Raw genomic sequence first — 112,774 nt, 5'->3', positions numbered from 1 at the left:
CATATATCATTTTGGTGGTATAACCGACCATATATCATTTTGGTGGTATAACCGACCATATATCATTTTGGTGGCAGAGCCAACCATATTTAGTATTAAGATTATCGTGCTGATAACGTGTTATAATTCAGTAGGCTTATAACTACCTTTAGTGGTTTGATTCTTGATGTTATAATTCAGTAGGCTTATAACTACCTTTAGTGGTTTGATTCTTGATGTTATAATTCAGTAGGCTTATAACTACCTTTAGTGATTTGATTCTTGATTTAGAATACTAATAATGAAGTGTAAGAACAAAGATGATAATGGAGAGAAAGAAAGAAACACTTTGTAAGTGTGAGAAATGGTGCAAGTTTAATGCTTGCATTCATGAGTATTTATAGCCTAAAATCTCAATATAAAAATACATACTTTGTGTACCAAAATTGACTATATGTATACACCAAAATTGACTATCCATATCTATATTATTATTATTATTATAACATATTTATATTTATTAATTATTAAAATTATTTGAAGTTTATAAATGGAGATCAAAATTTCTAAAGATAATGCAACTATATGTGACTAATATTTATAAACCTGTTATTTATATGGTAATAATATATACTCGTAGTGTTTTCTATGGCAATACTTATATCGTATTTAATATTTTACTTTTTTATATAACAAAATATACTAGTATATAATATAATATATTTTTATAAAGTCATTATAGTATATTCTTAGTTAATAACCTGCGATTTCATCGAACTATAACAGGTTAATATTATATGGATTATATTTTTAAAAGAAAAAATGTACATGAATAAAAATAAATATGAAATTTAAATTAAATGAAGATGAAGATATGTAGATGTATACCAGAGAGTAAGTGATATAACATGTTTTCAATACTCAGCGACTTGGTTAAACCAAGCCTCCACAATTTCAAAATCCCCTGCCGAATGGCCTGTTATCCCTGATCGAAAAAGATAAAGCCTAATGATTTTGTACGAGATTGTCAAATACTACTACATAATATCACAAGCCAATTAATCTTTTATAACAAATTTGATTATCATGATTTATATTAGTTTTTAAATTATAATAATCATTTATAAGTTGATATTGATCCGGTCCGTTTAAAGATGATATGGATGATCCAAATGGATGAATATTAAACATACATATACATATAGATATTTATAATTCATGTATGAACTCGATTTCACCCGAAATACTTACATATGTAAACATATAATATACAAATAAATACAAATATAATTTTTTTTTTTTTTTTGAGAATGAAGATCAAAAAGCAGAATGTATTCTTATAACGATTGTGTTTTTATGTGAAATACATGCTATTGAAATTAGGGGATACATAATATATCTTATAATCAGTTTTATGAGCTCGCGCATTGCACGGTAGTTGCACATACTAGTATTCGATAATGTTAGCATTTATTTTTTATTTATCAAATGTATAATACAATTACAATGCAAAAATCATTTATTATTATTAATATTTGTATCGCAAGCATTAATATTGAAAACTAATGTGAGTCCTTGTATTGCACGACATTTGTATAAATTACTATTTGATAACGTTAGTATTGATATTTATCAAATGTATGATACAATTATAATGAAAAATCCGTTAATTACTAATAACATTTATATAAAACATTAGTATTGAATATTAATGCGTAGATTACGAGCTCGTTTATGTGGCATGTTGTTATTTAAAAATTTGAATATATTAGTCTTTAATTATTAAAATATTAATATTACTTAATAATAATTATAACTTGAAGTCGTAAAGTATTAATATTAATCGATAAAATATGAGTCCTTATTATATTTAAATTATTGTGATTCTATGTGTCACACCCCCAAAATGGACCAGGGGTAATTGTGACCAATCATATCATAACACAGTTGTATAAACGAGAACGACTCTAATGAGACGTTTTATTTATTAAATAAACAGCGGAAGCATTATTCAAAGTTTTACATCATAAGAGTACAGTAAATGGAAAATGTCTTAAACAAAATGATAAATATGAATGATGGACTCCATGCAAGCAGCAAAGCATACATCAATCATCTAGTAGCAAGTAGCAGCTAGCTCAATCATCACCTGAGACAAAACACGCTTAAAGTGTTAACCAAAAAGGTTGAGTGAAATTCATAGGTTTATAAATAATATCCAAAGTTTTAGACCACAAGATTTAGTTTAAAGTTGATTGATATAGAAATATCAATCTAAAAGTGTTGCTGCATTTTGTAATATCGCTACTAAACAAGTTTACCCTATGACACCTTGTACTGTCAGTGTCGTGGAATCATTATTATGTAATCAAAGACCAACGGTCGAATGGTTAGAGACGTTACTCTCAATAGGCCTACTCACAATAATTAAGTTTGCATTTAAACATAGCAATTAACGATATTACGGTAGGAATTTAGCATGAATCAAAGCATGACAGCATAGTTAACAATTTAGTACTTATGTCTAAGCGTAAAACAGTTATAAAGCAAGCATGTATCTCACCTCAAAAGTTGTAAAACAGTTATGAAACAGTAAAAAGTGAGGCTATGAAGTTCACCTTAGTAGCACACGAAAGAATTGAACGGAAGGACGTGACCGAGATCTCAACCTAGAGATAGAACGTATGATCAGACATTGCCTAACAGACAATAGTATATAGTACTATATTGATAGTAATGGTTCACTAAAGAATTTCCCTTTTCAGAAGGTTACTATTTATGGAAAGTTTCCACTTATAGTAATTTTCCAATTTTAGAAAGTTCGGGTTAATCTTTAGCAAGACGTTGTATAACTTTACTCAAACTTCGTTGCTATCAAATAAGTCAGGAATGACCAGATGTAACCGGGGGCTCAGGATTCTTGACCAGAATCTAAGTCATGGCATTCGAGATCCACAAGCTTACCCATAAATGGCAACCTAGACATCATTCACTTACGACCGTGAGTAGCGATAAAGTTCACATGAATTATACATTATCTTTGATTAACCTTCACTTTAGGTGTATACACACAACGAATTATTAATGTACTTAATAATTATATATGTGATAATATAACCTAAGTTTTATTTAATATTTAGTTATTATACCTTAGTATGTCTTATATATATTAAATATAATTACCTTTAAATAAATACCTAAATTACTTCAAAAATAATAGTGTTTTATTAATCGAACATTATTCAAAAATGTCTAAATAATAAATTAAATATCTAAAAATTACATACATAATTTTTATAGTCTTAGTTAATTATATAGATTAGTAGAAAAATTTAAGAAAACGTTTTTATTATATTTTTGTATTTATTTTTGTTTTTACCCTTAATGTATTCACAAAACAATTTTAATTCTACATAATTACTAAATAAACCCAAATAATTATTTTTATAATTTTTATAAGTTTCTATCAGTCTAATAACCTGTAGAAAAATATTTAAAAAAATATTTTTTTATTATTTTATATTTATTCTTAATTTACCTTCGAATTACATAATAATAGAGTTTAATTATATAATAAATACTAATTCGACCCAAGTAATTATTTTTATAATTTTTTCAGATCTATATAAATTTTAAAAACTCAGAAAAAAATTTATATATTTTATTTTTGGTTAAAAGTATTTATTACGAATTTTACATTATTTTTACGTTTAAACACTACATAATTCGTATTTAATTATAAATAATATTCCATAAATTATCAAAATTATTTTTATGCATCATAACACTTATAATACTAATTATAACATATAAAGATAATTAATTTCGAATTTTACAAAGAATATACAATAAATATAAATATAAATGACAATATTGAAAAAAATTAATAAAAATAGAAAGTACCTCAAATTTTCTTCAAAGTTTTGAGAGAATAACTTAAGTTTTTGTGTTTGGCAAGAAAAAATGAATGAGGAGCCATGTATTTATAGGTAAAAAATGGTTGGTGAAAAGAAAAAAAATAATAAAATAAAGGTGCTAATTTTGACAAAATAATAAAAACATGTTAAAAATATTTTTAATAAGTTTTTGTTTTTGAAAATATTTAGTCAAAATTCATGGGCTCATTATTTAATTTATTAAAAAAATCTTATTTCTTTTTATTTTTATTTTTTTTATAAGCTAAAAATATATATAATGATTAAAATAACTTATCATTTAATTAATAATTATGTTACATATAGTTTTAAATATAATACGCATTAATATCAACTAAAGTTATTTTATATAATTAGTGTAAACTTTAGTTAACAGAATGTGTCAACTAAAAATAAATATTTGATCAACGTCGAATTTAATTATATATTACGTATGGATAACAACTCTATAGTCAAATTAGTCAATTCAGGTATGGAAATATGAGGGTTGTTATAGTACCTACCCGTTAAAAGAAATTTCGTCCCGAAATTTAGTTGTTGCCATTAATCGGTGTTGTTCGTACATAGACGAGGATATTTACGTTTTTTTTGGTTTTCACGTTCCCAGGTATGCTCGGGGCCTTGCGTGAATTACAACGGATAGAATATTGTTTTGTTTCAAGAATTAAAATCATACATACCATAATTTCTACAAGTTCTTCTACGAAGTGCATTTTATTATTAATGCGGAGATCATTCAAAATGATGATGTTATACAAGTCATTTCAGTAAATTGGATATATAAAATGTGTTATGAATAATATCGAGCTCATTTAAACCTTGAGCGTTTATGCCACAATGTTAGGGTAGACAAAACAGAGAGTAGTTCATGAAAATTATAGTCATGAAGTTTGATAGAGATCATCATTGTTTACAACAAGAATATTGTAATGATGAATATAAGTTGAAGAATAAAGTTTTATCACTATTGAATAATATGGATAGAACGATTCGATTATAGAAAGAGTATAAACGAAGCTATCGTAAAAGAGTGAATGAGTAAATTAAATGTTCGCCTTAACTTTTGACGTAGTCACGATTGATTTCCGGAATTCAAGGGATTAAAGGAAATCTTCGTAATCTATAAGATTTGATTATCCGGTATTTACGGAATTTTGGGATTTCTTTGATTAAATGCGATGAATTGCCTCGATTGTTGTGTTTGGAAATTTTGCTATAAATTAGCTTCTTCCGTTTCATTATCTTCACCACTTCTATACTTTCTTCCTAGATTCATACTTCCAAAAGATTTGTTAATATGCTCAATCCCGTATTGATATTTGTTATTATATTGACCATATATGCAGTCATGCTTCTTTTTCTTTTACCACCAGGGGAATCTGTTTACTTCTACTATGCTCTTGGGGTTATAGTGTTTTTAATTCTCCCGTGTCTTTATATTGCTATACGCATTGATATACACGATTTGTAATTTTGGTGTTGTTATCGGGCTTTGTATTTTCCCTTATATGTCGGAGATCTTTACCTTTTTATTCTGCTCTCGACTCTAAGTTAAGCGAGTAATGGTCCAGAATTTATAGGTATGAAGTTTCGAATGAACCTAATGTTCTTAGCGTAATATCACGATTTGATTTGGTAAATTACCAGAATTACTGAGGATAGAACTATCAAGAATATATGTTCTTGATATGTTCAGAGATTAAGTAGATTATAAGAGTCGTGTAACATGGCAAATAATGATTATAAAGTCTATGAATCATCATCTTCCATTAAAAATTTAGCATGACTTACTGTAATATAATCACGTTGGCCTGACGTCATTATATTATACTAACTCATGCTTCAATTTCCAACATTTCTTCAAAACATTTATAATTTAAACTTGAATTTTACTGAATATAGAAACTAAAATAGTTTCCTTTATAAAGATATCGCAAAGAGATACTTAATTGTGGACAAGAATCGTTATGAAAATATCTTCAGAAATATAGAGGATATTTATAACCACATTTTGGAATTTCTAAGTTCGAAGGTTGATGAAGAAAATTTATCCGCAAGCTTTTAACATAACTTCGGAGCAAGATATTCTCTAAAGATTTCATCGGATCCAGAATTACCTGGATTCTTTGAATATAGGGTTTGGTCCTTGTATTTGTCCTTGGTCTCCTCCATGGTTAGCTCAATCCGTTTTTCAGTTCCAAATTTTCTTTTGAGCTTTTCCAACGTACCATTCTTTATTATCAAACTTTTGGCCATTGAGACCATCTACAATTTTGCTGTTTCCTCTGCATTTAATGCAGCCATATTTGATTCATCGGTTATCAATCCAAGATGGTTTCAAGAAATTTCATTTTTAGATGATTAAACGCTGATTGTAATCGTCAACGGTTCTAATAGTTGATGAATAGGCGTTGTTGATTTCAAAAGTAATGAACGATAATTTCGGTGGTTTGATGTGATAATTCATTATAGAATACGAATGAATATAATTCATGAATGTAGTGATCTTTAGGAAGATTACACTTGCTAAAGCTTTACTTGGATTCCGATATGTCCAAATCAGAATAGGTAATTAAATTTGTATGAAAATGGTTGTTCTTTAGTGAACGGATACATATGTGGATGTAAGTAGTATAGTTACTAATTATTGAATCAGAATTTGAAGAATGTACAATGTAAGATATTGATGTGAGATATAAATATTTCTCGGGTTTTACCTACCCGTTAAAATATTTTCACAATTAACAGTTTGTACAAAAGGATTTTTAATTACAATCTTTATGAAGATATACGTTCATATATGTATTCTTCACGTATAATATAGATTTAATGAGTTAATATACTATTAAAATCATTTGATTTGCGGTTGAAGCGAGAATAAATAATCTTCAAAGCTTGAGAGATTACATAATCATCGCAGAATCTTTCTTTAATGAAGTTATGAATCAATACTCCATCGTTCATTGTTATTGATATACCTCGGTATATGATGTTGATGCTCGTGGAATTCTTGTGAAATTCACAAGGCACGAACGATGTTTTCTAAAGAGTTTTGAGTACATCGAAAATGAAAGTGTAAAACCAAACATGTATTTGAATAATACACTTAGTTTATTATGAAATGGAGTTTACTGTGATGAAGCAGTGATTAACGAGGAATGTATATCATAGCATATTAGTGATATGAATTAACCAAGTAGTACATACTATTTAAGATTCACACGTAATAGCTTAATACGAAAAGATTTATTATTGTTCCAAACCATATATATATATATATATATATATATATATATATATATATATATATATATATATATATATATATATATATATATATATATAGTATACATATATAATTTTCAGGAAGAATGAGTCAATACATCTTAACTCATTATTACTAATATTCCTTAGTATCTATAGGGCGTATGATGTTGATATCCGAGGTACAGATTATGGTGTTTGTTATTGGTGAAGCTGATGTTGTTGGTGGTGATGCTGTTGGTACTGGTGGTGATGCTGGTTATGCTGCTGGTGCTGCTGCTGGTGCTCGTAGGTTTCGCACCATATTCTCCAGAGCCACCACTCGAGCGCGAAGCTCATTGACTTCTTCTATTATTCCGGGGTGATTGGCGGTTAGGACAAGTGGATGAATAAGATCTAGAATTTTAGATATTATATATTCGTGACTGGATACCCTGAAAATGAGGGTGAAAATAGTGTTCCGAACGGGTTCGCCGGTAAGTGCTTCAGGTTCTTCACCAAGAGGTGAATTCGGTTTGTGGAAGGGATCACCTTCTTCTTGTCTCCATTGATTAAGTTTACTATGAACTCATCCCCAATTCATCCAAAATAGATGATGACTAATTGGTTGGTTCATTCCGGTTACGCTGCCATTGGAGCTCGAGGAGTTCGAGGAATCATGTGAGAAATCCATATTATCTGATCGGAATAAGGGTTTTTGTTATGAGATGAGTGTTGAATATTGAATGATATATTTGTCTTCTTGATATACGTATATATAGCAAAAAGATTTCCGTAATTTACGGAGAAAATTTAGGAAAAGTGTTAGACAAAGTTTATTAAGATAGATATGATAAGATATAATAAGATATGATGTGTCTATAATCCAATAATAGCAGTATGACGTGTCGAGATCATAAAATGATAAGTATGTAATCTGATAATCTTTCGATTAAAGACTTTCAATTCGTAATGGCCTATTCAGGTCTAGGGGCTTGAGCTATAGGATCTTTTAAATCGGTAATCCAAACCCTTCCATTCTAGAGTTTCGTAGACACCATCCGTCAAGAAAATTCAATAACGAGAAATAAAAGGTATAAAAGTAATGAATATGAGTAGTGATGACATTATAATATCTTTGAGATTCTCGATAACTCAATGACATTTTTCGGTTCGCAAACTGATGCATAAAGGCATAAAGCATATAGGTACGTGATATAAAAGGGAGTTATATACGTTTTAGTATGAATAGTAACAAATATAGGAGTTTCAAAAATTCATGGATAATATTTCATGTAATACATATGTAATACACAAAGCCATGATAAATGACATAGGAATGTTGAGAACGGTGTCGCATTTAAATGTGGTGGCGGAATTGAATAGTACTTAGAAGAATGAGCAGAGTTCTTAGATTGGCTCGGCATTCTAAGATAAGTAAAGTTTCTAAAGTATAGTGTAGCATTTAACAGTTAAAGGCAACAATTAAAGGCACTATAGTCAAAGGATGTTGTAGTCCTACATTGCTAAGGTACCTAATTATATAAGGCACACATAAGATGCAATCCTGGTTCTCTACAACAACCTGCTCTGATACCAATCTGTCACACCCCCAAAATGGACCAGGGGTAATTGTGACCAATCATATCATAACACAGTTGTATAAGCGAGAACGACTCTAAGTGAGACGTTTTATTTATTAAAAAAACAGCAGAAGCATTATTCAAAGTTTTACATCATAAGAGTACAGTAAGTGGAAAATGTCTTAAACAAAATGATAAATATGAATGATGGACTCCATGCAAGCAGCAAAGCATACATCAATCATCTAGTAGCAAGTAGCAGCTAGCTCAATCATCACCTGAGACAAAACACGCTTAAAGTGTCAACCAAAAAGGTTGAGTGAAATTCATAGGTTTATAAATAATATCCAAAGTTTTAGACCACAAGATTTAGTTTAAAGTTGATTGATATAGAAATATCAATCTAAAAGTGTTGCTGCATTTTGTAATATCGCTACTAAACAAGTTTACCCTATGACACCTTGTACTGTCAGTGTCGTGGAATCATTATTATGTAACCAAAGACCAACGGTCGAATGGTTAGAGACGTTACTCTCAATAGGCCTACTCACAATAATTAAGTTTGCATTTAAACATAGCAATTAACGATATTACGGTAGGGATTTAGCATGAATCAAAGCATGACAGCATAGTTAACAATTTAGTACTTGTGTCTAAGCGTAAAACAGTTATAAAGCAAGCATGTGTCTCACCCCAAAAGTTGTAAAACAGTTATGAAACAGTAAAAAGTGAGGCTATGAAGTTCACCTTAGTAGCACACGAAAGAATTGAACGGAAGGACGTGACCGAGATCTCAACCTAGAGATAGAACGTATGATCAGACATTGCCTAACAGACAATAGTATATAGTACTATATTGATAGTAATGGTTCACTAAAGAATTTCCCTTTTCAGAAGGTTACTATTTATGGAAAGTTTCCACTTATAGTAATTTTCCAATTTTAGAAAGTTCGGGTTAATCTTTAGCAAGACGTTGTATAATTTTACTCAAACTTCGTTGCTATCAAATAAGTCAGGAATGACCAGATGTAACCGGGGGCCCAGGATTCTTGACCAGAATCTAAGTCATGGCATTCGAGATCTACAAGCTTACCCATAAATGGCAACCTAGACATCATTCACTTACGACCGTGAGTAGCGATGAAGTTCACATGAATTATACATTATCTTTGATTAACCTTCACTTTAGGTGTATACACACAACGAATTATTAATGTACTTAATAATTATATATGTGATAATATAACCTAAGTTTTATTTAATATTTAGTTATTATACCTTAGTATGTCTTATATATATTAAATATAATTACCTTTAAATAAATACCTAAATTACTTCAAAAATAATAGTGTTTTATTAATCGAACATTATTCAAAAATGTCTAAATAATAAATTAAATATCTAAAAATTACATACATAATTTTTATAGTCTTAGTTAATCATATAGATTAGTAGAAAAATTTAATAAAATGTTTTTATTATATTTTTGTATTTATTTTTGTTTTTACCCTTAATGTATTCACAAAACAATTTTAATTCTACATAATTACTAAATAAATCCAAATAATTATTTTTATAATTTTTATAAGTTTCTATCAGTCTAATAACCTGTAGAAAATTATTTAAAAAATATTTTTTTATTATTTTATATTTATTCTTAATTTACCTTCGAATTACATAATAATAGAGTTTAATTATATAATAAATACCAATTCGACCCAAGTAATTATTTTTATAATTTTTTTAGATCTATATAAGTTTTAAAAACTCAGAAAAAATTATATATATTTTATTTTTGGTTAAAAGTATTTATTACGAATTTTACATTATTTTTACATTTAAACACTACATAATTCGTATTTAATTATAAATAATATTCCATAAATTATCAAAATTATTTTTATGCTTCATAACACTTATAATACTAATTATAACATATAAACATAATTAATTTCGAATTTTACAAAGAATATACAATAAATATAAATATAAATGACAATATTGAAAAAAATTTATAAAAATAGAAAGTACCTCAAATTTTCTTCAAAGTTTTGAGAGAATAACTTAAGTTTTTGTGTTTGGCAAGAAAAAATGAATGAGGAGCCATGTATTTATAGGTAAAAAATGGTTGGTGAAAAGAAAAAAAATAATAAAATAAAGGTGCCAATTTTGACAAAATAATAAAAACATGTTAAAAATGTTTTTAATAAGTTTTTGTTTTTGAAAATATTTAGTCAAAATTCATGGGCTCATTATTTAATTTATTAAAAAAAATCTTATTTCTTTTTATTTTTATTTTTTTTATAAGCTAAAAATATATATAATGATTAAAATAACTTATCATTTAATTAATAATTATGTTACATATAGTTTTAAATATAATACGCATTAATATTAACTAAAGTTATTTTATATAATTAGTGTAAACTTTAGTTAACAGAACGTGTCAACTAAAAATAAATATTTGATCAACGTCGAATTTAATTATATATTACGTATGGATAACAACCCTATAGTCAAATTAGTCAATTCAGGTATGGAAATATGAGGGTTGTTATACTATGTTAATTAAAAATTAGATGAGATATCATGAATATTATTCTATTATACAAATTGTGATTTTATAAATATTGTATTACTTTTAGGTTAGTATCTACGCAAATTTAAAGTATAAATATTTAAAGCTATATGAAATAATACTATATATTATCTATCTATCTATAGTTTCTATTAAAATTCTATAATGATGATGTTATTATTAGGCTAATTTTTTATTATGAAAAAATCAAAAATAAAAAGAAAAAAATCTAGGTCACTTAGATGATGCCATTAATACTAAATATTTTATAATTAAAAAAAATTGTACTTATAGTAAATAATTATTTAATAACTTACATAAATTATTACTCCGTAATTTTCTGTTTCAAATATATAAAAAGCATGAGTACGGTCTGACAACTTCTCGCACGCCTCCTCTCTCAAGCTTCTTCTTCTTCTTCTTCGTCTTCTTCTTCTTCTTCCTTTTAGGGTTTCTTTCATCATTCTTTCAGAGAAGCCTCAATAACCGGCTAGTATTGGATTAGTCGATTTGCCCTAATTTTTACTTTTTGAAGAATTCTTCCAAATACAGGTTAGTTGATTTACTTTAGATTTTTTGTTTTTTTGTTTTTTTGTTTTATGTTTATTGAAAATAGGGTTTTGATTTTTACTTTTGTTATTTTATGATGTTTTGGTTGCTGATTCAAAGAAGAGGTATGGTACTTGCTGGTAAGTATGTTTATCTACTAACTTTACTTTTACCAATGTTCATTATTGAAAATCACCATATAGTTTTGATTCGTTAAGTTGTTAACTTTGAAGATTATGAAGTTTTTTTACTTATTCCAACTTGCTTGAAAGAAAACTAAAATGTCATCTTTTTAGATTGCAAAGTAAACTGAAATGTCAATTTGATATTTGCAGGTTTCAAACAAAGCGCGTGACAATGAATGTGAATTTACGCAAATGTTTTATTGTTTTAGTCCATAATCTTCATAATGCTTTTGGTATAAGTTTAAATAATATTTATTTTAGATCCTATTTATGGGTTAATTTAACAATTATTTTTAGATTTTATTTGTTGTTTATTTGGTATTTTTATGGCTATTACAGTGATAGATGGTAGAAGAGTAGGCAATTCAAAATCAAATGGTTAGATGGTTTTAACTAAGTTGGGAAGAGTACGAATTCTGAAGATTGTTAAGATTAAATATAAATCGTTCGTATTAATTTTAGATTCTAATTGAAAGTGATGAATAATCGATGTTCATTAAATGACTTGCTTACTTAGAGTTTGCAGTGAGTTAGGCTCTAATGTCATAAAGTGTATATTTTAAATAGTTATTTAAATAATGAGATAAAGCATATAGTAGATTTCTTACTATCTTCGTATAATTTTAGTTTGATCTTTCTATGCTCTTTTATAGTGGGAATTATTTGGGGTGAAATATTCTGAATTCATAATATTGTTTTCTAATCAAAAAACTTATTGAGTCACAATTCATAAAGATTCAAGCAAAGAAAAGTCCGTTTCTATGAGAGAAGCTAAGGACTAATCAACAAAGTGGATGAATATGTAATACGTGTGATTCACTTAAGTTATCCGAACTTAAGTGAATAGGTTCTAATGAGCTTGGTGCGACCGAGGATCTTAGTAGAGATTGGATTATGATAATGTGTGTCAAGATTTATATGAATGATAGACCAAGAAGTATAATAAATGGCCTTACAGTTTATTGATTTTCATATTGTTTACTTTTATCTGGGTGTTATAATTTAAAAGTTATAATATGAAGACATAAGTTAAAGTCAATTTTTTTATACTTATATTTAGAACTGTGGCAAAATAATATACTTCTTTAAGATGTATTTAGTTTGTATGTTATTGCAGATGAGATAGCAAATGGCACATCTTCTTTATCTCCCTAAAAAAATGATAGCATGGGTGGGTCTTTTTTTGGCACATCTTCCTAATCTTCTATCAACATGATAAAATGGGTGGGTAATCCCATATCTATGGTTTTGGAAGTTCACCGGTAAGCTTTAAGTTTTTCTTTTCTTTTTTTAACTATTGAATTCATCTTCATATAGAGATTATAATTAAGTTGTTAGTTATGTTTAAATAAAGGTCTTTGCATTGAAAGTATGGTCTCATGGTTATGTAATCTATAAAATTGTTCAAAGTGTTTATATATATTATTTATGCTTTTGTAATCTTCTTTTATGTATTAGAGAGATCGTGAGACATGATACACATCTTCTTTTTTGCCGCACTCCAAGTGTTTGATAAAAGGACATATGATATTTTTGGTTATTGGCTACTATGGTATTGAAGAAACCTACTATCCGATTTAAGCTTTGGTAAGTCATAAGTTTTAAATGCTAACATGAGATATTATGTTAGTTGTTACAAGTATTTCTATATATTAAAGTAGGCGGTGCTTAAGTATTCTTTGGACCCATTTGATTGCTTTACTTAAGTTTATGGTTAGCTATCAACAGTAAAATGAAACAATAGGACAAATCATTGGATTGATATGGTTGTATTTTTTGGTCATAAGGCTAATTTTAACAAGTTTGACCATCATTGTTGCTTTTGGTCATAATTATGCTCATCATAATTTTTTTTTATGTAATTTAAATAACAAGTTTGGTATGATAGTAGCTATGTTTATGATTTTTTAAAGTGGTTCGGTTTACGTGCAGGGAAAATTTTGAAGCATAAGAATCTTAGTAATTACATTGCTTCCAAAGTTCCAAAAGCCTGAAAGCACTTCATTCCAAGAAGTCAAATGATGATGTTAAGCTCTCATTTCTAAGGTTAGCGAGGTTCCTGCTATGGTGAAGTGAAGATCTTTCACTATAGTGGGAAGAAGACAGGTCTAAACGAGCAGAACGAGATCAAAGCAAGTTTCAGTGGTGAGTTGTCTTCATGGTCACATTTTAATCTTTTTTATGGTATTGAACTCACTTCATACAACTAAAGTCTCGATGGTAACTAATTGTCTAAAATGGATTAAAAGTTTGAATTATATTCTTTGTAACTGAGTGTTAGACGTTTCTGAGTCGGTAAATGAATTCTAATTTTTTTTGAAAAGAGTGTCGAATTTTAATTGGTTTTGAGAAAATAGGTCTACGAAGATATTTTGGATTTGAAGATCCAAGTGAAGATTTATTTGAAGATTCATACTCCATTTTGTATTAGATATAGTACAAATAAATATAAATATACTATTAGTAAACGTATTTGTTGTAATGGTGCTTACATTGTTAGTTGAATATAGTCATTTTAAATGGTCTTTCAAAGGTCTCATGCTGAAGTTATTTAGTTGGTCCAATATATGAGATATTTTTATATATGAGATAAAACTAAACTTATCGTATTTCTATTTGTGTATGATAACTTTTGAGGATTATAATTTTTAATTATTAACTTTAGATATCATACCAATAGCTTATTTAGTTTACAATGGTATTGATTTTCTTCACATGTTGGCTTCGTATAAATTGTAATTTTGAAAATGTCTCTTAAATGTTTTTCTTGAACACACCCGTAATTTCACGGGTCATTCAACTAGTTATACTATTAAATATCAAATGAAATAAATACTATGAAGTATATTTTAAAATTATATTAAATAATATATTAATATTATATCATTGCTTATGTATTAATATCACGTAGAAATTTATTAAATAAATATTTTATTATTTTTAAATAGTTATACTATTAAAATTATATACCTTAATTCAGTCAGTGAGTTATTTTAGGGAGTTATCTTAGAAAGTTATTTTTATTTATTTTAGTTTAATTATGAAAATGACACGTATGATTATTTAAAAATTCAGTTTAATTTAAAAAATGACACGTAGGATTATTTAATGAAGTTTAATTGAGAAATTGGCACACGAAATTTATATCATTTGCTTTATATTATGTATAGATATATAGATAGATAGAGTAACTTTGATATGCCATTGTGTTAAAGTACGGATCGAGCTCGTGAAATTGTTTAGGTTAGGATCAGCCAAATACTCTTTATTATGTTTTAATGTTTATCATATTGGTCATGAGTGTTGTTAGATTCAGAAAGGGAAATGAATTAGATTTAAATTTGGTTTTTGTTTTGATGAATTTAATTTTATTATAGGGTTTTGTTTTTGAGCTAAGAATATTGATATAAAGTTAGGGTTTGATATTTTGATAAGAAGATGAATTAGGTAGATAGCGTTAGATGCATCAGTGCATGGATAATCTAAACTTGAGTAAAATGACAAAGCTACCCTCGTGTGTCTGGCACATGCCAGAGGTTAACAGATTAATTTAACGGCTGTGAACTTTTTGGACTATCTGTGAAATAAGCATACTTCTGGACTATCTAGTTGAAAAAATCAAATTTGAACTATCCGTGTGTTTTTGAGCAAACCACAAGGACTATTCGTGTAATTAAGTCTTATATAAATTATTATTTTTTAAAGTTCAATATTAGACTTTTACCTAATTAAATAAACAAAACCAACAAACTTTGCAAACAAGACATTGTCAACTAGGTGTATTCAATATTTAATTTCAAACCGATTAACTTGAAAATCAACCTGAAAGAAAACCAAAAGAATTTAATCGATTTAAGTTCGATTTTCGGTTTGATTTACAAATTTGAATTCGGTTTTTCGGTTCATTTATAAAATTTGAATTCGAATTTTGAAGGTACTTTTTCGAATTATGTTTAACCGAAAACCGAATTCAAAATTGAATTCAATTAATAATATACAAACAGGGCATGGCATTGGAGTCGTTCTTCGATTGGTTTGGTTGTAGGAATGAGGAACAACTACAATTGCTTTTGAAATATATCGAAAACGTTCATCTACAAGATTATGCGGATATATCTTGCGGATAATTGACAATGGTTACTTACTTCTGATGGCGTGTTTTTACTGTTAGTTAAGCTCGTCATATTAATAGTAAAATTATACCTTCGAATTGTACGAACTAAATGGTTTAAGTTCCTACCGAGGAAACTTACCATTTTCTTATTGGTGTGTTTTGTTAGACAAATTTCCTAATCGGTTTAATTTGTCTAAAAGAGGGCTTGAACTCAAATCGATTGTCTGTCCGGTCTGTAACTATGGTGAGGTGACTTCGAATCATATTTTCTTTCATTGCAAGGTTGCATTGGATCATTGGAGTAAAATAAGAACTTAATTAGATAGCTTGATTCCAGTTTTTGATTCATGGGAACACTTTGATGCGCGGCTTCAACAGTTGGACAAGAATTCAGTTGCAAAGAACAAAGTTTTGTCGATTATGGCTACCACTCTTTGGAAGTGTTGGCGATATCGGAATGCTATCATTTAACAGTGGGACAAAAATTAGATTGTATTTTTTTCTTGACTAAATCATAGAGGTCATTTAGTTTATAATTAGAATTTATGGTTTTATGTCCCTTGTAAGCCTCTTGTAGCGTCTTGTTAAGGAATTTTTATTTTATATACACATCTTGCGGTAAAAAAAAAAAAAACCAATAAAATATTAGTATAAAAATTCGAATTTAAATACAGTTTCTTAGGATTATTTTGTTTGAATTACGATGTTTTATTTTTTGGTTTTTAAAGAACCGAATTCAAAATTGATTTTCAGTTCGGTTTCAGTTTAAATTAAATTAGTTTCAATTTCCATTTCTGTTTTTGGTTTTGTCTCCAAATTTTCAAAACCAAATCGAATAAACCGAGAAAACCGAAAACCTCCATTAGAACATAATTTATAATATATATCTCATTACTTCCATATTACTACCTTATGAGTAGCAATTTTATACCTAACTAGAATATGGTGTGACGCGCTTCGCTGCTAGCGCTCGAAAATTTGTAAACGGTTATGCTAAGAGTAATGTTATAGTTTCAATTCCGACTAAAACGTAATTATCTTACACAATACATGACACACTATATTTGAGTTGAGTAAATCATATATCATACTATAGGTTATATGAAATCAGAGTACAGTGCATTTGAACAATGTATATGTATCACTAAGGAAATAACTGATATACATGGTCGATGATACTTGAAATTACCTGTTCGTGTGCGTACTGATCGGCCCAAGATGATGAACCACCATTATATTGTTGTCGATATTAATTACCCCAGTACTTCTTTCCGGACTAAACTTCGTTAACCTCAATGATCAATTTCCTACAATTCATCTTTGAAACCAATAAAAGGAATTTTGAGTTCGACATATCATGAAGCATATCATCAGCAATAATTTCAAAGAAGCAACAGCAATAAAGGTAATATGAACTTCATTAGAAGATAACCTGAGCTAAAGTTTGTGCCAGTATTAGAGTCTCCTCATGGGTAGCCAATGATGGTATATTTGAACTTGCCGTCATGTAATGTTGCTCCTAAAATAAATATTGAAACTAAATACTTAATAATATGAATAAGAATAAGAATAAAAATAACATGCTCAAATTTTCGAAGTTCAGGAAAATATCCGATAGCACTAACGAAAAAGAATATGTACATCTACAACAAAACACCCGATAAGATGTTCAAAATATCCCAAACACTTGCAATGATGCCTCTAAAATTACTATCAAGATACCAACATATTAAAGAACACTCGAACTAACTAAATCTATACCAAAATATATCAAAATTGACCATTTGACTTTTAGAAGTCAAATTAAAAAAAAAAAAAAAAAAAAAAAAAGATCCATGTGTTTTCCTGTTTCTGATCCTAGTCTTCCACCATCAAAGTGTTCAAAAAAAACATCCTCTGATCATCATCATCATAATCTTCATTTCAATACCATCTTCATGCTATTTATTACTCATATCCATATCAAAAACAGTTTGACCATCGAAAGTCAAACTGTTAAGCCAAACAGCAACATTCAGACTCGTCATCAAAATCCACAATAAGTATATCGATAATATCCACATTATCCAAGTTACTAAAAGCTGTCCTTACCAAAAAAAAAATAACTAATTTGACCAATAATAGTCAAACTGTCAATATCACTATCAAAATTTTCAAATCGCCCACCCAAAGTAACTGCACCATAAATCATCAAAGTCAATCTTCTCCCTTTCAATCCAAATCAAACCCATTTTTTAGATATAAAGTTTCTTGATTCAAATTAATCTCATTTTTTCTTTCATTTCCAAAAACTCACTGTCTCTCGCCTTATAACAAATACTGCTTATTATTATTTATGAGTTTAGACAACCTAGATGAACAACCTATTGGCAATAAAAACCATAAGTATATTGAAGCTCATAAATAGCAGATATCAACTTCTTAAAGATGACTAACAAACACTACATAATACAAAACACAATCAAATGTCAATATAGGAGTTATATCAAATCTCGTGAAATTAACAATTTGTTATGTTGATGTAATACAAAATATAAATGAACAACCTATTGACAGTCATCACTTATAAAAGATGAAGAACTTCTTAGCATTCACTGACTATAGATACACATACTTTTAAGATGATTAACAGCAAGCAGACCATAAGATGGCACACATGGAGATATAATAGGGATGGCTACCGGATGTGCAGTTACTCGATCACGATTCACGAAATGCATATTTCAGACACAACCAATTAAACAACAGCTGCAATAATAGAACAAAAAAAATCAACAAAAAAATCTATAACAGGTGACTCACATTGAGTTGCAGACAATAGGTGATCTTCAATAGTAAAATAGTAAGAAACACATCAAATAAAAAAATTATATGAAAATTAACAGAGAACTACTTTAATACTAAAATATAGTATCGTTACCAAAATAACACACGAACAACAGAGTGGGAACTGGATGAAAAATAAAAGATACAACCTGAAAATAACCAAGAGATAAGGAATTGTAACAAAACCGTTAGCAACAACACGCACAAAGACATTCAACAATCTAATTTGTTCCAAAAGAACCCTAACCTTTCAGACTCACTGAGTGCTTCAGCTGGCTAAAATCGCTTGATAACTGACCCAAAGAAGAATGATATGAAACCCTTAACTTTTAGACTGACCGATAGTTTTAAGACAACAACGGAGATGTCGGTCTTCGTCAGCGGCTATGGAAACGTGGAAGTAAAGGGCGAAGCCACCAGAAATCAAGTAACCCTTCAATGGCCTAAAACCCTAATTTGTATCCATATAATTTGTGTTAGCCATAAATCGAATGAAAGAGACGATGGAAAAGGGGTTGAAGTTAATCGCCTCAAGCCCCAAAATGTGCCCTAAATCTTCAATCGGTTACTATAATCCAGGGAGAAGCAGAAAGAACGCAAAGTGGAGGAGGAGGAGGCAACAAAGCGGAGCTTATTGGCAGTGAAGCGCATCGAGGGTATGAAGGCTAAAAATCCCAACCAAAAACTAAGAGATTGGAAACCCTAGTGTCATATCAGATCAATAGCAGGAACTGAAGGTTGTGGATGAGAAGTTTGAAGAATGTAATGAAATGCGAGTACGGAGTATTTGTTAGGTTTGAGTAGCGGGTGCAAAACGACATGGGTTATAAAAATGAAACGACAACAAAACCCTTGTGTTGATGATGTATAGTAGTATAATTTCACATAACTACTTAAGCACCATATAACAATTAGATGATCACTAAATTTATTAGAACACATGGTTCAGTTATTATCCATATTTAATTCACCTTTCATTACAACATAATAATAACTAGGACGCATTACAAAACTGGCATTTCCTTGAAGTTTTACACATCACTTTCGTGATTCTTGGAAGACGTAGAAGACGAGGGTTGTTCTTTCTGCTGTTGGGAGTTGAGTGCTTTCAGCTGCTCTTCTGTAATCTTCAAAAGGTCTTCGTTCGAATAAAATCTGGGCGTGCTTGCTAAAACAAACAACATTGTAAGTAACTAGAGGGGGTGAATAGTTACTTAATACGTTTTTAACACTTTTTCGATTGATCACCAAATTCGATTTTACTTTAATCAACCAATTCAACTCAAACTTGATGTGTGTGGTGTATATGTTCAAAATGATAAATGAAGTAATGTAAAGAACATAGACACAAGGATTTATAGTGGTTCGGGTGGATGTTAACTAATCCACCTTAATCCACTCCCCGATTACACTGATCGGGATTTGTTGCTTCACTAAGCACTTTTCTCCAAACCCGGTGGAGATCCGATTTACAAGTCTTCAATCTTCTTTAGTAAACAACAAACCTAATCTTTCTATCCCTTCGAAAGATCAACTCTAACCTAGATCAACTTGTCTTCACCTTGGACAAGTATTAATCTCCAAATAAGATTAATCAACTTCCTAAGTCCTTTTAAGGAAGTAGATCACTAAGCTAGCCTATGCTTCCACTAATTGAAGTTACAAGACTTATACACTCTGCAATGATGATCCTAACACAATACTAGGACATACATTACATTAAGTAAACTCACAAGATAAATGAATTTGATTAGTAAGTTTACAACAACTCAATTCTATATCTATAAGATCATAGAATCTTCTCTTGCTTGATCACATTTGAGTAGTAATTGATGCACTTGTGATCACTGGAGATATGCCTTTTAAATGTGTAAGAGGGGCAGCTTCAAATGAACTCAAATGTTTGCCTTTTATAGTGAGATTCAAAAAATAGCCGTTGACACACAGTTCCCAGCACGGTCGACCGTGGTGCGACCGTGCGTGCTCCAGTCCAAAATTGATATCCGTTGTATAGCCGTTTGACTCAGATTTGAACACCACTTTTTGGCACCTTTACTCCTTCTAGCACCTGCAAAAGAAACCAAACACCCTAAACAAGTACTATATGCATTAAGTGTGTGAGATTTGGTCTTATTGCATGAAAGTGACTAATCATTCCAAGAGTGGCAAACCCAACATTCTTGGAGAAGTGTCTTGATTGATATTTAGGAAAATTTCAGATTGATCAAGACTTAGTTAGTCACTTTAATGCTCTTGGTTCAATTCTAAAGGCTAGTCACTATATCATTAACTTCCTAGTTTCAATTAATCTCAAGTCATGTTTTATTTGAGTTTAGTTAGGGATTAATTGAATAATGTCTCTATAGGATAATCATGAAGTATGTAGAGACATTAAGGTTAAGTTTTTATTGAACAAGCAATCATACTTAGTTACTTAGACTAGACCAAATAGACAATTAACTATTGTGAACCATTTTACACTTAATCTATTGGAGTAAGTTAGTTACTTAAATTCTAACTAATGAGCACATGGCAAACATATTAAGTTGACAAGTTTATGAGTATTAAGCATTTTAGCAAGTAGCAAGTAATACTCACATAGCAAGAGATAGTTATTCTAAGATCAATCATATAGATACTTGTACAACTTATAATTTAAGCATTTAATAAGTATAATGTGCAATATAACACATTTCATGATTAATGTGTAAGCATACATTAATATTCAACACATGCACAAGGGAAGGGCAATCTCTAGTTGGAACTTGGTGACCATCCTAAATGTATCTAAGTGTGTTTTAGGATTACAAGTCATTTCTAGTTTAACCTTGAGATCATTGTTCTTCATTTAGCCTTAATTAATCACTAAGTCCTTTTTAATAGCAATCATTATTCTAGTGATATTGGCTTGCGTGTGTTGATACTTGATGATCATAATAAAAATATCTAGATAAGAATTAAGATCACAAGTCGTTGATTAACACTTATGTGTTATGCCTAATCTTGGTTAGCTTGTCATTAAGATGTCATTAGGCGTAATTAATCACAATTAGTGTTTTTATGACCAAGACTCAATTGAGTATGGAGAGAGCATCTATCCTAAGTATGTTTAGAAAGGTTTCATGAATTATAGATGCCGGGAACTAGTCAAACTTTATTTGGTCAAAATTTGAGAAAGAAGAAACTGCGATCGCACTACGGTTGACCGTGGTGGCGACCGTGCAACTTGTTTTCACAAAACTTCGTTGCAATTCAGTTTGGGGTTTCACAGTTGACTATGCGGTCGACCCTACCTCGACCGTGTGTTTGCCTGAACTTTTAATTTCATTCTTTAACCTATGTTTGACTTGGTCGTTTGCAAGATAAAGTATGGATTAGTGACCTTGCGTGTTTTATGTTAAGATGTCAGTCATCACTTATGTGTATGTGTGTGTGTCATCATCAAAACATATTCTTTGGTTAATTACACTTTGGTTAATCATACTTAAGTTTATCGTTTAGTGTATTAACCCACATTCAACCAACATTCTCCCCCTTTTTGATGATGACAAACCATACAAGTGATGAGGGACATTTTACTATAAATACGCAAGTGTTAACAATCACTTATATCCATCTTTCTCCCCCTTTTGTCGAAGCAAAAAAGTAAGCTCCCCCTGGAACTAAGCTCGCCCTTAGAATAAAACTCCCCCTTAAATTGTGCACGTTGAAAAAAATATATATTAAAACACAAGCACTCATTTTATTCAAATTAAGCACGAAACATAGTAATGCATATATGAAGATATGCATGGAAGACACATAGATCGGAAGCATAGGTAGGCATTCTTCAAATTGCCTTAGCCTATTTCTTGAAGTGAATATAGTGATGAGTGTCTCTTATAATTCCTTCTAGCTTGTTTAGATGTCGTCCGATTTTTAAAACATTTTCGTGAATGACACTGATTTGTCCTGAGGTGGCAAGGAGGTTAAAGTTTGGAGGGTTATCAAGAGAAGGTTCAACAAATGGTCTGGTTGAAGCTCTGCAAATCGGGTATGACGATACTTGAGCAGCATGGTGATAGGAGGTCGTCAATTTGAGATGAGCAAAGAGTTTAGTTAAGTGGAGACCATAAGGTAGTTTCAAGAGTGGTTCTCGAGCTGCCTGTTGCATTCTAGAAGCCATCAGAAATGCAATGTTTACCTTAAGTGAGTGTATGAGACACCACAAAAGAGTAACCTCATTTGCATTCATTCTCCAAAGTAATTCACCCTTTCCATATACATTTATGGAGATGATCTGTTGCCATAGATCATATGCTAAAGCGAGGTGATGCACTAAGAAACCCTCTTTATTGATGGACTCAAATTTGAGTGGTCCTTCACTCAGTGTTTCAAGAACACATTCTTTTTCCAACCATTCAGGAAACTCATCAAATTAGTTTGGGTTGAGGAAGAATTTGATCCCGTTACTTGGAACATCCATGATGTTTCTAAATTCTTCAAGTGTCAAGGAATAGCTTTTGCCATAGAGAGTGAATGATATCTTCATATCATTATGGAATTTGAAGTTTGCATAGAACTCATTCACATGAAGAGGATATAGAGGTCCTCGAAGATTGAGAAAGACATTCCAATTCACATTAGAGAAATTGGCCAGCGAATAGGTTGAGAGTTGATGTGTTGACACTTCTCTTCCTTCGACAAAATCTCATGATTTGGTTGTGGGTTTTTTAGGGTTAGTGAAGGTGGGTATGAGTTTTGGTTGAGTATGCTAGTATTTATAGAGAGCTACTAGGGAGTACTTTTACTTTTCCATAAGTAAGGTAGGTTAAATGAGTAAAGTCTTTTGGTTGACTAGTCAATTCTTTATTGAGGGATGTTATTTACCCTAATAGGACAAAAAATGATTTGCAAGGTTTATTTTGTAGTAGGGCTTCAGTCATCCGTGATGTAAGCCGTGGATTAATTGTTAAAAAAAAAAAAAAAAACCTCGTTGCTGGTACATAACACACACGGTTAGACTCACGGTCGACCGTAGATCAGCCGTGTACAAATCTGACATGCTTGGATTTTTTGAATAAAGGCATATAATAAGCACACACAAATACTTTATTAAACACACATATTAAAGTTCTCAAAACACAACATTCAACCATTCTTCCACAAAAGGTTTTTATGAGAATTTGTTAGAATTCTTTACTTGATTCATCATCCTCCTCATTTCCTGACCTACATGTCAAACTTCTGATCACTCCTTTAAGTAACTTCTTCATTTTTGATTCCTTTTTCAGACTTTTGATTTGAGTTTGATAGATCTTATCCATCTTGCCATTTACCCCAAGATCCCTCACCGGTTCATTTTCTTCTTCATTTTCACTGTCTGAAATCTCAATAGCTCCTCTGCTTGTTCCTGCCTCATTGGTGGTTCTTCTTCATTTGGAGGTTGATACTCCTGTTGCTTTTGATGGTAGGATTGGTTTATGAGTGAGTGGAAGAGAGTCATCACTTGTGATTTTGAGGTGCCTAAATAGTTTGTTTAGATGCATTCCATAAGGCAATCCTCGAGTTGTTTCGGTGATGAGTCCACTCATTTTGGTTGCCATCAGATAGGCAATATTTACCTTGATTCCATTTTCTAAACACCATAAGAGAGCAACTTGAGTAGCATGAATGTTTGAGTGATTTCCTGATTTGCAATAGATGTTGTAGTCAATGACTTTGTTCCAAACTTCATACTCAGGAGAGAGATGTCTACTCATTACTCCAGATCTCTCGATTTCAGAGCGAGAAACACTGTCTTTGCATAGTGCATCTATTACTGCCATTCTGTTGGAGATAAAACTTGGAAATATGCCAGTCCATGATGCGAACTGAAGAACTTTTCACCACTTATTGGAACTTGGAGAATGCATCCGAAATCCTCAAGTGAGTAGAGGTAGTTGGTGCCTTGGAGACTGAAGGAGACTTCATCATTCACGAAATTGTAGTTTGCATAAAATTCGAGAATGAGAGATGGGTAAATGGGACCATCAAGAGTGAGAAATACTTCCCATTTAAGAGTTTTGAATTGTCTCACAAGTTCTGGCATTTGATCGTGGGCAATCTTTCTTCCTTCAGCGATAGGACGTCTAGAGAGAAATCAAGCGTTGTGCCTAATTCTCTCTGTAGGATCTGAAGGTGGGTTGTATGAGTCCTTTCTTTTTGGTTCATCTCCTCTTGTCATTTTCTACACAATGACACTTTTAATTAATTCAAAGTGCATAATTCAATTGTAGACAACATGTTTTGCAAACTTTAATTATCATCAATACTTAGGTGTTTTGATGTTAATATTCTTCACATTTTCACTCTTCATTAGTGTTAATGAGTTTGCAACTAGATTAGGTTTTTCACAAAGTTCATATGTGTTCTATACTTTTGAAATCATCATCAACACATGTTTTGACATTCAACAATATTACACTCAATTAGCAACAATGTTATTCATATTATATGAACAATGCTTCTATGAAAATCTAATCTAGATGTATAGTGAACCCTAGAATCGTTCAATGTTAAATCAATGCATATATACAAGATAATCATTACTACAATTGTTTTCAAATTGTTCTTCAAGAGCAATTTCAATTGTTTGCATCAATTTAGGTTTTGATTCATTCTAGTTAGGGTTTCTTCATAACCCTAATTCATTATACAAACACAATTGAATGTTAGGAAAGCAAGGATTAATCATAACGAATGTAGGATTTGAATTTGAAGGAATGCGCGTTTTTCTTCGTGCGGTCGATCTCCTCAACCATGTGTAGGTGTGTGTGTTTTGAGGTAGGTTAAAAAGAAATAAGAGTGAGGGTTTAGTTTAAATTAAAACTGAATCAGACCACGCACGGTCGAAGCACAGTCGACCGCGGTGTTAGCCGTGTAGATATTTTTCCACGAACAGGGCAGGGGTCTGCGGTCGAGTACACGGTCAGCTGTTCTGCTGCCGTGGATCCTTCTGATCACTCGTTTCTTCACTTCTTCTTTCTTCAAGCGTGTTTTGACGATTCTTAGGTTCTATAGAATACTTGAGGACAAGTTTTCTTTTCCTAACATTGAGTGATTACATCCTTCCGATGTTTAATCATCAATGACACGTAATATACTATATCTATACGTATATATATATATATATATATATATATATATATATATATATATATATATATATATATATATATATATATATGTATGTTCAATCACACATAGTATACACAAAACGCATCAACCTAGTATTTAGCATGCAATACATGTTTTCACATAAACACACAATCCTAAGGCAAGTAACCTTCCTACACTTAATCTTTTAAAATCATTTTTCAAAAACAATTTGCATTTGTAAGAAAAACCTTTCTTTTATACAAAGTCTTTTGAGAAAGTTATTCTCATTAGCATTTTGATCATTGATTTTGATTGATTTTAAGATTACCCAATCCTTGACTTATCCCTACCATGGAATTGCTAGCTTGGTCCATTTTTCCCATATTTTCAATTTTCCTAATAATAGATAATGGACTTTGATTACAAGATTTGTATTTGTTAGAGTCGTGGCATACATTAATTTCATGTTTTCCTCTTGACGAATCAAGTTTTCTTTTCAAAGTGTTATTTTCATCAATTAGAGCTTTGTTAAGTTGTGTAACTTTGTGTAATTCTTTCTTCAAAAGTTTTACTTTGTCACGACTACGATCATACACAAATTTAATAGTCTTGTAATCATCTAACAATTCTTCATAATTAGAAGGATAGAATACATGTACCTCATTGCAATCCATGTTGGAGACATCATCTTCTTTGAACGGAGATTCAACCTCTTCTTCACTTTGACCATCTTGATCCATGTCATTCCAAGAGCTCATGAGGCAAAATTCTTCATTTTCATTCAACCTTTTTGCTCGAAAATCACCAATCCTTTCAAGGCCCTTCTCTAATCCTTTACCCATTAAACTCTTAGAGTTTAAATCTTCTTGAGAACATAGTAAGTCCCAACATTCTTTTGCACTTTCACATAAGATTATCTTTAATCTTTCTTCACTAGGAAGAATTTCATGAAGTAGTGAAATTGCATCAAATTGTCTCAAAACATCATAGTTTTGAAAAGTTGGCTTCACTAGTCTTGAACTAGCTTGTGGTACAAAGTCTCCTACTTTGATTATTCTCCACAAGTAGTAATCCTTATATTTGAGGTAAGACTCAAATCTTGATTTCCACACATCAATATTCATCTTATCAAAGATTGGTGCTTCTTTCACCAATTCTTCCAAGTATCTCATCGTTTGAGTTGATTCGAGAATCGTTGACTCAAGTTTTTGCACGAAACGAATTGTGACGCTTTCTCGATCGTTTGTAGCGCAATGATTTGAGCAACCGCTCTGATACCAATTGTAAGTAACTAGAGGGGGGGGGGGGGTGAATAGTTACTTAATACATTTTTAACACTTTTTCGATTGATCACCAAATTCGATTTTACTTTGATCAACCAATTCAACTCAAACTTGATGTGTGTGGTGTATATGTTCAAAATGATAAATGAAGTAATGTAAAGAACATAGACACAAGGATTTATAGTGGTTCTGGTGGATGTTAACTAATTCACCTTAATCCACTCCCCGATTACACTGATTGGGATTTGTTGCTTCACTAAGCACTTTTCTCCAAACCCGGTGGAGATCCGATTTACAAGTCTTCAATCTTCTTTAGTAGACAACAAACCTAATCTTTCTATCCCTTCGAAAGATCAACTCTAACCTAGATCAACTTGTCTTCACCTTGGACAAGTATTAATCTCTAAATAAGATTAATCAACTTCCTAAGTTCCTTTAAGGAAGTAGATCACTAAGCTAGCCTATGCTTCCACTAATTGAAGTTACAAGACTTATACACTCTACAATGATGATCCTAACACAATACTAGGACATACATTACATTAAGTAAACTCACAAGATAAATGAATTTGATTAGTAAGTTTACAACAACCCAATTCTATATCTATAAGATCATAGAATCTTCTCTTGCTTGATCACATTTGAGTAGTAATTGATGCACTTGTGATCACTGGAGATATGCCTTTTAAATGTGCAAGAGGGGCAGCTTCAAATGAACTCAAATGATTACCTTTTATAGTGAGATTCAAAAAATAGCCGTTGACACACGGTTCCCAGCACGGTCGACTGTGGTGCGACCGTGTGTGCTCCAGTCCAAAATTGGTATCCATTGTATAGCCGTTTAACTCAGATTTGAACACCACATTTTGGCACCTTTACTCCTTCTAGCACCTGCAAAAGAAACCAAACACCCTATACAAGTACTATATGCATTAAGTGTGTGAGATTTGGTCTTATTGCATGAAAGTGACTAATCATTCCAAAAGTGGCAAACCCAACATTCTTGGAGAAGTGTCTTGATTGATATTTAGGGAAATTTCAGATTGGTCAAGACTTAGTTAGTCACTTTAATGCTCTTGGTTCAATTCTAAAGGCTAGTCACTATATCATTAACTTCCTAGTTCCAATTAATCTCAAGTCATATTTTATTTGAGTTTAGTTAGGGATTAATTGAATAATGTCTCTATAGGATAATCATGAAGTATGTAGAGACATTAAGGTTAAGTTTTTATTGAACAAGCAATCATACTTAGTTACTTAGACTAGACCAAATAGACAATTAACTATTGTGAACCATTTTACACTTAATCTATTGGAGTAAGTTAGTTACTTAAATTCTAACTAATGAGCACATGGCAAACATATTAAGTTGACAAGTTTATGAGTATTAAGCATTTTAGCAAGTAGCAAGTAATACTCACATAGCAAGAGATAGTTATTCTAAGATCAATCATATAGATACTTGTACAACTTATAATTTAAGCACTTAATAAGTATAATGTGCAATATAACACATTTCATGATTAATGTGTAAGCATACATTAATATCCAACACATGCACAAGGGAAGAGCAATCTCTAGTTGGGACTTGGTGACCATCCTAAATGTATCTAAGAGTGTTTTAGGATTACAAGTCATTTCTAGTTTAACCTTGAGATCATTGTTCTTCATTTAGCCTTAATTAATCACTAAGTCCTTTTTAATAGCAATCATTGTTCTAGTGATATTGGCTTGCGTGTGTTGATACTTGATGATCATAATAAAAATATCTAGATAAGAATTAAGATCACAAGTCGTTGATTAACACTTATGTGTTATGCCTAATCTTGGTTAGCTTGTCATTAAGATGTCATTAGGCGTAATTAATCACAATTAGTGTTTTTATGACCAAGACTCAATTGAGTATGGAGAGAGCATCTATCCTAAGTATGTTTAGAAAGGTTTCATGAATTATAGATGCCGGGAACTAGTCAAACTTTATTTGGTCAAAATTTGAGACAGAAGAAACTGTGGTCGCACTGCGGTTGACCGTGGTGGCGACCGTGCAACTTGTTTTCACAAAACTTCGTTGCAATTCAGTTTGGGGTTTCACGATTGACTATGCGGTCGACCGTACCTCGACCATGTGTTTGCCTGAACTTTTTGTTCAAAATAATATTTTCAATCAAACTTATTTTGAATAATATTTTTTATTTCTTCTTATTTGTGGTGTTTTCTAGATTTGTAAAAGGTTTTGGAATGTTGGTGGTCTTGCTGCTGTGTAGCAGGTTCATGAAGTGTTGCAGGATTTCATTCAAGAAAGCTTTATTTTATTGTTGAAGATTAAATTATTATTGCTTATAATAAAAGAAGCCTTGAAGACCATTTTATTCCAGTTTGGGCTAAAGTGCATTTCTTTTGTCAAGCCCAATTTATTGAAGTTGAGTCCACATTGTGTTCAAGCCCATCTAGTGCTTCCTGGTTTCAAGTCGGACCTATAAAAGGAAGACCCTATCTTCCATCTAGGGTTAACATTCTCATTCTTTCGACTGCAGCTTTGATTAATCAATCTCTGATCAATCTTCATATTCTCCAGATTTCTGTTTCATGTTTGTGAGATCAATACACATCTTGTGTTATTGATTGAGTGGTTGTTATTGTTTCCTGTATATTCATTTGATGTGTGTATAGAGTTGATTGTGGTAATTTTGGTAGATCGTGATTTCTGGATTGATTCTTTGTTGTGTAACCGTGTTTCTTATTGATTAGTGAAGATTATTGTTCGTTTGTATTAAGTTTTCATGGTATCAGAGCGGGTACGCTCTTGATTGTGTTATAATCGAAGTTCTAGGGTTTGTTCGTGTTCTGGTGTTTTAGCCGTTGATTGAGACTTCTTGAAGATCTAGAGTGTTTCTTTGGGTTCGATTAACAACCTGTGTGGTGATTGATATTGAAACCCTAATTTTTTCAAATTAGGGTTAGGGTTTCTGCCTCTCAACTGAAGTCTTCCGCTGATCATCTTTTTTTTCTGGTTCTTCTTGATCTTCAAAGGGGAGTCTCGCGTTTATTCATATTATTTATCTTTCCTAATTGTTTTCTTGTTTATTATCTGTGTGTTGTTGATTATCTGATTTGATTAATTAATCACTGTGCCCAACTCTTGATCCAAGTTCTTGAAACTTGTGAAAACCTGATCAAGCACAGTTCAGATTAGTTAATCAATTACTTGTGCTTATTACTCTTCTTGTTTTATTGTTGCTTATTTGTTTGTCTTGCTTTGTGTGTTAAAATGGGTGATAGTACTTCTGCTACACAAATTAATAAGTTGGATTTTAGTGATCCACTTTATCTTCATTCTAATGATACCATTGGAACTCCAATAACTTCAATCAAATTAAAAGGAACAGAAAACTATAATATTTGGAGTAGGTCAATGAAATTGGCTCTTTCTACTAAAAATAAAATAGGTTTCATTAATGGTTCTGTTTTAAGAAGTAAAAATGATGAGGTTCTTGCCTCTCAATGGGATAGATGCAACTCTGTTGTACTATCCTGGATTCTTGGATCTGTTACTGAAGATCTGTATTGTGGTCAAATTTTTTCAACTAATGCTACAGATGTTTGGAATGAACTTAAGGAGACATATGATAAAATTGACACTTCAATTATCTTTAATTTGCATCAACAAATCAATACACTTAAACAGAATGATAGTACTCTTTCTGAGTATTATCATAAACTTAATACATTGTGGAAACAATATGATGCAATGGTGTCCTCACCAGATTGTACTTGTGGTGCTGTTGCTTGCTCCTGTGAAGCAGGCACATCACATAAAGAACATAAAAAGATGATGAAATTAATGAAATTTTTAATGGGCTTAAGTGATGAATATACTACTGTTAGAAGTAATATCTTGTTAAGAGATTCTGTTCTAGATGTTAAAGAAGCTTATGCTATCATTTCAAGAGAAGAATCACATAAAGGAATATCTGTTGATAAAACTGGCAAAACTCAGGCTAGTGCATTTGTGGCTCAATCTAATAATACTTTTAATAAGGCTGGTAATAACTCTGGAAATTATCAAAATCAAAATAATAATTATAACAGAAGTCAAAACCAAACCTTAAAATGTAAAAAATGCAATAAGCTGGGTCATACCATTGATAGATGTTTTGAGATTATTGGTTATCCACCATCCTTCAGAAGAAGGGTTAGTGGAAATCAACATAATGTGAATTCTGGAAATAAATCTTATGCAAATAATAGTGTTTCTAATAAAGATGATTCTGTAAGTGTGAATTCTGCTCCTGCAAGTCTTACACAGGATCAATTGATGAAGCTTTTAAGTTTGATTAATGACAATGCAACTTCTGTTGATGCTAGTGCCAACATGGCAGGTACATTTGTAAATCATAATGTGTTCTTTAATACTAATTTTAAAAGATTCTTCAATAGTCACATTAATGATAAAATGAAAAATAGAAGTCAATGTTGGATTATTGATTCTGGAGCAAATCAACACATGACTGTTTCTGAAACTGGATTAATTGATTTGGTTGATATTTCTAAACTAAATTTAACTGTTGGTCATCCAAATGGAACTCAAGCTAAAGTCATTAAAGTAGGAAATTTAAAATTATCAAATAATATCATACTTCATGATGTTCTGGTTGTACCAGAATATTGTGTTAGTTTATTATCTTTTTTCAAGCTATCTAAAGATAGTAGTTTGACTATTAGCTTTGATGAACATAAATGTTTTATTCAGGACTTGAGAACAATGACAACAGTAGGGACTGTGAAATGTCCCGTTCTTATTGATTAAAAACGTTCCATATTAATTGATTTCGTTGCGAGGTTTTGACCTCTATATGAGACGTTTTTCAAAGACTGCATTCATTTTTAAAACAAACCATAACCTTTATTTCATAAATAAAGGTTTAAAAAGCTTTACGTAGATTATCAAATAATGATAATCTAAAATATCCTGTTTACACACGACCATTACATAATGGTTTACAATACAAATATGTTACATCGAAATCAGTTTCTTGAATGCAGTTTTTACACAATATCATACAAACATGGACTCCAAATCTTGTCCTTATTTTAGTATGCAACAGCGGAAGCTCTTAATATTCACCTGAGAATAAACATGCTTTAAACGTCAACAAAAATGTTGGTGAGTTATAGGTTTAACCTATATATATCAAATCGTAACAATAGACCACAAGATTTCATATTTCAATACACATCCCATACATAGAGATAAAAATCATTCATATGGTGAACACCTGGTAACCGACAATAACAAGATGCATATATAAGAATATCCCCATCATTCCGGGACACCCTTCGGATATGATATAAATTTCGAAGTACTAAAGCATCCGGTACTTTGGATGGGGTTTGTTAGGCCCAATAGATCTATCTTTAGGATTCGCGTCAATTAGGGTGTCTGTTCCCTAATTCTTAGATTACCAGACTTAATAAAAAGGGGCATATTCGATTTCGATAATTCAACCATAGAATGTAGTTTCACGTACTTGTGTCTATTTTGTAAATCATTTATAAAACCTGCATGTATTCTCATCCCAAAAATATTAGATTTTAAAAGTGGGACTATAACTCACTTTCACAGATTTTTACTTCGTCGGGAAGTAAGACTTGGCCACTGGTTGATTCACGAACCTATAACAATATATACATATATATCAAAGTATGTTCAAAATATATTTACAACACTTTTAATATATTTTGATGTTTTAAGTTTATTAAGTCAGCTGTCCTCGTTAGTAACCTACAACTAGTTGTCCACAGTTAGATGTACAGAAATAAATCGATAAATATTATCTTGAATCAATCCACGACCCAGTGTATACGTATCTCAGTATTGATCACAACTCAAACTATATATATTTTGGAATCAACCTCAACCCTGTATAGCTAACTCCAACATTCACATATAGAGTGTCTATGGTTGTTCCGAAATATATATAGATGTGTCGACATGATAGGTCGAAACATTGTATACGTGTCTATGGTATCTCAAGATTACATAATATATAATACAAGTTGATTAAGTTATGGTTGGAATAGATTTGTTACCAATTTTCACGTAGCTAAAATGAGAAAAATTATCCATTCTTGTTTTACCCATAACTTCTTCATTTTAAATCCGTTTTGAGTGAATCAAATTGCTATGGTTTCATATTGAACTCTATTTTATGAATCTAAACAAAAAAAGTATAGGTTTCTAGTCGGAAAAATAAGTTACAAGTCGTTTTTGTAAAGGTAGTCATTTCAGTCGAAAGAACGACGTCTAGATGACCATTTTAGAAAACATACTTCCACTTTGAGTTTAACCATAATTTTTGGATATAGTTTCATGTTCATAATAAAAATCATTTTCTCAGAATAACAACTTTTAAATCAAAGTTTATCATAGTTTTTAATTAACTAACCCAAAACAGCCCGCGGTGTTACTACGACGGCGTAAATCCGGTTTTACGGTGTTTTTCGTGTTTCCAGGTTTTAAATCATTAAGTTAGCATATCATATAGATATAGAACATGTGTTTAGTTGATTTTAAAAGTCAAGTTAGAAGGATTAACTTTTGTTTGCGAACAAGTTTAGAATTAACTAAACTATGTTCTAGTGATTACAAGTTTAAACCTTCGAATAAGATAGCTTTATATGTATGAATCGAATGATGTTATGAACATCATTACTACCTTAATTTCCTTGGATAAACCTACTGGAAAAGAGAAAAATGGATCTAGCTTCAATGGATCCTTGGATGGCTCGAAGTTCTTGAAGCAGAATCATGACACGAAAACAAGTTCAAGTAAGATCATCACTTGAAATAAGATTGTTATAGTTATAGAAATTGAACCAAAGTTTGAATATGATTATTACCTTGTATTAGAATGATAACCTACTGTAAGAAAAAAAGATTTCTTGAGGTTGGATGATCACCTTACAAGATTGGAAGTGAGCTAGCAAACTTGAAAGTATTCTTGATTTTATGAAACTAGAACTTTTGGAATTTATGAAGAACACTTAGAACTTGAAGATAGAACTTGAGAGAGATCAATTAGATGAAGAAAATTGAAGAATGAAAGTGTTTGTAGGTGTTTTTGGTCGTTGGTGTATGGATTAGATATAAAGGATATGTAATTTTGTTTTCATGTAAATAAGTCATGAATGATTACTCATATTTTTGTAATTTTATGAGATATTTCATGCTAGTTGCCAAATGATGGTTCCCACATGTGTTAGGTGACTCACATGGGCTGCTAAGAGCTGATCATTGGAGTGTATATACCAATAGTACATACATCTAAAAGCTGTGTATTGTACGAGTACGAATACGGGTGCATACGAGTAGAATTGTTGATGAAACTGAACGAGGATGTAATTGTAAGCATTTTTGTTAAGTAGAAGTATTTTGATAAGTGTATTGAAGTCTTTCAAAAGTGTATAAATACATATTAAAACACTACATGTATATACATTTTAACTGAGTCGTTAAGTCATCGTTAGTCGTTACATGTAAGTGTTGTTTTGAAACCTTTAGGTTAACGATCTTGTTAAATGTTGTTAACCCAATGTTTATAATATCAAATGAGATTTTAAATTATTATATTATCATGATATTATCATGTATGAATATCTCTTAATATGATATATATACATTAAATGTCTTTACAACGATAATCGTTACATATATGTCTCGTTTAAAAATCATTAAGTTAGTAGTCTTGTTTTTACATATGTAGTTCATTATTAATATACTTTATGATATGTTTTCTTATCATAGTATCATGTTAACTATATATATATATATCCATATATATGTCATCATATAGTTTTTACAAGTTTTAAAGTTCGTGAATCACCGATCAACTTGGGTGGTCAATTGTCTATATGAAACATATTTCAATTAATCAAGTCTTAACAAGTTTGATTGCTTAACATGTTGGAAACATTTAATCATGTAAATATCAATCTCAATTAATATATATAAACATGGAAAAGTTCGGGTCACTACAGTACCTACCCGTTAAATAAATTTCGTCCCGAAATTTTAAGCTGTTGAAGGTGTTGACGAATCTTCTGGAAATAGATGCGGGTATTTCTTCTTCATCTGATCTTCACGCTCCCAGGTGAACTCGGGTCCTCTACGAGCATTCCATCGAACCTTAACAATTGGTATCTTGTTTTGCTTAAGTCTTTTAACCTCACGATCTATTATTTCGACGGGTTCTTCGATGAATTGAAGTTTTTCGTTGATTTGGATTTCATCTAACGGAATAGTGAGATCTTCTTTAGCAAAACATTTCTTTAAATTCGAGACGTGGAAAGTGTTATGTACAGCCGCGAGTTGTTGAGGTAACTCTAGTCGGTAAGCTACTGGTCCGACACGATCAATAATCTTGAATGGTCCAATATACCTTGGATTTAATTTCCCTCGTTTACCAAATCGAACAACGCCTTTCCAAGGTGCAACTTTAAGCATGACCATCTCTCCAATTTCAAATTCTATATCTTTTCTTTTAATGTCAGCGTAGCTCTTTTGTCGACTTTGGGCGGTTTTCAACCGTTGTTGAATTTGGATGATCTTCTCGGTAGTTTCTTGTATAATCTCTGGACCCGTAATCTGTCTATCCCCCACTTCACTCCAACAAATTGGAGACCTGCACTTTCTACCATAAAGTGCTTCAAACGGCGCCATCTCAATGCTTGAATGGTAGCTGTTGTTGTAGGAAAATTCTACTAATGGTAGATGTCGATCCCAACTGTTTCCGAAATCAATAACACATGCTCGTAGCATGTCTTCAAGCGTTTGTATCGTCCTTTCACTCTGCCCATCAGTTTGTGGATGATAGGCAGTACTCATGTCTAGACGAGTTCCTAATGCTTGCTGTAATGTCTGCCAGAATCTTGAAATAAATCTGCCATCCCTATCAGAGATAATAGAGATTGGTATTCCATGTCTGGAGATGACTTCCTTCAAATACAGTCGTGCTAACTTCTCCATCTTGTCATCTTCTCTTATTGGCAGGAAGTGTGCTGATTTGGTGAGACGATCAACTATTACCCAAATAGTATCAAAACCACTTGCAGTCCTTGGCAATTTAGTGATGAAATCCATGGTAATGTTTTCCCATTTCCATTCCGGGATTTCGGGTTGTTGAAGTAGACCTGATGGTTTCTGATGCTCAGCTTTGACCTTAGAACACGTCAAACATTCTCCTACGTATTTAGCAACATCGGCTTTCATACCCGGCCACCAAAAATGTTTCTTGAGATCCTTGTACATCTTCCCCGTTCCAGGATGTATTGAGTATCTGGTTTTATGAGCTTCTCTAAGTACCATTTCTCTCATATCTCCAAATTTTGGTACCCAAATCCTTTCAGCCCTATACCGGGTTTCGTCTTCCCGAATATTAAGATGCTTCTCCGATCCTTTGGGTATTTCATCCTTTAAATTTCCCTCTTTTAAAACTCCTTGTTGTGCCTCCTTTATTTGAGTAGTAAGGTTATTATGAATCATTATATTCATAGATTTTACTCGAATGGGTTCTCTGTCCTTCCTGCTCAAGGCATCGGCTACCACATTTGCCTTCCCCGGGTGGTAACGAATCTCAAAGTCGTAATCATTCAACAATTCAATCCACCTACGCTGCCTCATATTCAGTTGTTTCTGATTAAATATGTGTTGAAGACTTTTGTGGTCGGTATATATAATACTTTTGACCCCATATAAGTAGTGCCTCCAAGTCTTTAATGCAAAAACAACCGCGCCTAATTCCAAATCATGCGTCGTATAATTTTGTTCGTGAATCTTCAATTGTCTAGACGCATAAGCAATCACCTTCGTTCGTTGCATTAATACACAACCGAGACCTTGCTTTGATGCATCACAATAAATCACAAAATCATCATTCCCTTCAGGCAATGACAATATAGGTGCCGTAGTTAGCTTTTTCTTCAATAACTGAAACGCTTTCTCTTGTTCATCATTCCATTCAAATTTCTTCCCTTTATGCGTTAATGCAGTCAAGGGTTTTGCTATTCTGGAAAAGTCTTGGATGAACCTTCTGTAGTAACCAGCTAGTCCTAAAAACTGGCGTATGTGTTTCGGAGTTTTCGGGGTTTCCCACTTTTCAACAGTTTCTATCTTTGCCGGATCCACCTTAATACCTTCTTTGTTCACTATGTGACCGAGGAATTGAACTTCTTCCAACCAAAATGCACACTTTGAAAACTTAGCGTACAATTCTTCCTTCCTCAATACTTCTAACACCTTTCTCAAATGTTCACCGTGTTCTTGGTCATTCTTTGAGTAAATAAGTATGTCATCAATGAAAACAATGACAAACTTGTCAAGGTATGGTCCACACACTCGGTTCATAAGGTCCATGAACACAGCTGGTGCATTAGTTAAACCAAACGGCATGACCATAAACTCGTAATGACCGTAACGTGTTCTGAAAGCAGTCTTTGGAATATCATCTTCTTTCACCCGCATTTGATGATACCCGGAACGTAAGTCAATCTTTGAATAAACAGACGAGCCTTGTAGTTGATCAAATAAGTCGTCGATTCTCGGTAGTGGGTATCGGTTCTTGATGGTAAGTTTGTTCAACTCTCGGTAGTCGATACACAACCTGAATGTACCATCTTTCTTCTTGACAAACAAAACAGGAGCTCCCCACGGTGATGTGCTTGGTCGAATGAAACCACGCTCTAAAAGTTCTTGTAATTGGCTTTGCAGTTCTTTCATCTCGCTGGGTGCGAGTCTGTAAGGAGCACGAGCTATTGGTGCAGCTCCTGGTACAAGATCTATTTGAAATTCAACTGATCGATGTGGGGGTAATCCCGGTAATTCTTTCGGAAATACATCGGGAAATTCTTTTGCAATGGGAACATCATTGATGCTCTTTTCTTCAGTTTGTACTTTCTCGACGTGTGCTAGAACAGCATAGCAACCTTTTCTTATTAGTTTTTGTGCCTTCAAATTACTAATAAGATGTAGCTTCGTGTTGCCCTTTTCTCCGTACACCATTAAGGGTTTTCCTTTTTCTCGTATAATGCGAATTGCATTTTTGTAACAAACGATCTCCGCTTTCACTTCTTTCAACCAGTCCATACCGATTATCACATCAAAACTCCCTAACTCTACTGGTATCAAATCAATCTTAAATGTTTCGCTAACCAGTTTAATTTCTCGATTCCGACATATATTATCTGCTGAAATTAATTTACCATTTGCTAATTCGAGTAAAAATTTACTATCCAAAGGCGTCAATGGACAACTTAATTTAGCACAAAAATCTCTACTCATATAGCTTCTATCCGCACCCGAATCAAATAAAACGTAAGCAGATTTATTGTCAATAAGAAACGTACCCGTAACAAGCTCCGGGTCTTCCTGTGCCTCTATCGCATTAATATTGAAAACTCTTCCACGGCCTTGTCCATTCGTGTTCTCCTGGTTCGGGCAATTTCTAATAATGTGGCCTGGTTTTCCACATTTATAACAAACTACATTGGCATAACTTGCTCCGACACTACTTGCTCCGCCATTACTCGTTCCGACACCATTTGTTCCTTTCGTTCTATTAGCCCCTGGTCCGTAGACCTCACACTTCGCCGCGCTATGACCATTTCTTTTACACTTGTTGCAAAATTTGGTGCAGAACCCCGAGTGATACTTTTCACACCTTTGGCATAGCTGCTTCTGATTGTTGTTGTTGTTGCGGTTATTATTGTTGTTGGGATGATTGTTGTAGTTGTTGTTGTTGTTGTTATTGGGCCGTTTGTTGTAGTTGCGATTGATGTTGCGATTGTTGGGATAATTGTTGCGATTGCTGTTGTTGTTGTATTGGTGATTCTTATCACCATTTTCCTCCCACTTTCTTTTGACTTGCTTCACATTGGCCTCTTCAGCAGTCTGTTCTTTAATTCTTTCTTCAATCTGGTTCACTAGTTTGTGAGCCATTCTACATGCCTGTTGTATAGAGGCGGGCTCGTGTGAACTTATATCTTCTTGGATTCTTTCCGGTAATCCTTTCACAAACGCGTCGATCTTCTCTTCCTCATCTTCGAATGCTCCCGGACACAATAGGCACAATTCTGTGAATCGTCTTTCATACGTGGTAATATCAAATCCTTGGGTTCGTAACCCTCTAAGTTCTGTCTTGAGCTTATTGACCTCGGTTCTGGGACGGTACTTCTCGTTCATCAAGTGCTTGAATGCTGACCACGGTAGTGCGTACGCATTGTCTTGTCCCACTTGCTCTAGATAGGTATTCCACCATGTTAACGCAGAACCTGTGAAGGTATGCGTAGCGTACTTCACTTTGTCCTCTTCAGTACACTTACTTATGGCAAACACCGATTCGACCTTCTCGGTCCACCGTTTCAATCCGATTGGTCCTTCGGTTCCATCAAATTCCAAAGGTTTGCAGGCAGTGAATTCTTTGTAGGTGCATCCTACACGATTTCCTGTACTGCTAGATCCAAGGTTATTGTTGGTATGTAGCGCAGCCTGTACTGCGGCTATGTTTGAAGCTAGAAAAGTACGGAATTCCTCTTCATTCATATTCACGGTGTGTCGAGTAGTCGGTGCCATTTCCTTCAAAATAGTTAAATGGAACAAGTTAATCATACAGAATATTAAGAGTAGTTAATAGTATTTCATAGCATAATATGAACTCATTTATAAAAGCTTTTTCTTCATATTAGCGTTTTATAAGTTTAAATTCGGGTAGTACCTACCCGTTAAGTTCATACTTAGTAGCTAATATACAATTCAACTACTACAATTCTATATGAAAAACTGATTGTAATAATATTTCGCGTTCAAACTTTTATACAATATTTTACAAACTTACAATACCGCTTATTTTACATAAAGCATGAAATATAGCACACAATAACTTTGATACAAGATAGTTGTGAAGACAATTCTAGCTAGTACACAAGTCGTTCGGCAAAGGCAATAAAGACACGTAATTCATACGTCCAGAAACAAGTCATGCATTCTGGTTTTACTAGGACTACTTCCCATCCTTGGTCTTGTGCAACATAACCGTTATGGCCGTTGATAAGACAGCGTGTTGTAACGTCATCAAAGGGACGAGGGTTACGTAATGTCCAACAGTCCCGTAATAATCTAAAAACCTCATTTCTTACCCCAATTACCGACTCCGTCACTTGTGGAAACGTTTTGTTTAATAGTTGTAGCCCGATGTTCTTGTTCTCACTTTGGTGAGAAGCGAACATTACTAATCCGTAAGCATAACATGCTTCTTTATGTTGCATGTTAGCCGCTTTTTCTAAATCACGAAGTCCAATATTCGGATATATTGAGTCAAAATAATTTCTTAACCCGTTGCGTAAAATAGCATTTGGGTTCCCCGCAATATATGCGTCAAAGTAAACACATCGTAACTTATGGGTTTCCCAATGTGATATCCCCCATCTTTCAAACGAAAGTCTCTTATAAACCAAGACATTCTTGGAACGTTCTTCGAATGTCTTACAAACTGATCTCGCCTTAAATAGTTGTGCCGAAGAATTCTGGCCGACTCTAGACAAGATTTCATCAATCATGTCTCCGGGTAGGTCTCTTAAAATATTGGGTTGTCTATCCATTTTGTGTTTTTAAACTGTAAAATAGACAAGAGTTAGTTTCATAAAAAAAATACTTATTAATACAAGCAATTTTTACATATATCATAAAGCATAAGAACACTATATTACATATATTACACCACACGAATACAACTATCTTATTCCGACTCGCTCGTTTCTTCTTCTTCGGTTTTGGTTCGTTTTGCCAAGTTTCTAGGGATATATGATGTTCCCCTAATACGAGCCGTCGTTGTCCACATTGGTTTAGAAAAACCTGGTGGTTTAGAGGTTCCCGGGTCATTGTTACAACTTAAGGACTTCGGGGGTTGACGATACATATAAAGTTCATCGGGGTTGGAATTAGATTTCTCTATTTTTATGCCCTTTCCCTTATTATTTTCTTTTGCCTTTTTAAATTCAGTTGGGGTAATTTCTATAACATCATCGGAATTCTCGTCGGAATCCGATTCATCGGAGAATTGGTAATCCTCCCAATATTTTGCTTCCTTGGCAGAAACACCATTGACCATAATTAACTTTGGTCGGTTGGTTGAGGATTTTCTTTTACTTAACCGTTTTATTATTTCCCCCACCGGTTCTATTTCTTCATCCGGTTCCGATTCTTCTTCCGGTTCCGATTCTTCTTCCGGTTCCGACTCTTCTTCCGGTTCCTCTTCGGGAACTTGTGAATCAGTCCACAAATCATTCCAATTTACATTTGACTCTTCATTATTATTAGGTGAGTCAATGGGACTTGTTCTAGAGGTAGACATCTATCACATAATATCAAACACGTTAAGAGATTAATATATCACATAATATTCATATGTTAAAAATATATAGTTTCCAACAAAAATGTTAAGCAATCATTTTTAAAGAAAACACGGTCGAAGTCCAGACTCACTAATGCATCCTAACAAACTCGATAAGACACACTAATGCAAAATTCTGGTTCTCTAAGACCAACGCTCGGATACCAACTGAAATGTCCCGTTCTTATTGATTAAAAAACGTTCCATATTAATTGATTTCGTTGCGAGGTTTTGACCTCTATATGAGACGTTTTTCAAAGACTGCATTCATTTTTAAAACAAACCATAACCTTTATTTCATAAATAAAGGTTTAAAAAGCTTTACGTAGATTATCAAATAATGATAATCTAAAATATCCTGTTTACACACGACCATTACATAATGGTTTACAATACAAATATGTTACATCGAAATCAGTTTCTTGAATGCAGTTTTTACACAATATCATACAAACATGGACTCCAAATCTTGTCCTTATTTTAGTATGCAACAGCGGAAGCTCTTAATATTCACCTGAGAATAAACATGCTTTAAACGTCAACAAAAATGTTGGTGAGTTATAGGTTTAACCTATATATATCAAATCGTAACAATAGACCACAAGATTTCATATTTCAATACACATCCCATACATAGAGATAAAAATCATTCATATGGTGAACACCTGGTAACCGACAATAACAAGATGCATATATAAGAATATCCCCATCATTCCGGGACACCCTTCGGATATGATATAAATTTCGAAGTACTAAAGCATCCGGTACTTTGGATGGGGTTTGTTAGGCCCAATAGATCTATCTTTAGGATTCGCGTCAATTAGGGTGTCTGTTCCCTAATTCTTAGATTACCAGACTTAATAAAAAGGGGCATATTCGATTTCGATAATTCAACCATAGAATGTAGTTTCACGTACTTGTGTCTATTTTGTAAATCATTTATAAAACCTGCATGTATTCTCATCCCAAAAATATTAGATTTTAAAAGTGGGACTATAACTCACTTTCACAGATTTTTACTTCGTCGGGAAGTAAGACTTGGCCACTGGTTGATTCACGAACCTATAACAATATATACATATATATCAAAGTATGTTCAAAATATATTTACAACACTTTTAATATATTTTGATGTTTTAAGTTTATTAAGTCAGCTGTCCTCGTTAGTAACCTACAACTAGTTGTCCACAGTTAGATGTACAGAAATAAATCGATAAATATTATCTTGAATCAATCCACGACCCAGTGTATACGTATCTCAGTATTGATCACAACTCAAACTATATATATTTTGGAATCAACCTCAACCCTGTATAGCTAACTCCAACATTCACATATAGAGTGTCTATGGTTGTTCCGAAATATATATAGATGTGTCGACATGATAGGTCGAAACATTGTATACGTGTCTATGGTATCTCAAGATTACATAATATATAATACAAGTTGATTAAGTTATGGTTGGAATAGATTTGTTACCAATTTTCACGTAGCTAAAATGAGAAAAATTATCCATTCTTGTTTTACCCATAACTTCTTCATTTTAAATCCGTTTTGAGTGAATCAAATTGCTATGGTTTCATATTGAACTCTATTTTATGAATCTAAACAAAAAAAGTATAGGTTTCTAGTCGGAAAAATAAGTTACAAGTCATTTTTGTAAAGGTAGTCATTTCAGTCGAAAGAACGACGTCTAGATGACCATTTTAGAAAACATACTTCCACTTTGAGTTTAACCATAATTTTTGGATATAGTTTCATGTTCATAATAAAAATCATTTTCTCAGAATAACAACTTTTAAATCAAAGTTTATCATAGTTTTTAATTAACTAACCCAAAACAGCCCGCGGTGTTACTACGACGGCGTAAATCCGGTTTTACGGTGTTTTTCGTGTTTCCAGGTTTTAAATCATTAAGTTAGCATATCATATAGATATAGAACATGTGTTTAGTTTATTTTAAAAGTCAAGTTAGAAGGATTAACTTTTGTTTGCGAACAAGTTTAGAATTAACTAAACTATGTTCTAGTGATTACAAGTTAAAACCTTCGAATAAGATAGCTTTATATGTATGAATCGAATGATGTTATGAACATCATTACTACCTTAATTTCCTTGGATAAACCTACTGGAAAAGAGAAAAATGGATCTAGCTTCAATGGATCCTTGGATGGCTCGAAGTTCTTGAAGCAGAATCATGACACGAAAACAAGTTCAAGTAAGATCATCACTTGAAATAAGATTGTTATAGTTATAGAAATTGAACCAAAGTTTGAATATGATTATTACCTTGTATTAGAATGATAACCTACTGTAAGAAACAAAGATTTCTTGAGGTTGGATGATCACCTTACAAGATTGGAAGTGAGCTAGCAAACTTGAAAGTATTCTTGATTTTATGAAACTAGAACTTTTGGAATTTATGAAGAACACTTAGAACTTGAAGATAGAACTTGAGAGAGATCAATTAGATGAAGAAAATTGAAGAATGAAAGTGTTTGTAGGTGTTTTTGGTCGTTGGTGTATGGATTAGATATAAAGGATATGTAATTTTGTTTTCATGTAAATAAGTCATGAATGATTACTCATATTTTTGTAATTTTATGAGATATTTCATGCTAGTTGCCAAATGATGGTTCCCACATGTGTTAGGTGACTCACATGGGCTGCTAAGAGCTGATCATTGGAGTGTATATACCAATAGTACATACATCTAAAAGCTGTGTATTGTACGAGTACGAATACGGGTGCATACGAGTAGAATTGTTGATGAAACTGAACGAGGATGTAATTGTAAGCATTTTTGTTAAGTAGAAGTATTTTGATAAGTGTATTGAAGTCTTTCAAAAGTGTATAAATACATATTAAAACACTACATGTATATACATTTTAACTGAGTCGTTAAGTCATCGTTAGTCGTTACATGTAAGTGTTGTTTTGAAACCTTTAGGTTAACGATCTTGTTAAATGTTGTTAACCCAATGTTTATAATATCAAATGAGATTTTAAATTATTATATTATCATGATATTATCATGTATGAATATCTCTTAATATGATATATATACATTAAATGTCTTTACAACGATAATCGTTACATATATGTCTCGTTTAAAAATCATTAAGTTAGTAGTCTTGTTTTTACATATGTAGTTCATTATTAATATACTTTATGATATGTTTTCTTATCATAGTATCATGTTAACTATATATATATATCCATATATATGTCATCATATAGTTTTTACAAGTTTTAACGTTCGTGAATCACCGATCAACTTGGGTGGTCAATTGTCTATATGAAACATATTTCAATTAATCAAGTCTTAACAAGTTTGATTGCTTAACATGTTGGAAACATTTAATCATGTAAATATCAATCTCAATTAATATATATAAACATGGAAAAGTTCGGGTCACTACAGACTGGTAGTCAGTCTGGAGGTCTTTACATGTTTGATGAGAAAAATTTGAATAATTTGGGTATGTTTTGCAATGTTTGTGTTCATTATGTTTCTGCTCAACTTTGGCATGCAAGACTTGGTCATCCATCTGATCAAGTCTTGAAGGTTTTAAAACAAAAACTGAATTTAAAAGATTTTAAAGAAAACTGTCCCTGTGATATTTGCCATAAGGCAAAACAAACCAGGGAACCCTTTCCTCTTAGTGATCATAAGTCACAAGAGTTAGGTGATTTGTTGCATTTAGATCTTTGGGGTCCTTTTAAAATTCAAAGTAAAGAAGGATATAAATATTTTTTGACTGTTGTTGATGATTTTTCAAGGGCTGTATGGATTTTTCTGTTGAAAACTAAAGAAGAAACTTTTGATAATGTTTTAGCTGTAATTAATTTAATTAAAAATCAGTTTAATAAAAATGTCAAAGTTTTAAGAAGTGATAATGGAACTGAATTTGTGAATAACAGAATGAATAATTTTTTAAAAGCAAAAGGTATTGTGCATCAAACTTCTTGTGCATATACTCCTCAACAAAATGGTATTGTAGAAAGAAAACATAGACGCTTGCTTAATGTAGCAAGAGCTCTAATGTTTCAAGGGGGGTTACCTTTAAATATGTGGAGTGATTGTATTTTAACTGCTTGCTATTTGATTAACAGGACTCCTTCAAGTGTGCTCTCTGGAAAGACCCCTTATGAATGTGTGTTTAAAAAAGAACCTAGTCTCTCTCATTTGAGGTGTTTTGGATGTTTATGTTATGCGACTGTTTTAAATCCTGAAAATAAATTTTCTAGTAGGTCTTACAAGTGTGTTTTAATTGGTTTTGGTAATGTTCAAAAGGGTTATAAATTGTTTAATTTGGAAAATAAAAGTATTCTGTTTTCTAGAGATGTAAAATTTTATGAAAACATTTTTCCATTGAAATCTGATTCTGTTGATCTGAATTTTAATGTTGATACTTCTGATAAAAATAATTTGCATTTGTTTGATAAAAATTTTTCAACAAACCAAAGCACCTCAAGTCCCAATGATGAAGGGAGAGCTGAATATGATGGTGATGGTAGTGGTACTACAGGCTCCACTAGAGATGATGACATTACAAGAGATGATTCATCTCCTAGTAATGAAAGTTGTCCTAGTGATGGTCAAAGTACTTCTGCAACTCCCATGGATAACATATCATCTCATGAGGGCAATAATTTTTCAAATACTCACCTGTAAGGAGGTCTGCCAGAGAATCTGTTTTTCCAAAGAAATTTGATGATTTTTTAGTTGAGGGAAAAGTTAAGTATGGAATTGAAAGAGTTGTTAATTATTCTTTTCTTAACTCTGAAAATAGATGTTTTACCTCTAATTTAAACAAATCTTATGAACCTAAAACATATTTTGAAGCTTCTAAGGATAGTAACTGGGTAGAAGCCATGAATCAAGAAATGGAAGCTCTTAATAGGAATAATACATGGATTATCACTGATCTTCCTCATGGTAGAAAACCTATTGGTAACAAATGGGTTTATAGGATTAAATATAAATCAAATGGAGAGATTGAAAGGTATAAAGCTAGACTTGTTGCAAAGGGATATAGTCAAAAGGAGGGAATTAATTATGATGAAACCTTTTCTCCTGTTGTGAAACATGTAACTGTTAGATGCATTATTACATTAGCTGTTCAAAATAATTGGACTCTTTATCAATTGGATATTAATAATGCTTTTCTTTATGGGGACTTACATGAAGAGGTGTACATGAAATTACCTGAAGGTTATTTTTCTTGTAATGATACTAAAGTTTGTAAATTAACCAAATCTTTATATGGATTAAAGCAAGCCCCAAGGCAGTGGAATTTTAAATTAAATTCTGCTTTGGTTGAGCATGGCTTTAAACAAAGTGTTAGTGATCATTCTTTATATGTTAAGTCAAATGATGATGTGTTTATTGCTTTGCTTGTTTATGTTGATGATATTGTTATAACTTGTAACAATGTTAAAGAAATTGACAAGTTTAAAGCTTTTCTTAAAACTAAATTTATGATAAAAGATCTTGGTGTTTTAAAATACTTTCTGGGAATTGAAATTTTACCTAATGACTTTGGTATTTGTATGAATCAAAGAAAGTATTGTCTTGAGCTATTAAATGATTATGGAATGCTTGGGTGTAAACCTTTAGGTACTCCTATTGAATCCAATGTTTGTGTTAAATGTAATCCAAGCAGTAAAGATGGTTTACTCAAAAATATTACTGAGTATCAAAAACTAGTAGGAAGATTAATTTATTTAACTCTTACTAGGCCTGATATTGCTTATTCTGTGCAAGTTTTGAGTCAATATATGCATGCTCCATTGCAGTCTCATTTTAATTTGGCTTTTAGAGTTTTGAGATATTTAAAAGGAGCTCCTGGAAAAGGAGTTCAGATTGTTAAAAGTAATACATTTAAGTTGCATGCTTATAGTGACTCTGACTATGCTAAATGCAAAATTGACAGAAAATCTGTTACAGGATACTTGGTTTATTTTTGTGATTCTTTGGTTTCTTGGAAAAGTAAAAAACAGGCTACAATTTCCAGATCTTCAGCAGAAGCTGAATATAGGGCTATGGGTTCTATAGCCTGTGAAATTATTTGGATTAAAAACTTGCTTTCTGAACTGAATATTAATGTTGAACTACCAATTAATCTTTTTTGTGATAATAGTTCAGCTTTACAACTTGTAGCAAATCTTGTTTTTCATGAAAGAACAAAGCATTTTGAAATTGATGTTCATTATATAAGGGATAAGGTTGCTACAGGTATCATCAAAGCTTTAAAAATTGGTTCTAGTGACCAACTTGCAGATATCTTAACCAAAGGGTTAAGTGTAGGTCAACATGAACAATTGGTTTCTCAGTTGGGATTGATTGACTTATTTCAAAATAAGTTTGAGGGGGAATGTTCAAAATAATATTTTCAATCAAACTTATTTTGAATAATATTTTTTATTTCTTCTTATTTGTGGTGTTTTCTAGATTTGTAACAGGTTTTGGAATGTTGGTGCTCTTGATGCTGTGTAGCAGGTTCATGAAGTGTTGCAGGATTTCATTCAAGAAAGCTTTATTTTATTGTTGAAGATTAAATTATTATTGCTTATAATAAAAGAAGCCTTGAAGACCATTTTATTCCAGTTTGGGCTAAAGTGCATTTCTTTTGTCAAGCCCAATTTATTGAAGTTGATTCCACATTGTGTTCAAGCCCATCTAGTGCTTCCTGGTTTCAAGTCGGGCCTATAAAAGGAAGACCCTATCTTCCATCTAGGGTTAACATTCTAATTCTTTCGACTGCAGCTTTGATTAATCAATCTCTGACCAATCTTCATATTCTCCAGATTTCTGTTTCATGTTTGTGAGATCAATACACATCTTGTGTTATTGATTGAGTGGTTGTTATTGTTTCCCGTATATTCATTTGATGTGAGTATAGAGTTGATTGTGGTAATTTTGGTAGATCGTGATTTCTGGATTGATTCTTTGTTGTGTAACCGTGTTTCTTATTGATTAGTGAAGATTATTGTTCGTTTGTATTAAGTTTTCACTTTTAATTTCATTCTTTAACCTATGTTTGACTTGATCGTTTGCAAGATAAAGTATGGATTAGTGACCTTGCGTGTTTTATGTTAAGATGTCAGTCATCACTTATGTGTATGTATGTGTGTCATCATCAAAACATATTCTTTGATTAATTACACTTTGGTTAATCATACTTAAGTTTATCGTTTAGTGTATTAACCCACATTCAACCAACAAACATAAAATTCACTCACAGCACGTAATCGAACATAACTAGTTTTCGAGCCCTCGCTTCGCGGTGGGGGTTCGGTTTTCAATGTATTTTATTGCGTTTAGTTTGTAAAATTATTCTGTGGCTATCGATGATGTCGTTGAAGCGCAACTCGAGTCGAACTAAAAGGTATAGCTCGTGAAAGATTTAAATGTTATGTTAAATTAACAATATATGTGCATCTCCGCGTTTCGCTATGGAGTTGTGGACTTTTAAAAATTTAACGCAAACTCAACGTGTATGAAAAGTACCCCAAATATTTAACTTTTTTTAAAAAGCGTCCGTTTTGCCATTGTGTTCCTAATTTTTTTTCGAGTTTAACGATAGTGTTGGAAAAATTTAACTCGTTGCGAGCGAGAAGATATGACCCGTTGAAGATTTGGGGGGAGTTTGTTTAAGATTTTTTATGAAAATTGTTATTTGACAATTTACCCCCTTTTTTGGGGGGGGGGGGGGGTGATTTGAATTTTCGGAAAAAGTCTGGGGTTAAATAATAATAATAATCCAAAAAAAAGGTGTAAAGTCGGAATTATCTCTGGTCACTATTCATTTCAACTATGTCTTTTAGATATAGGTATATAATATATATTCAAAAAAAAAAAAAAAACTATTTAATCTTTGAATTAAAAAACAAAAAAATTTACTTTTGTTACACGGTAGTAAAATGGTAGCAGACGGTCACCAAGGTATCTGGGAAGTAATAAATTACGATGGCCCCTTAATTGAGAACATAAGTAAACTATGAATATGAGATCTTAAAATATATTGTATCAATGTCTTGAGGGAAACACCTTCTCAGTGATGCCGATAACTTGCCTTTCAAAAAAAAAAAAAAAAAATGTCTTGAGGGAAATGTTCAGTCTAATACTTCTGGACAGTAACTACTTACATACTAAGTATCATGTTATATAATACTAAAGGTTGAGAAAGTAAAAAGACGGAGACGAGTTGGGACCTTGGAACGACTAGTCTAAAGAGTAAGGGCTAGTCGGAATGTTGACCAACGTTGACATTTAATAATAAACATACTATGCATTAAACATATATATCACGCATAAATATAGCGAATATAAACACAAATATAGGACACAAAATCTAAACATAGAAAATATTAAAACTTTGACATACTTTAAGCAACCTTGACTTTGACCGACCTGGACCGACTATGACCAACTTTGACCGCCTTTGAGCTTAATTTTTAGCGTTGACTGGTTAATTAGATGCTTTTGTGAGAAACGGGGCAGACTAGTCATAAAAACGACTAGTCGTCCGACTTTTGCAGCACTAGTAATACTCAAATGTGTCGAATCTCCTTTAATAGTGACAAAACAAGGGGAAACCACGATGATATCATCAAATGTTTAAACCACACTTGAGAAAGCACAAAATGAAATGTCCCGTTCTTATTGATTAAAAAACGTTCCATATTAATTGATTTCGTTGCGAGGTTTTGACCTCTATATGAGACGTTTTTCAAAGACTGCATTCATTTTTAAAACAAACCATAACCTTTATTTCATAAAATAAGGTTTAAAAAGCTTTACGTAGATTATCAAATAATGATAATCTAAAATATCCTGTTTACACACGACCATTACATAATGGTTTACAATACAAATATGTTACATCGAAATTAGTTTCTTGAATGCAGTTTTTACACAATATCATACAAACATGGACTCCAAATCTTGTCCTTTTTTTAGTATGCAACAGCGGAAGCTCTTAATATTCACCTGAGAATAAACATGCTTTAAACGTCAATAAAAATGTTGGTGAGTTATAGGTTTAACCTATATATATCAAATCGTAACAATAGACCATAAGATTTCATATTTCAATACACATCCCATACATAGAGATAAAAATCATTCATATGGTGAACACCTAGTAACCGACATTAACAAGATACATATATAAGAATATCCCCATCATTCCGGGACACCCTTCGGATATGATATAAATTTCGAAGTACTAAAGCATCCGGTACTTTGGATGGGGTTTGTTAGGCCCAATAGATCTATCTTTAGGATTCGCGTCAATTAGGGTGTCTGTTCCCTAATTCTTAGATTACCAGACTTAATAAAAAGGGGCATATTCGATTTCGATAATTCAACCATAGAATGTAGTTTCACGTACTTGTGTCTATTTTGTAAATCATTTATAAAACCTGCATGTATTCTCATCCCAAAAATATTAGATTTTAAAAGTGGGACTATAACTCACTTTCACAGATTTTTACTTCGTCGGGAAGTAAGACTTGGCCACTGGTTGATTCATGAACCTATAACAATATATACATATATATCAAAGTATGTTCAAAATATATTTACAACACTTTTAATATATTTTGATGTTTTAAGTTTATTAAGTCAGCTGTCCTCGTTAGTAACCTACAACTAGTTGTCCACAGTTAGATATACAGAAATAAATCGATAAATATTATCTTGAATCAATCCACGACCCAGTGTATACGTATCTCAGTATTGATCACAACTCAAACTATACATATTTTGGAATCAACCTCAACCCTGTATAGCTAACTCCAACATTCACATATAGAGTGTCTATGGTTGTTCCGAAATATATATAGATGTGTCGACATGATAGGTCAAAACATTGTATACGTGTCTATGGTATCTCAAGATTACATAATATACAATACCAGTTGATTAAGTTATGGTTGGAATAGATTTGTTACCAATTTTCACGTAGCTAAAATGAGAAAAATTATCCAATCTTGTTTTACCCATAACTTCTTCATTTTAAATCCGTTTTGAGTGAATCAAATTGCTATGGTTTCATATTGAAATCTATTTTATGAATCTAAACAGAAAAAGTATAGGTTTATAGTCAGAAAAATAAGTTACAAGTCGTTTTTGTAAAGGTAGTCATTTTAGTCGAAAGAACGACGTCTAGATGACCGTTTTAGAAAACGTACTTCCACTTTGAGTTTAACCATAATTTTTGGATATAGTTTCATGTTCATAATAAAAATTATTTTCTCAGAATAACAACTTTTAAATCAAAGTTTATCATAGTTTTTAATTAACTAACCCAAAACAGCCCGCGGTGTTACTACGACGGCGTAAATCCGGTTTTACGGTGTTTTTCGTGTTTCCAGGTTTTAAATCATTAAGTTAGCATATCATATAGATATAGAACATATGTTTAGTTAATTTTTAAAAGTCAAGTTAGAAGGATTAACTTTTGTTTGCGAACAAGTTTAGAATTAACTAAACTATGTTCTAGTGATTACGAGTTTAAACCTTCGAATAAGATAGTTTTATATATATGAATCGAATGATGTTATGAACCTCATTAATACCTCAAGTTTAGTAGGTAAACCTACTGGAAGTGACAAAAAATGATCTAGCTTCAAAGGATCTTGGATGGCTTGAAAGTTCTTGAAGTAGGATAATGACACAAAAACAAGTTCAAGTAAGATTTTTACTCGAATTAAGATAGTTTATAGTTATAGAAATTGAATCAAAGTTTGAATATGAATATTACCTTGAATAAGAAAGATAACCTACTGTATATAACAAAGGTTTCTTGATCTTAGATGATTACTTGGAATGGATTAGAAAGCTTGGAAGTAAATTAGTAAACTTGAAGGGATTTTTGAAGTGTTCTTGAAGTGTTCTTCCTATGATGATTATAGCTTGATTCTTGAAGTGATTTTTGATGAATATGATGATTAACTACTGGAAAAATACATTCATAATAGTGTGTGTGTGTTGAGAGAGAATTAGAAAGAGAATTGGAAGTGAAATGGAGTGAATGATGAGTGGTAATTGGTGAGTGGTGAGTGGGGTTAAAAGGAGTTCTAGTTAGTTGACTAGCTCATGGTAGAAGTTAAAATTGATTAGTCATACATGACATAATCAAGAGTGGAATCCCATGCTAGTTCCTATTGGTATATACCCATAGTAAGTACGTTTTGAAGCTGTGTATAATACGGGTAAGAATACGACTAGAATTCTTGATGAAAGAAAAGAATGGGAAAGTAACTGTAACCATTTTCATTAAGTATGAGTGTTTTGATATATGTTTTGAAGTCTTCCAAAAGTATTTTAATACATCTAAATACACTACATGTATATACATTTTAACTGAGTCGTTAAGTCATCGTTAGTCGTTACATGTAAGTGTTGTTTTGAAACCTTTAAGTTAACGATCTCAATTAATGTTGTTAACCCATTGTTTATTATATCTAATGAGATGTTAAATTATTATATTATCATGATATTATGATATATTAATATATCTTAATATGATATATATACATTTAAATGTCGTTACAACGATAATCGTTACATATATGTCTCGTTTCGAAATCCTTAAGTTAGTAGTCTTGTTTATATGTATATAACTCATTGTTAATATACTTATGGAGATACTTACTTATCATAATCTCATGTTAACCATATGTATATCCATATATATATATCGTCATGTCGTTTTTACAAGTTTTAACGTTCGTGAATCGCCTGTCAACTTGGGTGGTCAATTGTCTATATGAAACATATTTCAATTAATCAAGTCTTAACAAGTTTGATTGCTTAACATGTTGGAAACATTTAATCATGTAAATATCAATCTCAATTAATATATATAAACATGGAAAAGTTCGGGTCACTACAGTACCTACCCGTTAAATAAATTTCGTCCCGAAATTTTAAGCTGTTGAAGGTGTTGACGAATCTTCTGGAAATAGATGCGGGTATTTCTTCTTCATCTGATCTTCACACTCCCAGGTTAACTCGGGTCCTCTACGAGCATTCCATCGAACCTTAACAATTGGTATCTTGTTTTGCTTAAGTCTTTTAACCTCACGATCCATTATTTCGACGGGTTCTTCGATGAATTGAAGTTTTTCGTTGATTTGGATTTCATCTAACGGAATAGTGAGATCTTCTTTAGCAAAACATTTCTTCAAATTCGAGACGTGAAAAGTGTTATGTACAGCCGCGAGTTGTTGAGGTAACTCAAGTCGGTAAGCTACTGGTCCGACACGATCAATAATCTTGAATGGTCCAATATACCTTGGATTTAATTTCCCTCGTTTACCAAATCGAACAACGCCTTTCCAAGGTGCAACTTTAAGCATGACCATCTCTCTAATTTCAAATTCTATATCTTTTCTTTTAATGTCAGCGTAGCTCTTTTGTCGACTTTGGGCGGTTTTCAACCGTTGTTGAATTTGGATGATCTTCTCGGTAGTTTCTTGTATAATCTCCGGACCCGTAATATGTCTATCCCCCACTTCACTTCAACAAATCGGAGACCTGCACTTTCTACCATAAAGTGCTTCAAACGGCGCCATCTCAATGCTTGAATGGTAGCTGTTGTTGTAGGAAAATTCTGCTAACGGTAGATGTCGATCCTAACTGTTTCCGAAATCAATAACACATGCTCGCAGCATGTCTTCAAGCGTTTGTATTGTCCTTTCGCTCTGCCCATCAGTTTGTGGATGATAGGCAGTACTCATGTCTAGACGAGTTCCTAATGCTTGCTGTAATGTCTGCCAGAATCTTGAAATAAATCTGCCATCCCTATCAGAGATAATAGAGATTGGTATTCCATGTCTGGAGACGACTTCCTTCAAATACAGTCATGCTAACTTCTCCATCTTGTCATCTTCTCTTATTGGTAGGAAGTGTGCTGATTTGGTGAGACGATCAACTATTACCCAAATAGTATCAAAACCACTTGCAGTCCTTGGCAATTTAGTGATGAAATCCATGGTAATGTTTTCCCATTTCCATTCCGGGATTTCGAGTTGTTGAAGTAGACCTGATGGTTTCTGATGCTCAGCTTTGACCTTAGAACATGTCAAACATTCTCCTACGTATTTAGCAACATCGGCTTTCATACCCGGCCACCAAAAATGTTTCTTGAGATCCTTGTACATCTTCCCCGTTCCAGGATGTATTGAGTATCTGGTTTTATGAGCTTCTCTAAGTACCATTTCTCTCATATCTCCAAATTTTGGTACCCAAATCCTTTCAGCCCTATACCGGGTTCCGTCTTCCCGAATATTAAGATGCTTCTCCGATCCTTTGGGTATTTCATCCTTTAAATTTCCCTCTTTTAAAACTCCTTGTTGTGCCTCTTTTATTTGAGTAGTAATGTTATTATGAATCATTATATTCATAGATTTTACTCGAATGGGTTCTCTGTCCTTCCTGCTCAAGGCATCGGCTACCACATTTGCCTTCCCCGGGTGGTAACGAATCTCAAGTCGTAATCATTCAATAATTCAATCCACCTACGCTGCCTCATATTCAGTTGTTTCTGATTAAATATGTGTTGAAGACTTTTGTGGTCGGTATATATAATACTTTTGACCCCATATAAGTAGTGCCTCCAAGTCTTTAATGCAAAAACAACCGCGCCTAATTCCAAATCATGCGTCGTATAATTTTGTTCATGAATCTTCAATTGTCTAGACGCATAAGCAATCACCTTCGTTCGTTGCATTAATACACAACCGATACCTTGCTTTGATGCATCACAATAAATCACAAAATCATCATTCCCTTCAGGCAATGACAATATAGGTGCCGTAGTTAGCTTTTTCTTCAATAACTGAAACGCTTTCTCTTGTTCATCATTCCATTCAAATTTCTTCCCTTTATGCGTTAATGCAGTCAAGGGTTTTGCTATTCTGGAAAAGTCTTGGATGAACCTTCTGTAGTAACCAGCTAGTCCTAAAAACTGGCGTATGTGTTTCGGAGTTTTCGGGGTTTCCCACTTTTCAACAGTTTCTATCTTTGCCGGATCCACCTTAATACCTTCTTTGTTCACTATGTGACCGAGGAATTGAACTTCTTCTAACCAAAATGCACACTTTGAAAACTTACCGTACAATTCTTCCTTCCTCAATACTTCTAACACCTTTCTCAAATGTTCACCGTGTTCTTGGTCATTCTTTGAGTAAATAAGTATGTCATCAATGAAAACAATGACAAACTTGTCAAGGTATGGTCCACACACTCGGTTCATAAGGTCCATGAATACAGCTGGTGCATTAGTTAAACCAAACGGCATGACCATAAACTCGTAATGACCGTAACGTGTTCTGGAAGCAGTCTTTGGAATATCATCTTCTTTCACCCGCATTTGATGATACCCGGAATGTAAGTTAATCTTTGAATAAACAGACGAGCCTTGTAGTTGATCAAATAAGTCGTCGATTCTCGGTAGTGGGTAGCGGTTCTTGATGGTAAGTTTGTTCAACTCTCGGTAGTCGATACACAACCTGAATGTACCATCTTTCTTCTTGACAAATAAAACAGGAGCTCCCCACGGTGATGTGCTTGGTCGAATGAAACCATGCTCTAAAAGTTCTTGTAATTGGCTTTGCAGTTCTTTCATCTCGTTGGGTGCGAGTCTGTAAGGAGCACGAGCTATTGGTGCAGCTCATGGTACAAGATCTATTTGAAATTCAACGGATCGATGTGGGGGTAATCCCGGTAATTCTTTCGGAAATACATCGGGAAATTCTTTTGCAATGGGAACATCATTGATGCTCTTTTCTTCAGTTTGTACTTTTTCGACGTGTGCTAGAACAGCATAGCAACCTTTTCTTATTAGTTTTTCTGCCTTCAAATTACTAATAAGATGTAGCTTCGTGTTGCCCTTTTCTTCGTACACCATTAAGGGTTTTCCTTTTTCTCGTATAATGCGAATTGCATTTTTGTAACAAACGATCTCTGCTTTCACTTCTTTCAACCAGTCCATACCGATTATCACATCAAAACTCCCTAACTCTACTGGTATCAAGTCAATCTTAAATGTTTCGCTAACCAGTTTAATTTCTCGATTCCGACATATATTATCTGCTGAAATTAATTTACCATTTGCTAATTCGAGTAAAAATTTATTATCCAAAGGCGTCAATGGACAACTTAATTTAGCACAAAAATCTCTACTCATATAGCTTCTATCCACACCCGAATCAAATAAAACTTAAGCAGATTTATTGTCAATAAGAAACGTACCCGTAACAAGCTCCGGGTCTTCCTGTGCCTCTGCCGCATTAATATTGAAAACTCTTCCGCGGCCTTGTCCATTCGTGTTCTCCTGGTTCGGGCAATTTCTAATAATGTGCCCCGGTTTTCCACATTTATAACAAACTACATTGGCATAACTTTCTCCGACACTACTTCCTCTGCCATTACTCGTTCCGACACCATTTGTTCCTTTCGTTCTATTAACCCCTGGTCCGTAGACCTCACACTTCGCCACGCTATGACCATTTCTTTTACACTTGTTACAAAATTTGGTGCAGAACCCCGAGTGATACTTTTCACACCTTTGGCATAGGTGCTTCTGATTGTTGTTTTTGTTGCGGTTATTATTGTTGTTGGGATGATTGTTATAGTTGCTATTGTTGTTGTTGTTGTTGTTGTTGTTGGGCCGTTTGTTGTAGTTGCGATTGATGTTGCGATTGTTGGGATAATTGTTGCGATTATTGTTGTAATTGCTGTTGTTGTTGTATTGGTGATTCTTATCACCATTTTCCTCCCACTTTCTTTTGACTTGCTTCACATTGGCCTCTTCAGCAGTCTGTTCTTTAATTCTTTCTTCAATCTGGTTCACTAGTTTGTGAGCCATTCTACATGCCTGTTGTATGGAGGCGGGCTCGTGTGAACTTATATCTTCTTAGATTCTTTCCGGTAATCCTTTCACAAACGCGTCGATCTTCTCTTCCTCATCTTCGAATGCTCCCGGACACAATAGGCACAATTCTGTGAATCGTCTTTCGTACGTGGTAATATCAAATCCTTGGGTTCGTAACCCTCTAAGTTCTGTCTTGAGCTTATTGACCTCGGTTCTGGGACGGTACTTCTCGTTCATCAAGTGCTTGAATACTGACCACGGTAGTGCGTACGCATCGTCTTGTCCCACTTGCTCTAGATAGGTATTCCACCATGTTAACGCAGAACCTGTGAAGGTATGCGTAGCGTACTTTACTTTGTCCTCTTCAGTACACTTACTTATGGCAAACACCGATTCGACCTTCTCGGTCCACCGTTTCAATCCGATCGGTCTTTCGGTACCATCAAATTCCAAAGGTTTGCAGGCAGTGAATTCTTTGTAGGTGCATCCTACACGATTTCCTGTACTGCTAGATCCAAGGTTATTGTTGGTATGTAGCACAGCCTGTACTGCGGCTATGTTTGAAGCTAGAAAAGTACGGAATTCCTCTTCATTCATATTCACGGTGTGTCGAGTAGTCGGTGCCATTTCCTTCAAAATAGTCAAATGGAACAAGTTAATCATACAGAATATTAAGAGTAGTTAATAGTATTTCGTAGCATAATATGAACTCATTTATAAAAGCTTTTTCTTCATATTAGCGTTTTATAAGTTTAAATTCGGGTAGTACCTACCCGTTAAGTTCATACTTAGTAGCTAATATACAATTCAACTACTACAATTCTATATGAAAAACTGATTATAATAATATTTCGCGTTCAAACTTTTACACAATATTTTACAAACTTACAATACCGCTTATTTTACATATAGCATGAAATATAGCACACAATAAATTTGATACAAGATGGTTGTGAAGATAATTCTAGCTAGTACACAAGTCGTTCAGCAAAGGCAATAAAGACACGTAATTCATACGTCCAGAAACAAGTCATGCATTCTGGTTTTACAAGGATTACTTCCCATCCTTGGTCTTGTGGAACATAACCATTATGGCCGTTGATAAGACAGCGTGTTGTAACGTCGTCAAAGGGACGAGGGTTACGTAATGTCCAACAGTCCCGTAACAATCTAAAAACCTCATTTCTTACCCCAATTACCGACTCCGTCACTTGTGGGAACGTTTTGTTTAATAGTTGTAGCCCAATGTTCTTGTTCTCACTTTGGTGAGAAGCGAACATTACTAATCCGTAAGCATAACATGCTTCTTTATGTTGCATGTTAGCCGCTTTTTCTAAATCACGAAGTCCAATATTCGGATATATTGAGTCAAAATAATTTCTTAACCCATTGCGTAAAATAGCATTTGGGTTCCCCGCAATATATGCGTCAAAGTAAACACATCGTAACTTATGGATTTCCCAATGTGATATCCCCCATCTTTCGAACGAAAGCCTTTTATAAACCAAGGCATTCTTGGAACGTTCTTCGAATGTCTTACAAACTGATCTCGCCTTAAATAGTTGTGCCGAAGAATTCTGACCGACTCTAGACAAGATTTCATCAATCATGTCTCCGGGTAGGTCTCTTAAAATATTGGGTTGTCTATCCATTTTGTGTTTTTATACTGTAAAATAGACAAGAGTTAGATTCATAAAAAAAAATACTTATTAATACAAGCAATTTTTACATATATCATAAAGCATAAGCACACTATATTACTTATATTACACCACACGAATACAACTATCTTATTCCGACTCGCTTGTTTCTTCTTCTTCGGTTTTGGTTCGTTTTGCCAAGTTTCTAGGGATATATGATGTTCCCCTAATACGAGCCGTCGTTATCCACATTGGTTTAGAAAAACCTGGTGGTTTAGAGGTTCCCGGTTCATTGTTACAACTTAAGGACTTCGGGGGTTGACGATACATATAAAGTTCATCGGGGTTGGAATTAGATTTCTCTATTTTTATGCCCTTTCCCTTATTATTTTCTTTTGCCTTTTTAAATTCAGTTGGGGTAATTTCTATAACATCATCGGAATTCTCGTCGGAATCCGATTCATCAGAGAATTGGTAATCCTCCCAATATTTTGCTTCCTTGGCGGAAACACCATTGACCATAATTAACCTTGGTCGGTTGGTTGAGGATTTTCTTTTACTTAACCGTTTTATTATTTCCCCCACCGTTTCTATTTTTTCATCCGGTTCCGATTCTTCTTCCGGTTCCGATTCTTCTTCCGGTTCCGACTCTTCTTCCGGTTCCTCTTCCGGAACTTGTGAATTAGTCCACGAATCATTCCAATTTACATTTGACTCTTCATTATTATTAGGTGAGTCAATGAGACTTGTTCTAGAGGTAGACATCTATCACATAATATCAAACGCGTTAAGAGATTAATATATCACATAATATTCACATGTTAAAAATATATAGTTTCCAACAAAATTTGTTAAGCAATCATTTTTCAAGTAAACACGGTCGAAGTCCAGACTCACTAATGCATCCTAACAAACTAGATAAGACACACTAATACAAAATTCTAGTTCTCTAAGACCAACGCTCGGATACCAACTGAAATGTCCCGTTCTTATTGATTAAAAAACGTTCCATATTAATTGATTTCGTTGCGAGGTTTTGACCTCTATATGAGACGTTTTTCAAAGACTGCATTCATTTTTAAAACAAACCATAACCTTTATTTCATAAATAAAGGTTTAAAAAGCTTTACGTAGATTATCAAATAATGATAATCTAAAATATCCTGTTTACACACGACCATTACATAATGGTTTACAATACAAATATGTTACATCGAAATTAGTTTCTTGAATGCAGTTTTTACACAATATCATACAAACATGGACTCCAAATCTTGTCCTTTTTTTAGTATGCAACAGCGGAAGCTCTTAATATTCACCTGAGAATAAACATGCTTTAAACGTCAACAAAAATGTTGGTGAGTTATAGGTTTAACCTATATATATCAAATCGTAACAATAGACCACAAGATTTCATATTTCAATACACATCCCATACATAGAGATAAAAATCATTCATATGGTGAACACCTAGTAACCGACATTAACAAGATACATATATAAGAATATCCCCATCATTCCGGGACACCCTTCGGATATGATATAAATTTCGAAGTACTAAAGCATCCGGTACTTTGGATGGGGTTTGTTAGGCCCAATAGATCTATCTTTAGGATTCGCGTCAATTAGGGTGTCTGTTCCCTAATTCTTAGATTACCAGACTTAATAAAAAGGGGCATATTCGATTTCGATAATTCAACCATAGAATGTAGTTTCACATACTTGTGTCTATTTTGTAAATCATTTATAAAACCTGCATGTATTCTCATCCCAAAAATATTAGATTTTAAAAGTGGGACTATAACTCACTTTCACAGATTTTTACTTCGTCGGGAAGTAAGACTTGGCCACTGGTTGATTCACGAACCTATAACAATATATACATATATATCAAAGTATGTTCAAAATATATTTACAACACTTTTAATATATTTTGATGTTTTAAGTTTATTAAGTCAGCTGTCCTCGTTAGTAACCTACAACTAGTTGTTCACAGTTAGATATACAGAAATAAATCGATAAATATTATCTTGAATCAATCCACGACCCAGTGTATACGTATCTCAGTATTGATCACAACTCAAACTATACATATTTTGGAATCAACCTCAACCCTGTATAGCTAACTCCAACATTCACATATAGAGTGTCTATGGTTGTTCCGAAATATATATAGATGTGTCGACATGATAGGTCGAAACATTGTATACGTGTCTATGGTATCTCAAGATTACATAATATACAATACCAGTTGATTAAGTTATGGTTGGAATAGATTTGTTACCAATTTTCACGTAGCTAAAATGAGAAAAATTATCCAATCTTGTTTTACCCATAACTTCTTCATTTTAAATCCGTTTTGAGTGAATCAAATTGCTATGGTTTCATATTGAAATCAATTTTATGAATCTAAACAGAAAAAGTATAGGTTTATAGTCGGAAAAATAAGTTACAAGTCGTTTTTGTAAAGGTAGTTATTTCAGTCGAAAGAACGACGTCTAGATGACCGTTTTAGAAAACATACTTCCACTTTGAGTTTAACCATAATTTTTGGATATAGTTTCATGTTCATAATAAAAATCATTTTCTCAGAATAACAACTTTTAAATCAAAGTTTATCATAGTTTTTAATTAACTAACCCAAAACAGCCTGCGGTGTTACTACGACGGCGTAAATCCGGTTTTACGGTGTTTTTCGTGTTTCCAGGTTTTAAATCATTAAGTTAGAATATCATATAGATATAGAACATATGTTTAGTTAATTTTTAAAAGTCAAGTTAGAAGGATTAACTTTTGTTTGCGAACAAGTTTAGAATTAACTAAACTATGTTCTAGTGATTACGAGTTTAAACCTTCGAATAAGATAGTTTTATATATATGAATCGAATGATGTTATGAACCTCATTACTACCTCAAGTTTAGTAGGTAAGCCTACTGGAAGTGACAAAAAATGATCTAGCTTCAAAGGATCTTGGATGGCTTGAAAGTTCTTGAAGTAGGATCATGACACAAAAACAAGTTCAAGTAAGATTTTTACTCGAATTAAGATAGTTTATAGTTATAGAAATTGAATCAAAGTTTGAATATGAATATTACCTTGAATAAGAAAGATAACCTACTGTATATAACAAAGGTTTCTTGATCTTAGATGATTACTTGGAATGGATTAGAAAGCTTGGAAGTAAATTAGTAAACTTGAAGGGATTTTTGAAGTGTTCTTGAAGTGTTCTTCCTATGATGATTATAGCTTGATTCTTGAAGTGATTTTTGATGAAGATGATGATTAACTACTGGAAAAATACGTTCATAATAGTGTGTGTGTGTTGAGAGAGAATTAGAAAGAGAATTAGAAGTGAAATGGAGTGAATGATGAGTGGTAATTGGTGAGTGGTGAGTGGGGTTAAAAGGAGTTCTAGTTAGTTGACTAGCTCATGGTAGAAGTTAAAATTGATTAGTCATACATGACATAATCAAGAGTGGAATCCCATGCTAGTTCCTATTGGTATATACCCATAGTAAGTATGTTTTGAAGCTGTGTATAATACGGGTAAGAATACGACTAGAATTCTTGATGAAAGAAAAGAATGGGAAAGTAACTGTAACCATTTTCGTTAAGTATGAGTGTTTTGATATATGTCTTGAAGTCTTCCAAAAGTATTTTAATACATCTAAATACACTACATGTATATACATTTTAACTGAGTCGTTAAGTCATCGTTAGTCGTTACATGTAAGTGTTGTTTTGAAACCTTTAAGTTAACGATCTCAATTAATGTTGTTAACCCATTGTTTATTATATCTAATGAGATGTTAAATTATTATATTATCATGATATTATGATATATTAATATATCTTAATATGATATATATACATTTAAATGTCGTTACAACGATAATCGTTACATATATGTCTCGTTTCGAAATCCTTAAGTTAGTAGTCTTGTTTATATGTATATAACTCATTGTTAATATACTTATGGAGATACTTACTTATCATAATCTCATGTTAACCATATGTATATCCATATATATATATCGTCATGTCGTTTTTACAAGTTTTAACGTTCGTGAATCGCCGGTCAACTTGGGTGGTCAATTGTCTATATGAAACATATTTCAATTAATCAAGTCTTAACAAGTTTGATTCCAACAAACATTTAATCATGTAAATATCAATCTCAATTAATATATATAAACATGGAAAAGTTCGGGTCACTACACAAAACATATCATAAACACAACTTTTCACACCAAATGATAGTTGAAACTTAAAAGAGTTTAAAGACTACTTACTAGTGTCATCTATAGGCTGGGAACCCTCAACGGTGTCTGCAGAAATCGTAGTTGTTTCCTGAGAATCTTCCGAAGTGACAGCTGGCGTCGTTGCCTGAGGATCCTCAGCAGTCGGAGTTGTGGTTGCTTGAGATGCATCTGTGGTGGTAGTAGACGGTGGTACCGCTGGCTGAGAATTCTCGAGATTATCAGCAGTAACCTGCTGACGTGGGGGTGATGTCACTGTGTTGGAACTGTAATTTTCTTGTGCGGGTTTCTTAAGTTCGTCGAGACCAATCTCTTTTTCAAGTGTGCTCTTGAATTCACGCGACACTTCCTATAATGAATTTAATTGCAATGTGTCACTTAACACATGGTAAATTCAGTGTAGACGAAATAAAATAATTGGTTATCTGATTCTGACACCTATAGTCAGAATAATCATTTTGATAAAAAAAAAACATTTAATAACCCTGAATGGAGTGTCGGTTATGTTTGTTTGAAATACCTGAAGTTCCCTGATTGTCGGTTGAAATGCTCGCAGAGTTTTTCCCAAATTTTTAGCAACCTGCAATTTATATCTATTACCAAAGATAGAATAGGAAGAGATTTATAACAGTATCATTTTTACGTTTATATTCAATTTAAAAATATAGTTGGCCTCTTTACGTGTAATATTTTATATAATCCATAGGGGAAACTTCAAAAAATTAACGGCAATTAATAAATTTGTTTGTCATGAATATCAATTCGAAGACTAAATGAGCATCCAAACAAACCCTTAGAAGCCTATAATGCAAAGGAGATATCAAACGGTGCTCACTTCTGCAAGACCTTTAGGGCCAAAAACCAACAAAGCTACAACTCCGATCACTAAAGCTTCAGGAGCTCCAACTCCAAATAAAGATGCAAACACACCAACCTTCCCTTTACATTTCTTACTCTTATCTGTAACCACACAATCAAAGCAATCATTTGAGCCTCAAAAACAAATTTTGACTTGGGAAGTCAAACTGTTTATTACATTTCAAGTTTTCAACTTCAAAATATACAACTATTAACTAACACCTTGACTATTACACATACTAATTTTGGAACCGGTAGCTGAAACTTATTTTTTAAAATCTTTAATTATATGAAAGGTAATGATGTAATTTAACATTCTATAAGTTAGAGAGCTTATTTTAAAAGTTACTTAAACTAGCTTCTTTTTTAGACCTTATTTGTAACATCCCGCGTTTTTTCGTTAAATTTATTTTTAACACTGTCTTTTTTTTAGATAATATCTTTCGTTATCTAAATTCGTAACTTTTGTTAACTAACATTCTTAATATTTCCGTTATTCGATTACAACATCTCTCGTTAATTTGTGTTTTTAAAATATTCGTTCGGTTAATTCCCGCACCCGCTTTTAAACTCGAGGGACTATTGGCGTCAAGTGGGCAAACTAGTTGACTAGGTCAACTAGTCAACCCACCACTACCACCACTCATTCATTCCCTCATCTCTTTCTCTCTTTCTCCTACTTCCACTTTTTGCTCTCAAACTCCAATATCACTAAATCATCATCTAAATTCGATCTAGGAGGCTTACAACAAAACAAATTACATATTCATGATCCTCTCTTCATCCTCTACATTTTGATACCAATTTCATCTCGTTTGGGTAACATTTCTAAAACTCTAGATTTCATGTTCTTAGTGTTTTTGACTTGAAATGGTGTTAGTTAGTGTCTATGGCTCAAGTCTAACATGAATATGTGTTTAGTTTGCTCGATTTGTTGTTTTGAGTAACTAGCTTGAATATGAAAAATGGGTGTGCTTAATCTTGAGTTTTGAGTGATTAAATGTTGTTTAAACGTTAAAGTTCATGTATTAAATGTGTTACTAGCATCATTAGCTTCATTTTGATGTGTAGGTTGATTTAGAAAAGCTTCATTTACAAAATGGTTGAATTCATGATTTTGGTAAGGGTTTGATGAACTTTAAAATGAACTTTTGATGCATTGAATGCTTTGAAATGTTGTTAGTAAGTGTTTAATTGTATGGTATATTTAATTACCTTCGAAACGGCATATCGTATGTATAAATTGGTTTCCCGAATCATGAAATGCACTTTTAGAACTTGAAACTTTGATTTTGAACATTTAACGATCATTTGACGAGGTTTTTGTTGTTTTAAATGATGAACTTGATTGATGAAATGTGTTTAGTGGTATTCCTCATCAAAATACGTTTCCAACGATATAAGATAAGTATTTTGAATGGTTACGGTTCATAAGTTATGATTGTTTGAAGTTGGATTCGTTTAAGTGTTCAAACTGCCCAGAATTGCTGAAACAGACACAGATGCGGCACATCTGAGAGGGATGCGGCTCATCTGATGCTGACTTCCCAAAAATTTCAATTTTCGTTTAATTCTAACTATGCTATGCACCTCCGATTGACATGAAACATGGCCAACATGCTTATATATGACTTCTAAGCTCAGAAAAATAGTTCGGGACCCGACCCGAACGTGTTGACTTTTTTATTGACTTTGACTTTGACAAAAGTTGGACTTTTAGTCAAACTTAACCAAACACTTATGCAATCGTTCTAACGTGCTTTTGTACTTATATCTGGCATGAAACTTGACAACGTGATTCACATGCTATATATTCGAGTCGTAACGAGCCATAGGACTAATTGAACACATTTCGCCCGACCTTGTGTCGTAACCAGTTAATTGATACAACTTACTTGTTTAGGTCAAGGCTAAACAACTTTCATGCACACGTTTACTTTGTGAAGTACCTTTATACTCGTGCACTCGAGGTGAGATCATAGTCCCATCTTTCAACAACTTTTATACTTTTAAATCATGGGATGAGAAACATATACAGTTTTATACTACATACTTTTATACTTTGAACACAAGTACGGAAACAAACATTCCACAGCGAGTTAGAACAAAAAGCCTCAATTCGATTATCATTAGTTACACTTGCAGGGTGTAAGCGAGAACTTATATTATGTGATCACATGGGCTTGACGAGCCTCATTCGGACGGTTCGCTAACGTCGGCGGATGAAATATATTTTCGGGTTTAGTGTATGTTCTAACACTACGCAACAGGGTGCAAAACAGTTAAGTCTTGATAATTGGGTGCTCACAAACATACTTTTGGAATGCAAACGATTTGGATAATCAACGTTATGAAAATACAAAATCTTGTGGTTCAAAAACAACGTTTACAAACACCTATGATTTCACCAACGTTTTTCGTTGACAGTTTTCTATATGTTTCTCAGGTTCATGAATGGCTATTTGATACATGCTTCCGCACACTTTGATTACTTGCTTGGAGTCAAGCATATATGAATACACTGGTGATAACACCTTTGGATTCAAACATATTTGTTTACATACTTACGCTATTTATAGCAACCGTGATTTTAAACTAATTATGTCGCAAGTTATTTTATTTATACTTTACAACTTTTGTAAACTTAAACTTGTTGTCGAACCGTTTGGTAAACTAAACTTTGTAAGTCTTGTACGTCTCAAATGAATGCGACATAATTTTGGTCAAACGTGTCTCATTTAGGGACTATGACCACGCAACGGGGCCTAAGTTAATGGCGCTGTCAATAACGATTTTGTAGATGGTATCAGAGCGTTGGTTGTAGGGATCTAGGATGTGCATTAGTATGTCTGACAGAGTCGTTAGGACGCATTAGTGAATCTAGACTACAACCGGATAGTTAGTCATTGCATTCTGACATACATTTGCTATAGATAGCACTTACTTGACTACTTGTGCATTTATACTTGAATTATTCTTAGGCAATCTTCTTAATGGTAGCAAGTTTTCATCATACGAATCTGTAATCTACCACTTTCCGGTAACACACGTAAATTCAAGATTCATACGCGTGAGGATGACGACGACTTCATTAGTCACACTAGTTCGGGAACTCTGTCTCCTCGGTTATTATTCATCACCGTCCCGGCTTACTATCCACAAGTGTTGTAAAGTTACCACCACTACTTTAGATAAGCATCATCATCACTACTTATCACTACGGTTACGTACTACTCGTTATCATAATTCGTTACTCTTTTCGTGCCTAAATACATTATTGTTTGACTTGAACAGCATTGACGTGAACAATCATTTATACACTTGCTTCGAGAAACGCATCTTCAGAGTCGCACAAATTCTTTCTATCTAATACAAGTCACGTTTGAGACGTCGTTACACTTTGTTCATTTTAGATCTTCACGATTACACAAACTTGAATCTATGGGGTGATGTGGGAATGGAGGTATGAGTTAGTATAATATAAAGATCAACGTGGTTATATTATAGTAAGTCATACCAAAGTTCTAATGACAAGTAATGGTGATTGGACTCGATCAACCTAATCATCACCATGTGCCATGTACATGACTTCATTTTTCTTGTTTGAACATCCGAAAACTCCGAGAATACTGATAACAACCATACCCGGGACACATCGTCGATTATTGTCGAACCATATTTATGCTTCCGAATGAATGACAAATTCTTTCGACTTCAACCATATGTTACACGTGTATACTATCTCGTTTTCGCAGTTTTATCGACGAACTACAATATGCTTGTTATGCTCACATCGAGGCGGAAACTTCTCTCGCATCACACTCGTACTCCCGTATAAGGAAATATTTTATCTAAATTCTCGATGGGGAGAGAGACTCTTCACATTATACTAGTATTCACCACGAGGGGGAATAGTCCTAACGAACGTTTTCAGAACCCGATAAGAAACTTGCTCTAACAAACGTTTTTAGAAACCGATAAATCTTTCGCGACGCGAATTTCTTGAAAAACTTGTTCTAACTAACGTTTTCAATTTCTAGCAAACTTATTCAAATATATCTTAAGGGACTGTACCTCGTTTCGGATCGAGATCCTCGTTTCACTTCTAGATTTCGGAGTGCCTTACAAAAAGCCTCGGGACCACGTTTAGACATGAGTACAACACACCAACCCCAAACCGATGGACCAAACAAACATACGATTCAAACCTTGGAAACCATAATACGAGTTTGTGTTATCAACTTCAAATTTTCTTGGGAAAATCCTTTGCCTTTAACCGAATTCTCTTACAACGATAGTTATCACACGAGTATTAATGCCACACCTTCCGAAAACTCATATAGCCGCAAATGTCGTTTTCTAAATTGTTGGACCGAAGTAGGTGACAAGCAAGTCACCGAACCCGAACTCATTCATGGAGTAACCGTTAAGATCGTTCCAATCCGAGAAAGGCTCAAAGCGGCCCGTAGTCGCCAAAAGAGCTACGCTAATGTTAGACGCAACCCTTTCGAATTCCAAGTGGGTAACCGTGTAACGATAAAATTCGCACCTTGAAAAGGTGCAATCCATTTTGGGAAACGTAGAAAGCTAAATCCACGATATATTGATCCTTTTAAAATCTTGGGGTGTTTTGGATCCGTTGCTAGCCGTTTAGATTTTTCGACCCATTTGAGTCTCCGTTCATCCTACATTCTATGTATCAAACTTAAAGACGTGTCCTACGAAACAAGAACTTGTTATTCTTTTCGATGATCTTGCTATCGATGATAAACTTCACTTCCTAGGAGGACCGGTTGAAACTATGAATCGTGAAACCAAATTTTGAAACAAAGTAAAACCCCGATTTTCGAAATTTGTTGAAATGCCCAAGGAAGTACCTTCACTTATCTGTAGATTTAACAACGCAAGATCTCGAAGAAGAAACAACGACTACTACTTCCAACTAAATTTCGGGACAAAATTTCTTTTAAGGTGTAGGTAATGTAACATCCCGCGTTTTTCCGTTAAATTTATTTTTAACACCGTCTTTTTTTTAGATAATATCTTTCGTTATCTAAATTCGTAACTTTCGTTAACTAACATTCTTAATATTTCCGTTATTCGATTACAACATCTCTCATTAATTTGCATTTTTAAAATATTCGTTTGGTTAATTCCCGCACCCGCTTTTAAACTCGAGGGACTATTGGCGTCAAGTGGGCAAACTAGTTGACTATAGGTCAACTAGTCAACCCACCACTACCACCACTCATTCATTCCCTCATCTCTTTCTCTCTTTCTCCTACTTCCACTTTTTGCTCTCAAACTCCAATATCACTAAATCATCATCTAAATTCGATCTAGGAGGCTTACAACAAAACAAATTACATATTCGTGATCCTCTCTTCATCCTCTACATTTTGGTACCAATTTCATCTCGTTTGGGTAACATTTCTAAAACTCTAGATTTCATGTTCTTAGTGTTTTTGACTTGAAATGGTGTTAGTTAGTGTCTATGGCTCAAGTCTAACATGAATATGTGTTTAGTTTGCTCGATTTGTTGTTTTGAGTAACTAGCTTGAATATGAAAAATGGGTGTGCTTAATCTTAAGTTTTGGGTGATCAAATGTTGTTTAAACGTTAAAGTTCATGTATTAAATGTGTTACTAGCATCATTAGCTTCATTTTGATGTGTAGGTTGATTTAGAAAAGCTTCATTTACAAAATGATTGAATTCATGATTTTGGTTAGGGTTTGATGAACTTTAAAATGAACTTTCAATGCATTGAATGCTTTGAAATGTTGTTAGTAAGTGTTTAATTGTATGGTATGTTTAATTACCTTCGAAACGGCATATCGTATGTATAAATTGGTTTCCCGAATCATGAAATGCACTTTTAGAACTTGAAACTTTGATTTTGAACATTTAACGATCATTCGACGAGGTTTTTGTTGTTTTAAATGATGAACTTGATTGATGAAATATGTTTAGTTGTATTCCTCGTCAAAATACCTTTCCAACGATATAAGATGCGTGTTTTGAATGTTATGGTTCATAAGTTATGGTTGTTTAAAGTTGGATTTGTTTAAGTGTTCAAACTGCCCAGAATTACTGAAACAGACACAGATGCGGCGCATCTGAGAGGGATGCGGCGCATCTGATACTGACTGCCCAAAAATTTCGATTTTCGTTTAATTCTAACTATGCTATGAACCTCCGATTGACATGAAACTTGGCCAACATGCTTATATATGACTTCTAAGCTCAGAAAAATAGTTCGGGACCCGACCCGAACGTGTTGACTTTTTCATTGAGTTTGACTTTGACAAAAGTTGGACTTTTAGTCAATCTTAACCAAACACTTATGTAATCGTTCTAACGTACTTTTATACTTATATCTGGCATGAAACTTGACAACGTGATTCACATGCTATATATTTGAGTCGTAACGAGCCATAGGACTAATTGAACACATTTCGCCCGACCTTGTGTCGTAACCGGTTAATTGATACAACTTACTTGTTTAGGTCAAGACTAAACAACTTTCATGCACACGTTTACTTTGTGAAGTACCTTTATACTCGTGCACTCAAGGTGAGATCATAGTCTCATCTTTCAACAACTTTTATACTTTTAAATCATGGGATGAGAAACATATACAGTTTTATACTACATACTTTTATACTTTGAACACAAGTACGGAAACAAACATTCCACAGCGAGTTAGAACAAAAAGCCTCAATTCGATTATCATTAGTTACACTTGCAGGGTGTAAGCGAGAACTTATATTATGTGATCACATGGGCTTGACGAGCCTCATTCGGACGGTTCGCTAACGTCGGCGGATGAAATATATTTTCGGGTTTAGTGCATGTTCTAACACTACGCAACAGGGTGCAAAACAGTTAAGTCTTGATAATTGGGTGCTCGCGAACATACTTTTGGAATGCAAACGATTTGGATAATCAAAGTTATGGAAATACAAAATATTGTGGTTCAAAAACAACGTTTACAAACACCTATGATTTTACCAACGTTTTTCGTTGACAGTTTTCTATATGTTTCTCAGGTACATGAATGGCTATTTGATACATGCTTCCGCACACTTTGATTACTTGCTTGGAGTCAAGCATACATGCATACACTAGTGATAGCACCTTTGGATTCAAACATATTTGTTTACATACTTACGCTATTTATAGAAACCGTGATTTTAAACTAATTATGTCGCAAGTTATTTCATTTATACTTTACAACTTTTGTAAACTTAAACGTGTTGTCGAACCGTTTGGTAAACTAAACTTTGTAAGTCTTGTACGTCTTAAATGAATGCGACATAATTTTGGTCAAATGTGTCTCATTTAGGGACTATGACCACGCAATGGGACCTAAGTTAACGGCACCGTCAATGACGATTTTGTCGGGTCGTTATAGTATTTGTTTCAATAGCTCTAGAATTTTTTTCACTCAAACATACCTAATCTCAAAGATTGTAGTGAAATTGACAGCCCATGTTTCCTGAGGCCATTCCAATTGGAAAATGGAGTTAACCCCAGATGAGGAACCCAGTTTAAAGGATGGATGGTTAGGGTTTTAGAACATGAAATTTTAGAAGCAAAACTTGGGGTTTTCTTTGAAATTGTGGGTGATGATGATGATGATGATGATGATGTTGATGAATATGGGGGATTAAATATGGCTGAAGCCATGATTTGGGGGTGATATGTATAGATTAATGTGAGTGGAACTTGAGGTTGAATTTAAGGGAAATTAGAAGTGTAAAATGTTCGAAGGAAGGTGGTTGGTGTTGGGCCCAACATGATCCTATTTTTCAGGGATATTTTAGGTTTAACATTTGGATTAATGTAAACACAGTTTAGCGTTTAGACTATAAACTTGTTATTTATATTTATGTATAATTATTATCAACAATATCAATATACGCAAATTTTAGCTTGATAAATAAAGATTTTACTAAAGAAAAATTAAGCGGTTGGTCGTTAACGTTTATCTCATATTTCACATTTACCACTTGATCATGCATATTTTTACCATAGGGTTAATATGCCTATACAATACGTAAAGGGGGGGGGGGGGGTTTAAGGATCTTAGAACAAGGCTCTCCGGTCCAGCTACCGTGAATAACCCTGGCCGACATGATGATGTCGGTGGGGTGGCCAAGTGATTAAGTCCACCTTCGATAACGGTCGTTGATCGGAAGGCCCCATATAAGTCTGTAGGTGCTAGTCAACGAAGAACTAACCTCTTAACCTTGAGAAGATGGGAGTTGATGCTGGTTACGTAAGATGTGTGGTTGATGATTGTTACGTAACGTATTTGTCCTTTAGGATGATAATTAGGGTTTGTATATATAGGCAAACCCTAATTCTCGAACCATCCGAGATAATGGTAATCCCTTTCATAACCAACTCCCCCAAATCACGGATATAATTATGGAAAAGATACTTACTTGAGGACCAAGTAACCGCCGTACTGGGAACAAAGGCATTCGATACGAATTCGCATGCCGCATACCGCATACAAAGTATACGCATACGCATGCACGCGAGTGCCCGCATACGTATGTATTGCGCATGCGGGTTGCGGTATCATTATGTCCCCCCCAGTTTGATGTTATATGACGCAAGACATATGATATCAAACTATTAAGCGAAAAGGAAAAAACAAGAAAACGGCTAGCATTTAATTTTCCGCGTGCGTTTCGACGACATTAAATGCATGTCACTGTCGCAGAAGCCCATTCGGCTGACAAGACGTAAAGTGGCAGTTGGCAGGCGCGTGTGAGCCACGCGCTCAACACAGGGCACATCTAACTGACACCCACGCGCGTGCAAAAAATATCAATCGTTGATTGCATTACACGTGTACAGCCACAGTGAAACCCGTTCCACCCCATGACCCCCAATTTGCACTATAAATAGGCCTGTTTCACCCACATTTCCATTTTTCTGCCAAAAGCTTCTCCAATACGCTGCCTATTTTAATTCCAATCAGAATCCAACCATTCCGGCCAACTGCTAAAGGTTAGTTGTTCTCCGATTACTTATAGAAAATGACTAAGGCTAACGAGACTTACGTAGATAGCGTAGTGTCGGTAATAGAGCAACAACATATAGATTCTTTAGTTAAACAGTACCCACCGTTAGCGTAGTATAATCCAGTGCCTCCCCAGTCCAATCAACGTGCCCACAAATTGCCGAAGAATAAGGTAGCTATATATGAGCATGCTTTTAAGCATGGAAATTTTAGGGTGCCACCTTCCGACTTCTTTTTAGGCGTTCTAGATCATTTCGGCGTAGGACTAGGGCAATTACACCCCTACGCAATAGGGAAAATAGTGCTGTTTGAGATGTGGTGCGTTGCACTAAACAAGGTACCATTAGTTAAGGTATTCTATCATTTGTACCGCCTAGCCAATCATCATAAGTCGTGGTTTACTTTCTTCGCCTGTCATAACTTCACAAAAACCCCCAAATCGAACGCGGGTCACTGGAAAGAAACGTTCTTTTTTATTGACCAATCTGTTGTGGGAGCCACCTTTCCGCAAACACTTGTTTGGTGCGAAAGCATGGCTAAGGATGTGAACAAAACCCTTGTCCTTGATGACGAGGAAACGAAGTTGTTAGCCGAGTGCGCTAACACACAGCTGGTGCACCGGTCATATGGGAATGTTATGCTGCGGTTGGGAAGGATATCCGCGCACTGGCCATGGGAGAACATGCGTCCAGCCATAATCGCGCCGAATGGTAAGGGTAGGAATAGTATAAATGCATATGAATATATAACCGCTAACGTATACGTACATCTTTTAATATTGCGCATATGTTTGCAGAGATGAAGATGAAGAAAGTGCTTACCGCGGAGGAGATTGCGGCTATCTCTTTCCGCAAACAAAATATAAACGAACCTCTAGAGCAAGAGAAGACTGGGGAGAATGAGGTGTCCGCTCCCGCCACCTCGGCCAATAAGCGCAAGGCAACCGAAGCTCCCCAAACTAAACAGAAGAAGAAGAAGCTAACTCCTAAACAAAAAGAGGACATGCGGAATGACAACTTTGTCCCCGTTGATCCAGCATCTGCAGATCTTCCTCCTCCTATCACCGGTAAGCATCTCTTTTCTTTCATAAACATCGTACGATTAACTTTATGTGCTAACAAGTTACTGATTTGCAGAGCATATTGAGGAGACGCATCAGACGCCGCCGCAGGCAAATCCCGACCTGGAGGCTACCGCCACGTCCAGGGATAGGGCGATACACCTTGACTCCTATTATACGCCAGTCCCACCGCACGGTAGCTTCCGTTTGGCAAATCTAGCACAGCTCACCCAGTCCTCCGCCGAAAATGCCGCAGAGCAGTCCGCCTTTCTGCAACAAATTTTTCCTGCTGAATTCCGCGAGCAACTAGCCGCACTGCCCTTCAACCAAGCGCACAACGCCTTTGTCCAAAACGGCTTTGTGTTCTTTGGCGTGTTTGCGGATCAAGCTCGTCGCTCCACTAACCTATACCAAGTGGCCGTGCGGAAAGAAACGGAGCTTGGATTGCTGCAGGCAGGGGTAGATCAGGTTAAAAAAGATAGGGATGCCGAGGAAGAGGCGCGCAAGGCGGTGGAGGTGACTGCGGCGGAAACAAAGACCGCGCTGATTGAGGAAAGGAAAAAGAACCGCGAGCTGGTGGGGGCAGTTGACCAGGCTAAGGGGGAGACGGAACGCCTGCGGTTGGAACTGGAATGGGTGCGCATGGAGATGGACGACGCGGTGACTGGCCGCGAACTGGCAGAGGCAGACTTGTCAAAGCTTCACACCTCCCTTCCTATCATAGCGCAAAAGGTAATGGACTCGGGGCCCGTCTGTAACGACCCAACCCGTTAACCATCCGAAAATGTGCCATAGAAAAAAAATTCTGGAACTGCCCATCTGGATGGCGTCCAAAAGCTTGGACGGCATCCAGCACTTAAGACTGGGACGGCGTCCAGATGTACTAAAACATTCTGATCAGTTTACAAACACATGCGGGCGAAAAACCCGCTTCCTGACACTTTTGAACCAAAACACTTTCACAATATATTACAATAGTTTAAACTAAGAGTTTTTCATAATAAAAACCGAGTTTTACGACACCGAGCCCACATCGACCCAAAATGCCACAAGTGACTATTTCGACCCATTAGTTTATACAAAAACATAGACCGAGCATGGGATTGGGGACACGCTACCCAATCCTAATAAAATCCAAAAGCAAGTCTTCTAAAGCAAACTACGCAAGTCCACTAGTCCCCGCGCTTACCCGAGCCACCGCATCCATGCAATCTATAAAAATGTAAACAACGAGAGGGTAAGCTAACGCTTAGTGAATGATAATATACTACATACATATATATGTATAAAATAGACACGCCACACAAATATCAAATACCGCATACCGAAGCATCCAAGTATAAGGCAAGCTAAGCTAAGCATACCGTAGTCACTAAGCAACAAGCTATAGATACATCAACAAATATAAGTTCACCAACGACGATGTTAACAACGCCAAGAAGCTACACCCGAAGGGTTAGCTACATCACAACAATAAAACAATATATATATAACAATATATAAACGAATAAGGTTAACCCCTTAACCCATTACCGAATACCAAACACCACAATGAAGATTGGCCGAACAACCCGAGCCTTAGTGAATTCGCACAACCCGATATTCACTTCTTCACCAATTCAACAACCGAGGTTGGCCGAACTACCCGAGCCTTAGTGAATTCGCACAACCCGAGATTCACTACCTCATCACAAGATGACCGAACAACCCGAGTCATCATGAATCCGCACTACCCGAGATTCACTTCTCAACATCAAACCCACGGTTACGGGATTATAAAATCCACCACATCGGGGTTATCCACATCACAACAATATCAACCCTTCGCCTTTGGGGTTATAACATCCAAATCACAACCACGTGTGATAACGTACACACAACGTGTGCCTCGCCAAAGGTAAACAACCAAAACGCACAACCGTGCCAATTAGACCTATACACAAGTCCATCAAATCCACCTATATGTGAAGTGAGCTCTATAACTGAGAACCACTTCACCCGACCCGCACCCATCCTACACATACATATGCACATAGTGAAATGTCCCGTTCTTATTGATTAAAAACGTTCCATATTAATTGATTTCGTTGCGAGGTTTTGACCTCTATATGAGACATTTTTCAAAGACTGCATTCATTTTTAAAACAAATCATAACCTTTATTTCATAGATAAAGGTTTTAAAAAGCTTTACGTAGATTATCAAATAATGATAATCTAAAATATCCTGTTTACACACGACCATTACATAATGGTTTACAATACAAATATGTTACAACAAAATAAGTTTCTTGAATGCAGTTTTTACACAATATCATATAAGCATGGACTCCAAATCTCGTCCTTATTTAAGTATGCGACAGCGGAAGCTCTTAATAATCACCTGAGAATAAACATGCTTAAAACGTCAACAAAAATGTTGGTGAGTTATAGGTTTAACCTATATATATCAAATCATAATAATAGACCACAAGATTTCATATTTCAATACACATCCCATACATAGAGATAAAAATCATTCATATGGTGAACACCTGGTAACCGACATTAACAAGATGCATATATAAGAATATCCCCATCATTCCGGGACACCCTTCGGATATGATATAAATTTCGAAGTACTAAAGCATCCGGTACTTTGGATGGGGTTTGTTAGGCCCAATAGATCTATCTTTAGGATTCGCGTCAATTAGGGTGTCTGTTCCCTAATTCTTAGATTACCAGACTTAATAAAAAGGGGCATATTCGATTTCGATAATTCAACCATAGAATGTAGTTTCACGTACTTGTGTCTATTTTGTAAATCATTTATAAAACCTGCATGTATTCTCATCCCAAAAATATTAGATTTTAAAAGTGGGACTATAACTCACTTTCACAGATTTTTACTTCGTCGGGAAGTAAGACTTGGCCACTGGTTGATTCACGAACCTATAACAATATATACATATATATATATATCAAAGTATGTTCAAAATATATTTACAACACTTTTAATATATTTTGATGTTTTAAGTTTATTAAGTCAGCTGTCCTCGTTAGTAACCTACAACTAGTTGTCCACAGTTAGATGTACAGAAATAAATCGATAAATATTATCTTGAATCAATCCACGACCCAGTGTATACGTATCTCAGTATTGATCACAACTCAAACTATATATATTTTGGAATCAACCTCAACCCTGTATAGCTAACTCCAACATTCACATATAGAGTGTCTATGGTTGTTCCGAAATATATATAGATGTATCGACATGATAGGTCGAAACATTGTATACGTGTCTATGGTATCTCAAGATTACATAATATACAATACAAGTTGATTAAGTTATGGTTGGAATAGATTTGTTACCAATTTTCACGTAGCTAAAATGAGAAAAATTATCCAATCTTGTTTTACCCATAACTTCTTCATTTTAAATCCGTTTTGAGTGAATCAAATTGCTATGGTTTCATATTGAACTCTATTTTATGAATCTAAACAGAAAAATTATAGGTTTATAGTCAGAAAAATAAGTTACAAGTCGTTTTTGTAAAGGTAGTCATTTCAGTCGAAAGAACGACGTCTAGATGACCATTTTAGAAAACATACTTCCACTTTGAGTTTAACCATAATTTCTGGATATAGTTTCATGTTCATAATAAAAATCATTTTCTCAGAATAACAACTTTTAAATCAAAGTTTATCATAGTTTTTAATTAACTAACCCAAAACAGCCCGCGGTGTTACTACGACGGCGTAAATCCGGTTTTACGGTGTTTTTCGTGTTTCCAAGTTTTAAATCATTAAGTTAGCATATCATATAGATATAGAACATATGTTTAGTTGATTTTAAAAGTCAAGTTAGAAGGATTAACTTTTGTTTGCGAACAAGTTTAGAATTAACTAAACTATGTTCTAGTGATTACAAGTTTAAACCTTCGAATAAGATAGCTTTATATGTATGAATCGAATGATGTTATGAACATCATTACTACCTTAAGTTCCTTGGATAAACTACTGGAAAAGAGAAAAATGGATCTAGCTTCAACGGATCCTTGGATGGCTCGAAGTTCTTGAAGCAGAATCATGACACGAAAACAAGTTCAAGTAAGATCATCACTTGAAATAAGATTGTTATAGTTATAGAAATTGAACCAAAGTTTGAATATGATTATTACCTTGTATTAGAATGATAACCTACTGTAAGAAACAAAGATTTCTTGAGGTTGGATGATCACCTTACAAGATTGGAAGTGAGCTAGCAAACTTGAAAGTATTCTTGATTTTATGTAACTAGAACTTGTAGAATATATGAAGAACACTTAGAAATTGAAGATAGAACTTGAGAGAGATCAATTAGATGAAGAAAATTGAAGAATGAAAGTGTTTGTAGGTATTTTTGGTCGTTGGTGTATGGATTAGATATAAAGGATATGTAATTTTGTTTTCATGTAAATAAGTCATGAATGATTACTCATATTTTTGTAATTTTATGAGATATTTCATGCTAGTTGCCAAATGATGGTTCCTACATGTGTTAGGTGACTCACATGGGCTGCTAAGAGCTGATCATTGGAGTGTATATACCAATAGTACATACATCTAAAAGCTGTGTATTGTACGAGTACGAATACGGGTGCATACGAGTAGAATTATTGATGAAACTGAACGAGGATGTAATTGTAAGAATTTTTGTTAAGTAGAAGTATTTTGATAAGTGTATTGAAGTATTTCAAAAGTGTATAAATACATATTAAAACACTACATGTATATACATTTTAACTGAGTCGTTAAGTCATCGTTAGTCGTTACATGTAAGTGTTGTTTTGAAACCTTTAGGTTAACGATCTTGTTAAATATTGTTAACCCAATGTTTATAATATCAAATGAGATTTTAAATTATTATATTATCATGATATTATCATGTATGAATATCTCTTAATATGATATATATACATTAAATGTCTTTACAACGATAATCGTTACATATATGTCTCGTTTAAAAATCATTAAGTTAGTAGTCTTGTTTTTACATATGTAGTTCATTGTTAATATACTTAATGATATGTTTACTTATCATAGTATCATGTTAACTATATATATATCCATATATATGTCATCATATAGTTTTTACAAGTTTTAACGTTCGTGAATCACCGGTCAACTTGGGTGGTCAATTGTCTATATGAAACATATTTCAATTAATCAAGTCTTAACAAGTTTGATTGCTTAACATATTGGAAACATTTAATCATGTAAATATCAATCTCAATTAATATATATAAACATGGAAAAGTTCGGGTCACTACAGTACCTACCCGTTAAATAAATTTCATCCCGAAATTTTAAGCTGTTGAAGGTGTTGACGAATCTTCTGGAAATAGATGCGGGTATTTCTTCTTCATCTGATCTTCACGCTCCCAGGTGAACTCGGGTCCTCTACGAGCATTCCATCGAACCTTAACAATTGGTATCTTGTTTTGCTTAAGTCTTTTAACCTCACGATCCATTATTTCGACGGGTTCTTCGATGAATTGAAGTTTTTCGTTGATTTGGATTTCATCTAACGGAATAGTGAGATCTTCTTTAGCAAAACATTTCTTCAAATTCGAGACGTGGAAAGTGTTATGTACAGCCGCGAGTTGTTGAGGTAACTCAAGTCGGTAAGCTACTGGTCCGACACGATCAATAATCTTGAATGGTCCAATATACCTTGGATTTAATTTCCCTCGTTTACCAAATCGAACAACGCCTTTCCAAGGTGCAACTTTAAGCATGACCATCTCTCTAATTTCAAATTCTATATCTTTTCTTTTAATGTCAGCGTAGCTCTTTTGTCGACTTTGGGCGGTTTTCAACCGTTGTTGAATTTGGATGATCTTCTCGGTAGTTTCTTGTATAATCTCCGGACCCGTAATCTATCTATCCCCCACTTCACTCCAACAAATCGGAGACCTGCACTTTCTACCATAAAGTGCTTCAAACGGCGCCATCTCAATGCTTGAATGGTAGCTGTTGTTGTAGGAAAATTCTGCTAACGGTAGATGTCGATCCCAACTGTTTCCTAAATCAATAACACATGCTCGTAGCATGTCTTCAAGCGTTTGTATCATCCTTTCGCTCTGCCCATCAGTTTGTGGATGATAGGCAGTACTCATGTCTAGACGAGTTCCTAATGCTTGCTGTAATGTCTGCCAGAATCTTGAAATAAATCTGCCATCCCTATCAGAGATAATAGAGATTGGTATTCCATGTCTGGAGACGACTTCCTTCAAATACAGTCGTGCTAGCTTCTCCATCTTGTCATCTTCTCTTATTGGTAGGAAGTGTGCTGATTTGGTGAGACGATCAACTATTACCCAAATAGTATCAAAACCACTTGCAGTCCTTGGCAATTTAGTGATGAAATCCATGGTAATGTTTTCCCATTTCCATTATGGGATTTCGGGTTGTTGAAGTAGACCTGATGGTTTCTGATGCTCAGCTTTGACCTTAGAACACGTCAAACATTCTCCTACGTATTTAGCAACATCGGCTTTCATACCCGGCCACCAAAAATGTTTCTTGAGATCCTTGTACATCTTCCCCGTTCCAGGATGTATTGAGTATCTGGTTTTATGAGCTTCTCTAAGTACCATTTCTCTCATATCTCCAAATTTTGGTACCCAAATCCTTTCAGCCCTATACCGGGTTCCGTTTTCCCGAATATTAAGATGCTTCTCCGATCCTTTGGGTATTTCATCCTTTAAATTTCCCTCTTTTAAAACTCCTTGTTGTGCCTCCTTTATTTGAGTAGTAATGTTATTATGAATCATTATATTCATAGATTTTACTCGAATGGGTTCTCTGTCCTTCCTGCTCAAAGCATCGGCTACCACATTTGCCTTCCCCGAGTGGTAACGAATCTTAAAGTCGTAATAATTCAATAATTCAATCCACCTACGCTGCCTCATATTCAGTTGTTTCTGATTAAATATGTGTTGAAGACTTTTGTGGTCGGTATATATAATACTTTTGACCCCATATAAGTAGTGCCTCCAAGTCTTTAATGCAAAAACAACCGCGCCTAATTCCAAATCATGCGTCGTATAATTTTGTTCGTGAATCTTCAATTGTCTAGACGCATAAGCAATCACCTTCGTTCGTTGCATTAATACACAACCGAGACCTTGCTTTGATGCATCACAATAAATCACAAAATCATCATTCCCTTCAGGCAATGACAATATAGGTGCCGTAGTTAGCTTTTTCTTCAATAACTGAAACGCTTTCTCTTGTTCATCATTCCATTCAAATTTCTTCCCTTTATGCGTTAATGCAGTCAAGGGTTTTGCTATTCTGGAAAAGTCTTGGATGAACCTTCTGTAGTAACCAGCTAGTCCTAAAAACTGGCGTATGTGTTTCGGAGTTTTCGGGGTTTCCCACTTTTCAACAGTTTCTATCTTTGCTGGATCCACCTTAATACCTTCTTTGTTCACTATGTGACCGAGAAATTGAACTTCTTCCAACCAAAATGCACACTTTGAAAACTTAGCGTACAATTCTTCCTTCCTCAATACTTCTAACACCTTTCTCAAATGTTCACCGTGTTCTTGGTCATTCTTTGAGTAAATAAGTATGTCATCAATGAAAACAATGACAAACTTGTCAAGGTATGGTCCACACACTCGGTTCATAAGGTCCATGAACACAGCTGGGGCATTAGTTAAACCAAACGGCATGACCATAAACTAGTAATGACCGTAACGTGTTCTGAAAGCAGTCTTTGGAATATCATCTTCTTTCACCCGCATTTGATGATACCCGGAACGTAAGTCAATCTTTGAATAAACAGACGAGCCTTGTAGTTGATCAAATAAGTGGTCGATTCTCGGTAGTGGGTAGCGGTTCTTGATGGTAAGTTTGTTCAACTCTCGGTAGTCGATACACAACCTGAATGTACCATCTTTCTTATTGACAAACAAAACAGGAGCTCCCCACGGTGATGTGCTTGGTCGAATGAAACCACGCTCTAAAATTTCTTGTAATTGGCTTTGCAATTCTTTCATCTCGCTGGGTGCGAGTCTGTAAGGAGCACGAGCTATTGGTGCAGCTCCTGGTACAAGATCTATTTGAAATTCAACGGATCGATGTGGGGGTAATCCCGGTAATTCTTTCGGAAATACATCGGGAAATTCTTTTGCAATGGGAACATCATTGATGCTCTTTTCTTCAGTTTGTACTTTCTCGACGTGTGCTAGGACAGCATAGCAACCTTTTCTTATTAGTTTTTGTGCCTTCAAATTACTAATAAGATGTAGCTTCGTGTTGCCCTTTTCTCCGTACACCATTAAGGGTTTTCCTTTTTCTCGTATAATGCGAATTGCATTTTTATAACAAACGATCTCTGCTTTCACTTCTTTCAACCAGTCCATACCGATTATCACATCAAAACTCCCTAACTCTACTGGTATCAAATCAATCTTAAATGTTTCGCTAACCAGTTTAATTTCTCGATTCCGACATATATTATCTGCTGAAATTAATTTACCATTTGCTAATTCGAGTAAAAATTTACTATCCAAAGGCGTCAATGGGCAACTTAATTTAGCACAAAAATCTCTACTCATATAGCTTCTATCCGCACCCGAATCAAATAAAACGTAAGCAGATTTATTGTCAATAAGAAACGTACCCGTAACAAGCTCCGGGTCTTCCTGTGCCTCTGCCGCATTAATATTGAAAACTCTTCCGCGGCCTTGTCCATTCGTGTTCTCCTGGTTCGGGCAATTTCTAATAATGTGGCCCGGTTTTCCACATTTATAACAAACTACATTGGCATAGCTTGCTCTGACACTACTTGCTCCGCCATTACTCGTTCCGACACCATTTGTTCCTTTCGTTCTATTAACCCCTGGTCCGTAGACCTCACACTTCGCCGCGCTATGACCATTTCTTTTACACTTGTTGCAAAATTTGGTGCAGAACCCCGAGTGATACTTTTCACACCTTTGGCATAGCTGTTTCTGATTGTTGTTGTTGTTGCGGTTATTATTGTTGATGGGATGATTATTGTAGTTGTTGTTGTTGTTGTTGTTGTTGTTGTTGTTGTTGTTGTTGTTGTTGGGCCGTTTCTTGTAGTTGCGATTGATGTTGCGATTGTTGGGATAATTGTTGCGATTGCTGTTGTTGTTGTATTGGTGATTCTTATCACCATTTTCCTCCCACTTTCTTTTAACTTGCTTCACATCGGCCTCTTCAGCAGTCTGTTCTTTAATTCTTTCTTCAATCTGGTTCACTAGTTTGTGAGCCATTCTACATGCCTATTGTATGGAGGCGGGCTCGTGTGAACTTATATCTTCTTGGATTCTTTCCGGTAATCCTTTCACAAACGCGTCGATCTTCTCTTCCTCATCTTCGAATGCTCCCGGACACAATAGGCACAATTCTGTGAATCGTCTTTCGTACGTGGTAATATCAAATCCTTGGGTTCGTAACCCTCTAAGTTCTGTCTTGAGCTTATTGACCTCGATTCTGGGACGGTACTTCTCGTTCATCAAGTGCTTGAATGCTGACCACGGTAGTGCGTACGCATCGTCTTGTCCCACTTGCTCTAGATAGGTATTCCACCATGTTAACGCAGAACCTGTGAAGGTATGCGTAGCGTACTTCACTTTGTCCTCTTCAGTACACTTACTTATGGCAAACACCGATTCGACCTTCTCGGTCCACCGTTTCAATCCGATCGGTCCTTCGGTTCCATCAAATTCCAAAGGTTTGCAGGCAGTGAATTCTTTGTAGGCGCATCCTACACGATTTCCTGTACTGCTAGATCCAAGGTTATTGTTGGTATGTAGCGCAGCCTGTACTGCGGCTATGTTTGAAGCTAGAAAAGTACGGAATTCCTCTTCATTCATATTCACTGTGTGTCGAGTAGTCGGTGCCATTTCCTTCAAAATAGTCAACTGGAACAAGTTAATCGTACAGAATATTAAGAGTAGTTAATAGTATTTCGTAGCATAATATGAACTCATTTATAAAAGCTTTTTCTTCATATTAGCGTTTTATAAGTTTAAATTCGGGTAGTACCTACCCGTTAAGTTCATACTTAGTAGCCAATATACAATTCAACTACTACAATTCTATATGAAAAAGCTGATTATAATAATATTTCGCGTTCAAACTTTTACACAATATTTTACAAACTTACAATACCGCTTATTTTACATATAGCATGAAATATAGCACACAATAAATTTGATACAAGATGGTTGTGAAGATAATTCTAGCTAGTAAACAAGTCGTTCAGCAAAGGCAATAAAGACACGTAATTCATACGTCCAGAAACAAGTCATGCATTCTGGTTTTACTAGGATTACTTCCCATCCTTGGTCTTGTGGAACATAACCGTTATGGCCGTTGATAAGACAGCGTGTTGTAACGTCGTCAAAGGGACAAGGGTTACGTAATGTCCAACAGTCCCGTAACAATCTAAAAACCTCATTTCTTACCCCAATTACCGACTCCGTCACTTGTGGGAACGTTTTGTTTAATAGTTGTAGCCCGATGTTCTTGTTCTCACTTTGGTGAGAAGCGAACATTACTAATCCGTAAGCATAACATGCTTCTTTATGTTGCATGTTAGCCGCTTTTTATAAATCACGAAGTCCAATATTCGGATATATTGAGTCAAAATAATTTCTTAACCCATTGCGTAAAATAGCATTTGGGTTCCCCGCAATATATGCGTCAAAGTAAACACATCGTAACTTATGGATTTCCCAATGTGATATCCCCCATCTTTCGAACGAAAGCCTTTTATAAACCAAGGCATTCTTGGAACGTTCTTCGAATGTCTTACAAACTGATCTCGCCTTAAATAGTTGTGCCGAAGAATTCTGACCGACTCTATACAAGATTTCATCAATCATGTCTCCGGGTAGGTCTCTTAAAATATTGGGTTGTCTATCCATTTTGTGTTTTTATACTGTAAAATAGACAAGAGTTAGATTCATAAAAAAATACTTATTAATACAAGCAATTTTTACATATATCATAAAGCATAAGCACACTATATTACTTATATTACACCACACGAATACAACTATCTTATTCCGACTCGCTTGTTTCTTCTTCTTCGGTTTTGGTTCGTTTTGCCAAGTTTCTAGGGATATATGATATTCTCCTAATACGAGCCGTCGTTATCCACATTGGTTTAGAAAAACCTGGTGGTTTAGAGGTTCCAGGGTCATTGTTACAACTTAAGGACTTCGGGGGTTGACGATACATATACAGTTCATCGGGGTTGGAATTAGATTTCTCTATTTTTATGCCCTTTCCCTTATTATTTTCTTTTGCCTTTTTAAATTCAGTAGGGGTAATTTCTATAACATCATCGGAATTCTCGTCGGAATCTGATTCATCGGAGAATTGGTAATCCTCCCAATATTTTGCTTCCTTGGCAGAAACACCATTGACCATAATTAACCTTGGTCGGTTGGTTGAGGATTTTCTTTTACTTAACCGTTTTATTATTTCCCCCACCGGTTCTATTTCTTCATCCGGTTCCGATTCTTCTTCCGGTTCCGATTCTTCTTCCGGTTCCGACTCTTCTTCCGGTTCCTCTTCGGGAACTTGTGAATCAGTCCACGAATCATTCCAATTTACATTTGACTCTTCATTATTATTAGGTGAGTCAATGGGACTTGTTCTAGAGGTAGACATCTATCACATAATATCAAACGCGTTAAGAGATTAATATATCATATAATATTCACATGTTAAAAACATATAGTTTCCAACAAAATTTGTTAAGCAATCATTTTTCAAGTAAACACGGTCGAAGTCCAGACTCACTAATGCATCCTAAAAAACTAGATAAGACACACTAATGCAAAATTCTGGTTCTCTAAGACCAACGCTCGGATACCAACTGAAATGTCCCGTTCTTATTGATTAAAAACGTTCCATATTAATTGATTTCGTTGCGAGGTTTTGACCTCTATATGAGACGTTTTTCAAAGACTGCATTCATTTTTAAAACAAATCATAACCTTTATTTCATAGATAAAGGTTTTAAAAAGCTTTACGTAGATTATCAAATAATGATAATCTAAAATATCCTGTTTACACACGACCATTACATAATGGTTTACAATACAAATATGTTACAACAAAATAAGTTTCTTGAATGCAGTTTTTACACAATATCATATAAGCATAAGCATGGACTCCAAATCTCGTCCTTATTTAAGTATGCGACAGCGGAAGCTCTTAATAATTACCTGAGAATAAACATGCTTAAAACGTCAACAAAAATGTTGGTGAGTTATAGGTTTAACCTATATATATCAAATCATAATAATAGACCACAAGATTTCATATTTCAATACACATCCCATACATAGAGATAAAAATCATTCATATGGTGAACACCTGGTAACCGACAATAACAAGATGCATATATAAGAATATCCCCATCATTCCGGGACACCCTTCGGATATGATATAAATTTCGAAGTACTAAAGCATCCGGTACTTTGGATGGGGTTTGTTAGGCCCAATAGATCTATCTTTAGGATTCGCGTCAATTAGGGTGTCTGTTCCCTAATTCTTAGATTACCAGACTTAATAAAAAGGGGCATATTCGATTTCGATAATTCAACCATAGAATGTAGTTTCACGTACTTGTGTCTATTTTGTAAATCATTTATAAAACCTGCATGTATTCTCATCCCAAAAATATTAGATTTTAAAAGTGGGACTATAACTCACTTTCACAGATTTTTACTTCGTCGGGAAGTAAGACTTGGCCACTGGTTGATTCACGAACCTATAACAATATATACATATATATATATATATATCAAAGTATGTTCAAAATATATTTACAACACTTTTAATATATTTTGATGTTTTAAGTTTATTAAGTCAGCTGTCCTCGTTAGTAACCTATAACTAGTTGTCCACAGTTAGATGTACAGAAATAAATCGATAAATATTATCTTGAATCAATCCACGACCCAGTGTATACGTATCTCAGTATTGATCACAACTCAAACTATATATATTTTGGAATCAACCTCAACCCGGTATAGCTAACTCCAACATTCACATATAGAGTGTCTATGGTTGTTCCGAAATATATATAGATGTGTCGACATGATAGGTCGAAACATTGTATACGTGTCTATGGTATCTCAAGATTACATAATATACAATACAAGTTGATTAAGTTATGGTTGGAATAGATTTGTTACCAATTTTCACGTAGCTAAAATGAGAAAAATTATCCAATCTTGTTTTACCCATAACTTCTTCATTTTAAATCCGTTTTGAGTGAATCAAATTGCTATGGTTTCATATTGAACTCTATTTTATGAATCTAAACAGAAAAATTATAGGTTTATAGTCGGAAAAATAAGTTACAAGTCGTTTTTGTAAAGGTAGTCATTTCAGTCGAAAGAACGACGTCTAGATGACCATTTTAGAAAACATACTTCCACTTTGAGTTTAACCATAATTTTTGGATATAATTTCATGTTCATAATAAAAATCATTTTCTCAGAATAACAACTTTTAAATCAAAGTTTATCATAGTTTTTAATTAACTAACCCAAAACAGCCCGCGGTGTTACTACGACGGCGTAAATCCGGTTTTACGGTGTTTTTCGTGTTTCCAGGTTTTAAATCATTAAGTTAGCATATCATATAGATATAGAACATGTGTTTAGTTGATTTTAAAAGTCAAGTTAGAAGGATTAACTTTTGTTTGCGAACAAGTTTAGAATTAACTAAACTATGTTCTAGTGATTACAAGTTTAAACCTTCGAATAAGATAGCTTTATATGTATGAATCGAATGATGTTATGAACATCATTACTACCTTAAGTTCCTTGGATAAACCTACTGGAAAAGAGAAAAATGGATCTAGCTTCAACGGATCCTTGGATGGCTCGAAGTTCTTGAAGCAGAATCATGACACGATTGGAAGTGAGCTAGCAAACTTGAAAGTATTCTTGATTTTATGTAACTAGAACTTGTAGAATATATGAAGAACACTTAGAACTTGAAGATAGAACTTGAGAGAGATCAATTAGATGAAGAAAATTGAAGAATGAAAGTGTTTGTAGGTGTTTTTGGTCGTTGGTGTATGGATTAGATATAAAGGATATGTAATTTTGTTTTCATGTAAATAAGTCATGAATGATTACTCATATTTTTGTAATTTTATGAGATATTTCATGCTAGTTGCCAAATGATGGTTCCCACATGTGTTAGGTGACTCACATGGGCTGCTAAGAGCTGATCATTGGAGTGTATATACCAATAGTACATACATCTAAAAGCTGTGTATTGTACGAGTATGAATACGGGTGCATACGAGTAGAATTGTTGATGAAACTGAACGAGGATGTAATTGTAAGCATTTTTGTTAAGTAGAAGTATTTTGATAAGTGTATTGAAGTATTTCAAAAGTTTATAAATACATATTAAAACACTACATGTATATACATTTTAACTGATTCGTTAAGTCATCGTTAGTCGTTACATGTAAGTGTTGTTTTGAAACCTTTAGGTTAACGATCTTGTTAAATATTGTTAACCCAATGTTTATAATATCAAATGAGATTTTAAATTATTATATTATCATGATATTATCATGTATGAATATCTCTTAATATGATATATATACATTAAATGTCTTTACAACGATAATCGTTACATATATGTCTCGTTTAAAAATCATTAAGTTAGTAGTCTTGTTTTTACATATGTAGTTCATTGTTAATATACTTAATGATATGTTTACTTATCATAGTATCATGTTAACTATATATATATCCATATATATGTCATCATATAGTTTTTACAAGTTTTAACGTTCGTGAATCACCGGTCAACTTGGGTGGTCAATTGTCTATATGAAACATATTTCAATTAATCAAGTCTTAACAAGTTTGATTGCTTAACATATTGGAAACATTTAATCATGTAAATATCAATCTCAATTAATATATATAAACATGGAAAAGTTCGGGTCACTACACATAGGATATTAACACTCACCTAGTCGTCTTGATGAATGCTTCCAAGAAATCCGCAATGCGCCAAATGGAAAGTAACTATTCCATTATCACAAACACAACAACACAATTAGGGTTGACTTACAAACCAACCCAATTGACACCTAGTGCAAATTCGACCCATTTGCACTTCCAAGCACGAAACGCGCCCACACTAACCAATATCCACTAACACGAGTGAAAATGGTCCTAACACGCCAATTAAACCCGAACACAAGTGTTAAACACGTGTCATACCCATTTTGACACCAAAACTCTAATTTTGACCCATTTCAAAATTAGTTAACCAAACTCACCCAAAAAGGGTTCCATCACTTCCATAATCACTAATCCAAGTGATTAAACTCCAAATCAAAGCCTAATCAAGGCCAAAATGTCAACCGACCCGAAACTCGCCAAGTGACAAGAATAACAAGTCACTACAAATCCATTTCATAATCTAAAAGGGTTGTACAACAAACTAGCTCAAAACCCTAAATTGAATATCAAATCTAAACAATGAAATTCTGAGTTTGAGCTTACCAATACCACCACAACGTAGCTAGGAGCGAGATGAACAACTTTAGAACCCGAGCTTTTGCGAGAATCCGACTCCTTCTTCTCCAAATCAACCCCTCTCTCTCTAAAACCCTTGCTCTCTCACTAGAACAAGATGAGAGTGTTTGTGTGGGTGTTAGTGGAGCAAATGAGGCTCCTAGAACTGATCTTGTGGCCTTAACTCGTTCCATAAGTGAAAATACCATTTTGCCCCTCTAAAAATCTTAAAATAACCCAGCTGGCCCGACAGACAAACTGGACGGCGTCCCAATTTCTGGACGGCGTCCAGCATTTAACATCTGGACGGCGTCCCACCATCCTGGACGGCGTCCCGAACAACTAAAAAGTCAGAAACAGGATTAGGGTCTTACAACTCTCCCCCACTTAGAATCGATCACGTCCTCGTGATCCTCGTCACTTAAACAAACGGACGACACTCCACGGTCCTCAAACATAAGTCCCAAACCAATTTTCCTAAGCAATTCTTCCCACTGACATGCCTTTAACAACTAAATCGTCACCCGCGATTTATCAAATCCAGAATCTGAGCACTAAAACCATGCTCATTCCCTAACATCGGGAAAACTCAACCAATCTCGGACCGAGATATCAACCCTTCAGAGTACCATTACAGGTACAATGCTAGAAGCAACCAAGTCTCAATCCTAAAGTCAACAATCCGAAACGATGAAGACCGATCCAGACGAATCCCTACAGATTACACTTAATACTAAACATCCCTTGTAGTGCGCAATACGACCAATACGCAACTACCGTAACATCATAACAAACGGTTAAAACCGATAGCTCCCAAAACGATCATGGCAACTCTAGATCCCAAGGTGTACAAAATCAACGATCGTCACACCCGTAACAACACGTGAGTGAAACACGACTATCACATCACTAAGCACGCAACATAGTCCTCGCGACCCCACCATTGGCGTATAAAACAACCGATAGTTCCAACAACATGATCCTTACGACCCCACCATTGGTGCATAAAACAACCAATAGATCAAACCACGCGGTCCTTACGACCCCACCATCGGTGTATAAAACAACCGATAGATCACAACGCACGGTCCTTACGACCCCACCATCGGTGTATAAAACAACCGATAGATCACAACTCAACATGGCCGAAACAACCCGAGCCTGAACAAATATGGAGGATGGTCGAAACAACCCGAACCTTAGTGAATTCGCACAACCCGAAATTCACCTACCCAATCCATTATCTCACAATGAAACGACCGCACAACCCGAGTCATCGTGAATACGCACAACCCAATATTCACCACCAACGCCACATAGTATAACCGAGGATGGCCGTACAACCCGAGCCTTAGTGAATCCGAACTACCCGACATTCACTACCTCAAACTATGAGTCCAACCAACAGGGACAATCGTACTACCCGAAATATTGTGAATACGAACAATCCGATATTCATGTCCCACAACACAACTCAGGAATGGTACTCGCATTTCCCACCGGTACTCGCATTTCCCGATAATGTTACACCATACCGACATAACACTACTCCCTTGATGAAGTCAGCGGACCCGAAGATCATGCTTACCCAATCAACAACCATGATGAAGTCAGCGGACCCGAAGATCATGCTTTACCAATCAACAACCATGATGAAGTCAGCGGACCCTAAAGGTCATGCTTCACCAATCTCAATACCTGATGAAGTCAGCGGACTCCGAAAGTCATGCTTCACCGATATAACACCTCGCTCATGATGAAGTCAGCGGACCCCGAAAGTCATGCTCCACCAATCACGTACTACCATGATGAAGTCAGCAGACCCCGAAGGTCATGCTTCATCAATCAACGCCCTTTTGGCCTCGAACAACGAGTAGCGTAACATCACGCTCTGCTACGCCATAGTGAATCCTAACGGATACCACTAACCATTCACACACTCGAGCAAGAACCACCTATATCAAACATAGGCACAAAACAATAATTCTCTAGAAGAGAATCCGACACACACCTCCCTTAACCGAAGGATTTCACCTTGCTCACCAAACACGTCCATTATCTCTCAACGAGATTTACCACATTACCACCTTGGAGATAATTCAAATCCAAACCATAAGTACAATTTATCCGAAATTGTACTCTACCACAAACCGACCAAATTTCCGAATCTACCAAAAGCATCATCCGAAATCTCACACTACAACTTCCTCGGGCGGAAGTGCAACTCCCCCACTTGGAACTACGTTCCAATGTCACAACCCGTACAACCGTACAATGCTACCAAAGGTAGACTTTACCAACAATTGGGTTCACACGACCCATCACCATTCCTTGCTCTAACCTTGAGCATACGAAGGATTTTAACCTATCCTTAAACACTTCAAACGAGAGGTGTACCACAAATTACACAACTACACTCTCGCAATCATCCAATTGCTATAGCTTGTCAACTTCACCTAGTCACTCATGTACTTAAGGGTTTCATCTCGGTACCCTAAGTACAATGTAACCACAACACAATCAGAGTCGAACACCACGCTAGTAGGTATGAAAGAGGCACCTAATTTCGCGTCACGTAGACTCCTTTACCAACATACATCGAGATTTAAAACACTCGATCTCAAGGGTTCCAACCACCCGACGAACCTCACGGTTCACCAATCTCAACACAAAAGCGTACACGCGCTTATCAACCGAACACCAAAACCCATTTCCATGGTTTGGTGGAAACATTTCCCAAATACTAAGGAATGCTTGGTTACACCAAGTCTTACGCCCTTCGTCCAAAAATCAATCATTACCATAGAGTACTTCCATTAGGAACGTCACCCTTAACAATAATATGCACAACACAATGCAATAACAAATCCGAACTTAAATGCCACATAAATAAATATTCAATTGACATATTTATTAAAATGAAACGTACCTCAACGTCTCCTTGCGGCATTCGCCGCCGCCAACTCGGGACAATCCGGCTTACGATACCCCTCCTTATGACAATAGTAGCACATCCCGTCATCACTTCTCGGTATTGTGCACTCCCATAACTTGTGGCCCCTAACACCACAATTGAAACATCTAGGTGCACGAGAATCCATCGTGCATTTTTCCACATTACCCGTACTCGCACTTGCACCCTTATTTTTCTTACTCGGGGCACCGTACGAATCAACCCGAACCTTACTTGAAGGTTCACACATCTTTGATCGCATATACGACTCGAAACCTCTAGCCAAGTCGAATAATTCCGCAAACGATTTTGCTTGACCCCGGCTAATTTTACTTTTCAAGTCATCATTCAAGGTCCTATAGAAATCCCCCATCAACAAGCGATCGTTTCCCAAATACTCTGGGCAAAAATGAGCCTTCGACATAAAGGTGGTCTTGAGAGTATTCAAGTCCATAGATCCTTGTCGCAAATTTCGCAAGTCATTACGTAATTCCCATAAATCGGCCGAAGTCCGGAACTCCTCAAAGAATTCTTCCTTAAACTCGTCCCATGATAAAGCCATAAATGTCTCGCCACCGACAAGATCAATCTTACCATCCAACCAATCCCTCGCCCTACCCCGTAACAAACTAGTAGCGAGTCTCGTCTTTTTCTCGGGAGGGCAATCTATAGTACGAAAACACCCTTCAACATCTAAAATCCAAGTTGTGCTCACCAAAGGATCCGGTTTCCCATCATACATCGGGGGTTTAGTTCTCATGAAGCTCTTAAGATAACGCTCCATTTCACCACTACTTTGAAGTTCGGAATACTTCCTATCCATTTCTTCTCGAAACGCACTCATTTGCTCCGCAACGGCGGCCGCAACTCTAGAGTTAAACTCCTCGTCATTCTTCTCGATCTCGTTTCGTGTCGTAATTCTAAAGAATGCAAAATGATTAGTCCACGAACGTATAAAACAACATGCATAACACCGCCCCATCTTGCTCAACACTCATCGTACATCACTTGCTAGACACGATTTGCACCCGTAATAAGGTTTGCAAGTCCTTATTACGCACACATGCCGTATCAACTCGTTAGTACAACGACCGCCTAGCTCGATGATTTAAACAAACACAAACAAAATTCTACGCGATATGCACATATGCGAGAATTATCATCACAAACACACATATATATTAATAACATCCGCATTACTAAAACATACGTTAGTCTACCTACAAACAAGGCACTAACTACAGCTCATTCCGACCCGTAATCCTACAAGTCCCGCAACAAATTAAGCACACACAAAAGTCTAAGTCTAGGTACCTATCTCAAGTCACCTAAATCCCTTAGACCATGCTCTGATACCACTTGTAACGACCAACCCGTTAACCATCCGAAAATGTGCCATAAAAAAAAATTTCTGGAACTGCCCATCTGGACGGCGTCCAGCGCTTAAGACTGGGACGGTGTCCAACCATCTAGGACGGCGTCCAGATGTACTAAATCATTCTGATCAGTTTACAAACACACGCGGGCGAAAAAACCGCTTCCCGACACTTTTGAACCAAAACACTTTCACAATATATTACAATAGTTTAAACTAAGAGTTTTTCATAATAAAAACAGAGTTTTACGACACCGGGCCCACATCGACCCAAAATACCACAAGTGACTATTTCGACCCATTAGTTTATACAAAAACATAGACCGAGCATGGGATTGGGGACACGCTACCCAATCCTAATAAAATCCAAAAGCAAGTCTTCTAAAGCAAACTACACAAGTCCACTAGTCCCCGCGCTTACCCGAGCCACCGCATCCATGCAATCTATAAAAATGTAAACAACGAGAGGGTAAGCTAACGCTTAGTGAATGATAATATACTACATACATATATATGTATAAAATAGACACGCCACATAAATATCAAATACCGCATACTGAAGCATCCAAGTATAAGGCTGATAATGCTAAAAACGAACATATATTTCATAGCATTATTCTTCAAGAAAGACAAACTTTTAGTTGCAATTGTTCTATTTACAAGTGAGATTCGTTTAAATAATAAAAGGTGAAGACAAAAGACAGATTCGACGAATTGAAGACGCAAACGACCAAAAAGCTAAAAAGTACAAAAGACAATCAAAGAGGTTCCAATTATTGATAAGAAACATCTCGAAATTACAAGAGTACAAGATTCAAAACGCAAAGTACAAGATATTAAATTGTACGCAAGGACGTTCGAAAATCCGGAACCGGGACCAGAGTCAACTCTCAACGCTCGACGCAACGGACTAAAAATTACAAGTCAACTATGCACATAAATATAATATAATATTTAAATAATTCTTATAATTATTTAATATATTATATTTATTTTAAACCGTCGGTAAACAAAGAGCCAAACTCCTCTGAGCTGTAAAAGCAAACTCCGCGACTCGCGGAGTTTGAAGGCCAAAAAGGCCGCGAGTCGCGGAGGCCCAAATTCTGAAAGTCCCTATAAAGCCAACCGAATTCTGATCATTTTTCACACTCTTAATCTTTTTCTTCTCCTCATTCATACGTAAAAAATATATATATATTTATAATTTATATTTTAATTTTAATTATAATTCTAATAATAAGGGTATGTTAGCGAATGTTGTAAGGGTGTAAGTCGAAATTCTGTCCGTGTAACGCTACGCTATTTTTAATCATTGTAAGTTATGTTCAACCTTTTTACATTAATGTCTCGTAGCTAAGTTATTATTATGCTTATTTAAAACGAAGTAATCATGATGTTGGGCTAATTATTAAAATTGGGTAATTGGGCTTTGTACCATAATTGGGGTTTGGACAAAAGAACGACACTTGTGGAAATTAGACTATGAGCTATTAATGGGCTTTATATTTGTTTAACTAAATGATAGTTTGTTAATGTTAATATAAAGATTTACAATTGGGCGTCCCTATAAATTACCATATACACTCAATTGGACACGATGGGCGGGGTATTTATATGTACGAATAATCGTTCATTTAATCGGACACGGGAATGGATTAATAGCCACTAGAATAATTAAAACAGGGGTGAAATTATGTACAAGGACACTTGGTATAATTGATAACAAAATATTAAAACCTTGGGTTACACTCAGTCGACATCCTGGTGTAATTATTAAACAAAGTATTAAAATCTTGTTACAGTTTAAGTCCCCAATTAGTTGGAATATTTAACTTCGGGTATAAGAATAATTTGAGGAGGACACTCGCACTTTATATTTATGACTGATGGACTGTTATGGACAAAAACCAGACGGACATATTAAATAATCCAGGACAAAGGACAATTAACCCATGGGCATAAAACTAAAATCAACACGTCAAACATCAAGATTACGGAAGTTTAAATAAGCATAATTCTTTTATTTCATATTTAATTTCCTTTATTTTATATTTAATTGCACTTCTAATTATCGCATTTTTATTGTTATTGTATTTAATTGCACTTTTAATTATCGTACTTTTTAATTATCGCAAGTTTATTTTATCGCACTTTTATTATTCGCAATTTCATTATCGTTATTTACTTTATGCTTTAATTTAAAGTCTTGTATTTATTTGGTTTTAACTGCGACTAAAGTTTTAAAATCGACAAACCGGTCATTAAACGGTAAAAACCCCCCTTTATAATAATAATATTACTTATATATATATATTTGTATTTTTATAAAAGTAAACTAATATAGCGTTAAGCTTTGTTTAAAAAGATTCCCCGTGGAACGAACCGGACTTACTAAAAACTACACTACTGTACGATTAGGTACACTGCCTATAAGTGTTGTAGCAAGGTTTAAGTATATCCATTCTATAAATAAATAAATATCTTGTGTAAAATTGTATCGTATTTAATAGTATTTTCTGTAAAAATAAGCTATTTTATATACTACTCTGCTAAAACATCAAGTATTTTTGGCGCCGCTGCCGGGGAACTACTCTTAAAAGCCGGAAGCGCAACGCTAATATAAAAAGAAAAAAAAAAATTTTTTTAGTTTACTTTTATTAAAATTCATTTTTATAAAAATACGTTTTAAATATTCGAAAATATAAAAAGAAAAACAAAAATATAAATATTTTTAAGAGTTTGATAAATATTTAAGTTTTATAAAGTTTCTTTAGTTTGTAAAAATATAAGTTTTATTTAATTTATTTTATAAATATATTTTATAAATATAAAAAACCTAAAATATATATATATATATATATAAATCTATTATTTTTTTTATTGTTATAAAGTATTTTATTTTTATCTTAGTTATTAAAGATAAGTTTTATTTAAATTATATAAATATTTTAATTAGATAATATAAACAGAAAATATAAAAACAGAAAACAGAAAATAAAAAAAAAACGTTTAATAAAAAACGTACCTGAGTTGATTTTTGAAACCCCGCGACTCGCGGAGGTTTGATGCTTTGAATACCGCAACTCGCAGAGTAAACCTGACACGCTGACAGAAACCCTAATTCAGTATTAATTACGAGTAATTATTAATAATTATTATTTTAAACCCTAATTAATTATTATTTTTATAATTAGTTTTACTTTTTATTTAATTTGTTTTATTTAGTTAAATTAGTTTAATTAAATTGTAAAATTAGTAGTTTTATTAAATAAATAATATAAAAATAATATTTTTATAAAAATTGTACTTTTTACAACTTTTTGTATATTTTTATATTTTGTCCCTTTTTAATCGTTGTAGCGTAATATTTGTATTTTTAGCTAGTTTTTAGTTTTGAACTCAGTTTTTGCCATAGTTATTTTTACTTCTAGATTTTTAGGCTTTGCCGTAGAATTCCTTAAGTGCTTTTTCTTTAGACTAAGATTTAGGTGCTTTAGAATTTTGCGACGCCTTTTTAAGTTTTAGTTTCTTTTTAAGTTATTTCCATTTGGGATATAGTTTTACTTGTAAGCTTTAATATTTTTAGACACCTTTTACCTATGTATCAATTATCATTCCAATTAGTAATCTCAATTTGCGATTATAATTTTAATTTAGTTGTAGTAATAAGGTTAGGTTAGTCAAGTACTTTTAAGTTTTATAAGTTTCTTTAATTTTTCCGTCACCGTTTATTTTTCAACCATTTTTCCTTTTCCGACGAACTCTTTTTCTTTCTTATTTCTCGCTATTCTAGTTTTTAGGACATAGATTTTTAGTCTACTTCTTATCTAATTTTCTTAAAATTACGAAAATTTATTTTAAGTGGTTAAATTGATAGACATCAAAATTTTCTGGTTCGTAGTAATAGTTGGATTTGTACGTGGACCGGGTTATTGGAGCCAAACAGTCCTCAATTATATTGAGACCAAACGAATCCTGCCCCTCTGCTGCATCTTTTGGCTATTCGAAACGTGGGCAAAATCAGAAAAGTCTATTAATTGGATAACTTATTATAATTTTTCTTTCCTTTTAAAACTAATAGGATATTCAGTGAATGCACCGAGCAAGACGTTCACCACCTTTTGTACGTTCACCACCTTTTGTACGTTCACCACCTGTAACTAGATCAAGACATTTAGCAAATATTACTGCCGTTGATTTTTCTTTAGAATCGTCATCCAGTCAACCAAGTACTTCAGTTCAAATTTCCAATAATCCATTTTTTGAACCCGACCTCACAATTGAGAATCCGGAGAATATTCAGGAACGGTTCGTAGATCCTGAACCACTAAACTTTCCTCCGGAACCACCAATCATTCAAACAGAGATTGTTGAGGAACGAACCATTAAATCAGAATCCTCTAGTGATTCCGATTCAACAAATTCAATTATGGAGAATCTGGAACCTTTAAGTATGGAAGACCGAATGAGAGCTAAACGCACTGGCCAAGGTCACGCAATTACTCATCCAGACATTAATGCGCCAGATTATGAAATCAAAGGACAAATTCTACACATGGTGACTAATCAATGCCAATTTAGCGGTGCGCCGAAGGAAGATCCAAATGAACATCTACGTACCTTTAATAGGATCTGCACACTATTTAAAATCCGAGAAGTGGAGGATGAACAGATATATCTCATGTTATTTCCCTGGACTTTAAAGGGAGAAGCCAAAGATTGGTTGGAATCGTTACCTGAAGGGGCGATCGATACATGGGATGTTTTAGTTGACAAATTTCTTAAACAATTCTTTCCGGCATCTAAAGCCGTAAGACTTCAAGCAGAAATTGTTACGTTCACACAGAAACCGAATGAAACTCTATATGAGGCATGGACTAGATATGGAAAGTTGTTAAGAGGATGTCCGCAACATGGTTTAGACACCTGTCAAATAGTACAAATATTCTACCAAGGATGCGACATCACTACAAGGAAAGACATAGATATAGCAGCTGGTGGTTCTATTATGAAGAAAACCGAAACTGATGCTTACAAAATTATTGATAACACTGCTTCCCACTCACATGAGTGGCACCAAGAAAAAGACATCGTTAGATCATCTAAAGCAGCTAGAGCCGATTCTAGCCATGACTTAGATTCCATTTCCGCAAAGATAGATGCTGTGGAGAGACGAATGGAAAAGATGACTAAAGATATTTACTCAATACGAATTAGTTGTGAGCAGTGTGGAGGACCACATTTGACAAAAGATTGTCTCAGTATTGAATTAACAATGGAACAAAGAGAGAATATTTCATACATAAACCAAAGGCCTGGAAATAATTATCAGAATAATTATCAACCGCCAAGACCAATTTACAATCAAAACCAGAATTATAACCGAAATATTCCATACAACAACCAACAAGGTCCTAGCAAACAACAAGTATCCAATAATACTTACAATCAGCAAAGACCTAATTTTCAAAACAAGCCACCACAACAAACCGATGATAAAAAGCCAAATTTAGAAGATATGATGACGAAGCTAGTTGAAACTCAAATGCAGTTTTTCACATCTCAGAAACAAACCAATGAACAAAATGCTCAAGCATTTAGAAATCAACAAGCTTCTATTCAAAATCTGGAACAAGAAGTAAGTAACCTAGCAAGGTTAATAGGTGAAAGAAAGCCAGGAAGTCTACCTAGTGATACAAATGCCAACCTCCGGAATGAAACAGCTAAAGCTATTACCACAAGAAGTGGTACAACACTTAAACCACCTGAAATACCTGTAACTTCTGATGAAACTATTCCTATTCCACAAGAACCACAACCTGATCAAGATAAGGAAAAAGAACCGGTAGTTGAAAAGATTAATGAAGATAACACAGTTAAGGCTAAACCTTATGTTAAACCATACCAACCACCACTTCTTTACCCGAGTAAAATGAAGAAAGAGAAACTTGAAGCCGAGCAATCCAAATTCTTGGATATGTTTAAACAGATAAATGTAAATCTTCCTTTCATTGATGTGATTTCAGGAATGCCTAGATATGCTAAATTCTTGAAAGATCTAATCTCAAATAGAAAGAAAATGGAAGAACTCTCGGCTGTTACTATGAATGCTAATTGTTCAGCAGTGCTGTTGAATAAGATACCAGAAAAACTATCTGATCCAGGAAGTTTCACAATTCCATGTTTTCTGGGTAGTCTTAGTTCAATAGAAGCATTGGCAGACTTAGGTGCTAGTATAAATCTAATGCCATATTCACTATACACTAAACTAGACCTTGGAGAATTGAAACCAACCAGAATAAGCATACAACTAGCCGATAGATCAATAAAATATCCTAGAGGGATAATGGAGAACATGCTAGTTAAAGTTGGTACTTTAGTATTTCCAGTAGATTTTGTTGTTCTGGACATGGAAGAAGATTCTCAAGTTCCTCTCATATTAGGAAGACCATTCTTAAACACGGCTAAAGCAATGATAGACGTGTTCGGTAAGAAATTGACCCTAAGTATAGAGGATGAGAGTGTTACCTTTTCAGTTGATAGAGCAATGCAACAACCACAATCTGCAGATGATACATGTTATTATATTCAAACTATAGATGCACATGCAGAATTATTAGAAGAATTTTCAGAATTACAAGGAACAGGAGAATGTTCTTTAGGAGAAGGTAATGAACCAATTAATGAAGCTGAAATATTAGCTACACTAATAGCTAATGGATATGAACCAACAACAGAAGAAATTCAAATGCTAAAAGAAGAAGACAGATATCGATATAAATCATCGATAGAAGAACCTCCGAAATTAGAATTAAAGCCACTTCCAAACCATTTGGAATACGCTTATTTACATGGTGAATCTGAATTACCTGTAATAATATCGTCTTCTCTTACTGAAAATGAGAAATCACAACTCATTTCTGTGTTGAAAGCTCATAAACCAGCCATTGCATGGAAGATTCATGATATTAAAGGAATAAGTCCTTCGTATTGCACACATAAAATCCTTATGGAAGAAGGTCATAAAACATATGTGCAACGCCAACGAAGACTAAATCCTAATATGCAAGATGTAGTTAAGAAAGAGATTATTAAACTGCTAGATGCAGGTCTAATTTATCCAATTTCTGATAGTCCATGGGTAAGCCCAGTTCAATGCGTACCTAAGAAGGGTGGCATGACTGTCATTACAAATGAGAAAAATGAGCTTATTCCTACTAGGACTATAACAGGATGGCGTGTATGTATTGATTATAGAAAATTAAATGACGCCACCAGAAAAGATCACTTTCCCTTACCTTTCATAGATCAAATGTTAGAAAGATTAGCCGAAAATAGTTACTATTGTTTTCTAGATGGATTTTCCGGATATTTTCAAATTCCAGTAGCACCAGAAGACCAAGAGAAAACCACATTCACGTGCCCTTATGGTACTTTTGCTTACAAACGCATGCCATTTGGACTTTGTAACGCCCCTGCAACCTTTCAAAGGTGTATGATGGCGATTTTTCATGACATGATAGAAGAATGCATGGAAGTATTCATGGATGACTTTTCAGTCTTCGGTGATACATTTGAATCATGTCTAGTTAATCTGGAACGAATGCTTCTTAGATGCGAACAATCAAATCTAGTTCTTAATTGGGAGAAATGCCATTTCATGGTTAAAGAAGGCATCGTTCTTGGTCATAAAATTTCAAAAGACGGAATTGAAGTGGATAGAGCTAAAGTAGATATAATTGCTAAACTTCCACATCCCACCAATGTTAGAGGAGTTAGGAGTTTTCTAGGGCATGCCGGTTTTTACCGACGTTTCATAAAAGATTTTTCAAAAATTGCCACTCCTATGAATAAACTCCTAGAAAAGGATGCTCCATTCATCTTTTCAGATGAGTGTATCAAATCTTTTAATATTCTTAAAGAAAAACTCACTAATGTGCTGATCATGATAACACCAAATTGGAATCTACCATTTGAACTAATGTGCGATGCAAGTGATTTTGCAATGGGAGCCGTTTTAGGACAAAGGATTGAAAAATGATTTCAACCTTTATATTATGCTAGTAAGACATTACAAGGAGCACAAACGAATTATACAACTACTGAAAAAGAACTCCTTGCTATTGTCTTTGCTTTTGACAAATTTCGTTCATATCTCGTTCTAGCAAAAACGGCGGTCTATACCGACCATTCTGCTCTTAGATACCTATTTTCGAAACAAGATGCTAAACCAAGATTAATCCGTTGGATCTTACTCTTACAAGAGTTTGATATTGAAATCCGAGATAAAAGAGGAGCAGAAAATCTCGCCGCTGATCATCTTTCTCGTCTTGAAAATCCCGAATTAGAAGTTCTAAATGAATCAGCCATACAAGACAACTTTCCTAATGAATATCTATTAAAGATAGATTATAAAGAAATACCATGGTTTGCAGACTATGCAAACTATTTAGTATGTGGATTCCTTGAAAAAGGATTATCGTACCAAAGACGAAAGAAATTCTTCAGTGATATAAAACAATATTTTTGGGAAGATCCACATCTGTTTAAAAGTTGTCCAGATGGAATAATACGCCGATGTGTATTTGGAGATGAAGCTAGTAAAATTTTAAACCATTGTCACACAGGACCAACTGGAGGGCATTATGGGCCTCAACTAACAGCAAGAAAAGCTTATGATGCTGGATTCTATTGGCCTACAATTTACAAAGACGCACACCTTCTTTGCAAATCCTGTGATGCTTGTCAAAGGGCCGGAAAAATAAGTCAACGTGATGAAATGCCACAAAATGTCATCCAAGTATGTGAAGTATTTGACATTTGGGGTATTGAATTTATGGGTCCATTTCCAAAATCTCATAATAATCTATATATACTCGTAGCCATTGATTATGTATCTAAATGGGCGGAAGCACAAGCTCTCCCAACTAACGATGCACGAGTTGTAGTCAACTTTTTAAAACGTCTTTTTGCAAGGTTTGGAACACCGAAAGCTTTAATAAGTGATCGGGGGACTCATTTCTGTAATAATCAACTTGAGAAAGTTCTTAAAAGATATGGAGTAACTCATAAAATCTCCACCGCATATCATCCACAAACAAGTGGACAAGTTGAAAATACCAACCGAGCTTTAAAACGTATTCTAGAGAAAACCGTAGGATCAAATCCGAAGGAATGGTCCATTAAATTGGAGGATGCACTCTGGGCTTTTAGAACAGCCTACAAAACTCCAATTGGAACCACACCTTTTAGACTTGTTTATGGAAAAGCATGTCATCTTCCAGTAGAAATTGAACACAAAGCATTTTGGGCTTTGAAGACATGTAATCTTGATTTACATGAAGCCGGACGTTTACGATTAAGTCAACTAAACGAATTAGAAGAGTTAAGACATGAAGCATACGAAAATTCGTTAATCTATAAAGAAAGAACGAAGAAATGGCATGATAAAAGAATCAGAAGTTTAAAAGAATTTAAAGAAGGAGACAGAGTTCTTCTTTTCAATTCACGATTCAAGCTATTTCCTAGAAAATTGAAATCAAGATGGTCTGGACCATTCATAGTCAAAAGAGTTTTCCCATACGGAACGATAGAATTAATAAATTCAAATGGGATTGAATTTAAAGTTAATGGTCACAGAGTTAAACATTATATACATGGTCCGATGGAAGTAGACAACGAAGTTAATCACAATTTCGACACCACAGCTAAATAAGTGTGGGGAGAATCAAGTCTTTAAAAGATAATATGTATTTCTGTTAGAGTTAGATTGTCTGTTTTCGTGTAGTTCTCGAAAATGGAACCCGAATGGTCTTTCCCTAGCAGACCCTAAAGAACTAGTCTTCTCCCCCCATTCTGAATTTTTTATTTTTTTAGGTTTTTACAAAATGAAGACTGCCTGTGAACTAAACCATGGTCTAATGCTACACGCTTTGATCACTAAACGTAATAATGACATACTACCGAGTGAAATAGTATCAGTAATCAGAGAATGAATGGACGGAGTTAGAAAAGAATCCAGATGCGAAGATAATAAATTACAATTTGGTAAAGGAAAATCAAAATCCGAAACGAAAAGAAGAGCACGACACCTAGAACGATGTCACAAATGCGGAAAATGGTCACATGGAGGTAAATGTTCAAATAATCAAACCTATTCAAATACCGAATTTGTTACTTTATGCAGAGACGGACCGTTCATATGTTTAGAAGAAAAGACACTGAATGCTCGAGGTTACGCCTATGTAGCTATGGAAAACCAATTAAACCGACTATCTTATGAATGGGATAGATCATATAACTAAGAAATCTATTTCACAGGTATGTCTGTACAGTTTTTATTTTATTTTATTTTTAACCTTTTGATAATAAACGCTAATTTGTTCGCTAAAAAGTATTAAATTGGTATTGAATAAAATTAGGTTTGGCGACCGAAATTATTGATATCATTCAAAAATTTATTATATCACTGCGAAATTTAACGTTTATTCTTAAGGTATAAATATCTTTAATCAATCAACCCAAAATATTTCAAAAATTCGTCATGAGTTAAATTAGGTCTTGGAACCGAAATTACTTTACTGAAAAGAGGGGCGCATATTTTTGATAATATTTGATTGATTAAAGTGGGATAAAAAGCCAAAAAGATTTTTAATTTTATTTTTACCATATTTTTAAAATTAATATTTAAATCTTAAATTAATATTGTAAACTTTGCAAAAACAATATATTTAAAATTATAAATATTTGAAAAATTAATATAAGTTTGGTGTGAATTTATAATATGAATTTTTAAATTAAGTTTGGCGTGAATTTTTAATTTTTAAAATATGAAATTTTAATTTTATGCATTTCAAATTTTAAGTTTGGTGTGAATTTTTAATATTAATTTTGAATTTTATATTTAAGTTGTGTGAATTTAAAAAAATTTACTTTATCTCATAAAGTTAAAAATATGATTTTTAAAATTCGTCGTAAGTTGAAGACTAGGTCTTTGAACCGAAATTGCTTTACCCAAGGGAGGGACGAGAACTTTTAATATTATTGTTTTTAATCTTATTGAATTAAAGTATGCCAAAAACATTAAAAAACTCAAAAATCTTAGCTTTTAAAACAATCGCTACAAAAAGACAAATTTTAAAATTTTGTCGAGGGACGGACTAGGACATCGATCCGAAACGACCTCGTCCTAAATAACAAGGGAAACAAAATTTTAAAATTAATTACTTAATTGTTTTAATTAGTATAAGATATATAAAAAAAAAAAAAAAAACAAACTCCGCGAGTCGCGGAGTTTGAAGGCTTAAATGCCGCGACTCGCGGAGGGATCGAAATACAGAAAAAATAAAATCGAGCTACACAGCTCTGTCCACACACCACAAGTAAAACACAGCAAAGAACAGCCGAAAAAACTGCACAAAAACCCGAAAAATACACCCCAAAATCACAATTTTTAACCGTTAATCATCAAATCTTTTACTAAAATCATGTTGAGAAGGATGCTATCTAGGAATTACTCAAGAAAAACGGTAAATTTCTACACCTAAACACCATTTAATCCGAAATTAGTGTTCTTGAGCAATTTTTTCCCCAATTTGATTTTGATGCTTTTTAGTGTAATTATGCTTAAATTGTTTATGTATTATGCTTGTATAACCTAGATTGATGCTATTTAACATGATTAGAAGCCTTAAACTTCAAATTTTGAGTAATCTAGGGTTTGTGTTCTTGAGCAAATTTGGGGCTTTTTGATATAAACAGGTTATGGCCGATTTTTGTCATGAATTGTTGCTAAATTAAGTAGTGTAACATGTTTAGGTAGTTAAATGATCCAAACTTTGAGCCTAAACATGATTTTGAGAATTAAAGTGGACTTTTTCAAAGTCTAAAATTCATGAACTTGATTTTTGAGAGATAATGCCATTTGAGACTTGTTTAATTGCTAGTAATGATTATTTTGACATGTTATTTGAGTTAAATGCTTATGAACTTGGCGAACATTTTCATATATGCTTATTTGAAAAAGTGTAGATTTGATAAAAATGTGAAAATGAGCTTAAGTTTGATATAAATTGATCATGTCATTGTAATTATTTTGATTGATGATTTTGCTGACACTAATGCATATTTGGATGCACAAAAATTGTGTTTGATGTGTTTTGCAGACTGAAAGGGGTGAATCTTCATCCCAAGCTCGCAATGCTCCTGCTGAGAATGCGGAACAACAGGAGGTGGATAACTACTACAAGCAGGATATACCGCATCCAGTCATGACATTTTCTGATATGCACTTGGAAGAGTTGCACCCGAACCTGAGATTTGACAGACTTTGGATAGATTATCCAAAATATCAAAGGGGTTTGCATACTCTTCATTCTAAGGTTGTTGAGGTACCGAGGGTCATAGAATGGGGACCCTTAGAAGCTGTAGAATTGGCCGGGCCAATTAGGGAATTACTTGTACAGAGGTATGGTAATTCTACTTTTAATGACTGGGTACGTTTATTCACCATGCGTAGACCTGTATATAAAGTATGGTGTGAAGAATTATTGTGTAGTATAGAGTTGAATGATCGGGTAACTAGTTTAACCGATCGATCTTTTATTAGATTTTTGTTAGGCGGTTCGATGCACCACATGTCTTTACTGGACATGGCTCAAGCTTTACGTATATATACGCCTGAGGAGTTAGCATCTGCCGATTGTAGAGGGTTGATACTAAACGGTAGAAAGATAGATGAAAATTTTGATACACACGGTGTGTGGAGTCAAATGACAAGCCATAACCGTTTCAAAGGGGGAAATTACTCTTATTTGGATATAGATAGAGCCGAATTAAGAGTGATTCATAGGTTTTTAGCTAATTCGATTACACAAAGGGGTAAGAACAAGGAAAAGGTAAATGAACAGGATTTGTTTTACCATATGTGTATTCGAGACCCACAAAGCGCTGTAAGTATACCGTATTGTGTGGGTTATTATTTATCAGCTATGGTTCGGGGGATGCGACCGCATAGCATAATAGGAGGTGGTATTTTTATTACTTTGATTGGTGAATATCTCGGTGTGGATATAAGTCGGGGGGGATTATTAGTAGAAGAACCAGAACCCCGCGATACTATAGGTTTAAATGTATACCATGGTGCGAAAGTTTTGAAGAGGCAAAATAACGCCGCAGTACCATACCATGGTAGACATCCACAGGTTGAGAGAAACCAACAGCAAGGTAATGTAGGAGGGGGAAATGAGATGCAAGAAATGCAAAGGTTTATAGCTTCACAGGAGTACGAAAATGCTAGACAGAGAGCATTTGAAGATTGGCAAGTTCATCAGAATCAAATCATAGCTCATTGCCAACATATAGGTCGAAACTATATTCCTACACCAAAACCCATCTTCCTTCCCTGGTCTATAGAGATGCAACCACCGTATCCTACGTATAACCCTGCCGAAGCATTCTATAGCACCTATGGTTATGCTTGGAACCCCTATTGGTACCAGTATCATCCCTAGTATACTTAGTTTTATTTATTTTGTAATTTGTAATGATTGATACGTTTAATACTTTTGTTAATATTGTAATAGTTTTTATAATTGTCTAACTTTTATTCTTAGATTTTAATAATTTTTGAATGTGGGGTAATATACCAAACTTCAAAAATATGTATATATGTTTGCAGTTTATCTTATGTACACAACAGGGTAAAACAACGCATTTTCAAAGACTGGCATTAAGTTCAGCAAAAGCAACTAATTTTGACGACAAGATGCAAAATATATGTGAAATAACAACAAGACGGAATGAACAAATGATGTGCACCATTTATCATTCAGCAAACAAACGCCAATATATTTGGAAACTTTGGTAAAAATTTAATCATTTTCACACAAATCACCCTCAATAATTTAAATTATTACTGATTTCTTGCAAATGAGGGCATTGCAAGATCTTAAGTGTGGGAAGGGGTTAAATTCTTTCGGATTTTAAAATTTTTTACTTTATACACTTGGTTACCATTAAAAATACTAGTAAAGCAGTAGTTGTATTAGAATCTAGTGCTCTCTGATAAAAAAGAACAGCCCTAGTCTTATATACTGACTACCCAATTCTAGTAAAATTTTTCAAAATTTTCAATTAAATGAACTCAAAATCATGTTTATACATATTTATGAACGATAAAACTAGGTTTTAACACCGAAATTATTGTTACCTCGGAAAGGACGATAAAAAGGAAAATAAAAGCCAAGTGTGGGAAAATTTACCAAGTTATCTTAAACATATGTCACATATATCTGTAACAAATAACTGAAAATACTTTTGCTTTGGACTAAACTAAACTGTTTTACCCGATGAAAGAAAAGAAAGATGGATCTACACGATGAATCAATTCCATCATTAAAAGGAAGTAAAGTCTTCCAAAAAAGATACGCGCTTCTTGATTTAGGTCATGAAGTTGTCGTCCAGACCAGCTGTAGGTTGACGAAAAATCCAGAAAAGTCATCACTAAAATCAGCAGGAAATCCACGGACCTCAGCATTAAACAGGGTCGCCAAGTGGTCAGATTTATCCTAACCATGAGAAGGATTTATCTTGTACAATGGGGGGGGCACCATGCAAATTAGCTGGATAAGACTAATGAATCAGATCCCCAGAAAGGATAATCTCCTTAAAGATTAAAAATCAGCTTTTAAGACTGATATTACTCAATCCTTGAGATTGACCTTAAAGATTGAGAATTACAAACTCATGGAATTCAATGATATCTAAACTCGAGCTTGAACGAGAAAATATTTTGATCAAAAATTACAAACCGATTTGTTTTCTGAAAACCCTATTTTCAATGCGTTCATTACCATTGAACGTAAAATCCTAGGAATTCACCTGGAATTCATTAGGTCACCTGAACCAAATCGGGTGTCAACCGTAAGAACGGTGGTTGCATAGTGGTCAAAGACAGGACCTTGTGCCATACCGAAAAATTATAAGGGTGAGCTTTACTATTGCTCCTACCAAGGATAGTAATTGCGTCCGACACGTTATAGACCATAATTAAAAGCATGTCAGGGGACATTGCCTTAACAGTTGCTTGTTCAACGCTTTCCTTTACAACCGGACGGTAGTTTACCGAAAGGTAATATACGGGACAAGTGAACTGGATGTGTTGCTTTCCAAATACAAGGTTAGCAAGTGGGTGACACAAAACCATAAGTTTTGAGCTAAAATTTTCAAATCTGAAACCCACCAAACCCACAAAAATATTTTGCAAACACCGGTAAAGGGTTATTCCGGAAAACTTATCTAGGGTAAAAACTAGATTTAATTTTCAAAAGATCAAATGTTTTCATAAAGATCCAATTTCCTTAATGGATCTAAATTTTTATAGTCATGTGGGACTGTAAACCATATCGTTACTACCATTATTTATACCGCCGTATAGAAAATCACTGATGTACAAAGTGTGAAGAATAAAGAAGCGATTCTAGTATTTCAAGACGATATTGCTTGAGGACAAGCAACGCTTAAGTGTGGGAATATTTGATAATGCTAAAAACGAACATATATTTCATAGCATTATTCCTCAAGAAAGACAAACTTTTAGTTGCAATTGTTCTATTTACAAGTGAGATTCGTTTAAATAATAAAAGGTGAAGACAAAAGACAGATTTGACGAATTGAAGACACAAACGACCAAAAAGCTAAAAAGTACAAAAGACAATCAAAGAGGTTCCAATTATTGATAAGAAACATCTCGAAATTACAAGAGTACACGATTCAAAACGCAAAGTACAAGATATTAAATTGTACGCAAGGACGTTCGAAAATCCGGAACCGGGACCAGAGTCAACTCTCAACGCTCGACGCAACGGACTAAAAATTACAAGTCAACTATGCACATAAATATAATATAATATTTAAATAATTCTTATAATTATTTAATATATTATATTTATTTTAAACCGTCGGTAAACAAAGAGCCAAACTCCTCTGAGCTGTAAAAGCAAACTCCGCGACTCGCGGAGTTTGAAGGCCAAAAAGGCCGCGAGTCGCGGAGGCCCAAATTCTGAAAGTCCCTATAAAGCCAACCGAATTCTGATCATTTTTCACACTCTTAATCTTTTTCTTCTCCTCATTCATACGTAAAATATATATATATATATATATATTTATAATTTATATTTTAATTTTAATTATAATTCTAATAATAAGGGTATGTTAGCGAATGTTGTAAGGGTGTAAGTCGAAATTCTGTCCGTGTAATGCTACGCTATTTTTAATCATTGTAAGTTATGTTCAACCTTTTTACATTAATGTCTTGTAGCTAAGTTATTATTATGCTTATTTAAAACGAAGTAATCATGATGTTGGGCTAATTATTAAAATTGGGTAATTGGGCTTTGTACCATAATTGGGGTTTGAACAAAAGAACGACACTTGTGGAAATTAGACTATGAGCTATTAATGGGCTTTATATTTGTTTAACTAAATGATAGTTTGTTAATGTTAATATAAAGATTTACAATTGGGCGTCCCTATAAATTACCATATACACTCAATCGGACACGATGGGCGGGGTATTTATATGTACGAATAATCGTTCATTTAACCAGACACGGGAATGGATTAATAGCCACTAGAATAATTAAAACAGGGGTGAAATTATGTACAAGGACACTTGGTATAATTGATAACAAAATATTAAAACCTTGGGTTACACTCAGTCGACATCCTGGTGTAATTATTAAATAAAGTATTAAAATCTTGTTACAGTTTAAGTCCCCAATTAGTTAGAATATTTAACTTCGGGTATAAGAATAATTTGACGAGGACACTCGCACTTTATATTTATGACTGATGGACTGTTATGGACAAAAACCAGACGGAGATATTAAATAATCCAGGACAAAGGACAATTAACCCATGGGCATAAAACTAAAATCAACACGTCAAACATCATGATTACGGAAGTTTAAATAAGCATAATTCTTTTATTTCATATTTAATTTCCTTTATTTTATATTTAATTGCACTTCTAATTATCGCATTTTTATTGTTATTGTATTTAATTGCACTTTTAATTATCGTACTTTTTAATTATTGCAAGTTTATTTTATCGCACTTTTATTATTCGCAATTTCATTATCGTTATTTACTTTATGCTTTAATTTAAAGTCTTGTATTTATTTGGTTTTAACTGCGACTAAAGTTTTAAAATCGACAAACCGGTCATTAAACGGTAAAAACCCCCCTTTATAATAATAATATTACTTATATATATATATATTTGTATTTTTATAAAAGTAAACTAATATAGCGTTAAGCTTTGTTTAAAAAGATTCCCCGTGGAACGAACCGGACTTACTAAAAACTACACTACTGTACGATTAGGTACACTGCCTATAAGTGTTGTAGCAAGGTTTAAGTATATCCATTCTATAAATAAATAAATATCTTGTATAAAATTGTATCGTATTTAATAGTATTTTCTGTAAAAATAAGCTATTTTATATACTACTCTTCTAAAACATCAAGTATTTTTGGCGCCGCTGCCGGGGAACTACTCTTAAAAGCCGGAAGCGCAACGCTAATATAAAAAGAAAAAAAAAAATTTTTTAGTTTACTTTTATTAAAATTCGTTTTTATAAAAATACGTTTTAAATATTTGAAAATATAAAAAGAAAAACAAAAATATAAATATTTTTAGGAGTTTGATAAATATTTAAGTTTTATAAAGTTTCTTTAGTTTGTAAAAATATAAGTTTTATTTAATTTATTTTATAAATATATTTTATAAATATAAAAAACCGAAAATATATATATATATATATATATATATATATATATATATATATATAAATCTATTATTTTTTTTATTGTTATAAAGTATTTTATTTTTATCTTAGTTATTAAAGATAAGTTTTATTTAAATTATATAAATATTTTAATTAGATAATATAAACAGAAAATATAAAAACAGAAAACAGAAAATAAAAAAAAAAGTCGAATAAAAAACGTACCTGAGTTGATTTTTGGAACCCCGCGACTCGCGGAGGTTTGATGCTTTGAATACCGCAACTCGCAGAGTAAACCTGACACGCTGACAGAAACCCAAATTCAGTATTAATTACGAGTAATTATTAATAATTATTATTTTAAACCCTAATTAATTATTATTATTATAATTAGTTTTACTTTTTATTTAATTTGTTTTATTTAGTTAAATTAGTTTAATTAAATTGTAAAATTAGTAGTTTTATTAAATAAATAATATAAAAATAATATT

General features: G+C 34.0%; 1 protein-coding gene and 1 long non-coding RNA gene across 2 annotated transcripts; both read right to left on the bottom strand.

Annotated features, from left to right (window-relative positions):
- Window positions 1-17,210: 17,210 nt before the first annotated feature.
- Window positions 17,211-19,730, bottom strand: LOC139892985 (uncharacterized). Its single transcript, XR_011774300.1, has 5 exons — window positions 19,240-19,730; window positions 19,087-19,141; window positions 18,848-18,914; window positions 17,599-17,685; window positions 17,211-17,484 (listed from the first exon to the last, which is right to left on the bottom strand). It is a non-coding gene; the product is annotated as an uncharacterized lncRNA (long non-coding RNA).
- Window positions 19,731-20,023: 293 nt separating this feature from the next.
- Window positions 20,024-72,176, bottom strand: LOC139889619 (sec-independent protein translocase protein TATB, chloroplastic-like). Its single transcript, XM_071872562.1, has 6 exons — window positions 71,945-72,176; window positions 64,464-64,588; window positions 64,149-64,208; window positions 63,658-63,977; window positions 56,413-56,421; window positions 20,024-20,156 (listed from the first exon to the last, which is right to left on the bottom strand). Exons 1-6 carry the CDS (start codon window positions 72,174-72,176, stop codon window positions 20,024-20,026), a joined length of 879 nt encoding a protein of 292 aa, XP_071728663.1.
- Between the last annotated feature and the right edge of the window lie 40,598 nt (window positions 72,177-112,774).

This window comes from Rutidosis leptorrhynchoides, chromosome 2 (assembly GCF_046630445.1).
Source record: "Rutidosis leptorrhynchoides isolate AG116_Rl617_1_P2 chromosome 2, CSIRO_AGI_Rlap_v1, whole genome shotgun sequence".
Taxonomy (NCBI): domain Eukaryota; kingdom Viridiplantae; phylum Streptophyta; class Magnoliopsida; order Asterales; family Asteraceae; genus Rutidosis; species Rutidosis leptorrhynchoides.
Note: the sequence above shows the minus strand (reverse complement) of the source record. Positions and strands in the feature narration are given on the sequence as shown.

Excerpts from the sequence above, each read along its gene's own strand:
- LOC139889619 (XM_071872562.1), bottom strand. The coding sequence starts at position 72,176 with ATGGCTTCAGCCATATTTAATCCCCCATATTCATCAACATCATCATCA. Across the intron at positions 64,589-71,944 it reads ACTACAATCTTTGAGATTAG|ATAAGAGTAAGAAATGTAAA; the intron begins GTATGTTTGAGT and ends GTGTGGTTACAG. Across the intron at positions 64,209-64,463 it reads GCCCTAAAGGTCTTGCAGAA|GTTGCTAAAAATTTGGGAAA; the intron begins GTGAGCACCGTT and ends TATAAATTGCAG.